This window comes from Parambassis ranga, chromosome 6, assembly GCF_900634625.1.
Source record: "Parambassis ranga chromosome 6, fParRan2.1, whole genome shotgun sequence".
In the NCBI taxonomy this organism is placed as follows: domain Eukaryota; kingdom Metazoa; phylum Chordata; class Actinopteri; family Ambassidae; genus Parambassis; species Parambassis ranga.
The window spans coordinates 11,970,263-12,114,006 of NC_041027.1; the positions used below are offsets into that span (position 1 = coordinate 11,970,263).

Consider the following 143,744-nt stretch of genomic DNA (forward strand, 5'->3'; position numbering starts at 1 on the left):
TCTGGCTCTGATGATGGCCGAGGATATCAGTAGTTTGCACAAGCAACCCATGTGGCTCATTATTTTTAATTAGCCCCGCCCCTTCTGTACTTCGCTGCGAACGTTTGCTGGTGTCAACACCAGTTTGCGTTCCCTAAAACTTTTAGTGCCACCACTCTCAAACAAGGGGGGGGGGGGGAGCGCGCGTGATCGACTTTTTTGTTTCCTGCTTAATGATCCCCGTCTCTGCACTGACTGATCTTTTTTAATTGCGTCCCTTTGGACTCACAGAAGTGCATCCTCTTGTCTGGGACGGCGATAATCATGCGCTTGCCCTCCAGATGCAACAATCCTCATCCAGCTGATGTTACTGAGGTTCCTTACTGGTCACAGACTCAAATAATCCCCCACAGCATACAGCAAGAGACAATCATCCAGCTCAGTAAAGTATTGGAACTGTGGCAGGAGTGAATGGTTCTGAACCTCGGGGCAGTTTGAGGCTGTCACAGTGTGCTCATTTTTCACTGCAATATTAAACCCTGCACCTCTATGGAGACACAGTCATAGCTAAAAGTGTAGCGAACCCAGACATGCCTTAAATTGTGCAATACAGTTATAAGACCCAAAACATCATTTCCATGTGTTTGGAGGGCTCCACATGATATAGATATTTGTATTTTTACACTATTCTGTACATTAACTAGTGGGAAAACTTGTTGAATTTTTTTTCACAAGACTGTTGGTTGCAAGTGAGGCGTTCATGGCCTCCTAGTTGTGGTGAATAATGATACATTTTTTGTTTTTTTCAAAATCTTCTTAGTGCATATGGTTTCCTTTTTAAAGAATTTTTAATGAAACATTAAGAGGATGCGATAAAATATCATAATTATAAGTGTAGGTCTGTTAGACTGTCTCGATAGTCCTTCACAGATGGTGCATTCGAGGACCAGGGGAAAGGTCAAAAAGATGGTTGTGCCTGTTTTTAGAATTTCTGTCTTGTATTTCGTGGATTTCAGTGAATCCGTGCCCACTGCAGCCTCAGACGTCGTCTCATGGCTCAGTGAAACCTGGAGTCTGCTGTATGTACAGGATTTTTTTGCTGGGATGTTTGTGATCCTTCAGAGGACAGTGTGACCTCTGAACTTCACTGTAGTGCAACTAAAATCTAACACAACCTACGTCATGGACTGGACTTTTTTTTTCACATGACTGTTTTTGCAGCTTTTATTAGTTCTGCTTGTTTTGTTTTTTTTGCTAATCCCTGTGTGTCCTGTCCTTGTTTTCTGTTGTGGGGACACGCAGCTCCATTACAGGTCAGTGGGGATGAATGAGCAAACGGTGGTTAATGCGATAAAAGACGGACGGGCTGTTTGTCCTCACAGCCTGGCTGCGCGCTGGTACGCATGAAAAAGTTTCCCTTTTTTTAGCTCACACACACATTCAGATGACAAACTGTCTGCTTCACCTAACATTGTTAACCAGGCAGGGTGCAGGGTGCTGATTGAGGATGCAATCTATAATATATGTGTGTGTGTTGTGTGTGTGCGTGCAGGTTGTGACGCAGTTTGTGTGTGTGTGGGAAGCAGCATCAGTTAGTCTGTCTGTGCATGTTCTCATCACTGATTGCTGTCACACTGCTGGCGTTTAGCCTAGCCACATTAGGATCGCCCACTACAGTCAATAAAAACTCATGCACTATGCATCAAGTCAGACACTTTGTTCTCCTCTTAGTGAGCCTCCCTCTTTTGTTTTGCCTATCCAGCTCCCTTGCTAACAATCACAGGCTCAAATGGGAGCAATGACTGGAGCAGCCACAGGTGGGCGTTCCCGTTTCCTTAGATTCCTATGTGGTTAATTTTGACAGTTTTTGGACTGGAAGAGATCAATGTACGTCACTTTTTCAGATGAGGTTGGCATAATGAGGTCACTGGAGAAAGCCTGGAGGAATGTTTATATATATATATGTATTGTCGTCTGTTTGTGTCATGTTCCTTAACTCTTGTCCTCCACGTGGTTCGAGCGAGCGTCCATGTTGGTGATCCTGCTGAACTGTGTGACACTGGGCATGTTTCATCCCTGTGAAGACATCAACTGTGACTCTGAGAGGTGCATGATCCTGCAGGTAAGACTCCTTTTGGCTCGTTTTAATGTGGTTTAAATGTCTTTGAACAGTACCAGATTAGAGTGGACATTAGGGATGTCCCGATCAGGTTTTTTTGCCCTCGAGTCCGAGTCAGAGTCATTTGATTTTGAGTATCTGCCCATACCGAGTCCCGATCCGATACTTTCAAGATTGTCTATAAATGCGTGTGTCCAGAGCGCCACGCTAAGTGATTTCAGATGCGCAGCAGCTCATCGAGACCTCGAACCCAGGACCTCTCGCACCAAAACCAACTGTCATACCCCTACACTACAGGACACAGAGCCACCTTGCACAGAAGGCGTTAACTTTGAGAGCCCTAATAAATATATATCCGAGTCCTGATCGGGAGGCAACATCTGATTCCGATTGAGTCTGAAATCACATAATCGTGATTGGATCGGGACATCCCTAGTGGACATGTTTACATGAGTGGTAATATGCAACCAGAGTTGGGAAGAATACTTTTAAAAAGCACAACAGGATACAGATTACATGCCCTAAAACGTAATTTGTAATGTGTTCCGTTACATTACTCAGTCTGAGTAACGTATTCTGAATACTTGGATTACTTACTGAGTTGCATTTTAAGTGATAGAGTGCAGCAATCAGCCCTGGCTGACTACAAAGGACGCTACAAAACATTCAATAGAAAATGTCCAGATTGTTCCAGCTGACTGCATTCAGTGTTATTAGTTATTCTAGAGAAACAGAAACAGAACATAATGATGTCAGAATAATATATTTTTTAAACAAGGTAACCCAAAGTCATTTTACAAATTATTAAATAGTTGGATACATCCATAAAACACTCAGTTTACCATGTATAAAACCAGCTGACTGCAAGAGACACGTTCGTACTTAAATGTTAATCAGCCTCAGTTTTAGTTAGCTAGCAGCTAGCAGCCAACTAATTTACTTATTCAAGTGACGCTAACAGTGTACCGGCTTCATGACTGAGGAGCATTAAGCACGCAGCGCTCCTCATCCTCAGACTCTGACCCCCATCAGTCCGGCTGCTCTGTCCTCCCTGTCCTCTCTGTCTCCTGCAGCTTTCTGTCCAGTTTGCTGATATGAACCTAAAACTTTAGCTTTGATCAAAGACGTTGTATTGTCGGTAAGAGCTCTCACTCCATGACTATTCATTGTCACACACACGTATATGAACACACAATGAGACCAGCGGTCAGGAGAGTCAGACATCTGCCGTAAACAAGATCTTTGGTGTAAGAAGACAGTGATTTTTGCATGAAAAAACACTTACACCGTCGTGTAATCCACTGATTTCAACAATGTAACTGTATTCTGATTACCATGTCTTTAGACTCTAACTGTAACTGAATACAGTGACTTTTTTTGTATTCTAATTACATAACTTGGTACATGTAATCTGTTACTCCCCAACACTGTATGCAACACACAACAAAGTGTTGATATGTCATCATGGCTGTTTCTGTGATGTTGTTCTGTTACAGAGAACATATAAATGAAACGATCACAGTCGTGCAAGCTCTTTTATTTTGTAAAGTCACCATCAGCTTACTTTTTTGAAAGAACTCATTTTCTATTTTTGTCGCCTTTCATTTGCATTGTGAACGCCTTCCACCCACAGACCTGTATGGGGTTTGCCCATATGAGCTCTGAGTCTAACCAGTCTTCAGTTAGCTCCCACTCAGAGCTCACATGGGCAAACCCATATGGGGCCACCATGGAACCTGTGGACAAACCTAATGGCTACCCACTCCTAACCCATGTGGGGCCCCATATATAAATGCTGTCTGGGCAGAGACCTGCCACCCCTGCCTACCATCCCATCAACAACCACCAAGCACATCTATATCTTATCATTAAAAACACTTACAGTGCAGCAGCTCCACTTTAACTGTTAAATGACCGTTTTCCAGATGTCTTGGTGAAAGACACAACGCAGAGACATGACAGCACAACATGTTACTCACAGGCACTCATTTATCTCCTGTGATCTTTATTTAATAAGACAAGAACAACAGGCTGAGAGGCCCGAACAGGAAGAGGGAGAAACACACACACACACACACACACTACACGCAGCTAAACACACACATAAGGACGACAAAATGCAGTGTGATGGTGGCAAACATTACACACACACGCAGGGCAGAAACCCCTCTTTGCATGGCAGCTCCAGAATCATTCAAACAAAAAGTAAAAAAGACAAATGTATTAAAACAATGCAGCCCTGCCAGCACTGTACTGGAGCAGTATTTTGCAGCATATCTGGCCTTTGCAGCTTTGGCCATTTGCATTATCTGCGATGGAAAATAAACAACAACAGTGTGTGGAGGCGTTGCCATTAATTTATGGACCTCCTTTAACCCAACAAAAACGAATGGAAGAGTGTTGTTGTCACAAAAACAGAGGCCAGAAAAAACACATTTAGCCGTGCGTCGGTTGAGGGAATGAAGCGGAGTGAGGTGCAGCAGAATACATCTGCGTTATCTGGCGCTGTTCATCTTGTGCGGTGAAGAGATAATGTGCTCGCAAAGTGCTTCCAAATAGATTGAATCAGAACGAAGTCCTCTTATTTTCTTGTCCACTGACTCAGTGAAATTCAGCAGTTTCATTCCAAAGTGAGATATCTATCACACAGCCGCACTCCCTGCGCTCCGTACTTTCTGATATCACCGGCAGTTTAGTGGGTGAAAAAAAATCCAGCTTTTCTTAAGATGGATGCACACGCATCGTATTCTTCTATGAAATGTAAACATTACATTGAGAGGAAGGGGAAAGGGAAAGAGGAGGATAAATGAGATGAGAGGGAAGAGAAAAAGAAATGAAAATAGGAAATAGGTCAAGGAAATGAAAAAAGGAGGGGAGAGGAAAGAGGGAAAGAGCAGAATGGAAGGGAAATAAATTTCAGGAGTAAATAGGAAGCAAATAAAAGGACAGAGAAGGGAAAAAAGAACAGGAGGAAAATGAGAGGAAGGGAATTAGAAAAGAAAAGAGACAAACAGGGAAGAAAATATGGAACAAAAAGAGAAAGAAGGGAAGAAAATGAGAGCAAAGGAGGATAAGAGAAGTAAAGAGAAATAAAAGAAAGTGCAAAGAGCAGGAGGAAAATAAAAGCAAACATGAAAAAAGAAGAAAAAGGAAATGAAGAGGAGAGGAGAGGATGCGACAGGTGAATGGGATGAAAAAAAGACGGGGGTTTGAGTCTGCTGTTGCCACGGCAGCGGGAGCTTCCCTCCATCTCCTCTGCTGGAGGATATGAGATGTGATTTAATTCAGCGGGCTTCCTCTCTGCAGTGCAGATGAATGTTCCGCCTAGAGGTTAAATGCACTCTTATTAATTCTCCACTTCCTCCATTTCATTCTTCCCATCATTTTAAGGAGAGATCACATGACCTACACGCCTGTTCGGCTCTGCCTTTGATCCGTCTCGCACCGTCTGGACTTTTCTCACCACTCACAGCCGTCGCTCTTCCTCTTTCTCACACTTCCTGATATGCTGTTGCTGCAGTCCCTCCTCATAAGTTTCTTCCCCAGGGCTGACTTTGACTTTGTGACATTTTGCTCCATTTACACAGTGGTGGAGGAAGTACTGAAGCTTGGTACTTAAGTAAAAGTACAAATACCCAGCAAAATAGTAAAAAGTAAAAGTAGAAGTGCTACATCAACAATCCTACTTAAGTAAAAGTCTTAAGTACTTTTAAATGTACTTAAAGTTTTAAACCTAAAAGTACTTATTCTGAACAGGTTAAAATAATCAAAGAAATCATCTTCCAATGAAAATGGACCATGTGTAGTTAATGTACATGTTCAGTCCAGAAGCAGCTATGGACAGGTCTGTGTGTCATGAGGCAGGCTGTGGGCATCAAGTGAACAGAGAGGATGCTGATAACAAACAGGCATTCAGCATGTTTACTGTGTCAGTGTTCCTGCTGTAGATTCATGTTATGATTCTAACTAGTTAGCTAACTGAGCCAGAGCACCGGCACCATGACTGAGGCTCATTATAGAAACACAGCTGGCAGCGTGACACCACCTCCATGCAGAGTATGACCTCACATCAGTCCAGCACTGTGTTCATCACATGTAACAAGTAACTACAGACACTGTAGAAATGTAGTGGAGGAGAAAGTACAGGTAACAGCTGCAACATGTAATGGAATAAAAAGTATAAAGTATGCACTATTATTTTTACTTAAGAAAAGTATAAATACATAAAAGCCATTTGCTTAAGTACAGTAACGAAGTACAAATACTTTTTAGCATTTTAACATCTGTGGGAGTCACTTTTGGAGCCAGCCCTCATGTGGCCACTCACAGAACTGCAATGTTTGGTACTCCTGTGTTAACATATTTTGTTTAGCATGCAGTGTAGCACTAAAAACTCATTTACACACTATGTGTTTGTTCAATAAATAAAAACAAAACTAATTTACAAAAGTATTCTGACCCTTGTGTCAGTATTGTAGAAACGCCATCAAGATAACTTTACGAGTCCATACTCGAACTTACATACTCCAATTGTCTTTACGAATTATGACCTGGATGACTGAGAATCCTCATCAACAGTATTGTAGAAGCCCCTCTGATAGCCGTTACAGCCTCGAGTCTGCTTCTCTGTTAAATCTCTACAGGCTTTGTGCACAGTTTATCCCATTATCCCTGCAGATCTCCTCAGACTGCAGGCAAACAGCCATCCTCAGCTCCCTCCACAGATGCTCGCTGGAGTTTAAGTCTGGAGTTTATTTGGCTGCTGGGCCACGCAGGGACGCTTGGCCTGAAGCTATTTGTGTTGTCAGGGCTGTGTGTGTGTTTATATTGTTATAGCTATGTCACCTCATGTTGCTGAGCCCTGTCCCCGTAGCATGATGCTACTGCCACCGTGCCTTATTGTTTGTATGGTATTAACAATGAAGCTTACATTTGTAAATAAGCGATTTGATAGTCTATGCCTCACATAGACCTCCCTTTCCTCTCAGATGGAGGCTAAATGAGCTCTTATATTCTGACACAGCTGCTGTGTGCTGGGCTGACCCCTGCTCACTGTGTCAGTGTTGTTGAAGGTTGTAGAGGTTGTAGAAGCAACTTAAATTCACTTGTCTTCAGCTTCATCTGCAATTATGAAGCACTTTTATTCTTGCCTCCCAGAATATTGCTTTGTTTTCCTCTTCTTTATCCCAGTTGGTGAAAACACCTGGTGATCCCATCAGAGAGCACCCCAGCTCAGAGAAGAAAATTCAACTTCACTTAACCGTCTCCTTCACACCCCAACCTGTAGCAGCTACAATACAAAAAGCCTTCAGAAAGCTAATACAACTGGTGAAACAGAGGGAGAAATGGCTATAGATTTAGCTTTGTTAGGAGCAACACAGGCACACGGGCTGGAGGAAGAGGAGACGTCACGCTGTCAGTGTGTTTGAACGTGCTCGCCAGCTGATATGAATGGCTGACAAAGTCTCTCACAGAATGATCTCCCTTCACCTGTGAGGAGTGAGCAGATCTCAGCTGAATGGCAGATTACATTTAGCCTGCTCTATTGTCCCCACCATGCGAAGCGTTCACTGCCGTCATCGCCACGTATGGCTGCCTGCCTGTGTGCATTTGCGCGTGCGATGAAAGCATCTGACCCCTTGTGATAATGGCATTCAGACTTGTGACAGGCAAAATTAGCATACATAGTGGCTGAGATTTATTTTTGGGCCATGGTGTGGGGAAGTGTTTTCACAGAATTGATGGCACCTGTTTCATCCAAAAAAAAAGAGAGAGAATATGTTCACTGTGTATCTTCCCATCCACTCAAATGGCCTTTACTTAAGAGCTGGGGAGAACACTCCTCAGGGAGGCACCAAATTATTTTATTTATTTGGATTCAGTCATCGTTAGCTGAGTCCAGTTTGGCTTTTTGTGTCTAACTGGTGATCCACTGACATTCCAGGAGGTGAAAGTGTTGGAATCCTCGTGCATCTACTAATGTTTGATTGGTCTTTCTTGGATGAAATCTCCTCCCTTGCAGAACAAATACTGTGCTCACGTTGCTGGCAGCAGCAGGAGTGTAACATAAATCCAAAGTTTGCTGCGAGCTTTAGCCATGAAAGGCACCGTAGCTGAACAGACGAAGGAAGCAGAATCCAAACACAATGTTCAGCGGCAGAATCCGAGGAGGAGGTGACACACAGATACAGACGTTTACACATTTTGACCAGATGTGTATGATAAAGTCCAACAAATACAGGTTTTATAGGTTTTTCTTGTGATGAAATTTTTTTTTCCCCATTTCCAACTTGGAGGAGGTATCCCACTACTCCTTGGTCGTTGTCGTGTGTCCTTGGGCAAGGCACCTTATCCACATTAACTCCAGTGCACTCACTGGTTTATAAATGTGTGTGCTTGAATTGGGCGGTGGTCGGAGAGGCTGTAGGCGCACATGGGTAGCCATGTCTATGTCAGTCTCTCCCATAAGATTAGTTTGATTGCCGTTGCTAGGCAATCAAACTCTTGTTCTTCACCCTCTTTCTTCTTCTTCTTCTTTTTTATTCTTCCATAAGTTTTTATGGCGCAGCATATCTTCAGCATACATTGACCGATTTCATTCAACTATACAGACAACTACAGAGGACATTCCGGGTCACCTTATATAAAAAATTATAGTTTTTCAAAAATTAAGCAATTTTGGTGTCATCTGACAAATGTATCTCCTACAAATTTCAAGCTACAGACTCCATTTTAGTCTTAGAACGCTCATTAGATGCTGCTCTATCAAACTTGTATTAGGACATCGGCTTGTAATTTTCTAATTCCGATTTGTTTCCGCACGCCAGGCTCTCAAAGTTGGAGTGGAGTTTTGAGGTCTCCTCTGCTGGTGACAGGCTGACACACAGAGGCATACAAAGCTCTGAATTGCTCTGATTCTCCAGCAATTCAGAGCAATCCTTCACATCAGCATTCAAAGCAATGCTTCAGCTGCAGCAATCAAACTTGCATTTTCTTTAGGAAATACCCTTTTCTAATTATTCTTATTGCAATGAGGGCGGGACCAGCAATCAGCATGGAGGGGAAATAAGAGGAAGTAAAACAGAGATGCACAAAGAATTTTCAAAACAAAACAGGTTAAGCTAAGATACAGGACAAATAAAGCCATGGACAAACCAAAATCAGGAAATACAAACATATAACAATACTTCTTTCAAATACAGCGCAGGCCAAGGAAAAGGCTGCACAGCAGAAATTCACTCACATATTACAGGAAATGGCTGATTACATGTGTAGATAAATGATTTCATAGCCCGTGCCTGACTCTGCCCTGCTAGCATCAAGGCTAATGGGGCTCTCATCCCCTGACACAGCTAATGTCTGCTGCAGTAATCAGAGCTGACGCCTGCTCACTGTGTCAGTGTTGCTGAATTCACTTGTCTTCAGCCTCATCTGTAATTATGAGACGCTTCTTGTCTAGCAGAGGGCCGCTGCTTCACCTTCCTTGGAAATACAATGGGAAACCAACATCATTGTTCCAGAATAATATTCTGATTGTTCACCCACAGAGTGTCGTGTGCTGAATCACACATTACTGTTTCACAGAAAGCTTCAGAGGTAGCCGCACGCTTGGGCGCCATACTGTATCTAATAACTGCTCTGACACGATGTGAGTGAGCCACGTGGAGTCATTAGGGATGGTTTAAGTGCACTCAGCATTAGTGATTAAGTGCATTTACAGCATAGAGACTCAGTTCAGGAGCTGATGAGAAGGTGTGCGATGTTGGCACTTGATGCCTTGACAATACAGCTTGCTGACGATCTGTGTGCGCGCGCGTGTGTGTGTGTGTGTGTAGAAGTAACATAGGCATTCACACACATACACACACATACACACACACACACAGGGGGCTGTGTGTATGAGCTGGTGTGTGGTGTCAGTGTCAGTTCTGTTTGAGAGAGATTCATGCGAGACTGAGGAAGAGAGGAGTCGTCTGATTGTTTTATGTATGTAGACACACATAATCATACAGTCTCTGACAAGCTGTACATACTGTACACACACTGCAGCCACTCACACTTTGAAATACTGTGGGAGACATAATCACAGTAATGGGGGGTTAAGACTTTCCTGCAAGACAGAGGGAGAAAAAAAAACATTAGAGAAAGATGAAGATGAGAGAGATGGAAGTCAGGGGTAGGTGGAGGATGATGAGGAGGAAGAGGAGGAGGAGGAGTTTGCATACACCAGGAATCCCATCCAGATGTTACAGAAACACATATATGTTATTAGCAGGAAGTTAGCAACATGGCTACAGCCTGCTAGGCAGCGGTTTGACCTTATAAGTGATCCACTGAACTCAGGTGTCTTCTTGAAAGACTGTATAGATTGGGTTTGCATCCTGCCATTAACAGAGCATTGCATTGTTAATGATCACTGATCAGGCTCAGTGTCACACTGTACAGCTATAGATCAATTACTTAATGGTGATTAACCCTGCACACACACATATATAAACAGTGTGTGTGTGTGTCTGGTGAGTCCTCACATTGCACAGGAAGTGAAGGCTTTTCCATATCTGGCAGCAGCAACAGCAGCTTGTTTGGAATAAATATAGAGGGATGAGGAGCGTTACCCTCCACCTACGCAAAATCACAAGACTTTACAGTTCAGCCAGCTCTCCTTCATTGACACTTGTTCTCTGGGTGAAAAACAGCCACCCACCCAACACAATGAGACACACAACTTGAATGAAAAGTCAGCTTCTTTTCATATACCCATTAAATAGTTTGAGTTTCGCCAGAGAATATTGCATAACCATTGGTTTTTGTTATTATCTGATTCACTGCTAAGTTTTGCTCGGCAGTTTCAGAGCGTTTTAGGTTGACTCACCACAAATCCTCCCCGCTGTCATTTGTTGGCCTATTTCACACTTTTGTGACTGTCACACCGAATGAAAGGCAATTTCGTGCAGCCCAGGATTAGTCGGGATGATACAACGTAATGAACTTTTTAGTTTTTGTTTCTCATAATGTCAAAGTCTCATTATTATTATTTATTTTTTTTTGAAAAAGTTTCCTGTCAGTATTCTCTCCTCTTTGTGAGTCTCTTCACGCGGAGAGAACACAGCGGAGGGTAGAAATTATGGAGTGTGTGAGCAGTGAGCCGTTCAGCACAGGTCACTGGTGTCGATTCCCTCAGAGGCAGCCCTGTGTGTGTGTATGTGTGTGTGTGTACACACATAGAGCCACACACACATTTTTTATTTGAGTATATTTTCAGCCGCGGAGGGAAATGTTGATTGACGTGATGCCGACGCAGATTTTCTTGCATGTTTAGGACATCAGATCTGTGTTCATGGAGATCATGCGACCTGTTTCACGCTCCACTGATGTGTGATACAAGTTTCGGGGGAAATCAATATCTGGATTACAGCGGCTGTGTTACCATCCGCCATTATGCTCCAGTGGGATCGCCTCAGGCCGGTGTGTCCTGTTGACATCAAAGTCCCAGCTGTATGTCAAAAGTGTGTCGACGCAAGTGGAGGTTGAGCCGCTTGACATCAGCTCAGTGTCAATTTATAGCGTCCCCTGGAGGCCTGGGCACATATTGTGTGTGTTACAGTATGCATGAGCACTGAGCAGGCCTGTGTGATTCTGTCCCCCATCAACCTGAGTCTTAAGAGGGGGGTTTCTTATATTATGTGCTCTGCAGGCATGCAGGCTTTAGCTAATGCAAAATAGATGAGTAATTACGCACCGGCAGAGAACTAGTGAAACAAAGACAGAGACAGGAGGTTTGAATGTTGGAGGAGAAGGAGCTGCAGTCATTTAAAGCTCAGCATGGAGGTAAACGTCTCCGCTATTCTCTGCTTCACAACCTCAGTCATGCATTTTGGCTCGAAACATCTGTCAATAATTGGATTTTCTTGTTATGTTTTTTTCTAACCAGCTGCTCTTGCTTTGCTTTACCATATGTGGGACTCTAACATATAGTTTCTACAGATAGAAACACTTTTTTTTTGTCGAGTGCGACAAAAAAATCTAAATAAAAGACTTAACTTTAACTCAAAGCCTATGTGAACATTACACATAACAACATGAACACATTTAACATAGAGGTTTATGGGGATGTGCTCACTTTTGAAGCCAGCCCTCAAGTGGCCATATATAGAACTGCAGGGTTGCTGCTTTCTTCAACATTTTTACAACAAAAAAATAGTTAGCATTCACCCATTTACTAAACATCGGCTGTTAATAAGAACAGCAACACAATCATATCTAATTGAATATGAATGTGTGCAAAACTAAGCATTTGCACACAGATCTAATGAGCCATAATAACAAGCCATCGTCTGTTTCAGAAGAGCTTTGTTGTTGGGTCTGTATCCCATCTGCTAACATGGAGGGGGGGGGTTTATCAGCTGTACTGCAGCCAGCCAGAAGGGGGCAGACCAAATGTTTTAGTGTTATACGGAGCTGTCATGTCGTCCATCTTTATACACAGTCTACAATCCGTGCATATAACTACAGTCTGCTCACAAACATGGAGGTGGAAGAAGTGAAGGGAGGATCATATCTTTGCACCTGCACCATCATTGGTCAGAGTCGCTGGACTATTAATGGACAATAAAGAGTTGGGTATAGTTTTTATCGCAGCATCTGAGCATATTTTAGCTGTGCTAATGTGACACCTCATTATCAACAACCCTGTGAAACACTGACTCTGCTTCTGAGTCAGTGACACGGTGAGGACGTACAGTAAAACATCCATCATGTGAGTTTGTTCCAGCATCCAGGCAGCTCAGATTAAATTTAGATCAAACGCTGTGGTTTTTATTCTGCCTTTTTTCTTTTGGGAGATTCTGCATCACTGAACAATCTGCTCTGAGGCTCTTTGGACTAAATGAGCGCTGTGTAAAAACATCTGGACTGATGTATGGTCAGAATTAGGGGGTTAACCTCGGGCAGCTGTTTTGCTGCACAACACCAACTGTCTGAGAGGCGGTGAGCCCTGCAGCCCCACGTGTTGAGGAGAATCTCTCCAAAGCTGAGCCATACATTCCCGTGTGAACCTCCTCTGACAGTGAACTTTAGAGCCTAGCTTCTCCTTAAGCTAACAGGATTTGATATATTTATACATTTCTCTGTTCATGTTAGCATGACTCATCTATCAGTGGGTGTCCTATGCCTTCATCTCCTTCCAGAAATGATAGGTTTTCACTTTGAACCCGATTCTTTCCCCTCCTCATTTCCAATTCCTTCATTTCTGCGTCTCTTTATTTATTGATTGATTTTCATATATAAAGCATTAAGCTTTTTTTTTTTCTTACTGTCCTTTCCTCATTGCTGCCCTTGTTTTTGTCTTCAGTCCAGCCTGATAATGAGAGGCTGCAGCTCAGTCAGACAACCAGACAGGCATTATGAGGGCGGGAATACTGATCAGTGCAATGAGCAGTTTGTTCCAGGTTATTACATTAATACTCTGGATCACAAAGCCATGTTTAACTGGAGTTTCTGCTGAGACTACAAGGTGGCACAACAATCATTAGACCCGAGGTCACTGGTGGACATCAAGCATCTGTCTCACTGGACCCTGGTCCTTGAGCAAAACACTGAATCCACTGCAGCTGAGAGGAGGCAGTTATCTCTCTTGTCTTCTCTTCTCTTCCCCCGACGACGGGGAGCCCGACCTCCTGATGACAGGGCAGAGAGAAAAGAGGATTCCTCTGCAGGAATTAATAAAAGATCACATGGCTGTCAGAGGTTCTCAGTGGGTTGTTTTCTTAATATCAAATATAGTCCATGGCTAATATTAGAGTTGTTAAGAGCAAGCCTGAGTAGATGTTGGCTAATGAAATAACAAGAAATAGCAAATGTAAGCCTGATTTTTTTTTTCATTAGATGCATTGTTTAGTTTTTATTCCTATTGTTTAGAGCACATGACCTAATATGGAAATAAGATCATGTTAAAAGGTTTCCACATACATGCATAATGCCACCAGCTGGGCTGTTCAGACAGGGTACATGGCTTAATTTTTTTAGATACTATATGCTGCCCCATTGAAGTCAATAGAGTAGGTGCACACATAGCCCCACAACATTCTACAGGTTCATTGTTGTCACAGGAATTAAAGTGACACGCACTCTCATGTGATGAAATGCAATACTTTTTGGTTTCCTAACAGGCTAAATGGAGATACTAATCAGTATTTTAGCATTGTTAGCATTATCATTATAAATTAGCATGCTAACATCTTAGCTTTTTTAGTTTCTGGTTAGTGTGATTTCCATCCACTGTATGTAAAATGATTTGTTTTAGTAAATAAAGATGATTTTTATTAGAAATTGACCTCACATGTCTGTTAGCATAGCTGTGGACGGTCAAATCTTGAATAACACCAATTTAAGACATTCACATCTAGATGTATAATCAATATTAAAATCATCATAATTGTAACATTTTCTATTGTCTGTCTGTGTCTACGCAGGACTTCGACGACTTCATTTTTGCATTCTTTGCCATTGAGATGGTGATTAAGATGGTGGCTCTGGGGATTTTTGGCAAGAAGTGTTACCTCGGAGACACGTGGAACCGCTTGGACTTCTTCATAGTGTTGGCTGGGTGAGTTACACAATTACACAAACAAAACACACAGGTGGCCAAGCATAGCCGTGCATAAACACTGGAGGCTGCCACACACACACATGCAACACATTTGGGCAGTAATCAATCTGAGAGTCTGCAGATTCTCCAAGCAGGACAGACTAGAGAGCACAATAGATGTTTTGAGCTTCTGAATGTGAGTGTGTTGTGTTGTGTGAGGTCAACGGGCTGCAGGGAGGAGATGAGCCCATATTGGATTTGAAGCGTGAACTTGGATGAACCAGCTTTATAAGTAAAATCAGGCTGTTTCCCTCTGGGGCTCTGCTGGGTTTGTCATTAAATAACTTCACCCTAAATGTCCCTTTTAACTAGATAGTGGTAGTAGGTGTTCTTAAAACCTGATGGAGAGTGGGAGACTTCAGCCACTCTTTAACTTGAGTGTATTTGCAGATTGAATAGATCTTTACCTTTAATACTGTGTGCATGCACAGCATACTGTCTGTACATGCACTTGTGCAGCGTGTGAATACACAGTGTCACACACACAGTGTAATTTGATTAAACATGTTACAGAACATAGCCTGCTGGTTTCAGTCTGACATTTTCATCACACTACATCCCCCGCTGCTTTTTAATGCCATCCTTCTGCCACAGCTTCTGTTGTCCATCAGTGGGAGCAGGGCACATTTCCTTCTGCGTGCGACTGCTTGCTGGTCGATGCGTGTGAAGCGTCTTTCAGCAGCACACACAAGGCTGTGACACACCTGTATATCAGCACATCTTGAGTTTCCTGGTTTGATTACTTCTCTCCTGAGTGGATGTCAGATGGTTAAAAGCTGCAACCCTATTGGTCAGCTTGGCTTCTGGGACAACTGGTCTAGTGTCAGAACACCAGAGGAAATAAATTCACCTACTGACCGATAAGAAGGTCAGAAAAAGGTTTTAATGCATCTGATGCGGTGCAGGACAGGGAGTAGCACAAGGAGGTTTCACAGTAAGACATCCCATCGAATTTATTTTTAGCAGTTAAACTAGACTATGTTAAGTTGGAAGAACCTCCTCATTCCATCTACATGGACAGACAGGCAGCAGGCCTCTCCTCTAATGCCCGGTTTACACTGTGCGATTCTTGGCAGTCGCAGATGAAAGACGCCCATCGTAGGAGAATCGTGGTGGTCTTACGTCGCGCTGTGAGGCAGGTTCCACAACGGCCGTTGTCAGCGTCTTGCGACCAAAGACAAGCTGTGATAAAATTCTAGCGGTGTCAGAAATTTAGGATGACTGTCTCACAGTGTGACAGCTGCTACGACCTGTCACTCCGCATCCATGTCCACCTCCTCCTTGCATGTTAACGTACATCGTAACCTGCGATCGCCTGCGATTCAGTGAATGGTCATCGTACAATCTGCACGCATCGAACTTGACGTCGTACCAAAGTTTATTAGATCCACATTGCATAGTGTGTCATGCAATGGTCTTATAAGATTGATAAAAATCGCACAGTGTAGAGAGGCCATAACTCCCTTGCAGAGACTTACTGCACCTGGACAGCTGTTAACACACTGGACACCTGGTAGATCACTATAGGATGCAGGGAGCTGCTAGTTTCTGCAGATGTTAGTACGCTGGGATGTATCTGATGATGGATGGTGTACACAGATGTCTGCATACACACCGATTTGACTTGCAAGGTGCCAGCTGTGCTTGCAATGGGAGAGTGTGTCTGAAGACTGACTGTCACTACCTGCATATGTATGAAACACCTCTTTACTGCTGGAAAAAAACAAAATAATGAGAAGACCTATGCATCTGTGGTGCTTGCAACTGCCTGACCCACAAATGAGTATTTATAATCCTAGCCAAACTGGAGCAGATGTCCACAGAGACCCTCGCATACACCTGCTGATTCTTATGGACCCTTGTCTCCTCACATATGCACCTGATGATGCCTCCTTTCAAATGGAGCAACAGACTGTTATCACATCCGCTCGTCTTTTCCTCAGCATTTTTTTTTCCTTTCATGTCACTCCTTATTCTGTAATAACAGAAAAAGTCACAGAAATCATTTCCGAAACTGCTGGCAGTGTTGGTGTGTGTGTATGTGTGTGTGTGTGTGTGTGTGTGTGTTTCCGAGCATGCACAATATGGAGGGTGGTTAAAAACAGGCACTGGAGACGATGAAGCCTGTTTCTGTATCTGCTGGCGTCTGCATGTATGTTGGCACGCAGCGGAGTGTGTAGGTGGTTTGTATATGTTAATATGTTTTGGTGCATTATATTTTCTGAACAAAAAAAAAAAATCTCATCTGTACGGAGAGCCCCCAGACATGCTGAGACAATGGTAACCAAGGTAACGACTGGTTGTCGAGCATTTGATATATCCTGGCAACAGTTGTTAAGTCTGCGGAGGAAGGCTCTGATGAACTGTTTGTTTCTTTCCGAGACGATAATTACAGCTAAGCTGCTTTTTCAGCAGGTCTGAACTCTCTCCTCCTAATCACCTCTCTGTCAGGAGGGAATGATGGAGGGACGGCTGCACAGAGCAGGTGGATGGTGCAGAGAAAGATGTGCAGGGAAAGAGTTTATGGCTTGTAAATGGTGCAGGGAGGCCAGGATGGATATTTTCTTCTTTTTGTTGTTGTTGTTGTTGTTAGCTTAGCATGGAGGCTCACAAGTGACTAGTTTGGAACTGCTAGTTTGGAAAAGCAGTATTCATGCAGTTGCAATCTGCAGCCTTGCCACTAGTTGCTATATCCATCAAACTGGTCCTTTAATTTGAAAGAAGTAACAGCTACTTTCACCAAAACATTGTCTGCTATCACACACTAGTGACACTCCCACCAGCATCAACGGTATGCAGTGCTAATTAGCATGCTACTGTGTGCAATATTGTGTTAGCATGCTTGTATTAGCATATTAGCTCTACCTGATAGAACTCCTAGCATACATGTGTGCTTGTTGTAGTTTGGGGCATCAGTCTTGTCATGGCTAGCTTGTGATTAGCTTGTAGCCTAACGTTTACGTGTGTATTATGTTGTATTTTTGTTACAAATAATATGGTTGTTTCCAGCCTTTTAACGCCATTAAACTTCATTGTAGTGTAAGATGAGATTTATTATGTGTTATATATTTAATTGTATTTTAAAAAGGGAACTACTTTTCTTGAATACTGGGGTTAGTTAATGTGGCGTAAGCACAAAATGAAAACCCCACCTGTTGTGTTGTGCTACGGCTAATGACAGAGGAGAAGAAGAATGAAGTGTTATGGCCGCTACCGGGAGACAGCTCCCCGTGTCTCTCTCTTGCTTCCCACACCTAGAAATAACTCTAGTCAGCTAATAGTAAGTGAGGAAAGGTTAGTTAGGACAACAACGTCCTTTAGTTATAAGTTTTGCTGCTACAGCTAACGTCTCCTTTTCTCCAAAGTATGAACGGATTCGGCTTCAAGCTAACGCTAAGTTAGCTAGGTGCTCATTCGGTGGATTGTCGGACATTCAAAAAAAAAAAAAACAACAACAAAGGACGTAGTAAGTGAGTGACAGAGATGGAGGTGGCTGAAGCTCAGACTGTTGGGTTGCATGTCAATATTCTGGACTCTCAGTGCGCTAGTATTACCCGATCCAATCTCAGTAATATCTTAATTGTGTAAAGATCTATAATAATAAATATACTATGAAGGGTAAAACTGGACCCAATGAGAAAGAAATCAGTGTAAACAAACTAAGTTGCATTTAAGCCTGAGCTGTAGATTAAATGACCTGTTAAGAGAGTGCTTTTCTTTTATTTATGAATTTATTGATTGATTGGTGCAGCCATAGCAGAGGGAGTCTAAACAGCACAGTGCTGCAGCACTTAATGTAGAAGGCAGGGTATCCTATCCATAGTACATCAATCTGACTTTACACTCTCTCTGTGGCTGTGATTTCTCCTGGGAAGAGACAGAAAGGATAGGTGAGGAGGAAGGGTAAAATAGATTGACAAAGGGAGAAGAGAACAGAAGCAGAGGCAGGCGGGTCGATTGTTTCATTGGACTCAATATTTCCAATATTTTGAGGAGAGATTCTGTGGATGGAAACACTGGTCAGCATGTATATGTAGATGCAAAAAGCCTCACAGGCTTTTTTTTCTGTCTTTGGAGATAAAAACCTTTAATCACTCCCTGCAGTACGCTGATGTAATTGCTGCCATTATGCCATATGCAAGATCAACATAGTGTACGTGCAGTACATGTAATCACTGCCTTTATCTAGTACTTGTCATCCATCATTTTTTCACCTCCAGCAGTTTTAATTGCAGCTTGCGATTGTTTTGGTTAATTCCCGTGGCAAATGTTTTTCTTTTCTAAGGGATGTTTGTTGGTCTGTGTTTGTTTTTTTAAGATTTATATGTTTCGTTTTGGGTGAAAAAAAAATAGCAAGTCGAAATTATTTTGATCAAAAAGTTAGGAATTTCTGTTTGTTTCTTTCATCTCTTTCCACACTAACAACAAACCTTTACAAAGATAAAAACATTTTTATATGTGGAAATAGTGAGTTGTTTTACAGTTTGTAATTCCCATCAGGTAGTTGTAGCTGTGAGGGTGATAGAAGTAGACAAAATTCTTCCAGCACACACACAAAAAAAGGAAAATGATGTAACAAAAGTTCCATGAGGGCTCCAAATCCCAGACTTGCATCATCTTGATCCCATTCCAATTATTTAAGGTAATTTTATACGTGCTTGTCATTATCATTATTATTGATCTTTAAAATGTGAGATTAGCACCTTTTACTGGCTTTAAAAATTTAGTGCTCCCACTTGGATTTCAGACCTGTGATTGAGTCGCACTAAATGGAGGCGAAAAAGAAACCCTGAGAGTCGTCTCCTTTCTTCTTTTAATGATTTATTGATGACATTTTGGATCAGCTCCAGCACAGTGTGGGAGACAGTTGAAGGAAGAAAGAACATAAGGAGAGGTGAGGGAAAGGCGGAGAGAGGGCTAAAAGACGTCCAGAGAATGGAAAGAGAGAGGTGAAGGGAGGGCAAGAAGTGAAAGAGCATCAAGGGGAGAAGAAGAGGCAAGCTGACAGAGGGAGGCCCTTTTTTAACCTTAAATTGCTTTCTAATGTAGTTCTATGAAAAAAATGAGTCAGAGACTGTCAGAAATGTAGAAATCTCATTTCAATCTCATGTCTGCGCATTAAGCGCATGACTGCAGCCAGCTGTGAGTATTTTTGGTCACAGAGGTCTTAGTTAAGTTCAGACCTGCTGGGCTGAGGTGGGCAGATTGACAGGCTGACAGCTGCTGGTTCAAATACTAATCAGCTTCTGAGTAATGCAGTTCTTCATAAATGTCAATAAAAAGAAAATACATGCTTTTTGTACTGCTGTATATACTTTTAACGTCTAGCTCCAGCTACATTTCGCAAAATCGAAGCTTGACTGCTGCTGAAAACAAAACAGCTTGCATTGTCAGGGGGACTCAGACCCCAGACTCCTCGCAACCTGTCCCCTAACACAGTCCTGTGATTAGATGATGTCACAATACGTCCATATATTCTGGTAGCAGAAGCGTAACCACGTGTGATAGGTCAGGCTACAGCATCTCTGTTGCCCTTTCTCTAGTGCTAAGCTAAGCTAAATGCATCCTACCTCCAGCTCAGCACTTATCACACAGGCATAAAAGTGATATCTATGTTTCTGTGCCCCTCTCTGATAGAAAACAAGGGTATCTGAATGTTAAACTATTCCTTTTCTATAAAAGCAGAGTGTGGGCGAGTAATGTTACAATCCAGAGGTGAGAGAGAGAGAGAGAGAGAGAGAGGACACAGACAAGGATACAGCATCCATGAACAATGATGGCCATTAAACAAACTGTCCTGTCCACTGTCAGCAGCCTCCCCTCTCCCTCTGTCTCTCTGTAAGCTTCCATTAAACACCACCAGAATTGGACGGCTGTATTTTCTTGTCCCGGGTGTCCTTATCAACCTGGGTTCCTCTCCATTAGCTAGATTATTTCCCCACTACAAGCAGGTCAGCAGATTGTCCATAGATTATCAGTCAGAGGCATGGAGGGAGCGTGGGAGTGAGGGACGGGGTGCTGGAGAGACAGAAGCAAAGATAAAGACAGAAAGAGGCTGAGTTCAGAGATACTTTGCAGCATTTGAATGCAAGACTGTGTCTGTAGCCAAATAATAGAAGGGCATCCTGCAGCCTGTGTTGATTCACCCAGTGTTTCTAAATTAAATTCTGCTCTCATTTATTCATTGATGGGAAATCCTCCCTGTGCACAAAAGGTGAAGAGCGATGTAAAAGCTGAATCCCAACAGCAGCGGGGAAGCATTCTTTACAGTAATGATAGAGGAGACAGCTGGGAGAGGAGTGAAGTGAGGTGAAGCCCTGTCAGAAGAGAGAATTGCAGGTGATCACATTTTATTTCCTGCTCCACAGAGGAAGAATGAATCACATACAGTTCTGCATAAATATGACACAAAAACATCAGCCTGAAAGCGACAAAAGAGTCCAGGGTACCCTCTAGGCTGCTAAAGGCAGCTCGCTCTCTCGCTGGCTAATGATAATGTTCATGAATCCACCATCAGGAAGACATATTTTATGGACAGATAGAATTATTAAATGAGATGTCTAATCTTGGGAAAAATAATGACGTTACATGGCGGTGGTAGTATCATGGTTTGGGCTGGATTTAGTGCATCTGACCCAGAATGACTTGTCAGCATTAACAGAACAATGAGTTCTGAATTTTCATCTAAGGATGAAAATGACAGCGAGAAGTGACTATTCACCTGTTTGTTTGACATGTTAGTGACATGCTAACTGCTACTTGCTAGCTACATTTGAATATCCGTTTTAACCTTACCATCGCTGGGTGGATACAGTAGCAACCTCTTTATAATTTATATTCCAGACATCAATGTTCCAAAATGAAATTGAATACACTTCAAAATTTAGGATTGTGCTTTGTACGAGTCATCCCATGATGATTCAACAACTTGCCCTCAATTACAAGCAAAATCCGGACCCTTCATTTCCTACATATTAAACTAAATAAAATAGTCTCGATTGATTCCGTGCTCCAAGCGCTGCAGTAATCAAACAAATTGTAATTTTTTGATAATGGAGAAGAAAAGCCCTGCGGCATTAGCAAAATCACATTAAAGTTAGTTTGATTCGGTTTGACCTGGGACTAGTGGGTTTAAATTAAACTGTTTTATATGCAGGATTGTGGACACACCAACATTTAATGCCTTTCTGTTCTGAAGAAAACTGCTCATCATCATCATCATCATATCTGAGAGAATGAGATACTCAGTCATCAGACATGACTGTGAAGAATAAGTTGGTTAACATTTGGGGTAGATAAGCAGCAGAGTGGGTTGGCAGAAAGTGTTACTGATGAAAGGCTTTCAATCTGATTCAGCATGAAAACGCTCCATCTGCCACTTATCTGTAGGTTTCCCTCTCTCCACTGCTGCTTATGATGATGCTATATGCACTTAAATATTATCCATGTTGTCTATGCAGCAGATTGATTGAATGCAGTGTTAACAATATATATATATATATATATATATATATATATATATATATATATATATATATATGCACACACACACAGCCCAGACTTCACGTCCATGCACAGAGCTATCCATCACTCATTATTCATTTGCTAAGGAACATCTAGTGTGACTGCCTGCCTGTCACAGATGTGAAGGCGGCTCAAAAGCGAACAATTTGTGACTAAAGGAATATGAGAGGAGAGGACAGATACTTCATAATATGTAATAATGTGACAGAATATGATGGAGGAGTGCAGCTACAACTGCCTGATGTGAACTAAAGCCACTAATAATGCACTATTTGTTCACTATTTGTTCAACATTAGCATTATCATATTAAGCCTAATATTCTGTTCTATGCAGTAAAAAAGCTGACTTTCAGTGTTAATAAACTACAAAATCCATTATATCTTATTATGATTTAGCAAATAATTCGCTTGGTATTATCTTACTGTATGTTTATGTTATGCTAGGCTAAACTTACCCTGGAGCTTTCTGTGCATCTGCAGGTCCCATCAAGCTTCATATTTTACTCTGGTAATAAGACAAATAACATAAACAGACATTATCAGCCGGCCACGCGCTGCATACGGAGCGATCAGTGGGCGCAGCGGTGGTGGGCGTGCATATTGTCTGTTCATATAAAACAGTTTAGGATACCTAGAGCCATTTTTCAATGTGCTGTGCAGCGAGAACGCCCCAGCTAACTTCATTAGTTATTCAGGAAGTGTAGCCTATTTTCAACATTATTTATCACAGATCTATTGATAAAACAAACTCTCCAGCTGCAAATTGAGCATGAAAACTGAGCAGACTCCATCATAATTTGTCAGTTTTATTCAGCTTTTCTCACTCTATCATCACGATTTGCATAAAAAAAAAAAGATTTGGAGTTGGGGAAATGATGAAACAATGCAGCAGATTCATGCACAGCTGCCTCTTCACATTGTCACAGTGCAGGGCGACGGATGGATGCACCGACAAAGGTGGCCAGAAAGGCAGGCCAGATAAAGGTTAGGTGAGGACAGGATGGGTTAAACATTCCACAGCTGCCTTGCGTACTTTTCCTATTATAGGTCTTTCTGGGTGGCTGTATGGAAAGCTGTTTGTGTACCATCCTTCATGTGCCTGGCTCTTTTGACACACACACTCTCAAACACACACACATACTCTCTCTCTCTCTCTCTCTCGCTCTCTCTGCGATAAGAAAGGACAAAGTAAGAAGCTGCTGACATGCCTAAAAGAACATCTTTTTATTGCATGTCTTACATGAATCTCATTAAAATTTTGCTGAGAGTTTGTCCTTGTGAGGATCTCTGTATCAAGATGTGCAGAAGTATCATATCACTAGATGTAAAACAGCTTTTTCATACTAGGCTCCCTCCCCTCGCCGCTTTAGTTTGGGAATTCTCCTCACGCAAGCTCCCTTCAAGGTTGGGCCTTCCCCCGTCCTCTCCTGCTTCTCATTTCTTCGTCTTCCTCCTCCTCCTCCTCCTCCTCCTCCTCCTCCTTTGCCCTTCCCCGTACCGGCATCATCAGTGCTGGCACAGACTCTGACGAAAACAGCGCACGACTTCCTGCCGTTTCTATCGTTTGATACACTCCATTTCTCCTCAGCTGTTTTCTTCATTCCAGATGAGGGGAGATGGGTCAGTTTTCACCGAGCACAACATACTTCATCTGGCTCTCATCAGGGGCAGCAAGTGTTTTTGCATGGACTATTTTTTAACAGACATCATTCATCATCTGCTTTTAAGTTTGTTTATGTATCTCTGTCTGACGAAAAATTGTCCTAATATTTGTATTACATTTCTCTGGGGATCCATTGCTCATCTCAGGCACTCAAACCCATTGGTGTCCAGATAATGTGACTATAAATTTCCCATAGGGGGACTGTACTGTTCAGTACTGAAATCACAATAAATATTTATGTATAATCTCTGCCTTCTATACACTGCTGTACCCATGTGAGCCCTTTTGACTGGCCTCAGCCCTTTTGTGGCTTTAATGTGTCTCCTCATATTTTAACATACATGTTAAAACGGCCAAAATAACATGTTTACAGGTGCAGGGAAAGGTCATGATCATTTAGCTTCATTTTACTGTCATGTATAGTGAAAATAAACTGAACTTAAAGGGGAACTACATAGTCTCAGTATCATAGACTAAAAGCTTGCAGCCTTTTACCTAAAAAGCTCCTCCAGAGCCACGAAGGACTCTGAATTATACATTGTATGACTCCTAAATTAACGTTGACGTGTAATATAAGTGAAGTGCTCCTTTAATGGTATTTTTATTTCCTGTGTGATGTCACCCTTATCGTTCTTATATAATAGTTTTTGGTGCTGTAGCCCTTTGTCAGTTCATTTTGTGCGCTCCCAAAGGGTCTGTTTTTTTTTTCTTTTCTTTTCTAAGTGCCGGCTGATTTCTTTTGACCTAAATGTCCATGGCGGCCATTACTGAACATTACACAGCTGCTGATGTGATTTGCCTGCTACCACGGGCTCTGCAAGATACTGTTAGCTTCATATCTCCCTGCTGGTGGTGGGAGGGCATCTCTGTGCTGTTCTGTCAACTGTTTACCCATTTACCTTCTCTCTCTGGCCTGCAAGCCATCTGTCAGCTCTGGATGTGCTTCTACATTTTGTGTGTGTGTGTGTGTGTGTGTGCAAGAGAGAGACGGTGTGTATTCCAAGTGCCGCTTTGGTGTAACAAGCCAGAAAGACTCGTACTGAGACACCTTAATGTGTTAAAGGAGAACATTCAGAGGTTCATTAAGGGAGTTTCTTGCACTTAAGGTGACACACACAAACACATGCACACACACTCACAGTCCGACATGTGTTATGAATTTGTCAGACAGACAGACTTGGAGTCGGTGCGAGGAGGGAATTCCTTCATCTGCACGCTCCTTCAAGCTGCACATGTGCTCAGCATCTGCTCCACACACACATAACCAGAGAGAGTGAGTGTGAGAAGAGATGACGATAAACACTGATCAAGAAACAAGAAAAATGTTTTTTGAGGCATTCCACATTCTCTCCTCTTAAGTGCTGTCCTTCTAACCTCCCATCACAGCCTGAAAGAGCTTCTAAAGAGCTGCTGGAGAGGTTGTTCAGAGTGTGTGTGTTTGCTGTCTCAAGGTTAGGAAGCACACTGATCTGATGCTGCTCTTTTATGTACTGTGGATGCCACATCCGCCTCTCAATGACGAGTGATTCACCGCCACGCGACGTCTCAAAGGGGATGCACATATGCCACTCCATCCTTTGAAGGCTGATTGTGCCAGGTTGCATGTAAATATGTGCGTGTGTTTGACACACAAACATTGCATGCATGCTGCGCTCCATGTACAAGCACAAACAGGCGCAGCTTAGTGTGGTGGTAGTCAAACTTTCTGGTTTGCACTCCAGTGAGCGTTGGAATGAAAGCCTATTGTTTGCCAGAACACATGCATCGCAGCCATCAGTGAAGGCTAGAATGTAAATGGGTTCAAAGCATTGGAAAATTAATTGCTCTGTGAGTGGGAGAGAATGTAATACATGCAGTTTATAATTGGCTACATAATATTGCTTTTACATTTTCTGTGTTTTTTTTTTTGATTCCCTGATGATCAAACTGTACAGAAGCAATGAAGAGTTCTGTGCTAACATATTTTCTTTTTCCAGGATGTTGGAGTACTCGCTCAACCTGCAGAACGTCAGTTTTTCAGCTGTGAGGACGGTCCGCGTGCTCAGACCACTGAGAGCCATCAACCGAGTGCCAAGTGAGTGCAGACTTACTGACCTCTCACACTTCAGCCAGGAGTCCCAGGACACTAATATCGCCTCGCCTCTTTTTAATGACAAATACACACACTGAGTGTTCAGGTCTAAACTAGAGTCGCTATGCATGAGCTTTAGGCCTCTGTGAGTAATTATCAGAAAAAGAGATCATAACACAGAGAAGCTCACATGTTTATACACTGGTATCATGCAATAATTCCTGATTTTCTGACATGATCTTTATCAGCTGAGGGAAGCTCTGTCACATCTTTCTTTGCATACACTTGCATGAGATAGAATGTAACATCTGTTTGTGTTTTAGCTTTGAATGTAAGCCTACAATATATTGCAAAGTCTTTATAAAATATTTAAAAGACGTGTACCAGTGAAAACCATGGATTTCTTTCCACACGTGTGATTTGGCTGCAAACTTCTCCAAGTTACCCCAAGCTAGCGTCACCTACTACAACTGCAAGCCAAAATGCCGTTAGCCATTAGCTTTTGCAGAGCTGTATCTGATGAGCAGAATCTATGAAACGGTGGTGACCTCTAACAGTTTGAAGAAAAAACAAGTGAAACAAGACCTCATTCTGATTTTTATAAGTGTTAGTGCCATCAAAGACAGAATGAAAAAGAAATAACTCATCATCAAACACAGCGACAGGTGACGGTTTTCTTTTATCTCCCCTTTGGTCATCAAACACCAGTTTTTGTGATGTTTGTGCTCACATGTCAGAGAATGGGTTTAGGTATGGAAGCTGGAAAAGGCTCATCTAATTTTTCTGCCCTGCTATAATGGTCTTTCTTTGCTTTAATTGATGATCATGCAGGAGGATTGGATTCCTACACAGTGGTGAAAGTAGGTCAGAGACAATCCACACTTGGTATGCTGCTTCCACTGTGTCTCTGTGTTTTGGCTTTCCCCATCCAGCCATCCAGCCAGCCAGCCATCCAGCCAGCCAGCTAGTCAGCGAGCTCTGGACTCAGACAGATTTATATGCAATTTTCTAACTCACCGACTTTTATTAAAGGACCGTAGTTCATAGCAACACTCACACACACAGACTACCGCACTTGTTTATCACGTTGCGAACACACAAATCCCTCGGCCACTTGCCCCGTCTGTCAGATCCTGAAGTTTCTCTGCCTGTTTCTTTTTTTTTTTTTTTGCTCCCATCGGTCTCCATTAGCGCTTAGAATCAGTGTTGATTGAATTTCCAGCACACGCATTAATGTTCAAATAAATCATAAGGCTTTATATGCTTTCGTTCTTACCACCACCTGCAACGCTTTCATTTAAGTACCGATCCTAATTATGTCATTAGCCTCTCTCAGGATCATTGCTCAGCTTGTGTGTGTGTGTGAGTGTGTGTGTGCAGGTGTTTACCTTGTGTAGACACATGAATGGGACATCAACCCCCTTCCCGTCTCTCCCATCCCATTACTGATGACACTCCCCAGCCTCTTGTGTAATCTCATCCTCTTGTCAATCAAAGGCGTACTAGGGGATCCACCACTGCCACCGCTGCTGCTCATTAGGCCGCACACACACACACACACACAGTTATGCTTACTGACTCGCTCATTAGGCATCCAACCATCCTTCATCCTAACCACAGGACTAATAGTGGCATTAATGTGCGGATGATTTGGTCTGGTTCTAGCCCTGTGGGGAAAATGTCATCGAGTAGATTGGTGGTAGTGGTGGTGGGGTGTCCCTATCCCTTTGGTGTGGCTGATATCTGCCCCCCCCTCCAGTTTTAGCCAGCCTAATCAGGTTTTGCAGAGAGGCTTGCGGCATCCATCATGACTCTGGGTGTGGATGTTTGTTGTGTAGCTTGGGCTCTTTCTGAGACACACTTAACTGAATTTGAATACATGGAAGCTGTGAATGGATTTCCTTCATGTAATATTGGATTTATGGCACCGAGTCAGACATCTTTTACCCATCTCTGTTTTCACCATTGAGCTAGGATGGTAAGAAACAAGACAGGAAATAGGCTGAAGTTGCAGTTTGCCCTTTTAAAGTTTGACCATGGGACCTGCAGTGTAGTAGTTATGAGTCTTATGTGCAAGCTTTAATTTACATCTAGTTTTTACCAACAACGTAGTGAGTAGCTATGCTTAATCATTGTGGGACATACTGATAGTCACACTAACTTGTCCATTATGAATTACAGACCTGTAATTTGGGAGGCAAAATAATGTATTTTTGCTGATATTTTTGTGACTCATTCTGGTCGAGTCACTTTAATCTGGTCTGAATGACTACAATCTGGATGACTGTTGTTACACCTTTATGTCAAATGGTAAAGGTAGACACAGTACCAGCTGATGCTGATTACAAAAGGTCATCATGACCTTTGGAATATGCAAAGTTAGTGTTAAAAGATGGTGTTTTTAGCCTCATTATAGCAAGAATTCAGTGTGAAAAATGCTTCAGTAAGTAGTAACTCTATTACCCATTGCCCACACTTAGCATTAGTCAGCAGTGACCTATTATGTGACAAAATAACTCTGAATGCTGTAAAAAAATAGATGAAAAGTCATTTCCTGGTACCACATGGGTTTCCCCACCCCTTTAGGAGATGAGACTGAGCACAGATTCTGACCGATTTGTTTAGCTTGGCTAAAAATGCTATCCCGTGTCTTGCTCATTTCATGATATCATTGTGGTGTGAATCATCATTTGCGTAATTAAAGGCTATTTTGCCAGGATGCCAGCGGAAGCTGCAGCAGCATCATTGTGAGAACATCCTGATGCTAATTCAGTTCACTGTTCAGCTCAGAGAGCAGCAAAGTCTCAGTCACATCCTGCCATTTTTTTTTTTTGGGATTCCCTCAGTGAGTTGTTTGAATATGCTGCAATCAACCTCAGGTTATCCTAATCTAGTGTAAGAAAAGGGATGTTGAAGAGCTGCATCTGCATTAGAATGAATGCTAAAAGCCCTGAGTGAGTAGCTCACATTCAGGGCTCAGGTGTGGAGCAGCTGAACACTCCACAGGTTGATGGGGAGCCAGTGTGCAGCATTTAGCTTTCAGCATCAAAGCTGTGTAATAATAACTATTGTCTAAGGGATAGTATGTTTTACAGCAGAAAGAACACAAATCAAACAGGCTGTCATCAGTATAGAGAAATAAACTGTCCAGAAGGGATCCTTAGTTTACTATAGTGCATAGGGAGCTGTCAGTTTTAAGCATCGTAAATCCTGTAAGTGGAAACGATGTGTGTAATACCCTCTGCTTTTGTAGGGCAGGAGGAATGTGTCATTATTATGTATTCTGGACATCTAGCTGTGTTATAACTGGAGTCCACTAAATCATTAATTGACACACTCCAGGTATATGGATGGAATATGAGCCAAGGCTAGCTAAAGATGCAGGCAAGACAGCACTGCACACCTCAGCTGATGGATACTGTAGATTAAATGGCTAACCAGGTCAGCAGGCTTCCCTATAAGCCTGTCAGTCCAAGCTGGTGTAAACTTTCCATCGCTAGCCACTTTTATTTGAATTTCTTGTTGATATGTGTCCACTGCTGCCAAAAATGTAAGCCCTCTGAGCCTGGATCAGCAGATGTATAAACTGTTAGCACTCACATCCCTCCTATTTTCTCACTCTGTCTACCTTCGGCTTGTATTAGAACAGAAGGTTGGAGCTCATCTTAAAACACACACACACACACACACACACACACTTGTATTAACGAACACATTGTTCCTGGGCCGGTGTCCATGTCCTGAGCTCTGGCAATGATTGATGCGCTAACATGGCAGTCCTGCCAGTGAAAGTGACAGATACATTTTGCAGGCCTCATCCACTGCCTGGCCAAAAAAAAAGTAACAAAAAAAAAAATCCCAGACCGTGTCGCTGCATCACCACCCACCGTCTGGCACCTGATTGGCTATTACGCTCACGTCCAGTACCAGCTCTGTGGGGACCTTGTACAGGCCCTGTCATTGGCTACATCAAGGCAGACATGACAACTTGTGGCATGCCTCTCTGTGGGTCTCAATATTCAAAGGGAGCTGCCGGACAATGGCGTGTCCAGAATATAGTACCTCTTCCTGCTTTACCGGAGGATCCCGCTGTCTGGAACATAATTTCACGGCTTTACTAAAGAATTTTGCTGCATGGAAATCTTGCTTTTGAGATAACGAGAACAGTATTTTTTCTTCCTTTATATAGCAAAAGCTGTATTTAATAACTGCAACTGCAACATATTGTCAGCAATTGCCACTTTTGTAACCTTGATTCAGCTCCTTAAAATAACAGTGAAGAGCTTCTTTAATGGGTTTTTCTTTTAGTCCTTGAGGCACTGAAACCTAGAATACTCCCTTCAGAATGCTGAGATGTTATTTCTCTGCTTGTGTTTGTAGGAGTTAAGGTGCCATTGTTAAACACAAAAAAGGAAAATGTCTTTTCATCCTCAGGCTTAAGTTCTACATTTATTTCACTCTTCAGCTGAGGGGCTTTCTTTAGAGAAGGGGGATGCTGACTGCTCACCTGACAAAGTGCCTTGTGGCCTTAGCAACCGACTGAAATTGCAATTCATTATTTGCTTACTGGCTGGGGTTAATGTAGTTTCCCCACTCTGGGAATTAACTGTTGTTTAACGCCAAGAGCAAAGAGACGCTTGTGATTTTACAAATAAAGAGAGTAGCGCTTGTTTGTAGCTGTAGAGAAGTGTTGTCCTGAGTGGTGTAGTCATTATGGTAGCTTTAGGAACCTTCAGTTGATGTATTGTTCTTCCATCAGAGCGACTTTTACTCTGCTCTGTAAAAAAAATATCTACATTTATTTTGATGCTCAGCGGAGCCAGGTCATTCAGCAACGCGCAGACTGAGCTAGCTAAAGGTATAGAGAATCTGATCACATCACTACATCAACATTATGCCACACAGAGGATCTCAGAGAATATTTTTATATTTGTTAATGAAGTGGAAAAGCACAAAGCATGGGCAGCAAAGTAGCCTCGTGTTTGTTCCTTTTTAAACAAGCATTGACTTTCAAAATGATCTTGAAACTTTCAGGTAAACTCCTAATCTCACAAATCAACACTCGTTTCTGAAGCAGTCCCTAGAGGACTTAAGGTCATGGTAAAGATGAAGCTTAACGCTGATAAGTCTCTTTCTTCCTAATTGCCTGAAAACAAGAATATACCCAACATGTTTTAAACTGTATTTCTTTTGGACCTTTGTTTTTTTAGACTAAAGCCAAGAACCAAATTTGCAGACAGTATCAGTTCATCCCCAGTGTGTCCGACAATTCTCAAAACATAAGATGATACAACCCGTTTGTAGCTGCCCCTTACGACATCATAAGGGGCTACACACTACACTGCACCCTTTACAAGCCACACTGGTTGTCTTGACTTTCTTTGCATGTGATGGGGAAAATAAAACGACACCCCTTCCAGACAGGAGCATGTCTGACGGCAGATAATTATTAACATTTAAAGCTGCAGATGTGAGCTCAGACTTGAAAGACGCTTTCTGATTAGCTCAGATTAGCTTGTTAAAAAGGCCTTTACAACAGAGAAACTAATGAGCAGAGATCAAGCACAAATGAATAACAGTATTAATAGCTACAGAGAAAGACTGGCAATGGGCCTTATAGACTCGTATTGAGACAGGGACTGGATTTATTGAATGGAATTGAATTAGCTGAATAAACCGAAATAGGATGGAGGGCAAAGCTGCAGGCCTGCAAATTAGCAACAGGCCTAACATGGTAAAACATTTATAGACTTGATGAACATTTTGATGCTGTGAGTAAGCCACGTTCGAGCGAAGTGTTGATTGATAAGCCGGAGGCAGCAGTCAATAGGTGATAATCACAAACACACACACACACACACACACACACACACACTCTTAGACTTACACTTCTCTGACTTAACGAGATGGGGTCCCTAATAGCTCTTGCATGCCTACTGATTGTTTATCCACGGCTTGTGCCCTTTTCACAGAGCTTTATCAAACACACACACACACATTTTCCTCACAGACCTGCAGTGCATGCACGCTGGTATTTCTGCCCATGCATCAATAATACGTAGTGTTTCATCCTGTTCTCCACGCTTTGTCAGGCTGCGCCTCGATCTTACACACTGTCTTGTACTTAAAAAAACCCTAAAGGCAACAGCAACACAACAACATCATCAACCTCACAGCATCCTGCGCGCCCGTGACCTCCTCCTCCTCCTGCGGCAAATTGTTTGCCGAGCCGCAGCACTGTAATTAAAGAGCTCACAAGAACGTCCCAGCTTCTATTCTTCTTTAAGCTGTTAGGAAGAAGCTTGGGGTTTTATAGCAGGGCCTAAGTCAGCTCCTTGACTTCTTCTGTTTTAATGGGGATGAGAGGGAGAGCCCAGAGGGAGGACGGCAAGGGAAGGGGTTTTTGATCCAGGGGGCTCCTTGTTTAGCAAAGGGAGACAGGAAAACGACCCCGATAAGGTTAGAAAGAGCTCAGGAGAGGCAGTTGTTTGTCAGAAGATGAAAGTAACAATGTCACAGAGTAATCCTGGTTCTTCGCTGTCGATCCACTGCATGAAACAAAAGCCCTTGTTAGTCAGATGCAGTTGGCACAAACATGTTAATTTCTTGCTTAAAAACAGGACAAGCTTTATTGTTCAGTCCAAATTCATTTTTAAAGTTTTACCTGCTATGGTTTTTTTTTTTAACCTCAACATATAGGTCTTTGATCACGTTGGGAGGATTCCCAGATCAGCTGAGGACAGGTGGGGCAGGCTGCTGCTCAACAAAGCTGTGATTTGTCAAAGACATTTGACTTTAAGTGTTAAATTTGAACACCAAGGTATGGAAATAGTTCCTATTAAATGATGATTCTGTAGAGGAAATGAAATCAATGCAGTCCAGGGAACTCGTTAGTGAAAGCATGCTGAGAACAAAAATGGTATACCAAATTACCAGTAGAGGTGTACCATTTTTTTTGTTTGTGAGTTGGTTTAATGTTTGATGCCAGTTTTTTTATTATAGTTGTGGTGGGTAGAACATGGGAAGTTGCTGGATGAAAATACTTATGCTAAAGATTTTCTTTGGAGATCTGGAAGGTGTTGGATGTATATTTTATGGCACCTTGAGCTCAAGCTGAATGCATGTAGTTTATTTATACTGGAGAGAAGATAGAGAACTCTATAGCTGCCGAACTCTGTTAAATAATAATACAGATGGACAGTATATACCGTAGTTGGGCTGTCCCTTTAAAGTCAGTCCACCATAGAGTGCAGTCAGATATGATTCTAAATGTTTGTACAGAAATTAGTCAGTATGAATCAGTGCATAGAAATCAACATCAGAAAAGTCATTGTAACTTTTTTTAGGTCTCAGTCTGGTCCGTCCTTCGCTTTTTATTGTTTCTGCTCGTCTTTGAGTCACATGGCTCACTCATGCAGAGGCTTTTATTTATTTCTGGGAAGGCCTAGTCATCTCTGTCTGGAGTCACTGACACGGAGGTAGTTACCATCCACTCGGAGCAAATAAGGAGAGACGCAGGTGTACACCGGCCCTCGACTCAGAAAGCCCATTAGTTCACAGTACACAGATTACAAAGCTGGCTGGGCCGAAGCTGGACCTGGACAGGAGAGCAGAGGAAGCAGACCTAATCTGCCTGCTAACAGATGGCTTCCCCGATCACACGCTGCAACCCGCCTGCCAGCCATGTTGGAATGGAGTGGCCGCCCACGGCGAGGTTGGAGAGGGCGCACAGGCGGAGGAGGAGATGATTGTTATTGAATATGAAATGTCGATCACTTGGAATGAGCACGCTGCACAGGTCGGGAGAGGCTTCTCTTATCTGGGAGATAACAGAGGTTCTTCTTCGGATATTCAAGTTGATGAATGAATACTTGTCCTCTTACACGCCTCTTGTCCAGATGATACATTATTAGATGCCATGATTGATACAACACACAAAAATAACCATCTTGAAAAGCTCATTTTCACAGATATTTTACACCCTCCTAACTTCACTCAAGTTTAAGATCCATCAGTCATGGTCCCACAAATTGAACTTGACTCTAAATGATCAGAATTTGATATGTGACCTGATCCCCATGTCCCCAACTCAGGGACACCCATGAATTCCTTATTGGCATTATACATATTAATATGTGTTATCACTGTCATCATATCATTCCCATACATATAGTCTAATAGCTACCTCTTCTGCCTACTCATAGCCCAGAAGGTGTGTTATCATGTACTGGGATAAGTGATAAGGAGAAAATAACTCGGATTACATCAGCGATCTCATATGTGTCGTTACCATGGTGACCCAAAAATGAAGAAGTTTGCTTTAATTTTCAAAACCTAACAAAGTATTAACTAACCCTGCCTAAACAATGGTAGAGTGCACCTACTAAACCTACTAGCAGACAATTTAATGGGATAATAACTCCTATATGGTTGCTTTATATGCAGCTGATTGGATGTGATCCTACCAGGTGATCAGTAGCAGTAGTAGCAACGGTCAGATCTGCATAGCAACAGGGTATTTTTAAGAAATATTTGCGATGCTGGATGCTTATGTTAATCCGGGCTGCTGTCACTGATCTCGGGGCACAGCTAAGCAGCATCCTCACAGCTCAGCATTACACTGTAATCACTGCTCCACACATGCCTGCAGCGACCAGAGAGAGACAAGCAGAGGTGTAGTGTGAGTGTGTTCAGGGCTGTTATGTTAAACGTGTGTCCTACCAAAGGGGCAACATATAACCACAGTCTGTGACTCACACTTTCACATAAATCCCTTTGCCAGAGTGCTTCTGTTGAACCATGACAGGATGTTTCGGTGCAGCGTAGCATATAATAACTTTTTGATGGTAGAAAGATGTTGTCTTTGCGCCTCTCTCCCTCTGATTGTGTTTGCTGTTATGCTGGTATAGCATCCTGTGCATAATGCGGCAGCTATTACACAAATTGAAAGAACTTGAAAACAGTGTTTTCTCAGCTCCGCAGATGTCATTCAAGAGTTTCTGTGTTGTCAGCGCTGTCACATCTCAGCCCAGCCCGGCTTGGGTTTCAAGTCTCTCGCATCTTTTCCTTTGAGGGAGCGACGGCTGCAAAAGCCACAATGCAAACATGCGTGTTGTCCCGCGGATGCTCAACGCTGTCACTCATTCTCCTGTCCTTCAGCGGTACCTTCACTCCTCTCCCCCCCTTCATCTGTACCCTGTTTCTCTTCACTGTCTTCAGCTCATTTGTTTTTCAGATCTGAACGAATCCATAAACATCAGCATTCTCTTCCTTCTCCCATCTGAGACATTCCTCTGTCTCAGTGTGTGCCCACATATAAATAAAAACTCAAAAGCTAGCCCCAAATATGAAAAGTTCCTCATGCAGTTTTGTGTGCCACTCCCAGATGACACAGTATTCATGAAAGGTGTTGAAAAGTGGAAGAATTGTTATTGAACTGTAGATTTCACTGCAGGTAAAACACATCTCCTCAGAAGTGAAATTTATGTGCAGGAAAACAGTCATTTCCTCCTCCAAACGATGCTCACTGTCCACATTCATATTAAACTCGCACTTTGAAACCACCACAAAAATCAGACACATCCTGTAAACAACACAGACAAACAGTGCTTGTAGCTTGGAGGCCCATCACACAGATTTATTCATTGATTGCACCAGCAGGCATCCACAAAACTTGGAAAGTATTCTGTAAAGAAAATAAGCAGCTCCTTTTTCTACCTTTTTTTGTGTTTTTTAAAGGGTCCAGTCAAACACCTAAAACGCTGTTCTGTCAGATTCTTATCCTCTCCGTCTCTGCTGCTCGCATCATTGACTCGGTGTCCTTCCCTCCATCTCCTCTGTTCCTCAGTGGCCCAACAGATGAGCCGTGCTGGTTGCTTTGATGAGGACTAACCCAGCCTCTCCAATTACCCAGAAAACCCCCGATCAGAAAAATGATTTCTTATTGTTATTAACGCCTGACTCACCAGGTGACTGCACAGTGAGACGGGCCGAGAGGGGAACGGGAAATACAAAGAGATTAGTGACAAGAGAGCAGATAGATACTAAAGTTCAAAATCTGCAGCAGCAGAGGGACGCAGCTAGAGTTAGCAGAGGGAGTGCGTAGGTGGTAGGAAGTGTGTGTGTGTGTGTCAGAAACTTGAGGAAACACTGTCCAGAGAAAACAGAATCAGAGGTGCACTGTATGAAAGGAAAACAAAAAGCAGAGCTGACTGCAGGAGGCCTGCTGGCATTCTCGCAGACCGCTAACAAATCTCAGGACTCTGGTGTCTTCCTCAGATATATTTTTAACTTTTTATTCATATAAAGGAAGGGATGTTGCTAAGCACACAGTATGATAGCATGCTTCTGGTTACCGTGCCTCCCTCGCTCTGCAGCAGCACCAAGATAAGAAGGAGTAGGTGATGACATTTTAGCCTTATTTCAGTAAAAATGCCAATTCTGTTGTTCAACACAACAACACACCATTGCTACGTTATGTCTGAAGAACAGACAGTTGCTATGGAGGGCGACACAACAACACACCATTGCTATGGTATTTTCGAAGAACAAACTGTTGCTAAGCAGAGAAAGACAACCTTGTAAAAACAAACTAGGCCCATTATAAAGGTCTCTTAATGAGTGTTTCAGTGTACCTATGAGACAGCTTAAGTGTAAAATAGGGTAGTTGCATTATGGGTAATGTAGTCACCAGCATAAAGAATGTGTGAAATAAATATTATGTAACGTAATTTGATTGTCAACAAGTCATATATATCAATAACTATCATTACACAAAGAGTGGGACCTTTGCATCCCACTGACGTAGAGTTTCATCCTGACCAAGTGATACATCGATAAACAAGTTGTTTACAAATAACCAAGAGCAGTGTTCCATAATGTGACAATGAGCGACCGCCATGTTCTGACAGTACTTAATGTCAGAACATGTGTTACACACATTAATGTGTGCAACACTAAACACAGAGAGGCCAGACTGTGATGTTTATTATTTGCAGCAGTTGTCATTTTTATTTTATCCTATAAAAATTGTTACAGCATCTACTGGCTGTGTGCAGTTTAATTTTATGAATACAACATGACAAGTGTGCAATCATCTTTGTAAATTTAAAACAGGGCAGCATTAAGCAGTGTGAATGGTTCTAAATGGTGAGATGCTTATTAGCACTCATGTAGACCGCTCGGCGCTCACATCAGCTCTGATAAACTGTACCTCTTGTACTGATTGAATCCACTGCCCGGCTGTTTGACCTGTTTGTCCTCGTCTCCTCTCTCTCTGTCTCTGTCAGGTATGCGTATCCTGGTGACCCTGCTGCTGGACACACTGCCCATGCTGGGTAACGTGCTGCTGCTCTGCTTCTTCGTCTTCTTCATATTCGGCATCGTGGGCGTCCAGCTGTGGGCCGGCCTGCTCAGAAACCGCTGCTTCGTCAAAGACAACTTCTCCTTGTGAGTTCATGCCCATATGCCCATGGTGTCACCTTTAAAATGTGCAAGCACATTTATTTATTTATTTATTTTAGCTAAATTATGATTAGCTAAATAGCATTTCCTCCTCAACAATTTCAAAAATTTGTTCTATTTTTGTTTCTACGTACCTTGTTTTAAATTACAGCTGGAGATGCCTCCATGTGTTAACTTGACTCATTAGCATACATCTACCTACCTACCCTGAAGCTTCAGGGCTGTTTACACTTGACAACATGAAAACATTCATTCTTTAGTGTTGTTTGAATAAGATTTATCGGAATTGTCACTGCACAAACTGGGCTTGGTTGTTACTGTGCATTGAGGCCTGCTGGCCGATTGATTAGAGCAGAGGGCTTCTGGCTGCAGAAAGGCCAATTAAAACTCAATATGCAGCAGACAGATACTAGCAGATAGAGATTAATGCAACTGGTACAGAGTCTTTGCAGCTTCAAAGCGTTAATATATTAGAATTATTGTCTGAAATTGTCTGCAGTAAGTATAGATCCACACCTGTGCTCAGAACCTGCCTGTATGCTCAGTAATAAGAAGTATTGATGCTGATGCAAGAACTTGTATTGATCTTATTTACAGGATTTATTCACCATTGTCTTAATGCAACTGCGGCAAACACAGGTTTGCAGCAGGTCAAGGTGGATCATGGGAGGGACACCTTGACCTCATTGCACTAAAGTAGGTCATGCGCTAAAAGTCAGTGAGGTTAGCGATAATAGAGTCTCATCACTGTGATGAATGGGAGGAGCGACAGGCTCCAAAGGATAATGAGAAACACCCAGTATGGTTCAGTGGTATATGGAACATGGGCACCCGTGACTTATTCATGTTCTCTGTGTCACCCTGGTTTCATTACTCTCTATAGGATTTATGACACCTCACAGATGTAATTTAAGTTCATGCATAATGGCTTTGGTGAGCCCGCATATTTTTTTGTCATCATCGTCATTTTTTAAGACATTCCACTTGAATATAGAAGGTCTATATCTCCATATTAGATGAATGTCATATAAGATAATCTTTATTAGGCTGATTGAGACTGTGTGAGAGCACCCGTTAGGAACCATGCATCACGGTGGGGTGTGATAAATCCACACTGAGCTCATGATACCAATAAGTGCTCCGGTAGATCATCCCAAAGTGTGAAACAGCTTTTAAGGATGTATAAATAAGAGAGTGTGAAGTGATCCTGAAGTGGAAATGGACGAGGTCTGGTACCGCAGAAATATGCGACATCACTGCGCAATTAATACAGCAGCCGCCAGCTGAGAGTGTGCTGACAGACGAGCCAGATATTACACAATCGCCAGACACACACCAGTGACTCCAGACAGACGCTGCAACTAGACATGCCAAGAGGTGTGACAGCAGGCAAATATGCTTTCCAGCTCGCACTGTGCACACACACACACACACATACAGGGGTCTCCCCAGGTATTTGGCCCCCAGTGTTTCCAACACAATTACCACTTGCTTAGCTGAGGAGTTCTCTTATCAATTTGAATGAGTGCAAATCAGTGAGATCAGCTGCTGCATGGAAGAAAAACCTGAACATTTTGGGAGTGAGAAAATGACAAAAAAAACAGCAGCTATGCTGCAAATGCTAACAGGCTGATCTGCAGTTGTTCAGTATTATGATGTTTCCTTGCAGATGTGTGAACTTGAAACAAAGTCTGCCAGGAGCCTGCATTCCATGCAAGTCGACGTTGACACACACATCCTGCTGCACAGTTTATGTTCTTTTAATGTGCACACGTAGGCAGCCGCAGACCCCTTTACACAACCTTCCTTTAAAGTCTGTCTGTTTTAGTTTCCATGGTTGGATGCTATTGTGGCTCGTACATGCATATCCATGTAGTTGTATTCACACTTATTACACATTCAACTTCAGTCATACATAAATATGATAACATATGATAACATACTGCTTTTTTATCCAAGAAAGGAACTGAAAGAAGTGATCCTCTAGGGTAAGCTATTGGTTTGAAGAGCTCATTTTTTTTTCTGATTTCTGACTACAGTATGTCTGTAGTTGTGCTGATCCAGGATCACTTGATCTTTTTGAAATTCATGCTTAGTTCTTCATAGCCAGAAGCTTCCAGACTAAACTCTGTGATGGTACTTGCATGGTTCTGTATGTCAAGCAAGCCTGTGACTGATATGCAGTTGATATACAGAATGGATCTGCTATGCACTTGGAAAAATGTTTAACCTGTGTCCCTTTTTAATGATCTCTTTATGACTTCTTCATCTTCATCCTCTTCCTCCTGCCAGCCCTCTGTCCCTGGAGCTGGGGAAATACTACCACACCGAAAACGATGACGAGAACCCCTTCATCTGCTCTCAGGAACGTGAGAACGGCATGAGGCAGTGCACTACTATTCCCAAGCTGTATGAAGAGGGTGGCCTGGAGTGCACCCTGGACATGGACTCCTACAACACCACTGATAACACCACCTGCGTCAACTGGAACCAGTACTACACCAACTGCTCCGCCGGCCCCGTCAACCCCTTCAAGGGAGCCATCAACTTTGACAATATCTGCTACGCCTGGATCGCCATCTTTCAGGTAGGGAAGCTAATAAATAGTTGGCAACTGCAGATCTTCATGTTATACAAAAAGGAGATGAAGAGGTGATCGTGCTGGTGGCTGAGGTATTAAATGCCTCACAGGATTAGCGGGTCACACCAGTAAACTGCAGGCTCTTTCCTCCTCTCCGTTTGTTTTCTATCTCTACATCATCTGAAAAGCCTTTTGTTGGCATGGTTATTCATCACTATCCAGCTGAGGGGGGTAGTTTCAGAGGACAAAATGGCAGACTACAGATGAGTCCTCTAATAAGTCTGGAGTGTGTGAAGTACACAGGAGAAATGTTGGGGATTTTGCTGAAAAAAAAATATGCGTTTTCTCATTTCTATTTTTAATTCTTCTGTTTAATCTTTTCTTTCTGTGCCTCCCTCTGTTCCCTTTTAGGTGATTACTCTGGAGGGCTGGGTGGACATCATGTACTTTGTGATGGATGCTCACTCCTTCTACAACTTCATCTACTTCATCCTACTCATCATTGTAAGTGCCACCAGCTGTGTGTGTGTCTGCTGATGATTGAACCATTGGACTGGGGGATGGGCATGTGAGAGTGTGTGACTAACTGTGTCATCTGTCCCCTCCCCATCCTTAGATCGGCTCCTTCTTCATGATCAACCTTTGCCTGGTCGTCATTGCCACTCAGTTCTCGGAGACCAAGCAGAGGGAGAGCCAGCTAATGAAGGAGCAGCGGGTGCGCTTCATGTCCAATGCCAGCACCCTGGCCTCCCTTTCCGAGCCGGGCTCCTGCTACGATGAGCTGCTCAAGTATCTGGTCCATATCATCCGCAAGGGTTTGAGGCAGGTGGCTCATATCTGCAGGCTCCTGGCTCGCCGTGCTGGGCTCAACATCCCTGCCTCACCCCCAGCAACTGAGCCCCAGCGCACCCATAGCCAGAGGAGGAGGCGAAAGTCCTCCAGGCAGGGGTCCGTGTCGGTTCACCACATGGTGCATCATCATCATCACCACCATCATCACCACTACCACCTAGGCAACGGCAGCGTGAGGGGAGGAGGGAGCATCAGGTGTCTGGAGGGCAGAGATGTGGAGGCTCATAACAACAATGGAGGGGGTGTTGTCGCAACCACCGGCAGTGGGCACCTTGCTTTGGCTCTGCCCTCATCTGTGACAGCGACCTCTGACACAAACCTCGCCACTTTGTCCAACCCTGGCGCCGACTCATCCTCAGTTCGCAGTGTGTTCAACATAGAAACCCTTCGCTGCACTCCCTCGCCTGTTATCCCGGGAATGGCTCCAGGGTCCTTCGCCCTGGCTCCGGCTCCCATGTCCAGATCCATGAAGAGGAACTCTGTGCCCTTTGCCGCTCCAGGGCCTAAGAACTACCCCACCCTGCAGGCGAGAGCCTTGGCAGAGTCCAGGCGAGGGAGCGTTGCCACCAGCACCCTGACAAACATCAGCCTCAATATTCCGCCAATGGCTCTCGAGAGGCGGCCATCAAGCCTGGTGGACACACACACTCCAACAGGTAGACACACAACAAACAGACACACAATATACTGTAGCTTCATTACTTAAAGGGTGTGCGAATAACAAGAATATCTCATTTACTTAGAATCAGTGTTTTATTTCCATATCAGTGCTGTAGCAAATTAAGTGGAAGTGTTTCTTTTTCTGCAATCAACCATTTGGCACAGTGCTATATCGATTTGCTGTGACCTGAAACTATGAGAAAGGCATTTTCCCTGACAGACAGAAAGACTGCTAATTACACTCAATAAATGTTAATCCCTCATGTCTAAGCTCGCAGCCAGCTCCGTTTGCCCCTCCGGCCAAGTTCGAAAAAGGCTTAGCAAAAAGTCAGGCCAGGTCTCCTTAGGTTGTACAGACGGTGGGAACAGTTGGCTGCCAGCCAGTCAGGCCACAAACACAGGCATTACTCATACAGCACACACTGCCCATCACCATCAAACACACTCTCGCTGACAAACACAGAACTGCCTGAAAATGTTTTTGTTCACAGCAGCTTTCTTTTATTGGATTTGACAATTTGTCTAAACCACTGTATTGATGTAATTCATCACAAACTGCTGCAGTGCTCGTCTCACTTCCTCCATTTTGACCTTTCTCAGCCCTGCTCTCCTGCCAGCTGTCGGCCCGCGACCTCAGCACCACCAGCAGCGCCATGGACACAGCTGCCCTGACACTGGACCCCGAGAGCTGCCCCTACTGCGCCAAGGCCCTGGCCAACGAATCGGAGGGTGGCACTGAGGGCAACGAGACGCCTGGAGACTCAGATAGCGACGGGGTGTATGAGTTCACCCAGGACCTCCACCACAGGGACAGGAGAGATAGTCGACAGCCCAGAAAGAAGCACCGACGGCTGGGCAAAACCGCCGCCAAGGTTGTTCACTTCTGGAGGTTGGTGTGCGACACATTCAGGAAGATCGTGGACAGCAAGTACTTTGGCCGAGGGATTATGATTGCCATTCTGATCAACACTCTGAGCATGGGAATCGAGTTCCATGAGCAGGTTAGTGTATGATCTTACCACCAAGTGTGTGTGTGTGTGTAAGGAGCTGATGTACTTTAGAATGACACATAATGGGTACAGATGAGACAAGATCCTCTTCTGAATGTGTGTGTCATCCTGTGATTGTGCAAGCAACACTGCTCCCACAGGCCCAACTGGAATTCCTGATGTCTCTCTCCGATCTCTTGTTTACATGAGCGTAATTACAGCCATGTGAGAGAGAGAGATGAGCGAGAGAGTATGAGAGACAGAGCATTCAGAAAGAGTAACAGGGGTGATATAACAGATGGGGAAGGCCCAGCAACATCTGACAGAGATTTTTCACTTTGTAATCTTTTTTTTTTTCTTCTTTCTCTTTGACCCAATTCACACCTGATATTAACATGCTATCTGTATCATGGTGGCTTATCTGGATAAAGAAAAAGTCTGTTAATGTGAGGTGTAAATGCACACAGCATGCTGGGAAAACCACATCTGGAGAGGATCTGAACTCTTGACTGTTGTTAGAAGTCAGCCAGGTGTGAAAGCAATCTGTCTCCGTTTCTGAGGAAGAAATCTGTTGAAAGTAGTTTGGAAGGATGGAGGTAGTTTTAAGGATGAAGTATAATTAATGTTCAGTGCAACTTTGGATATACAGTTATAAAAGCCATGAATTAGAGATATTTAACCTTTTTTACAACCTCTAAAAACACTTTTCACTGCTCATTAGCTGTAGAAAGCCTGCAGATCTGTTTAAAAATGATAGAATTTCTAACATATGACTGCAGGTCACATGTGAATTTAATATGGCTTTCTAGTTGCTCTGACAAATGCAGAATTTTGTCTTTCTTTTTTTTTTTTAATCTTAAATAATCTTGCTAGTGTGAACAGTTTAAGCCTGATCCAAACCCTCTATAGCCCAGTGTTTTAAACAGAATTTCACATTTTAAATGCTCAGACCACAGAACAGCTTCTAAACCTTTATCCATCTTAAATTGCAGGGAAGGTTTTAATTTGCATTTGTGGATGCCGTGATGTTCACTGACATTGGTTTTTTAAAAGCAGCTCGGAACCCCAAGGAGCGATTTTCATCACAGTCTGTTTTTAATACTTAAAATTACCAACATTGACTGTTGGTTGTGGCTTCGTGTACAGTGATTTCCCAGGATTGGGTTTCCCTGCACTGTAGATGATAAATCTGTTTTACGTTGAGTAATTCTTGGTGAACGCCTCCTCATCCTTATTTCGTGTAGACTTCTAGTTCTAGGCAACCTGCTGCTTTTAATTTATATTTTACTTATTTTCATTTGTATTCCTGCTTCAGACATCCAAAACCGTCACAAATAGTTTATTAGGCAGCACTTGGTTTAGTTTAAAGAAAGGATTATCATACAAAAGATAGCCCATTGACTTTGTTGTCAATTTTTACAGAAGATAAAATTTGAGTTATATGTTTAAGCAAAATTATGTGCAATCTTCTCTAAGTTTTGGCCCAGAAATACTGCTTAGCCGTCACTGTACCAGGCAAATTATGTTCATAATTGATCGTTTAATTAATTAATTAATTCCATCTTGGGCCTTAATTCTCTGATGTTCTCCTGAGTGTTTTTCACCGAGAACATAAAACAGGCTGCCAAGTGCAGGTTTCAGCACTGAGGTACGCATTGTGTTTGAGGCGATTGTGTTGGGTTGCGTTTTTGGCATGTGTGATTTGGTGTAAAGTTATATAACTCAAAGAAAGCGAGCGGCACAAGCGTTGTGTTTGTTTGTGTGTGGAGGTGTGTAGTAGGAGATTGAAGCCGGGCCAGGTTTTACAGGGTTACTTTCGGTCCCTGACCCAGTGCCTATAAACATATCCAGATGCCAAATTTCCTCCCAGAAACACACACACACACACACTCACAGAGGAGGTTTTACAGCCTTCCAGTCTCCACCTATTTTTGGAGTTTTCTGCACCTCCCTCTTGCTCTCTTTTCTTGGTTGGGTATCATGGATCCCTCCAGTCTCCAGACAGGCTGAAAAACCTGAGACGCTCCATTGATTTTGAGTCCATCGACATCCAATAGACACTAAGCCCCTCTGTAACTCTGTCCACATGGAGAAGAGGCTGGATTTCATCTTCCAAACATCCTCCAGTCAAGTTTGCTCCACAGTGTGCAACCCGAGTGTGTGCGCTTTTTACTGTTTCAGTGCGAGAAGGTTGTTTGTAGTTTGGGTGTTCAGTGGGCTCAGATGGCACCAGCTGCAGGAGGTTGAAGAGCAACTTTATTTTAAGACTCAATTCTTGTGAGAACTAGATTCTAGCTTGGATGGCCCCAGGCTGACCGTAGACCCATTGTAGGAATTATGTCTGGCCCTAGAGGCAGTGGGGTCTGCTAATCTCTGCTCCCTCTCTTGCTTTAGAAAGTGTATTGGTGGATGGATTCTTGTGAGATTTGCACATCTTTTGCTGTAAATGTAAAGCTCAGTGTGGTGATTCTGCCCATCAACATCTTGGCACTTCCTCCATCTGTCAAACACCTAACTGTAACCCCCTTATTCAAAGTAGACAGATCATTAAGATAAAGTCAGAGTATTTGGGGGAAACTGTGCCTTTAAAGGTAGGGTAGGAGATTTTGAAAACTCAGTGAGAGTCAGCCAGATTTTGAAAGTAAACACACGCCCCTTTCTCTCGGAGCTCACCCCGAAGCCACGCCTCCCAATCACATGGACGCACATTACCTGAAGACGAGCTGCGGTCTGTGACTTCGGCCATCATGCACGTACCTCTCTGGTGCGCGCAGAGCAGGAAGAGAGTGACAACCAGCCAATACTCCGCGCAGGGTCCACCCGGAGGATTGGCTGATGTTTTTAGCGCTTTATAGCTTCCACAGATGATTCATATTCTTCGTTTTTATGCGAAACTGCCAAACTAATTGGTTTCTATTGGATTGTAAAGACAAGTTACACTAATTTAACAAAAAGTGCATCAGAATGAAATCTCCTACCCTACCTTTAAGAAACAACATAAAAGCTGCAGGCTTATCGATCAAGTTGACCTCTTTTTGCCAGCCCATCTCTCTCTCTCTCTCTCGCCCCCATAAATACATGACACACACACAGACACACAAGCAATATATCCAACCTTATGTATCATTCTGCTGCAAATCAGGTTGTAGAGACCTGACTGTGTCTTAAATAGAATTTATGAGCCACACGGATGAATAATTGATGGAGATACATGCAGACTGCAGCACACGTGCAAACATGAATCAGACTTGAAGCACAACCTATTAGTAAAGTTTAATCAATGTCTCTGCTGGAAATAATTACATGCAATGTGTTTATCAATTACAAATTATGGTGATGGTGATTATGGTGATTATGAACAGAATATGCTGTCAATTTACAGCTCTTGTTTGTTTGCATGTGTGTGGATTTTAATTAGGTTTTTCACAGGCAGAGTATGTGTCCAGAATAATGCTAAAGTTCTGCAAAGACTGCAGAGAACTCTTTTGCAGAGTAATTGTTGGGAGTTGAACACTGCACAGAAACCTGAATTTAAAGGAGATTAAATGAGTTAAGTTAAAGTGTGACTGAGGTGTGTAGGGCTATGCTAGTATATGTGAAGTTAACTTAACTGACACACACACATTTACATGTATTGTACTTCTGTGATGCATCCTCAGACGTGTTATTACTCTGCAGCCTGCCGCTGTGTTAATGACACATAACAGAGCCTCCTGTCTGCTTCCTATCTTTTTAACACACAGTAATGCATTCACACTAACACTTGGAAAGATGCACAGGGGCTACAGACCAGGCAGCGTTACAGGACATAAATGTGTGTGTGATGCAGTGATGGTGGGATATAATGGTGATTAAATAGAGCATTGTATAGAGATGAGGGGAAGTGTGAAGACTTAGAGGTGAAGGGACAGAAAGGGTGGAGGAGTAGAGGCCGCCGGTTAAGGAGATGGTGTCTGCTTTATCTCCCCGTGCAGTTTAAGAGTGTTACCATTTATGGGGGAGCTGATGAAATAGTTGTGTGTCTGCCAACTATGTGACACAGCCCATAGTCTATTTACTTGGGAAGGTCAACCCTTCTCTCACTTTACACATGAAACTTCCCGTGGCCAACAGAGATGGCCCGTCACTCTCCTCCCGGCACTCCTGTCCCTCCACAAAATATTTTGAGGGGAAAAAGTGAGGTGAAATGCACAGATCTTGTTTTGGAAATTGGTGTTGGTGTTTTAGTGGAAGCCTTTTAGGCCTGACATGAATATTGATTCAAAGTGGAGCTATTACATGAGCATAAAGTGATGTGAAGTCACTTTTGGGTCACTTGGACTGCATTTCCCAAAGGAGGTGTTTTGACTTTATTAACCTTGAAAGCTATTCCCCTGAAAAAAGAAAGCACACGAAGTGGGTTTAAGTGCTAAGAAATGGCGATGTCGTGTTGGTGTTTGTGTGTGTGTGTGCAGCATGTGTGCGTTTAATGTTGTTTTATCACTTTATGAGGATAGCCTCACTTTGAGAAAGGCATAGAGTACTTTAAGGTTAAGAGGTGGATGCTAAATGCAGAGCTACACTCACAGCAAGTGGACGCTAAAACACTGCAGTTTACAAGTGAAAGCATCAACCGCCATGACCCTGATTTGCAAAACAAATGCATGTAGCTTTGCTTGATATTGTAACTTTCATTTGATCTCACATGTGAATTTTGCTGTTGTTTTGTTGCTTCCAGGTGTCATTTTTTAAGATATTCCCCATTTTAGCTTAGCATTTGCTGATTAGCACTCACTTGTAGGAATATGCTAATGCAAATAATAATGACAATTTGTGTGGAATGGGTCCTGAGTTGTTTGGTGAAGGGGCATCAAGACTGGATGATCTGGTGGTATAACTGTCCACCTTAGGTGTTCCGTTAACCCTCTTGTCCCATCAGTGTGTTTCTTGTTGTCCTCTTGGTGGACAGATGAGTCTTTTTTTGTGTCTTGGCTCTCCAAGGGTCTATGTGCTATGAAGTGTGTGGAGATGCAGCAGCAGATTCATGGAGGAAAAGGCACACTTGAATCTTCCCAGTGCTGTTTTATGCTGCTAGACAGACAGTGGAAAGACGCTCTTTCCACGTTTTTTGCTTAAATCAGAGACAATATTTATTCAGCTTTTATCCTGCCCTGCTGGAGGAATGTAGAGCTGGCATCCAAAGACACTGGCCTCCATCCAAGACAGGCCTAAGAAAAGTGTTTTTCTAATTTGTACAATGGTAAGGCATAGAAAGCGAAACAACAGCTCCTGATCCTGGTTTATACAAGCAGGGCTTTTCCAGCCCCAAAGGCCGTGAAATCAAAAAGAGAGAATCAATGAAGTGATCAAATGATGGATTCAGTTATTTCCTGGTTCAGTGAGATGTCAAATAACATGCTGCTTGTATTTAGCAAGTTCTCATTTCTAGCTCCTGCACTGTTCACATCAGCCCTTTAAGCTCTGTTTTCATCTGTCGCTGCCTTGGCAGGGCATCTGTTTATGCAGAATATATTTGTATAATGTCATTAAATACTGTCAGAGAGTGAGGATGACAGGGTTTACAGGCACACAAATAAAATGCCTATGTGCACAAATGCATACAAAAAGAAAAGATGTAAAAATTTGAACAGGATATAAGCAGACAGACTGTTAGAGTCTAAAAAAAGTAAACAAAAGTACTGACAAATATTTTTAAAAAGTTTGTAAAATCAATGGGGATTGAATTTGGGATCAATTACAGAAATACTTTTAAATACACTGGACTGCTTTTTCACATTAGTTTATTAAAATATCTAGATAAAAAACAAGGGCACTAAAATTGAGCCTTGTGGAACTCCTGATCTATAAAGATTTATTAGTAAATCATACCAGGCTCGATTATGAGTGTATAATTCTCTGTTTCATGGCTAAACATTCCCTTGTAGCATGAACACACACACACACACCCACACAAACACACACTGGCAGACCTGGTGCTGCATCACTGACAGTCTGGAGCGCAACTTCCTATTTAGATTAGATCACATCAGATTAGGTGACATTACATTAGTAGCTAACCAGATTACACTATTCCTCATCTAACACACTTTACCTCCTAATGCTCCTGCAGCCTCATTACAGAGGAAACAGCCATTGAAGGAAGCAATTAGAAAAACAAGATCGTCTCTCTCACTTACACACTCATGCACATGGATGCATTAATCTCCCTCTAGGTAGTACCCACACCTTGCTGTCCATTAGTCAGTTAAGAAATGTCTTCTGTTTGATAAGCTAATGGTGACACTTATATGTGTTTGTCAGTGTGTTTTTTTTTCTCTCTTCTGTGTGAGAAAGATTTTTGTGGTCTCTTTCTCTGGCGGTAATCTTGCATGATGTCTGAGGAATGCCTAATATACACGCTGGAACAATAGCAGAGCAGAAACAGTGGGGGAAAAATAATGACCTGAATCTCAGTCTCAAGGCCAGATGTCTGCAGTCCAAGTCTCACCTCATAAAAAGTGTACTTCTTGTTCTGGCTTATCAACTGCATCTATTATACAGCTGTATGTTTTGGTCTGCATGCATGTTTATAAGTGTGAGTCTGGGCAAAGCGTTGCGTCATACAGTACATGTGCATACATGGTAATGACTGTGGGAGTGGAGCTCACTGTGTGGGTTTAGGTGTGTGGCCTGTGGATGTGTGAGTCCACATGGTTATTAATGTAACTTTGGTTCATTTGTACTGTCTGTACATGAATGTGTTAGTCTGGGCATAACTGTGTGTGAGGGCATTCATTCGAAAGAACACGCGAAAACATCTAAGTCTCCCTGCATGTGTTTACCCTTTGAACTTTACGTATTCGCACAGTGTGTGTGTGTGTGTGTGTGTGTGTGTGTGTGTGTGTGTGTGTGCCTACATAAAGGATTCACCGCTGCGGTGCTTGTCAGTGTACAAATGAATGGGCACAATAAAGCAGTGGGATCAAAGGAACAGGTTCATCTGTGTCTCTGAACCCGGAGACAGACACAGGAGACACAGACAATGACAAAGAGGTGAGATGAAACAGAGGAAAGCTTGTTTTTCAGGAAGAGGGGTTCTCTGACAGGAGCTGCACTGCAGTCATACTATTCTGTGTACATCTCTATAGCAGTTAGCACTGAAGATATGATGGTGTTTACATTGTAAATAAATAATACTCCTCTTTTATATCAGTCTTATTGAAAAGCAAGGCAACATGTCCATCAGCTGCCTCCTTACGCTAACCACTCATATACCTCTATTATTCTCCATATAATTAGTACTTAGGTTAGGGTACATTATGTTTCGGTAAGTTAAAACCTAATTAAACTTAAGCTTTAACTTAAGTCAAAAGTTTTAATTAGAAATTAGTTAAAATTACATTTTAAGTTAGACTTAATTAATCAAATATTTAAAATTTAATTACATTAAGGCAAACATTTTTTTGTAGGTATTCTTGATCAAGACGTCACATCTTTGAAAAATGAAAAAAAAATGTTGCTGCACTTGGTGCACAAAGTCAGTATTCCAGCAGGAGGGATACATATTTCCACGCTTTCCATCCTCTCTAAGGAGGACTGGTTCTGACGGAAACCAGGGAAGGACCACATTTACTCTGTGTTTTTGGTCTGATTTTGACCTGAATTCCAAGTCAGGCTGAATTTCTGCTTCATTGTGCAGTGTGGGTTGATTGTATGGGCACTGCTGGAAGCCAGTTAAAACTCTGTACAAAGGTACGAAGAGTTGTTGAAAAGCAGATGGCACCGGCACCCATCAAAGTGGGATGACTTATTACAAGCTGCTGAAATTCAGTTTTGAAGCTCCAGGATCAGAGCTATGGTGCAACATTAGACCCTGGTGCTCTCATCTTTGGGCCCAATTCTAAATTCATGTCTTGTGGGAAAACATGACTTAATACCATGCAATGATTTGTTAAAGTGTTTACTTGTTAAAACTCAGATAAGCTGTCAAGGCCTCTTATTGAAGTCGTCTGTGGATGGTGGCGGTTGCCTTTGACTGGTTTTCCTTCACTGCACATGCATCCACTGAGTGCACATGCACCGCGCCATCTCAACTTTAAGATTTAAAAAAGTTTGCATTTATGCTCATGCCGCATGGTATATAAATTATGTAAAAAAAAAAAAGGGGGGACAATCTGGTTGAGATTTGAAGTGTCCATCATCTTACTAAAAAGGATCAGAAACATGAAGATCAGGCTGTAATCATGTCTACTTCTGCTGTAAAGTTGTGCATTACCTCAAGTGGCCACTTAAAGAACTGCACCTTATGTTGTGCATGTTGCCACCTAGTGCCTAAACTATGCTAGGTATCTAATCTGGCTACATAAGGAGATTCTTGCACCTCTTCAAAACACTTTTCATTGATTTGACATGATCCAAGCCGCCATCTTTCCCATACAGTATGACCGAAATATAAGAGTATTTCATAACACCCCTCTGTTGCTCAAGAGTTCCAGACAAACCGGTGCCATAACGCAGCACAAGGAGCTATTCTTCATCCGGTGATGCTAATCTTTGCATTCCTTTCTTAGCGTATCCATGCTAGTGTGTGAGTAATGGCTGCTTAAACAGTCCTGGTGTGTAGTGATTAGTGGCAGCCCACCAGGACAGACCTAATGACACACACTGTGTTTATATTACATTGCATTACCTCCCGGTTCAGCCTGGGGATAATGTCACAGCCGGGACGACGACAACTCTATTTATACACACACAGTGGGATATTGAGACAGAAAAACACACACACACACACACACATTTATGATAGAGAACATGCAAACCCAAATCAGGCCTTCAACACCTTCAATCCTCTGTGTCATGTCAGTGTAATGTGTGTGTATGACACCGCCTTTGAGTTGTGTAAACTGTTTACTGCACAGAGATGAAAGACTTCATGAAGCCTGTCTGGGGTGTTACACAGTCCACAGACACACAGCAGCGTTCCCCCACCGGCTCTTTTCACTTCACCCATAATTATGGATACTCGCTATAGAAGTCTGATTTACATACCGTGTCGTATTCGGATGTGCCGCGCCTTTTATCTTTTGGCTCCTGTTCTTTCTCTTGTCTGTCTGCTTGTTCTCATCGCCTGTTTTTTTACACACACACACACGGTTGAACAGGTTGTTTGATCGAGATGTAAGCAGTCCAATTCTCTGATGAGCTTTGAGCAGATGTTGCATGTCAGCAGTGTGATCAGTGTATGCCCCGGTGCAGGATAGAGGTTTTAAGCGTTTATTGTATGCAAAAGAAATAAAGCCGTGACTGATTTGTCATTTTTAAACTGAACGTAGTCACAGGCGGATTGCCTTGACAGCGCAGGTGTTGTTGTTGTTGTTCTCCTGTCTGGTCTGATATCCTTGCTACAGATTATTTGCACATTATACTTTATAGTGTCTGATATTTACTTTGGTCTTTCCAGCCTGATGAGTTGACCAATGCCCTGGAGATCAGCAACATTGTGTTCACCAGTCTCTTCGCCCTGGAGATGCTGCTCAAGGTTTTGGTTTACGGGCCCTTCGGCTACATCAAGAACCCCTACAACATCTTTGATGGCATAATCGTGGTCATCAGGTGAGGATTCTGAAACGATGCATTCATCCCTGTCAGCCATGTTGTTTCTATATTTTAAATAACACTACTGAGATCATAAAAGTGAAGAAGATGGAAGGGTAAAATTCTTCTCGGGTTAGCCGTGGATTCCACCTGGCGACGTGCACATGGATGCCGTTTTTACCCTGCACAGTGCTTGATTGCTTCCTTTGGAGCTTTTGTCCTTGATGAGTCATTGTTGTGCTTTTGGAGAAGCTGAAAAATGCTTTCTAGGAAAAAAAGGTTCACTATCTTTCCAAGTATTCTAGATAATGTCTCCCACTATATATCTGAATAGTCCCACTGGCTTAGACAGATTAGTAATCAGGCCAGTGTAATCAGAGATGTTACACAAAAGAAACACAAACTATTTAACCACCCCTGCTGCAACAATGTCAATCTGCGCAGAGACTTCAGCGATTAAGTTGTTATTTTTTATTTGGCATTTAGAATATTTAATTACAAAAGGTAAAAATACATAATACTTGAAAACACAATGTTAGTATTTAAGCAAAACATAGGCATAGAGATCAAAATGTTTAAATGCAGTAAATTCAGTATTTTTTAATAAACTAGGTTTAAACAACAAATAAATAAGTACCATATTTTTTTTTTTTTACAAATAATAGTTTATTACACAATAATGTTTTTACTGATGAAAATAAGTAGTGGGAGTGTGGAGTAGCATTGAGCAGCAGGGTTTTCTGCATGCCTAATAATGCTGAGACATATGAATACACAGAAATATAACCTAAATACATCTTAATTGTGCATCTTTTCGTAGTAATAGTTTTTTTTTTCAGCACTCAAAACTCCACATTTGAAAACTTCTCAGAGAATATGAGAAAAAATATCCCACATATACAGAAAATACAAGCACACACCTCCCCACACACATATGCAGACAAACACACCAGTCTACTCACACTGATCATTCTGATCTCTCCTATATTCAATTCTCCCTCATTCATGGATGTTGGTAAGTCATAAATCAGGATTACATAACCACTTCCCCCCTCCATACATATTATTTAGAATGTGTATTATGTGGTTACTTCCATTCAGTATTGTTTTATGTCAGATTATATATGAAGATCTGACACAGTGTATTAGGAGATACTGAAAGAAGGCACAGTAGCTTACTGTTCCACAAACTGAGGCTGCAGTCTGTAGTTTGGTGCGTTTGAAAACAGTGATGACACACTGTCCAATAAATATTTTATCGTTACTATTCTCTAACCGTGGGAAGAACAAATGTGACCTGTCAGTCTGCTACACAGAAAAAAGGGAACACATGCTCAAATCAAATCAGTTTTAGAGACGAACCCCACAGAAACCAGAGCATTTTAGCATCTTTTAGCTCACTCTTGTAGTTTCTCTGTCAGAATTTACTGAACAGAGTCTGTTGAATACAGCAGTGCATTAAAATCCCTTAGGAGACCAAAACAGAGCTAAAAGACCGTAAACATTTGGCTTAACTTCAAATGAATAGTTAAATATAGCTGAAACATTCATTTGGTCACATGACGTCAGTGGTGGGTTGGTTGCTCATTGTGCCCCAGGTCACTACGAGAATAAATAAATCCTATTTTAATAACTAAATGACTAACAAATTATTCATAGAGCATAAAAAATGTTACAATGCTGCGAGTGGTTATTTTGCTTTATTGGGATATGAAGATGAGTCTTCTTCTTCTCCGGACAGTGTGTGGGAGATCGTGGGTCAGCAGGGCGGCGGCCTGTCTGTGCTGAGGACCTTCCGTCTGATGCGGGTGCTGAAGCTGGTCCGTTTCATGCCGGCCCTGCAGAGGCAGCTGGTGGTGCTGATGAAGACCATGGACAACGTGGCCACCTTCTGCATGCTGCTCATGCTTTTCATCTTCATCTTCAGGTAGGCTGAAGAAGAGCGAATCGCTCCTTCCATTGCCAAAAACAAGTGTATCAATCCTGTGTAAACAGTGGAGGAGGCTCTCCATTTCCTGTTGCTAATGGAGGAACAACATCCAAGTAACAAAACAGAAAGGAGCCTGTGACCATGGAGGAAAGTTTGTTGATGGAATTGACAGCACAAAGGTGTGGAAAGGAAGTAAATCGGTAGCAGAAATAAAGGTTAAAGCAACATCGCTGATCGTGAAATGAGAAAGTGAACACATACTCTAAGCTTATTGTCGTTTAACACATGGAGGAGTGTACAGACTGTCTGTCTGTTTATCCCAGCATTTTCTGCTTCCTTTCAGCACCTTGTTGGGCTCTGTGTGTATATTCAGATGCACATATGTGAGGACACACAGGCAACTCCGGTACACAAACACACACCAAGTTCCTAAGGCCTTGTATATGCATAGATAAACAGCCCTTGATTTGAGTGAAGAGTTGCCAAGTTGACACAGCGGAGGCCTGTTCATTGATCCCTCAGCACCAGTTGAGCGTCACTGTCTGTTTCTGAATAAAATGCAGGCTGCAGTGCAGACTCACTGCTGCTTCATGATAATAACAGCCTGGCCGTCCTATGCAGAATATCTTTCCTTGCTTCCTTTTATTGTGTTTACATGCCTTCTTCATGCCAAACTCTTATTTTGTAAACACATCTTTCATTCTTTTCTATTTATTCATCTTTCCTTTGCTTCATTTTGGGGAAAACACATGGTCTTTTAGGTTTTAGGTTTTATATACATGATGTACTTTTAATTTAGGCCATTGACTTCTCAGTCAACCATATCTAGTTGGGAGTTTTGTTTTAAAGTCATTATTACGAATATATATATGGTTAGCTAAAACACAGCTAAGCAGACTGATGCTATTCTTATGCTAAGGCAAGGAGCCATTTAGCTTAGCACGAACAATGGCTCTTACCAAAGATAGGTGTTCTTACTACTTATTTGTCTTCCCAGTGCTTTGTTGTTGCTAGGCAACCAGTCTCTTTTAGTCATCCCAAAAACTGTTTTCGCAGTCACTGCCCCCCAAACTATGGAACAATCTGCCCCTGCACATTAGGCAGGCTGACTCTCTTGCTGCTTTTAAATCCTCTCTGAAAACACACCTTTTCTCTTTGGCTTTTAACTCAGTCTGAGATGTTGACTTTTACTGTTTTATGTTTTTACTTTGTTTTTATTGTCTTTTTTTATCTTTATGTGTTTTATATGTTTTATATGTTTTTTTTTATTGGTGGACAGCACTTTGGCCAACATGGTTGATTTTAAAGTGCTCTATAAATAAAGCTGAGTTGAGTTGAGTTGAGTTGTGAGCCAGGCTACCACATAGCTCACTCTATGCTAAGCTATGCCAATCACCCCTCTCATCATACCTCACTATTTAACAACAAAATGTCTAATGCTGTTGAACTTGTCCTTTAAGTTCAGACTGCAAGTGACCCAAATCCGATTTTTTTGCACAAATGTGACCTGTATCTGATATTGTCACGACAGTCTAAACAGCTTCCGATTTTTTTTATATCCGACCCAGGCCGCTTTCACATGTGGTCCTAAATCAGATATGTATCCGATTTTTTGCAATGCGACCTCAGTCTGAACAGCTATGTGGCATATCCGACTTTTGCGTCAGTGAAAGGCGACAGACGTCATAATTCTGCGACACAGGAGCAGGCAGACCGTTGCCAGGAGGTAGAGCCCAACACCAACGCACTTGCTCACAGATGAGGGAGATGTCGACTCACTTGCCATGAAAGTGATACAGAAAGGTGCTCGCACACGTATTCGAAGGTTCTCGTCATTATCAAATTATAAATAAAGTCAGTGTCGCTAAAAGCAGTCACATCACTATCCCCCAACTCCGCACCCACACACATCTCTGTACAGACGTTGCAGCTGCTGCTCTCTTCCTTCTCTGCGTTCTTCTTAATATTATTTGGTTGTAATCACGTTGGCTATGATCGGACATTAACATAACAAAGCCACACAAGCACACATTGTGTGATGTGGAGTCCTCTTCTGCGCATGCGGGTCACTTCAGGGTCGCAGTCCGGAGTGGTAGCAGTCGCATATTATTTTGTAAACACCAAAAAATCCTAATTGAGCATTAAGACCTGCAGTCTAGAGGGCAGGGATGTTATCAGTGTCGCTCTCCATGGTGCTGAACGTAACCTGGTTCAAGTCTTCCATTTGAATTCTGCTTCATGACGTCTTATCTATGAAACCTAATAAACATCAGTGGACTTCTGAGTCAGTTCTGCTGCAGCTCTTCTCTCGCGAGCAGCACTCATAATCAGCATGGTAAAATGAAAACATGTCTTTTCAGCAAATAATTTCCGTTTATTTGTGCAGCGTCTAATGGGTTTGCCTGAAGTAAACATTTATCCCTGCTTTTCCTGTTTGTTTCCTCCCCTCCTCAGCATCCTGGGGATGCATCTGTTTGGTTGTAAGTTCGGGTCGGAGAGGGACGGAGACACGCTGCCAGACAGGAAGAACTTTGATTCTCTTCTCTGGGCCATAGTGACTGTCTTCCAGGTGAGCATGAACCCACTTTTTTCCTATTAAATATTCACGTCTGGCTGTGTTACGGTCAATTTAACTGTAGCTTTCTGCCTAACTTCACAGTAAGAATTTAGCAGTAGGATGACCTAAAGGTAACATCTAATCCGTCTGGAGGTTTGAGCTTCCTGCACCTGTTGGTTTACCCTCAAGCTGTGAGGCTATGATCTCTCTGCTTCATCAGTGATGACTGAACATGTCCCCATTCGGAGCCTGAAAAAGACCATTTCCTTCTGAATAAATAAAATATATCAAATCAAATTTTCCTCCTCACTACCCCACTTCCTTTCCTCCCAGGCTAGCCCTTCTACATGCATCTAATTTCCCTTTCCAAGGATCCTACATGGATTAAACAGGCTTGCCTCTCGTATTATGTCACATGAATCAACTAAAAGTCCCTCTGTGGGGGCCAGCATGTATCACTCCTTATATAGTAACCATTTATAATTTAGTGTAACACTGATCGAGAGCGATGTAAAGTGTCAGCATGTCTCTCTATGCTCTGAACATCGTACAGACGTGTCTGTTCTCATGGAGGACGTGGTTCAGTCTTTAAAGAGATGAAAGCCTTTACATTATAGTGTTGTGTCATTCTGAATGAAAAATGCTTCAACACAACAATGACCTCTGAAGTCATGAATGACGACTGTACATCAGTGTTGATAGCTGCAGTGCTGGTAGAGTTAACTGCATTCACGCTAAGGGAATGAACAGCCACACTTAACATGATCTCCTTATTCAAAATGGTGTTCATTAAAGCTTGAAGAAGTCTGATAGAAATTAGATATATATTGTCTTTCATTGAAATTTTTGTTATTGACACAGTTGTATATTAATGTTACCTCTGTACTACAGTGCAGAAGCTACCATTTTTGTGCTAAAGCAACTTTGTCCATCTTATAAACCCTATGCATTTGTTGAGAAATCTTCAGTTCTGACTGCACAAATATGAACAATCAAGTAAGCTAAGTGTGTGCTAATTTTAAATAACACAAACAGAACTATTACATGGAACATTTAGCATTAGCTTCACTCTATTAGCTCATGTTTTACCATTCTAGGGCATAAGTTTAGACCTTTAACAAGGCTTTCATTTTTAAATGAGTTAGCTTGAGACATTACCCAACCCATGGAGCTAACATTAGCTGAACTACTAAACAAATAAAGCTGTTTAGAGTTGATGAGCATTTACAGATAAACATGGTTTCCTGTCTTTACTCTGCCTTTAGATCCTGACCCAGGAGGACTGGAACAAGGTCTTATATAACGGCATGGCTTCCACCACTCCCGTCGCCGCCCTCTACTTCATCGCACTCATGACCTTTGGCAACTATGTCCTCTTCAACTTGCTGGTGGCCATCTTGGTTGAGGGATTTCAGGCGGAGGTATCGTGTTGCTATGCAAAATGGATAGCATACTTACAGATCTTATGGTTTTGAGTGATTTCCTGTATTTTGTCTGTTTAGGAAACTTTATTTCTCCATTTATTTAAAAAAATGATGAAATCTTGATGAAGTGTTTATTCTTCTCATAAGAATAATGGATGTTCACACCCACGCATACACATAATACATTCATACACTGTAGATGAACCTGTACCTTTCCTTGCACTCTCTGCAGCGGGTTATGTAAGGACACGAGGAGCTCACTGGCTGGAGCATTTCATTTTTCCTCTCCTCTTCATCTTCATCTTCCTCCTCTTCTTTTGCTGCCAGCCTCCTCTCCTCCCACTCTTTCCCACTATCTCAGCAGTCATCCTCATTATTGTTCTGCTTATTTGCCAACACTATAAAGTACATCATAAGAAAACTATGTCCGCCAGACTAGATGTGTATCAGCCCACAGCACCCCAAACCCCTGCTTCATCAGTCTAATGCTCAGATAAGTTCTTTTCATAACCCCTCAAATTTTTCCCCTTCTTTTTTAAACAATCTCAAACTAGTAAAATGTTATCTACTGCTGCACTATGCATGTAAAACGAGTACACATTGGATTAATGGCTGCTTTTGTTTAGAGAAAAATGAACAGTTTCAGGGTTGCACAAAGTAAAGTTGAAACTCAGTGAGAGACTGCTGGCTAGTGTGTTTTATTTGAGCGACTGAGAGAAAGAACCAGAGAGTGGGATGAGATAGAAAGGAGTAAATCACACAGGTATCCAGTCTTATCTCTTTTCTCAGAGGGCGTGACAGCACCTTTGCTTTGATCTCTGAAGCTCTTTGGTTGAGAGGACAGTAAATACGGCGATGGGTAGGAGAGAAAGGTTGACAGCCTCATAAAATATGGATTAATTGGAATGGGATTCTCCTGTGAATGCTATCACATGCAGGGACGGGTGCTTTGTTGGAATAAATGTGCTTCGCCAGACTAAATAAACAAATATTTGTTTGATCTCAGTGAAAATTTGAGGGAAAATATGCAGGGTTTTTTTTTGAAAACACATTCTGAAAATGTCGGTTTGATAACTCAAGTATCGCTTGACACCATTGTGCCCAGAGAAGCACAAAAACAGAAGTAAACAATCACAAATGATTCGTTTTTTTCTAGTTATTAACTAGCCATTCAGGGTTGTGGCCCCTTATGATGTCATAAAGGGATAAACCTGGCACAGGGACCCCTCTTTGTTGCACTTATGGCACAGCCTTCTTACAGAAGGGTGTTTGAGCAGCCCACATTTTATTTGCGTTTAAAGATACATACACTCGGACTGCTAGTTTGAAACATGGCACACATTTAAAGAATACAGTGACAAAGTGAGTTAGCATGTCGAAGTTTGTTTCTGTTGGCTTAGTTAGCCTTGTAACGTTAGCTGAAATGCTATCGTTGACAGAGACAGTTGAGTATGCAATGCCACTTTATGCATGTTTCAGATATGAGAGAAGAACTTCTGGAAATTTTCTCTGTATGTGGGTGATGCAAACCTGATTTGAGAGTCTGTTTAAAGCCCATGGAGTGTCAGGGCCCCGGCATTCGGCTCTGTTCTCCCTCTGTGCCCTCCTGTATGATCACAGAGCTGTCTGATTAATTCTCTCTCCCCCTTTTTTTCAACTTTACATCCTTTTCTGCAAACACTAAGTTTATTTTTAGTCGTCCAAACTTTCCCTGCGTCAGGGTTGCTAGGTAACGGGCACTTGAATGACGTGAGCTGAGCCAGGAGAGATGCACGGCTGTGGTGCCAAGGCACACACACACACAGCCATGATCAGGAGAGTGTATTGCTTCTAATGTCCCATATTGCTCTGGAAATGATCTTTCCTTTATCAGTCATCTTGCCTGCCTGCTTTTATTTTCCTTTTTCCTCTGCACCACCCCATCCCCTCATGCACTCTTTCTCTTGGTTCTCCCCCATTATCTACCTTTTCGTCTCACTGTGTCTCTGTGACAGTGTTGCCATGTGACAGAATCCAATATCTGCTGCAGAGAGTGCAACCGGACTGATTTGTCTCTTCATGGAGACCTTATAATAGACAAAAGCTGTTCTTCTTCTGCACCTCTAACTGTGACATCTCACACACGTGCACGTCGGAGGAATGCTTCCATGATGTGCACCTGAACGATGCATTGCCATTAAATGTTCTGTATATGTCAGAATGATTGTGCTTTCTGAACAGATGATACAAAAAGAAGTTGGCTGTGCTTCACTCGAACTCTTTGCTGTCCTGACTTCTCATGCTAATCCAGGTTGCTGTAGTTGCACATGTGCAGCACACGCCTGCACACTGTGATCCAGGACAGTTGCTTTGACATGTTCTGCTGCATGGTTGAAGTCCAGATCTTCCAGCAGGCTGAATCTCCTAAAAAAAAAAAAAAAACAGTTTTCCTTCTGCTCCTGTCTACTGCTGTGGTTCCACCTCTCACCTCTGTGCCTCTTTTCCTGTGTGTGCCTCCCTCTCCTGTCCGGCTGCACCGATCACTTCCACTAATAGGAAGTGTCCAAGCGGGAGGACTTGCATGCCCAGCTGAGCCTAATTCAGCTGCCTGTAGACTCAGGGGTATGTACAGCACTGCAGCTCTGCCTTCCCTCCCCCTTCCATTTAATTGACTAACTGCCCTCCCCTAGCCCTCCTCCTCTCCCCCGTCTCCTCACCCTTCCCCTCAGAGGCTTTACAGTGATGTTATAGATCTCTCAACAGCTGCAGATTGGTTGAGTTTTGCTGCAGAACTTTAATGACAAGATGAAGAATGACAGTTCTTCCTATACTAACATTGTTTCCCTAGTTAATTAAACAGGTTGAAATTAGATCACACATTTGGGTAGATAATGTCTAGCGTATTTTACAACTTGCCCCTGGTGGCATTGAGTCATGCAAAGGCAGTTTAAATTTTTATTCATTAAAGTTTGTAGATCACTGCTGCCAATCTAATCCAACAGAGTACTGAAGTCGGAGCTTTTCCAAGACTTGAATAGACATCAAACTCTTGGCTGAATGAAAACAAAAGATGAGCAAATATCTGCCTCTTTGGTAAAAAAGACGAAGCTACTACAATTCCCAAGGAGTATTTTGGTTAAAAAACAAAAATGGTTGTTAGCCTGAATGAAATTCTGAGTCATTAATGTCAGAGGAAAGGAAAAAATGTGTGTAATATAGTGATATGGACAGGAAAAACAGAGCAGGAACAACTGACCTTGAGCGTTATCATCCCATTGAATGGTTTGGTTGTCCCATGCCTGATGGAGACTTCTGACTTTTATCTAGAACGTTTAAGTGTGGGAGGTTTCTCTTGGTACACTGATTGGTCCAAACCACTTTTTGTTTGGACACAAACACATAGCTTAAAGAGATGAAGAGGAAGAAGAATCAAGGTGTCTGGTTGATAACAACCATTAAATGGGGTGATAACTTTCAAGTGTCTTCTTTTGGGAACTAACTAAATACACAACTGTAAACAAGGTAGACATGTTTGTTCGTCTTTTGGTAAATTGGGTCAGTTGGCTTTTTAAAACCAACAAAAGTTACAACAACAAAAAAACAACCTCCAACATGGCTGCCTGGGGATGTGTGACATCATTTGAAAGCCCTCTGTCCCATTTCCTGCATGACGCCTGTGCTGCTGTGAGACTAACTGCTACACTGAGTGACTGCTCAGAGTAGTTTAGAGTGACAAAAGTGTGTTTTGCTGTGTTTGTGTTACTTTTTTGCTTCCTCTTAACAGCAGACTCTACATCAAAACTCACATAGAATACCTCCCACCGGCCCTCCGCCCATTACTTTTTTCTTTCCAGCCTCCGGGTAAGAACGCTGCACCACACGCTGCCAAAAATCTCCCCCATCTCAGTCTCTGTTTTATCTGGCTGAAGGATGATGAATCGAAGAAGAGGAAGGTGGGGGTAACGCTGGCTTTTCTGGAGGCACTGTGAGATAAAACTGGCCGGACTAAGAGATGAGAGCTAATAAATATGGGGCTCAAATCAGTTTGCATGACTCAGGCTCTTAAGGCAGCGCCAGTACACTCAGTGAAATGAGACCTTTGAAGGGCCTTGACTTCTCTAATGTGCAAATGTTCCAGATTGTTCTGAGCTCTTTTTGGTTGCAGCGCAGCGGCAGCACACTGGCAGAGGGCCTGAGTGGGATATGCAGGTTTTGAGTGGAGTCTGCTGGGCCGGTCTAAACTTGAGTTTTATGGTCTACTGTTGCTCTTAGGAACTGATTACATGCTGTATATTTTGCATACATTAGTGAATTGTAGCCATCTGTGAAAGGATTTACGCATTTAAATCATTTTGTCAAATGTGGAAATTTGAAGATTAACATGCATGTTATCTTCATTTAATTCAGGTTCACTGTTGTTTTTATTAGTAACTGACAAAAATGAATGTGCAGAGTTACTGAAATACAATGAAATTTAACATGGTTGCATATTAGCATGTTAGCATTAGCTCACTAAAATGAGCCACAAATACTTAATGTGGAAAATTGCACAACAATCATGGCAGATAGTGATAGTGATAAATGGTTTATATGTTTATCTTGTTTTTTATATCAAAAAGTTTAATCTAAGTTCTGTGACAGAGAACAAATTAATGACTTTTTGCACCTTTAGACTTCCGTATATTCTATAGTATTGTTGCAGATGTCATTAAGGCCCTGGTGTGGGGTTATAGCTTAGCACAAATAAATCCAATTCTAGAGTCTGAAATGCAGCTGTGGTAGGTGGACACACACTCACACACACACACACACACACATAAACAATTACTCTGCTTCTTCCTATCAACAGCCACCGTCCGTGTCCCATTTACACCTTTTTTGAAGCGATGTAATTGAGATCCCCCTGTGTGTGCTGCTGGTCTCTATTATAGTCTGGCTATCAGCAGCAGGCCCGGTCTGGCCCATCTCCTGCCCTCACCACCATGCCCAAATTGGGGTGGCAGAGTGTAAACAAGCTATCCAAACAGCGCAGCTATTTCAGGAACCAGGGATTTCCCACGAGTCCAGCACGTCCCCCCCACCCCTTTGCTTCAAAGCTATTATCTCCACCTTTCCTTTATCCAATAAGCCTTCCATTGTCTAACACTTGGTGATTAAACAGATACCAAGACACAGTTAAAAAGATAATCCCATTAGGTTTTGAAATATTAATGTGACGTATTATAACCCAAACCAAAGATTGCAGAGTTCTTGTCTATTTCGAAGTGTACAGAAGTTTTTTAATATATTCCAGCTGAATCTTTTTTGGGAGGATTTGCTGTCTGACAGCTGAATTACAAATTAATATCTGCCTGTGAGGGGCTTGTACATATTAGAGAGGGAATTGGAAAAAAAAGACAAGATGATGCAGAAAGAGAAGGAGAAAAGACAATGTGAGAACAGCTACAGAGAAAAAGACAAGGAAATCTGGCAGATCAGATCAGGTCTGAGCTGGATTAATCTTTCTCTGTGAGGCTGATGTAGTTTTATCGACTTTAGCTCCTCACTCCTCTGGGTTTATTTAAATTGGACTGTGCACCTTTGACAATCGCAGTATTTGGGCTGAGTGACTCTCTGGTCAGGTCAACTTGGTCTTTTGGCATGGTGGGTCAAAACCTGTGCAGCTTAAATAATCCTGTATGGGCCAGCAGCTGCTAGTTATTTGTTATGTATTGTAACAGCGTTTTTGAAAAGCACCAGATTTGTGGCTAAAATGCTTCAAACTGCCCTCAAATCAACACAAAAACGAGTCCAAACACCAGATCCCAGTCCATTCCAACCTCTGTGGGAAGCACCACATGCCCCCCCCTCTTCACCTTTAAGAAACAGACAGTGAGAGGAGATAAGGCTGAAGCACCCACTATTCTTAGTGCTCATGCTCCACTGGCTTTGTCCTATCACAGCTGTCCATTCTGATTGATTGTGTGTGGGGTTGATGAGCCCTGTTGGAGAGGGCCCCCCCCCCTCCCCACCCCCGCAGTAATTGAACCTTTTTTTTTAAGTCTGGGGATAAATTTATGTTTCTATTATTTGTAGCTGAAGGAAAGATTTTGTCCATTCTCCCAGATTCTCCCCAATCCTTCAGTGCAACTACAAGACAAACAATAATAATATAAAATCTAGAACTGTTAAGGTCTCTAAAGGTCTCTTTCTAAAAGAAAACAATATTGGAGTTAGGTTGAAGACAAAAGGAGAATCCTGTGAAAAAGATGTGACAGACAGTGATTAGGTGCCATCAGCATAACAGTGAAGAAACCATATCTACACAATATCTGCCTCGAGGCAGCATTTAAAAGAAAGAACTGGGCCCAAAATGGGTCCATGAGGTACACAATAAGACAAAAATAAAGAAAGGCATAAACTGAAAAATCGGAAAGTCTTATCACAAAGAAGTAAAAAAAGACTATATACAGTGGAATGCAAAGATGAGAACGACACATGTGAGTAAAATAATATTAAAATAAAACTCATCAGAACCAAAGATTGTGAGTCCAAAGTCTCTCCTGCTGCCTCATGTTTCCTCTTGTGGGCCAGGCTTTGTTTAAATAGAAATGAATAATAAATAAATTAGATGCAAAAATGTGATAAAGACAGCAGCCACCGAGTCTAAGTAGCCCTTGAGTTGATTGGCCTGCGAGCTCATTAGAATCCACTCTTGTTTACCTCATTTACCCCACACTTCACAGGTTTTGTGAAATCACTCTGGAGCACACAAATAGTAGCTCTAAAATATGCAAATTGCCATCTCAAAGATAGCACACTTAACTCGCCTGCAGTAAACAACAACAATATATCCATAACCACTTTGTCTTTCTTTAATACCCATGGGAAGTATCAAGGAAGTAATTTGTTCAAATGGCGCTGCATGGCGATGAGGTCCTGAGGCTTTTCTGCACACACTTTATTCACTTTGCTACCACAAAAGTCTGACTCACTGGGTCGACATGCTATTAATCCAGCATCCACCTGGCACCCTTGCACATAATAATGTAGTCTGTGGGCTCTGGTTGGGGTTCGTTCAGCAAAAGCGAGGTTCAATGCAGCTGGTTTGAAGAAAAGCAGATCTACAACAGAGAGGAGGAAGTATGTAAATGTGCTCATTTGACATCAATGTTTGGAATGAGTGAACAAAACAAGGCATAAACTCCTCCGCTACACGCTACAGCCGAGTAAATGTGTGGTGTGTTAATGTATGATGTGAAAATTGTAGACCTAGCAACCACACGGACGCTTTTTTTTGTTGACTGTTTACAGGTTAATACACTGAGCAGGCTGTGTGTGTTGCAGCTCTGAGCTTCACTTTTCCTTGCATGGCAACATTTTTGCATAGTAGTTGATGTACCTTTTCTTTGGAGGCCCCAGACGTTGCCTCTAGTGACTGATCCACGGTCAGACCTCATATCAAAGCTGAGCAGGGATCTGTGTTTAGAGGCAACCTGCTTTACTCTTAACTCCGCTAAGAAACGGATACTTTCACGGGTGCTTCTCTGTAACACTGTGTGTATGTGTGTGTGTTTTTTCTGTGTATGAAGGGTGACGCTTCTAAATCAGGTTCGGAGATTGATTCCTTTGCACGAAGCATGGAGGATGTTAACGGCAGCAAGAAGGATTTATCAGCCTCTGCAGGTGAGGCTCGTGCATAATGCTGCACGCAGATTTATTCTGCATAGGACTGAGCTCAAACAGTGTACCATCTGCTGGCATTTACTCTCCCAGATCTTTTGTTTGATCCCTACAAAAAAATGTATATATAAGTTACAGCACCGAGTTAAGGCATTCCCTATGCAAACATCTCCCCCCATCTGATCTACCTCTGTGGTCTCCTGTTCTCAGTTTCCCTACCCACCCTCCCCCTTGACTTTCTGACCACACTCGGTGGGCACGTGGCATGCCTGTACAGCATCAAACCAGCGCCTCATCCATAATTCCTTATACACCAGTTCCCATCCCCTCTAATTACTGCTGAAAAAGCCCACTGGAAACACTACTGTATGGACCTCCCAGATGCACACTATTAACCCCCCCCCCCTAACCTCACATGCTCGGCATAAAGTGCTTACATAGCTGGAAGAGCAAAATATATACATCTTCTAGGCTTCGGATAAAGGTTGGAAGATGGAGGAATTAGTGTTATTGCAAAGTTGCATTCCCCTCCTCATGTCATGTGTTTGTGTTGCTGCCAAACATAATATTCTCTCCCACGCTTCCTATAAGATTAATGTCTCTGAAATATTCATAACAGTATGAGGCATCCATTTTTAAGCACCTCTATAGCATTCACGTCTCTGTTTCTGTTCCTCTTTCTTCCATTAAACCTCTCTCTTTGCTGTACTAGTAGTGCCTTTAAATGGTCATGTGGACCTGAAGACCAGCCTGACTCCGCCGCTAATTACCCACACTGCTGCCACCCCGATGCCCGTGCCCAAGTTGCCTGTGGCAGGTGACCCCATCCTGGGCTACGAGTCCCGCCGAGGCAGCAATGTCTCCATAGACCCAGCTATTTATGACAAATCACCGGTTAGTGTATTTATCATTCTTCATTCTTAAAACATGTGTAAAAGCCAACCTTACCACACAGATAGGAGGAGTGCCGGGAATTACCCACACTGCCACCTGGCAGTTCCTGTGTATGTCCTGCTGATCTGTGGAGGTCATAATGATTGATGATGATTAATGTGACAGGCCGGTCTGACACTTTACTCACGACTGCTACTGCCACTGTGTTTGACAAACTGATGATGAGGATGAAGACCTCAAAGAGAGCTCACATCTCTACATCTGCTCCTGTCTGTCAGCGGTTCACCTCCAAGGCACTCGTATGAGCAGCAATTAACTCTTTCACTTTCCTTCCCTTCCTACTCCAGACCAGCGCTCGGAGCACCTCCCCCTACGCCCCGTGGAGCTCCGGCAGCGGGCGCACCAGCCGCAGGTCAAGCTGGAACAGCCTGAGTCGTGCGCCGTCACACAAACGCCAGAAGCATCAGTCTAGTGAGCGGCGGTCACTCCTGTCAGGTGAGGGTGGCTCCAGCTCTGAAGAAGGCGAAGGCGGAGAAGAAGGGGGAGGCGGGTTGATGGAGGATGACGACGCATCCCTTCCCAGGACGGACTCCATGTCCCAGTCACAGACAGGGCCCAGACACAGGCGGATGGAGTCGGTGGAGACTCGGAGCTCAATGGATTTGCCACCTGATGCTCTGCTTCAGGTAGACCGTCCAAGAACCAGAAAGAACGGAGTTAAAGGATTTTAGTTGGTCTGAATGGCACAAGATAACCTGACTTCTCTGATTTTTAGGTGCCCTACCTGTACCCCTCAGCCAGCATGCACAGCTCCAGACCCCCCTCTTTGGGTCACGTACGGCTCCCAGAGCACAGTGACTGTAACGGGAAGGGGTCTCCATCAGCACTGGGCCCCACACACATCTCCCTGGAGGAAAACACGGAAGATGAGAATGCAGAGGAGGAGGCCAACCTGGTCAGTCCTGGTGTTTGTGTAGACGTGGTCTTGTGTCTCTGTCTTTATGCATATTGCTTTATTGACGTTTACCTGCTTTAACCCCTGGCTAGTACGTAAGTGGTCCACTTATGTCATTACAGATATAATGCAGCAAGAAGTCGTGTGTGTATATGACAGAGTAATAATACACCTGTTCCTCTGTGCAGGGCCGTGTTGCCAGGCTGTTCCGTTGGCTGGAGAAAAAACAACCAGAGTGGTGTAAAAAGAGAGATACCTGGTCACTGTACTGCTTCCCTCCAGAGTCGAGGTAAATAATCACTCTCTTTGCCCTGTTGTCACTGTTTTTTTTTCATTGTGGTTGCACAGTGCTCCAAAAAATGAGGAAAACACATAAATCAGTGTACAGAAAAAAGACTGAGCCCTCAGGATCTCACCATTGCATTTGATTGACATCCCATAGTGCTGACTGCAATGGCAAAGTTTTCCACCGCAGCACTCTCTCTCTCTCTCTCTCCTTCCCATATCAACTCCTCCCAAAGTCTCGCTTCAGAAGTCTCTTTTATCTGCACATTTCTGCGATGTCAGGGGTGAGTGAGCAGGAGCAGAGGGAAGAAGGGAGTTTCTCCCAATGAGTGCTGCATGTTATCACAGCCACGTGCTGAATCGCTCCCTCCTCCACCCCTTCTCCCTTCACTCTTTCTGGGGCTTTGATCTGTGTGGAGGATGCGGCTGTGAAGGAAACACGTCGGCCTACCGTCACAGCACCACAACATGCTAATTAAGCTCTGAAAAACATCCCACCCGATGTGAACTTAAAGCTCACAGGGTCGTGGCGTGTCCATGTCAACTCAGAAGATGTTAGAAAATTAATGACATGAGTAGAAAGCAAGAGTTGGCAGCATGTTGGTATGTATTTACTGTATTTTCCCGCTGCAAAACTGAACCTTTTCTTAGGGCAGGGAAATTTTTAGACTCACATCGTCAGTGCTAATGCCAGCAACACTTTCACCTTAACAGCAGGATGGGATCTGTCAGTTATTAATTACACTGTGGAAAAGCAGGAAAGTTCAGAAACATGCTTATTAGGATGCCCAAGGCATGGTCCATGTGGTCCCACAGAAGAGCTGATAAATCAGTGATTTATTGGCACATATGTTTACACATACAAGGAATTTATCAACGCACAAGTGAAACACCTTTTTAATAGGAGATAGACATACAGTATGTTCATTAGAAGGCATGTGTCTGATAGTTCACCCAGGAGCATCACATTAAAAAAAGTGTTTATATTTCAGAAAATTCCTATTGGAGGGTAGCCAAAATTTGAATGAGTAAGAATAATCTCTGCTTTGCTCTAAAGAGGTGTAGTCCATCTGTGAAATCAGAGCCCTTTCCAAAGTTCTGGATGGTTCTCCTCTTGGAAAAGGTTAATAGGAAAAGCTCCCTGTAGTCTGTTATTGTCAGAGTATTAAGAAAACTGAAGGAGTTTGGCTCAAACCAGACTCCTAGCTGGCTTTCAGTCGCAGCGGGCTGCAAGGTCTGGCCATTGCTGAGAGTGACACCGAGGACACAGGCACTGCGTGGCGCCCATTCTGGCCTTGAACGGCCGCAGACGCCCGCCTGTGCTCACAATCACATCAAGAGACAGCGGGCCAGCAGGAGGCAGGAGTCCAGCGGCTTTCACACGGACCTGAGTTCACCTCAACCTGCCTTTTGTGCTCGCTGTTGTTACTGCTGCTACTGATGATTACTGCAGGGAAGGTTTTTAATGAGTGGAAGAGTGGGCCGGCTATGCTGGCACAGTGTGATGCAGTCACCGCGAGTGGAAGTGTTTGCCACAAGAAGGAAGGGTGGTCTAACAAGACACAGGACCAGGGCGGTGCGGGGATGGTCCCCTGTACAATTTGGATTCTGTGCAACTGGACTGAACCCTGTGTGAAAAAATATGAGCAGCAGTTAGCGAGATAGGGGCAGTAATAGAAGATACAGGCCGCAGTAAATAGTGAAAGCAATGAAAAAAAGTGCTTCAGCACATTCAGGTCGTTGAAAAAAACATAACTGCTCCCGGCAACTGTTGGGTCTTTCCTGGAAAGCTGTTATCCAGGAAATAGGAAGTGATGCGGTCTTCTGTTTGTTTGGGATGCTCAGAGGAGAGCAGAGTAATTAGCATCATTGGATTGAAAATTTCTTGCCATTCAACACAAAGCCTTCATGATGTGATGAAGATCCGAGCATACATTCCTCTGAGAAAAGAGGAATTTGGCTGTCTTTATGTCAGCTGTCACTTTGAAATTTTGATGCCAGAAAACAAAAAAAGGTCAGCAGACATCATCACAGCGGAAACCTGTCACAGTCCTGTCATAAAAACGCACCCATGCATCAAGATATCAGGTGTTTTTTTCATGTGAGTGTTGGGTGGGGTGAGGCATTTAAGGCACTTGACATTTAAGTTTACATTACTGGCCCTTCAAACCTCAGAGGAGGAGCCCTCCTAATGTCGGCACCACTTGAGGAAAAACACATGGATTCATCTGCTACACACAGACCCAGCAAGTGTTGACAGAATGATGTCTGTATCTCCAAATAAAGCCAAAAATCCAGATCTGAGCCGCGCAATATTGTCCCCCGCTGCACACTGAGCCATCAAAGCTCATTTGATGCACAGTTTAATCCATTTCGCTGCCATACATAACAGGCGTTCCTCTTTCTTTCTCTCTCTCTTGTCGCGAGTGGAAAGCCTGGGAACCTTTTCATGTGGGGTAATGAAAGTCGGGTGTAATTAATGACTCCTAAATCCACTGTGGTTCATTACAGACTTACTGTACGTGAGACAAGCTCTCTTAAATTGAATGAGATCGTTCATTACTTGTAAAGAGTGTAACAGTAAATGTCACTGTGTAGAATGTGATGTTATTCCAAGTTTTAATAGACGATGCTTTGATTCAGCTGCAATCTGGACAGGGATTATGTTTGCTTGAGTGTTTCCATTTCAGTGCTCTAAAATGGAAGTTTTGGAATGACAGTGACATTATAGAATAGAAAAGAATCGAAATACTTTCTTTACTCCAAGCTGTGAAAGTATCAGCTGCATTCTGTAACTCTGCTCACATCATGGAGCTAATAGCTTTTGCTCATTCACTGTGTGGTCGCCATTTTGATTTTTGAGTTTCTAAATGGCATGGCGTGATCTCTGCTATGAGTCCTAGGACATCCTCAGAGCCTCTGCCTGGCTGGTAGACCTCTAATCAAAGCTTATCATCCTCTTCTTGAGGTGAATGAGCCGTGGCTTTGCAATGATTTTTCACATATTTCCAAATTTCTCACCAGATTTTAGAGGGTAAGCTCCACGACTGAGCTTCCCAACAAGACACTGAGATATTAAATATAGGGCTGCCTCCACCTGTGACAGACATGCCATCCTTTTCAAAGAGAGAAGCATGGCCACAGATTTGGATTTCTTCGATTAATGAAATATTTGTTTCTTTTATCACACCAAATGAATCATTTTTGGGACATTAGCTTGTTTTAGTTGCATGTCAAATACATTTTCTTCATTTTCTCTGCAGGTTTCGGATCCTGTGCAGTAAGATCATCACTCACAAGATGTTTGACCACATCGTCCTGATCATCATCTTCCTAAACTGCATCACCATCGCCATGGAGAGGCCTGACATCACCCCTATGAGCCCTGTGAGTGGGGAAACAAACAAACGATGGGACTATTAACTCTGTGAACTTGGCTTCACAGTCTTCGGTGGCAAAAAGAGCAATAGAAAAAGACAGCTTGTATATACTATATAGACGGAGAGGTGTGAGTTTACAATTAATCATAAAGAAACTTTAGGCCAGTTTAGAACATGTTTAAACAGGGGGGCAAAGTGGACAAAGTACCTGTTAGTAAGTTCAAGTCCTGGATGGCAGGTCAAACACTCGAAGCAGCACAAAACAGAATTACTGCTGCGGTTAGCTCTCTGCAGAGAAATGGAGTGGAACATTGTGTAAGCAGGGGACTACTCCTGTGTTTGACTTTGAGCCAGTAGCTTTGGGTAATGTGTGCTATACCCCTGTATCTACTACACTCTGCATCATCAATACCATCACTTCCTTCACTAATGCGCCATCCCTTCAAATAGAGGAGGGGTTGGCTGGATGCCTCGCAGAAACAAACATCTATCTCAGTGTACTTTCTTACAGCCAGCAATAGCAGCAGAACACAGCTCAGCCGCAGCATGCATAAACACAATAATTAGCACCGTTTGAGTTTTCTCTCTCTCTCTCTCTCTCGCTCGCTCGCACACAGAGCGAGGTGTTCCGCGGATGGGCCTAATTGTGGTTCGGTCTTGCTGGAACGCTCCGTTCTGGTTGTTTTGCGACTGAAACACAGAGGAGACCGCGCCGCTGTAATTGATTCAATTATCTGTGGGCTGGCGTACGTGGCTAATGTCCAGGAAAGGAGATGTTTAACAAATGGAGGCCGATCCGCAGACCACCCGTTCTCATCACACACACACACACATCATTTCTCACCTCTGTACATATAAATACACAAAACCCAGCATTAACATTTAAGTAAGAAAGTTAAAATTTTCAAATGCATATATATTTCGTCAGCTTCCCCCCATGGCCGACGTGTCCGGTCTACACCCGGAGGACATTACTGAAATGAGATGGAAATGTATGACACAGCAAGCAGCTTAAACCAAGAGAGCAGTCATTACAGTTTGGAGCTGTGACGCTTATGACTCGGCCCGGGCGGTCATTGCCTGATGCCACTTGTTTGTCTGTATGTGGGCAGGCTTTGAATTAATGAAGCCATGAAGCTGTAAATCAATTTCCACTCAATACCTGCTTTACATCAGCCGCCGCACCAACCTGACAAAAGATATGTCTGCATATATTCTTTGAGTAGAAAAGTGTGTCACAACATTTGAGTGTGGAATGCAGGGTGAATAATTAGCTTATTGTCCTGGAAGTTATGTCACACTCTGTGTATTTGGCTTGCAGTCTGTTGCTGTTTTGCTTTAGTGCTTGAGGTTGCCTGGAGACTGCCGTCCTGTAGCGCAGTGGGAATGATTGAGGATGATTATACCACCTATTATGATTTATTATTTCTAATTGAGCACGGGGACAATACATCATGGTCTCTGAATTGTATTATATCGAGACCAACAGTGTAAAATATGATCGATCTGAGTTTTCAGAGGCCGCGTCATCTGTTCCAGACTGAATTAAGATAAAGAGATGGTGCTACACAAAGGTCTCTCATGAAAGCTAATTATTCAACAGAGGGTTTTGAATTCCTTTAAAGACAAAAAGATACCGAAACCTCTCAGGCGTCTCGGCCTGCCACTGTAAATCACCTTACTGGAAGTGTTTATGTCACTGGTGTACAGCTAAGTAAAGTGCCTCTCAGCTGAAGTCATTGCTGGCCTCTGCCATCGTGTTTAAACCAGGACGAGCTGGAAACAACCTCTTCTTGTGGTTTCACTGAGCTGTGGTCAGACAAACTAGATACCAGGCATTGAACCGGGAATAACAACACAACCGCCGCCACCACTGGAGATGCGGGATGAGAGGCAACAGGGAGCTATTTAACTCCTTTAGAGGAAGTCCTGGATTCCCATCACCGTCTGCCACAATCTGATTCTTTTAGCTGAAAGTAAACATGGACTGTGAAAGAATTCAGGCAGGTTTTATCAATTAAAAAAAAATAAATTTACTAAAATGACTGCAAATAAATGGAGAAAGTGGCCCACGCTACAGCTAAAAAGCTTATTTAATAATAATTTTTTTCCATTTACTAATTTCATTATATAATTTTTTGCTTTTTTTGGTGCAATTAATCACAAAACTTTAGCTCTTGGGCTAACACAATTTATTTTCCATACCATTAAACAATTGAGTTATTTAAAAAACACCACACCCTCACTTTTAACTCACTTTTGGAACCAGATCTGCAGTGGCCATCAGAGGAACTGCAGTTTATGACAATTCCACCTTTATCTCATCCGATGCAGATTTCACAAGCCCAGGCATGCATCCTTTTTAAAGGGGTCATCTAAAGTCCTGATAGGAAGCAGGAGGGCTGAGTCATGCTAGTCATGCTAGGAGTTATGACTATTTAAGGTCTATTTGAAATGTCTAGACCATGTATGCACTGTTTAGGATGCCAGTGAGCTGCTGAAGTCGTATCATCGTATCAATAAGAGTTACTCTTATTATTTTATGATGAATAAAAGTATGAAACCTCATTTGCAGAGGGAGAGAGAGAGAGAGAGAGAGGAATGGCTGCTGTCAAGACTGGAATATACAACAACAGCAGCATTCCCAGTGATGTCATGCCTGACATTCCCAGAGACTTCACACACGCAAAAAAAACCTCTGCAGGACTGCCATCTCTGTTTATATGTGCATGCATTTTTTTTGTGTGTGTGTGCTCCTCATAACATGTGTGATGGTAGTCGGAGGCCGTGGGAAAGGCAGCCACCTACACCCACGCTCACACACATACACGCAGCGGCAGGACAGGGTCGTGCCTCCTCAGACGGAGGGGAAGTAGGGTAAATAAGCGGTCGGTGTAAGGATCTTATTCTTGCTAGCCTGCTTGTTTTCTCTCCTCAGTCCTTGTTTAGCTCAGTAAATAGGCTCCCATCACACACACACACACACACACACACCACAGAGCCACGCAGCTTCAGGCAACAGAGAAACATGGGAGCACCGAAATGTGACTGTGTGTAGACGGAGGTCTAACAACCCGGATTTGATGGTGGTGTTTTGCATTTGTGTTTATACAACAAAATGACGGTGCTTGTTTTCCAAAATAAAGAACTAAACAGATCTGATGCAACCTGCTTGCATCATCGGACAGTGTTCACTTTCTCAACACAATGTGTTATTTTTATTTTTTTTTACGTCTTATTTTTGCGTGACGACTTTAAACCTAAATACCAAATCAGATGCTTTGTTTAAATATTTCATGCCGTGCTAATAAAGAGTAAACCTTCTAATTGCCTGCCAGCCATCGTTAGAGAGAGCAATAGCGGTGTTTGTACAGAGATGATTTCAGATGGTGTATGAGGGGAAAATAGCTTTCTCATCCATTATTCAGCTGTGCACTAGATGAAGCAAACAACAGTGGAAAAACAGGCTTTAAAGAAAAAATGTGAATTGTAAATCATTACCTCTGCTTAACCAGGTCTGTTTGTGTTTGGCAGGAGCGGATCTTCCTGACGTTGTCCAACTACATCTTCACAGCGATATTCGTGGCGGAGATGACCGTAAAGGTGAGACGTTGATGCATTTCAGAGATTCTAGGCCACTGTTTTTCAAACCTCAGGGCAAAGAGAGGGGAATTCAGTCCTGTGATTATATATACTTCAAGGGGCCTGCAGTGCGGCTGGATCATGTGACTGGATCATAGACTCCATCTATGTATGGATGAAGCAACAGTGATATTGTAAAAGCTGTTTTGAATCTACTACTGTCCCCATGTTAGCATCATCACAGTCTGCCTAAACTCCCAGTTAAGCCAAATACAGGCAAAGAGACGGAGCAGGGAGTCATGGAAGCAGATGTGTAAAAAATTTTCCAACTTGTTTATTAATACAACCATTTATTATTTAACAAATGTTGATTTCTGTTGACACTTTAAGATGAAGATATATGGGGATTGACTCACTTTTGGAGCAGTTTGGGACTTTACTTTTCATTTTTTTCTGTGCTGGACTGCATATAATAATGTGGTTTCTGGGTGTAGTGTAGTAGAAAGTTCATTAAATTGTTAATCTTGCGAAAATCTGGATGAACAGCGCTGCAAGTTGTGTATTCTTCCTCGAAGTCACCCCTGACTCCTTCTTCTTACTCACTCCTGACTCCCTCAAAAATATGTGTCAGGTCGGCTTTTTTTTTTTCAGGTTCCCGTAAAAATCACTGGCTGTCTCACATCGAGACCTCTCATTTGCCTCGAGCTTTGAAGTGAACATGATGTGATGCATCTGTATTCACTCACAATGCCAAAAACATTAGCATAGGATGGAGAAAGCAGACTCCGAAAAACCGCTCAGCCACAAAGAAAATAAAGTCTACCTGATACCCACATGTGCTGTAAGCCCAAAAACACAAAACTGAGAGAGAGCAGCTAGAATGAGAAACTAAAGCACACACACGTTTCATAATGCTAAGAGGAGGATTGTCTCGCCAGTATTCAAATGGCCAAGCTTTGAATGGGGGTCCATGCAGGCAGGCGTAGGCAGGAGCGAGCGGAGGCAGAGGGGATGAAAGTTCATGGGTGTCACTCATTTAAAGCCTCTGTCTCTATTTTTGGTCTCACACACACACACACACACACACATATACACACACACACACAGCACTGTTTCTATCATTTAATGTCCATGTAACCTTTTTAAATGTGACACTGATGATCTCCAAACATGCAGCCAAATTTAAAACTTTGAGAATTTGAAACAACTACATAATTGATTTGTTTTTATTAATTAACACAAGTATTCAACCTGTCTCTGTCCTTAAACAGATCAACTTCTTTAATGACTCTTCTGCCACATTATAGTGAATAAATAAATGAATTATCTTCCGTCCCTCTGCCTCCCTCTCTCTCTCTCTTCTCTACAGTTGTCTTTAATAACTTTTGAGCCAAAAGAAAAACCAAGTCAGCCCATTATCTTCTTGGATGCAAATTGCTTTACAGGCTGAATAAATGATGAGAAGGACCTATAGAATCAGAAATGAGATTTGGGAAGCTTGCATCTTTTATGATCTTCACCGGCAAGTGAACAATCAAGTCAATAAGCTGCGCATATGGGACACAGAGCATCGGCTCTGAATAACAACAAAAATCATATAATAACAAACAAATCTGCGGCCTCATAGGATGAAATAGATATTGAATTGCTGCCATTTGTATTTAACTCAATTTAAATAATATCCGAACCCAAATCGTTGCTGCATGGTTGTGTCTTGTGCTCTGCTCAGATCGTGGCTTTGGGCTGGTGTTTCGGGGACAAGGCCTACCTGAGGAGTAGCTGGAACGTCCTGGACGGGATGCTGGTGATGATTTCCGTCATTGACATCTTGGTGTCTCTCATCTCTAACACGGGGACCAAGATCCTGGGCATGCTAAGAGTGCTGAGGCTGCTGAGGACCCTGAGGCCACTACGGTAAGTGGCTTATATTTGGCGAACAGAAAGACCGCCTGTGAGGCTGATGAATGCAATTGTAAACAAATGTTTTAATGGTACAAATCAGTAGTTGTTGGGCAGTTTCAATACTTGTCTGAAAAGTTTGAGCCACTTTTACCTCCATGTTGCTGGGTTTGTTGGTTCCAGTTGTACAAATGGATGTTTTTGTTGTCATATGGGGGTGGTTGTTTGTTCCTGAGCTTTCTCTCAGCACTGACATGTGCCACCTTTTAGAGCTTTTGGGAGGCGTCTGTATGTGTGTGTGTGTATTTCTGCATGAGTGTGTCTGCGCGTAGGCAGTTATTTTAGCATGGATTCATATGTGAGTTATTGTCAGTGTGTACACAATTCCAGACTTCTGTTTATTTGGGCGGAAATAAGGCGGAAATCACCAATTTGGAGACTGTTTTCCTGAATATGGATGTGTGTGAAAGGCAGAGAAGAATGCGCATCTTTGTGCAACATGAGGCAGATACTTTTTACACGTGTGCTTCAGTTTTAGCCTCAGTGTGTGTGTGTTTTCGTGCGAACATGTGGAGCCAGTTGCACGTGTGTGGCGTCATGCTCGACTGGGCTCGCAGCCGTGTGCTCGGTGTCTCATCTCGTGAAGGGGGGAGCTCTCCAGGCTTGGTCCCCTGTTTGAATATTTATTCTCCAGGAAAGCAGAAAAATCAAATATTCATTTTCATCCTGCCAAATTTACCCACTAAACACCACTGATCGGTTTCTCTCATCTTTTTCGCTTTTTTAACTGTCACCTTTGACATGAAAGAGGAAATGAAAGCTTTTGCTCTCCCAGCCCTCAAAGTGTTACTTTATTCTTAAAGTGTAATGTTTGTGTATGTGTGAACCAGATACATTTGCAGGTTTTTTCATCTTTCCGTCACACTCCCAGCACTCAAAAGTAAGTTGAGCTAGACTTCAGTGTTCCTACACTACATGGCAGTGAGTTCTCATGCTATTAAAAAATAGCATGAAGAAATAAATGATGTTCAGAACTACTTGGACTAAGCTGCTTGTTTGTTTGCAGCATTGTCACAGACAATGATGGGCAGGAAACAGAGCTCCTGGAACATATTGCATAGTGAAGATGATGTGCGGTAAACAGCGCCAATTGAAGATAACATGGATGTTCAGTAGTGTAAGGTGGTCACATGACATTTATTTATTCAGGTCCTTACAAGGATGGGTTGAAGTCCAGTTGACCTTAAAGGTGGTGACAGTCTGCACAGTCTGTTGTTCATGTGCTTGTATTGAAATTGAATTGGAGTTATAGTTTAAGACTTAAGTCTTAGCAGGACAGTTTTTGTAGCCAATGGTGATCTGTTGGTGTGATCAGGTTTGTACTATGTAGGACTGGCTGTGAAGGGGTATGGCTGTCCAGGATAGAAGCAGTCTGTTTGAACCCACGGCCATGATCTTTATCTGAAGCTAACAGCAGCTGAGGTTGCTAAACAGCTAAAGGAAAGGAGAAATCCCTGCCCAAACCACCATCTACATCATCACTGGCCGTCCACCTGCTCTGTCTTTTATGTATAAATGATGTGTTGGATCGCTCTGCTTGTCGCAGTTGCAGTTTTTCAGCCGGCAGGTTGTTCCAAACATTTTGGGGAACTTGCCACAGTTTGTTTTTCTGTGAATTTAGGCTGCTTCGTTGTCTTCATGTAATCCCAGATCAGGGCTCTGTGGGGACCGTGCCATCTGTTGCGAGACTCCTTTTTTCTTCTTGCGACTGAAGATAGATCTTTATGAAAGTGGCTGTATATTTTGGCTTGTTTGCACGCAGCACGAGGGAGTTTTAAACCAATCAGATGCCTCCCTGCGTGTCTGCTAAGAATCTTCTGTCAGTTATGAGCCACTGCATGCTGATCCCTTATTAATATGACATTAAAAACTGAACTTCCTATCAGACAAGAGTCTTCCTAATTATCTGGTGCAACTGTGACAAACTGAATACTTGAAAAGAGTACCTGATCCTAACTGCTGCTGAATCCTCTGTCTCTAAGTCTTTCTGCTTTATGCCCTGGTTTATTTAATCCCCAGAGGGCAGCCCAGCTGAGGCTGCATTAACGTCGAGTGGGGACGGTTTTAAAGTCAGATTAGAAAATATGAAGCAATTACAGGAGGAAATTGGACAAATTTCAAGTGTGGGGGAAATATTCGTGGGTGCAAAGGGCAGCCGTTTCTCTAGGGAGTGATGTCTTCAGCTTGAGAAAGATGCAAAATGGCAGAGGGAGAGAAATGGGATTAGGAAGACAGGGAGAGAGTGAGTGAGGGAGAAACAGGAGAAGACGGGGGAAGAAAGAGCTGAGCTGGGTGGCTCGGCTCTCTTCTCCGCTGAGGCTGCAGATGACTTACAAGAAAGCAATACTGTCATTTTTAAGATAGTTATTAACTTTTAATCCAAAAGGAGGAGCGCAGCATTAAAGGATAACACATTAAGCTATAACTGTGCTGCTCTGGGTACATTGTATGGCCTGATTATAGTGTGCTTCAGGTACTTAGAACCTTGTTAGAGAGAATTCCACTTGATGGAGAACAATAAAAAGCTGAACAGATACATTTAGTATCCAAAGCCATGAAAAGATAACACACATGGTTCGGTTTATGCTAACGCCATAAGAGGCAGGTTTGGGATGGTGGTAGTAACATCCAAGGTTTGGGTCCCCCTGACACTACGAGCTGTTTTGTTCTGATGCAGTTTTTATTAAATTAGTGTAACTTCTCTTTACAATCCGATAGCAACCAATTAGTTCGTCAGTTTCGCATTAAAAATATGAATCATCTGTGGAAGCTATAAAACACTAAAAACATCAGCCAATCCTCCGGGTGGACCCTGCGCGGAGTATTGGCTGGTTGTCACTCTCTTCCTGCTCTGCGTGCACCAGAGAGGTACGTGCATGATGGCCGAAGTCACAGACCACAGCTCGTCTTCAGGTGATTCATGTGATTGGGGAGGCGTGGCTTCGGGGTGAGCTCCGAGAGAAAATCTGGCTGACTCTCACTGAGTTTTCAAAATCTCCTACCCTACCTTTAAGTTTAGTTTCAATCGTGGTATGTTGCTGTTGCTTGGTCGCCATTTTCACCTACCCTGGCCCATGAACATGTTGAGATGTTCCGTGTTCAAAACACTGAAATGGTGATCTCATGTAACGTTTTTCTTGTGACCACAGGCTGTTTAAAATGATGAGTCGTCACTGTTTTGAAACCTGTTTGTCAACCAGCAGGGTTAGTATCTTAACGTTAGCCAGTGGTTGCTTTTTCTACTGATTGAGCTTGTTTAAGCACCAGCTAATGGCTTCACCATCATACTTTATGTAAAACTAAATTTTCATTCTCCCAAAGTGTTTGCAGCAAATGTGTCACACCGCAGACACAGCTCTGTCATCCATAAAGCCTTGGCATTAGTTTCTGTATCAGCTTGTTGTCACCCCAGTTCAATAGTGGCAGACTCTCACTCACTGGGTGTTTGAATTAAATATGAGCTTGTCTGTGTTTTCCCTCTGGCAGCGCAATGCACGTGGGGTTCACACAGGCAGCATCACACACACACACACACACACACAAACAGGCACTGCTGCTGCTGACATGGGAATAATAATCAATCACCCATCACTTATGTGCTCACAGGCTGAAGTCCATGGCAGCTTGTCACTTAGGCAACTACAGTGTCTGATGTCTAGTCCGGTGTGTGTAATATGAGGCATTCCAAAATGTCCGTGTGCATTTATGTGTGTTTGTATTGTGAGTAGAGCAACAAGCAGATTTTTTTTTCTGTGTGAAAGCACACAGGTTGTTTCTCATTAGAGGATGTACTGTGTGTGTGAGTGTGTGACAGAACGATGCATCAACTTAACTGGAAACACACACACAAAGCCTCTGCAGTCATTTATCAAACCCACAACCTGAGCTGAGGGCTCGCCTCAGGGAAGGACCACAAGTTAGCACCTTGTGTCACCAAATGGCACTTTTATGTCACCCAACACCATCTACACCTCACTGACAATTCAGCTGCAACCTAGAACCCCCCCCCCCCTCCTCTCCTGGTGTCCATTAATTACAGCTGCCACACTGGGGTTGATCTGAACTGCTCTGCGGCGGCTGCGAGGTCAGTACCAGTTGACTGCTTTGTTTATCGATAGATCCCCACGGTGGTTGACCTCTGTTGGATCAGGCTCTCAGCTCATCCGTCACTTAATGTTGATGTAATTATCTCGAGGCGCCCACACGCTTGCTCACTTGTGGGCATTTCTTTGACCCTTGTACTTAACAGATCCGACGGCAGTCTAATTAATTTGCATATAATTAGATGTTTTTATTATGCTGTGCATGAATTGGCTGTTCATTTAAGAGAACAGTGAGTGGTAGATGAAGGACAGCTGTAAAGCACAAAGAACACAGCAAGGTGGAGCGGAGGAAAAAAGTTTCGAAAACAAAAAAAAGTAAGAAAATAGAAGCTGCTTCATTTTTTATTCCCTCTATGTTCCTGCAGCTCATCAGCCCTCCTCTCCTCCCTCTGTTCCCCATTTCTATCTCTCAGCATCGCTTAATTACACCCAGTGTTTGCACTGTGGGAACACGCCTGCCATTTATTGCCCTACTTGTTGTTCCCGTTCCTCAATGTGAGGGATATGCTGCTGGTGGAGAGGAACGGGTGGTGCATGCATGCAGGTGTTGAGCATCACAGCACACTCCTTCCCGCTCCTTTGTATAGCACACAAAACAAGGACACGCTGTGAACTGCTGTGAAATTATGCAGAGAGGTAGATTAAAAGAACTTCTTCTCCCTCTGGCTCCATCCATCCAGCTCCTACTACTCATCCTCCTTTTTTGTGTGTGTGTGCGTGTGTGTGTGTGTCATATGCAAATAGACATTATGGAGAGAGGTGCCCGCCGCAGTGTGTGTCCTTCATGTACCACATCATCAGAGTGTATTGACTCAGAATAAGAGGCTCGTCGCTCAGTCGTTCCCCTCCTTAATAAGCCTTTTCAGTATTTGTCAGAGTGGAGCTGCAAAGAAGAACATGATGTAAAGCGGGAGGGAGATTGGCCTGCGGTTTTCATATGCAAAACAGCAACCATTTCTTTTTTTTACAGGTAGTGCGCTGCCTGAGCGAAGTGTAAACAATGTGTGTCTGTCCCTGATAGATTCTGCAAACTCAGTGACTTTCCCAGAGAGTTGCTCATTTTCTTCTTCATTTCTACACAAGCTTCTGGTCACTTTTAACCCCTCTAAAACCCACGTACCTCCTGACAGGTGTGAAATCCATCTTCAAACTGTAAAAACAAAAGGAATGTACATTTCTGATGGTCTTTAAATGCATCATGTGTGGCAAATCTATGTTTATAAATGACTTTATTCTACATGTCTAATTAAAACATTGCAAAAAAAAAAGTCTTTACAACAACAAAAACATCTGTAGAAAACAAAAAATGAATCTACTTGTATGTATATGCCTGTTTAATCCAAGGTAAACCCGTCTCCATAATTTAAATCCCAGAAGGATGCAGCTCTTGAACACTACTGCCCTCTTTAGGCCAGAAACGGTACATCTACCCAGAATATAAAGAGAGGAAGTGGGGCAGCTGAGGTGTATCCATCAACTCGTTATTCTCCGATCAGGGCTATTGATCATGGTGGCCTTGGTGGGCCTCCTTATTGTCTCATGTCTTTTCTTAATGTGCTATTGACTGTTCCTTCACTCAACTGACTGCTTAGGGGAAAACATACAGTTCAGACAAAGACAAATAGACAAAGGCAGAGCAGATTATCAGCTTCCAGTGTGTAGCATTGTTCTGTCTTATCTGTCACATACTGAGTTTGGTGTCAGTGCATGAAGGGGCTGGAAATGTGCACTCATGCATGTAGAGTCGTGTTTGAAGGCCTGTGCCAGTGTGTGTGTGTGTGTGTGTGGGTGGATTGGAGAAGCTCAGCTGCAGTGCAGTACAGTGCTGGCTGCCCTGCTGGCACTAATTAAACATCCTCATCAGTCCATTGGCTTAATTAGATGTGTCTGTTTCCTTAACACCTCAAATCAAAGGAAGCAGAGTGAGGTGGAAAAAAAGAAGTGTGGGAAAGTTAATCTGTCTCACAAAACAATTGTTTGAGGTTAAAAAAGTTCAAATGAGGGGAAAAAAAAGGTGTTGTGTTTGTGGGTATAAATGTGCGTTTGCGTGCCTAGGGTGAGGGCCTTGGGGCATGTGTAGGGTGTGAGGAAGTTGCAGGTTGGAATGCTGCGGGCATTCCTTCTCCACACACACACACATACACACAATGTGGGCTTATATCCTATTATATGCTCTGTTCCAGCGTGATCAGCAGAGCCCCAGGGCTGAAGCTGGTAGTGGAGACCCTGATGTCGTCACTGAAGCCCATCGGCAACATTGTGGTCATCTGCTGTGCCTTCTTCATTATCTTTGGCATCCTGGGAGTGCAGGTGAGAGGAGAGGGTGAGGGGAGAGGGGTGAGAGGAGGGTGAGGGGATACAGACAGAAATAATGACAAAGCAAAAATGCTGGGCGACGGCACTGCAACAGTAACTTGTGACAAATTCCCTCACAGTTCTTCACTCTCTCCTGCTCTGCCTTGTGCATACATCAGATAAATCGCTTTTTCATGCACTCACCACAATATAAGTCACACCCCAGGGCACATATGTACGCCTATCTGATTGCAATTGACGTTTCATGGCTACCAGCCCAAGGACTAATCCATACCAACGAGCTCTGTGCCCTTGGTGCAATTCTGGCTACAGTTTATCTGCCATGAGCATGTTGATGTCCATAAACCATCTGTCCATGCAAGGTAATATCATCAAGGGTTAAAGCAGGGGCTCATCTCCAGTTTTGCTAGTCTATATATGATTAGTTTTTGTATACTGCTTTTGGCAGCCCATTAAAAGTAATCCATTTAACCTCCACCTTGATTACTACCCAGGCAAACATATGGTGTAAAAATTGCTGTTGGTATTAATTCCTGGGTCAGACGACTCAGGGATTTATCCACCTCCAACTCTCATCGGTAGAGAGAGGGCATCCACACTTTTCAGCAGGTGGTCATTGTTGCTTCTTAAAACAAAAAGTGAGAAAACTGAGGGCCAAAACAGTGAAAACAAATGAGAATGGGAACTGGAGTCTCCTGGAAAAGATGAAAGGCACATTTGAATGGAAACACATTAATTTTTAGCAGAGTTTTACTGCAATAAAGTCCATAGGGCACATTGCAGGCAATGGAAAAATGAAGAACAAAAAACCCAGCAACCAAACAAAAACAGCATTATTGAGTTTTGTTTGAGGTATTACAATTAAAATACATTCAAGTGTTTGTTTCCATCCCACAGCTTTTCAAGGGAAAGTTCTTCTTTTGTCAAGGGGAGGATGTAAGGAACATCACCAACAAGTCCGACTGTTTAAATGCTAACAACAAATGGGTTAGACACAAGTACAACTTTGACAACCTGGGACAGGTAAGATGTTAGAAATGTTTTATTTTTATTTATTTTTTCTAATATTTAAAGGGCTCCAAACTATTGTTCTGTTTTACTGTGGCAGGCTTTGATGTCTCTCTTTGTACTGGCATCCAAAGATGGCTGGGTGGACATTATGTATGATGGACTAGACGCCGTAGGAGTTGACCAACAGGTAAGTATGTTGTTGTATGTCACACAAAGTCGTTCTGCACTAAAACTAAATTTTTTTTTTTTTTGTTCATTCCAGCCCGTAATGAACTACAACCCGTGGATGCTGCTCTACTTCATCTCCTTCCTCCTGATTGTGGCCTTCTTCGTCCTCAACATGTTCGTGGGGGTGGTGGTGGAGAACTTTCACAAGTGTCGGCGCCACCAGGAGGCCGAGGAGGCCAAGCGCAGGGAGGAGAAGAGACTGAAACGCATGGAGAAAAAGAGACGGAGTAAGGAGAAGGAGCTGGCTGGTCGGTAGTCTTTCCACATCTTTCTGAGTCCTGCTTGATTTGAGCTTGAGCCTTTTTTTTTTTTCTTTTTTTTTTTTAATTTTTGCTTTTTAATTTGGTTTGGCCGAATCCGGATGAACGCACTTAGTGAGCTATTTCAACTATAGTTGCTGTATAGAACCCTCCCTTTCCCCCCCACCCGACCATCCTGACTTACTCGTGAGCTCTCGGGCTGGTTTTTAATGCTGTCTGGTGGTCACCTGTTCTGGGCTCTGCTGCAGACTATGGGGGCTTTCCTCAACCCCAGCATTATGTTCATCAAGCAGGGTGTTAAGAGAAGCCCTCATGATTAGTAGGTTTGCAGAGCTAGTACAGATGACCGCTGGAGTGACCACACCCCCCTTCCCTTTCCTTCCTTCCTTCCCTCCCGCCCGTACCTTGCCTGGTCTACCGTAAGACGCCGTGCTTGGGATGGCCCCCTTGGAGCATGCCCAGTGAGTGCTGAAATACAGGGCTTGCATGGTGATGGGTATACAGAGCCAGAGGGAGGGGGATTATTATTTATTTAATGGCCCTGATCGACAAAAGACGATGACCCCCCTCCCTTCCTCTCTTCTGCATGTGGTTTAGTACAGCCGCAGGGGCAGGGATAGACCAAAACGTGGAAGAGTTTTTACCCGTAGCTAAGATCTGAGATCACTTCAGGTAAGATTTGTTGGAGCTAATTCCCTGCTTGTCCCCCGCCTCCCCTTCGGCTGTATAGGACTTGGTAACAAACTGCTTGGTTTGGTTTTTATTCTTTCCACTGCCTCCTACACCCCCAAAACAGTACCCCTCTTGAGAATTTGGTGCCTAAACTATTTTACCCACTTATTACTGAGGCACTTTATTTTTTTTTTTTTGATATTTTGTACAAGGAGCAGTGGACAACATTGATTTCTTGAAGCCAAAGGGGGCAAAAAAAGTTTGATTTCTTTGTATATGATGATTTTATTTGATTTTATAACCGGAATGTTTCCGTCAATCTCTTGAGAAATACAGATGGACATTGATCTTCCTTTTTACAGGATGTGTCTGCCAAGGGTATCTGACCAATCGAGAAAGTCCTCCCAAGACCCTATCACACACAGTCTACCCGTACACACTTTGTATGTCCAGAGGCCCTTTACCTTTTCTTCTCTCCTGTTTTTAAGTTTGTTTTCCTATTTTTCCCTTCTTTGATTTTTGGTTGAAGAGTTTGGCTTCTTTTTTCTGGCCTTGTACTCTTTTTGCCAGAGAACTTCCTTTTTTTTTGTGGAGACAAAAGGGCTCAGGTGTTGGTTTCTTGGTAAATCAGCAACATAAAAAGGGAAGGTTGCATTTAGAACAGGTGTACCCCGACAGCATACGGATAGTAAGGTGGTTGTAAAAGTCTGGGATGGTTTGCGAATGAGAAAAACGAAACAAAAAGTGTCAAAGAACTGGACTCAGAATCACTGGAAAGACAAAATGTAGGAACACAAACCAGCTTAATCTTTCATCGCTTCCTTCTGGCCTTACTCCATCCCTCTTTCCCTCTTTCTCTCTCTTCGACTCTCTCCTGTTTCCAGCTCTCTGCCATCCTTCCTTCCTTCCTTCCTTCCTTGCTTTCTTCTGCTTCTCCCTGACTAACACAGTCTCATTCCTCTAGATTTAATGGTTCCGGGGGTGAGTTGGGCCCTCTCTGACGGCACATTGAAAGGTACAGAGTTTCCAGCATGTTCTGTGTGTCCCTTTAAAAACCCCTTCCACCACCGACCACGACCACCCACCATGGTGGCTAGGGCTTCTTAGTTCAATGATCACGGGAGGTAGGGCCCCATCCCGCGTCCCCGCCCCCTGCCTCTCTCCCATCAGCCTTCAGTCCGCTGGACATGCTGTTACCTGTTTTCTCTGTCGGCTTTGTCTTTCACAGCTCTTTCACTCCGTCCGCGATCCATCCACTGTCTACAGCACTGCACCGCTGCACCGCCACCACCACCACCATAAGGGAAGAAGACTTGGGTTTAGCTAAGTTGACGACAGGGAAGGATAGTCCTGATGGTATTTCGTGCACTTAAAGAATAATATGTTTTTACTTTTATCTTAGTTGTGACTGTAATTCCCTTGCTGGAAGTCAAGTCTCTGTTTTGAGCACATTTAGGGGGAATATTTAGTGAGATAATCGTTTCTCATCACTACTAATCCCAAAACCTTGCTTATTTTTACTGGTATAAAACACATTGTTGGTCAGGAAGTGCCAACTTCGTTGTGGTGTGGTTAGAAAAGTCTGTAGGTTGCTAAAGTAATCTACATTTTTACCCAATAACTTTACAGAATTTAGCTTCATCCCAAGTAGGAACTATCGATAGATGAACGTAAGTATGTGCAAAAACTGGCCCTTCATGTATTATTGTAGGTGTTTGTTCTACACTTCCACCTTCCTTCTGACAGTGGAAGAGTAGATGGTGGCTCCCTACAAAACCTGAACAGGGAAACCAGGATGCTGGAGTTCACAGAACCTGCAGAACCCTTGTCAGTGGTTCATTGTTTAGTTGTGGTTTGGTTCAGTCTCACTGTTTACACAGTGGCCGATCTTCTGTGTGAATGGCCAAGTCATAACCGGGAGTGTGCCATGGTAGAGGCAAACCTAAAGATGAGATCCTCAGTGTGGCTTTATACCCCAATCTGTGTGAAAGCAGCTAGTTGCTGTTTCGTGATGTTTAGGCAAAAAAGCTACATGGCTGTCACTCATCTGAACAGATGATAATGCACCTTCTGGCCTGCTAGTAAAAGACAGAACCAATTCAGAACTTCTCATATTGTCCAGTGACAATATTTCAGTATTTGATGAATGGATCATTCAACCGCCTTTGAACCTTCTCTAATTTCAACCTACTGGAGTTTAGAACTCGAATAGAAACTTATATAAGTGGTTCCATGTTGGATTTTCTGACTTTCTTTATCTCATAGCATCTTATTTTAAAGGTCACTAGTCTCCATTAAAGAGCATTGGACCGGAGAAATTCAATCAGGGACATTCTGTTATTTCGCCTGACTTAACGCAGGACCTGCAGTGCCAAAGTATTCAAATGTAATCATAGTAAATTTAATCGCACTAAAACCTAGCTCTTCCAATTGCAGTGACCACTGGTTCAGACTCCACTTGAGGGTTTAAATAGGATCTTTGGTGGAAAACAACTGAATTATCGGATCTGCATTATCTGGACAGCATTATTAAATCACTACAGAAAATGGAATTAAGACTCTCGCCAGCTGTATAACTGTATCTTAAGCTAATGGCTGATTTACTACAGCAGGCTGTGTACAAATGTCACAGCAGTACCAGAGGCCGCAGCATGTTGGTTCACAGCAGTTGGCTCTTGTTGGGCTTAAAGGTCACCTCAGGGCTGTCTGACCACTCGCTGTATTGTCACATACCGTTTCCATGACAACCTTAGGTATTGTTGTGAGGGATGGGTAGTACGAAACTTTGTGTGTGTAGACACTATATATTACCAGGTGCAGTGTGTGCAACTGGATATGTGTGGATATGTGAGCGTATCAGGGAGCAGATGGCTGCAGAACAGGTTGTAAAATATGCAGGAGCAGCTATCTCATCCTCAAATCGCGTCTCCTCTCAGTCTGGATGATTGTCTGAGAGGGGGAGCAGGACCCCAACAGCCCTCTGTTGATCCTATGCGGCATTTTGCCTCAGGCCACGAGCCGTGTGCTGTATTTTGATATTTTTACCCAAAGGTAATTACAGAACTGCCGAGGGCACAAAACATACATAAAACACAAGTGTGTGTTTGTGTTTGGCAGGTTAGTGCTTACAGAATGAGGTTTTTATGTGAATATGCATGTGTGTGTGTGTGTGTGGGGAGTCTTATCTTTAGTTTGCACTGCAGTGGAGAAGCCGCTTGTGGAGGCTAGACAGAGTAGAGGAACAAAAGGAGGAAGGAAGATGATGGAGGAGGTGCATTAAGATTTTGACTGAAGATGGAACGAGGAGGACAGGAAATGTATGGGTGGAGGAGAGGAGGTGGCAGAACCACACACAATACACAGATGATGAACGCATACTCGATCACACGCTGGATCAAACTACAGCTGTGCAGTGACGTTAAGTACGGGCATAAATTTGAAACACATCTCACCGGAGCTTCGACCTAATGTTATCCTGCTACATGCTAATATTTTATAATAATAAACATGAGTACAGCTGATGCCAAATGCCTAATGGAACGTCATTATTTTATATGCTAAATTAAATTACCAGCAAATTAAAATGATTACCATTATTTGAACAAAATGTCACATAGCTAGCTTAATGTCAGGTCCAACAGTGAACCAAGAACCTTGTACTGGATGAGACTGATTGATGAGACGTAAAGCCAGGGTTGGTTATAATAGGTAAGATCTGAAAGTGGCGTCTCTTCTTCAACAAAGCCACACCCAGGCACTTTTTGTACTGTTATTTCATAATCAATACTGCCAAAAAATTCTAATGTATAATAATTTGATATAGCTAAATTATTTAATTGAATTTGGTGACATGAGACTGACTGTCTGTACCTATCATAAGACACATGTGACATCGTCTCTGCCTGTAATGATCATAGACCCTATTTAAAAGTTTGAGAGACGTATGATCATTTCTCCAACAATACATTAATTTTAAGTCTCTGCAATAGATCAATACACCTTCACAGAGCAGGCGAGAACCTCAGGTATAGGAAAGCATAGCGTACGTGGTGGGAAGGGAGGCATGGCGGCAGTCGGTCACTATATCACTCACCCTGGCGCTAATGCTGTCACACCCCAAAATTTATGTCAAGTCAAAAGTAAACCAAAAGTATAAAAATGTGTAAAATGTCCAAACATTAACTAGAGATCAAAGAGATCTACGACATAATATATTTTATACCTAGCAGTATTTCACGATAGTATAGTAGACGAGCTGGTTAGCATGCTAACTTCAGCAAATATATGTTATTTCTTCACATTTTGTTTGAAGTTATTATAACAATCTTACAAATAGCTCCATTAAAAACCGCTCTAAATCATATGTACTGTTCTGGAAGGGAGGCTTTAGTTGCCATTTGTATACACTTTTTTCTATAAAGCCCTTCAAGTCGACTAAACATAAAACTAAATATATGAATAAAAAGAAGTGTGAAGGCTGTACACATATTAAAATCAATAAAACACACACTAAACATGCTGTTGCTCTTGTATAAGAATGTCCCATATTTTGCAGCGGAGGCAAGACATAGACATACAATCCCTCCTGACACACAATGATCTTCACACACATAGAAAGAGTCACAGAGTCACACACATCCAGGGCGGCGTAGTTCCCCCTCAGGGTCAATGAGAAGCCTGTTGGAGTCGACTTGTTGTGTTGAGTCAAGCGTTGTGGCAGTCGGAGCCAGACGCATCACGCGGAGCCACCGTTCACTACACATGATGGATGCTGCAGATTGTAAATATAGCTTCATGTTATTGCCTCTCAGTGAGCTATCACGGAGATGGCATGCTAGATATTTTGACAAACAGCAGCTTGTATCGGGGTAATGATGCTGTTAGTGTTTCTGCAGTAGTCTATAGGCTGCTGTGTGCAGCAGTGTAGGCAGTTACTATGAAGTATATATCGCTTAAAACACTGTATGTATCTGTATTTTACTGCCAGAAATTGAGGAGTTAAACCTTGTAATTTGTCAGAAGCATTCCCCTGTCTGTATGTGCCATGTTAGTGCTCCTCTATAAGAAAGTCTGAGAGAATTTGCGGCTCTGCCATGTTAACAGATGGCCCTTCACTTCCCGAGCTGGCTGAACAGATCAACACTGTATCCCAAGCAGCTCTGGCTGGGTCAGCCCCCACATGAATTGACTCTATCATAACACTCTGTCATCACATCTCACCCAGAACAGTCATCTTCATCAAGGAATACAAGTGCAGTGCATCATGACATATACCTCCAACACTCTGTGATTTTACGCTACAGTTTTTAAGCTTCTTCTCTCTCTCTGCTGGTGATCTCAGGTTGCAGAACAGATAAGCAGGGGTGCTGTGTCATAATAGTAAGACCACATCTTTTGTACTGTTTTCAAGTATAGTACAGTGTGGACCTGCTGGGATTCCTGCAGCTTTCTGTAAATCAGCCTCCCACTCGGAATCCAACAACAGCTCCTCCATGCTGTTTATCCGCTCTCTGCTTCTCACACAGCCGGAGACCACAACCAAAGCAAAAACCTTAATCCTTAAATGCACGGGTCATTTTTCTGACATACCTGCGGTGCAGATTAGGCCATATATTTAGGTCATATTGCTGGTAATATTGTTGAGTTGTATGAGAAGGTGTTGTGATTTATGTCACAATTCTCAGTCTAAATTTCATGATAAGTGAACTAATGGAGTAGTTACAACAATTTTACAAACAGAATGGAAAGAAAACACAAATTTTAACAACAGAATATGAAGAAAGAATATCTATGATATGTGGAAGATGTCTGTGTATTGTGTCAGCTAAGGGTCTGTGTCCAGTCTAGTGTGTGGAAGCTCTTCTGTTTATTATAGATTAGCAACCTGCAGCTGACATTTACATCTAAACATTTACTTTTCAGCCATTAGAGTTCAGTTAGTGGGGTCCTCTGTATTCTGTTGTAAAAAGGCTGTTACTGGCATGCAAAGAATCCTGGGATACGTTGGGCCTGGAAGGATCCACCAATGAGTCTACACGCCCTCAATTGGGTCTGAGTTAGCATGCTAACCAGCTACCCACCCTTGTAAGATAGTCATTTGCGAGTCAGTGTAGCTAGTCTGCACTAAGTACAACAAGAGAGGGAGGAGTTGTATTAAGAGTTACTGATGTCTGGAAAAGAAATCCTCCAACAACCAACCTGTGTTATCTCGACTGTAGAATCCTACAGCTCTGCCCCCCTTTAGTAGTTTGATTCAGTTGACAAAAAAATCTGTCATCATAACAGTGGAGATCCATACATCTGATATTAATACTGGATATCGGCCCAGATATTGACTAAATATCTACATGGGTAATAGGGCTGATCCATGGAGGTCAATCTACTTAGTTCAATTCTATGTTTTTGCGACACATGCCTCAGCAGTACACATGCAATAGAGTCAGCTGTAGGGAGATATTTCACACTTGCTACGCTAACAAGCTCATCAGATTCCCGCAATATTGGGTTTCAGCTGATTCGCAAAACCATAGGATTGATGAAAGCAGAGGAACATACGACACATTTCCTAACCTTTTGAACTCCACTAAAATGTATGCAAATCTATACTGATTCAACTGCCAATACATGATGCCATAACCAAGGCTTTAAACGCAACCGTTGTGCCGCCATTTGCAAAATGCCCTGCGGATAATTAAGCCAGCAGCTGATGTGGGCATAATATGAATGTTGTATTCTTATTAAACTACATTCATAAATCCTCATCACCTTGTGGTCGGTAAACAAAGTCATTTTCTATGTTCTTGTGTTAATCTTTGTTGTCATAACACGGGCCAACAGGCAGCAACAACAACGACGAGGATAATGGGATCATCCCCTCACAGCACTAAAAAACACACACAGTGACAATCAGAGACATAAATGTGGGGATATGCAGAGCAGCTTGACATTCCACGAATAGCTCTTCTTTCTTATCTATTACCCTCGCACACATACCCACACATACTCACAGCCGGTGCCAATCCCTAGCTTTATCTGGGTCAACGCTAACAGAGATGGATCTAACAGAAGTTTCACATCGCCCCTCTTTCTTTCTTCTCTTCTTCTGTCGTAGGGCTGTAATTAATAACAGCAGTCCTTGAGGGAGAGAGGTGAATAAAAGAGAGGAGGAGGAGGGTGAGAGAGGAGGCACAAAACCTCAAAGGAGATTGTAGACAGTCGCACACCTTGGCAAGAAGCCTCAGAGATGCAGCTCAGGAGTGTAAAAGTTTGATGGCACAAGGTGTAGGTAGCAGTGTTAAGTGAAGTGTTAAATGTGATGAATCTTTTAGAAGTTCGCGGCAGCTGGACGTTATGTCACTTCAGCTGCCCGAGGGCACGCCAGAGGGTGTGCGTGTGTCGTGGTTTTCCCGGTGTTGTCTGCTTCCTCCATCCTCAGCCGTCATACCGGAACCTGCAGTAAATGAAGCTGCTTTGCCTTCAGGACACATTAAACTTAAAATCATAAATATGCTGCTATGATGAATATGTGTTGATAGGTGACAGAGGAAACTGATGGTTGTCGAGGTAAGAAGGAAAATCAAAAGTAATATAAAAAACACAGTCATTTTTTTCACAGTGTTTCAACATTTTAATATTTGTTTGACTGCTGTGATAGAACACAAGGTATTTACTCAGCTTGACTGAAAAGCTGTGAGTAATTTGTGGTGGGAAGAAAAATGCCCCAACAACACTCGCTATGAATGTTTCATGTTGGAAACTTTCTCTATGAATATTTCATCTACAGAAATGTCAAGAAGAGAGCAGCATGCAGCAGAGTGGCAGACTGTAGCTGCAGTGGATGTTAGTGATGAAAGAGACATGAGGTGGATTTTATTTTATTTCTTTAAGGCAGCACATTTCTTTATGCAGAGGTCCAAAACCCAAAAGGCTTTGCTCTAAACTTTGTGTGTAGCCAAGAACGCACAAACGCCAAAACGGCGCAGTAGATGAGCTGCATGTGTTTGATTCAAATCAGGCTGGATGTTTATAAGCAGCCAGTCGACTTCAGGCCAATTATAGTTACACGCTAACCATGTGTGTTGTTCAGAACAGTTACATGATGTTTTAAAGCAGCAGGAAAAGTCCAAGTCAGGTGCCCAAAAATGAATCGAAGTCTTGGATAAATCGAAGCCAGGGTTGGTAAATTCATCCAGTGGTCACTACATTGGAAAGGTCTAAAAGAATACGGGGTAAAAATGGCCGCCTGGCAGACTGCACCTCCCTGTGTGCATTCTTGTCCAACAGCATGACACTATATTGGTAAACCTTGTTGACATACAATTTGTCTTCACTTAGTGATACACCTGGGTAATGCTAACATGCTACATTGACAGTTGCGAGTACTAAGAGGGGGGTGAATTTTTTTACAACTCACTCGTTTTAATTGTATTCAGACTTAAAATTAGGCATAATTATGGGCGTTGCCGCTTGAGTGACAGGCGGTTGACATATCACAGCGCGAGTTTCCTGCTTCCATGATCGCCTGCCCCCCTAAACTCTGTCGGAGCCTCCCACCGAGCCTCAGAAACGGCTCTTCAGAAACAAACCGGTGACTCTGTCCATAGTTTTTACTGTCAATGGGTATAACTGAGGTTCTCTACAAAGCCGTGAAACTTCTCATGGGGTTGTTGCTGTGGCGTTTGTTTAGCCGGAGCCCTGAGGAGACACCTTCTTATCAGAACTTTAGTTTTTTTTTATATTTTTGAGGTGAAGGAATTTTACATGTTGTAGAGAAAAGGTGAAACATTTTGAAGAAAGAGAGAGAAAGAAAGAGAGGGCAGTGTGGTGCCCTCGTCCCATGGCCTGCCTTTATAACAAAATACAGTTTCTATAACTCTCCACTACATTTGTGTCAATCTACTAGCTATGGTGTGTTTATTTTCTTTATTCTTATTCGGCATCATGATTTGTCTCAGTCGTGGTTTACGTATTTATGCCCAGAATCTTCGGCTTGCACGAGTAGCTGGTGTTTAGAAATCTGCAGTGAGAATGCATAAAACACAGTGATAGTTTAAGCAGCGGCTCTAGAGTCTACATCACATGTTTTATGTCACCCAGCAGCCTCTTGCATAAATGCGTCTAACTAGCTGTTAAAAATAATCTAATACCATAAAACACCATCACTATAACTATATACCCGTTTCACTCAGATGGCTTTGGTTGTGTTTTTATGCCTGATGTCTTCTGTACTGTGTATTTTCAAGTTATATTTTAAACAATAGCCCTAGAGCATAGTGCATTTTAGGTCGGCCAGCACAGGGTGACGCTGTTTATTTACACTTTCTTTGCTATACATTACTTTAACCTGAGAGCTGTACGATAACACCTATAATAAGGGGACCTGCTGATGGATTTAACTAGTGGCACTGGCAATCCTTCCAAAATGTTCACCTTACACTAAATTCCAATTCAGCCGATTAGCATAGACTAGAATAGAATATACTTTATTAATCCCTTCAGGAAGGTCCCTCAGGGATGTTAGTGGTGGTCCTGTTAAAGCTGGATCCATACTCCACGAGAACAGAGAACTTGGCACGGAGGTACCATACTCCACGAGAAGTGTGTGTGCATACGGCCCTCCCACGCAGCACACATCACACACAAATGGTTGACCATGCAATTGTATTGCAAATTGTGAGCACAGTCATGGTTACCTGGCCTAACGAGCTAATAATGCTCAGGGAAGAGGGCGTATAGCATGACAATAGATAGAAGATCAGTGTAGCTGACTGTAGCAGACCTCTGGTCTGTGTGAGTTTAATTCTGTGAAGGTCTGCAATAATACATCCCGTCTCCCGGTGTTTAATGTGTGCGTCCAGCCACTGTAACGCCGTGATCAATACTGGGATTAATTTTTATCACCACCTTTTGGACAGACTCTCTCCTCTGTGCGCCGTGTTTCTCCTTCCAGGAGCTGTTTGCCAGCTGCTCATCTAACCTGTCCATCGTCGTTGTACTTCCTCCTTCTGTCTGTGTGTTCTGCTCCTGCTTCTCCACATTTATCACGCCCACTAAATTCCGACCAATCACACAATTGTTCTTGCACACTACTGAGAGAAAAAGTTCTGCCCAGGCCATGTGTCCAAGAGAGCTGCAGAACAGACACTCCGAGAAAAAAATGACGTCATTTTGTGGGCGGAACGTCGGCAGCGAGGAGCGAGGAGCGAGTTCTCTGTTCTCGTGGATTATGGATCCAGTTTAAGACTGATGGATTGTAGCTTATGTGACATGTGAGGTTCCCTATAGACAGTTTAAGTTGTGTCATTTTCTGACTAAAAAAACACATTGGTGTTAAACATAGATTTGATGTGTTCCCAGTTTTAGTGCTGGAGTAGAAGCGTAATATTTTACGGAGTGAAACAGATTTATTGCAGCTGCTTTGTGTGTGGTTTATGGCTGATGTGGTGACTGGTTTTAACTGAAACTGAAAGTGCAGAGAAGACAAAGGAAAGACAGTAAAATCATCTGCATTTCAAGCTCCTCCTGCTGCGTGTATCTGAAGAGCATTGTGTTAATGTCGTTGCTAATATGATGGAGATGGATTTAGGCTTTAAATATTGTGCCATTATGCTTTAAAAGCTTCCCATCGGTCTGTTCTCACCGTTATCCCTGTTACTCCGTCCTCCACTCACACTCTGTCCAATCGCCTGCCTTCACCATTCAGTCCGCCCATTTCAATTGGTCCATCATGCTCAAGTATGACTCAGAAAGGTGTGTCAGTCTACCATGTGAACCAGCACAATGTGTGTTTAGTGTGTGTGTGTGGGTGTTATCATGCCCTGTCATTTTGAATGATGTCATGTTTTCTTTACCTCTTTTCTTCTGGACTCCTCAATTTGCTCTGCTGTTCCTCTTCGTTACTCCCCTTTTTGATTCCGATGTGTTTTTTTGTTGTTTTTTTTATCTTTTTGTTTCTGTGTCTTTGTCTCTCTTTGGTATTTAAAGCACGACAGCAGAGCATGCAGGAATTCCAGTTAAATCCTTTTTTGATTGTTTTACACTAACTGTTTATGATTGTGTTTTAGACTCAGTGTTTGCAGGATTTCAAAAATTGGACATCCGTTCCCTGACAATGAAGGTCGACACATTTTTCCCCGGCAGACACTGAGTCTCAAGGTTTACTATTGAGCCATTCACCATGAAGGACAGGGGACATAAAAGCAGCAGCCGCATCTCCAACCAAACAACCGCCTGAGAAATGTGAGAAAATTTCTCACTGACATTTTTCCTCATTTCCATCTAGACCTATAACCTTTTTTAAAGTGCACTGTTGCTGCTTTTACGTCCTGTGCCCTGCTCTTCCTTTCACAGCCATCCTTTTTTTCATCCAGGATCCCAACTTTTAAGTCCTACATATCACCCATTACCTCCATCTACAGTATATGCACCCACACTTCTTTCCTTAATATTCCAATCAGCCGTAAACGTCCCACCACCACACCGCACCCTTCAGACACATTCAGAGGAGATCCAGCAAAGCAGCAGACACTGCACCGATCAATCAAAGCCATAGCTCGTAGAGTCATTGTCAGGCCCTCCGTTTTCATCGGAGCAGCCCGGACACAACATCCTTCACAACCGACTCTAGGCACCCTCACGTGTAGGTTGTGTGTTTTCCAGACCCATATACGCCACATATCCAACCCAACCTGCCCTCACCCGCACAGTTTACCCATAGTGCTGTGCTGTGGTGTTCTTACTCATCGATCCCACAACCAAGGACCCTTACTGTGTCTGTATTTCCCAAAAAAAAAAAAAAGACCGCCTCGGAAACGTAAGCATTATGTTTTTGAGCGTGGCCGCGTCCAGAAGCAACTCCCAAGAAGTCGAAACCTCTCCAAGGCTCTCACCCTCAAAGGTAAAGGCAACAGGAGGAATAATGGCTCTTGGAGTTGGTTTTGGACAGGGAATATTTTCTCTGTCTTCTAGGTTTTCTAACGGTGTTTTTCCTTCTCGTCTGTCAGACCAACAGGCTGATTTTCAGCAGAGGCTTTAGATCTCAGATTCAGTGTAGTCATTTAGTAAACCCAAAGCCGAATGTCTGCAGGATGTGGCTGCTGCATAGTCTGGTTGAACTGCAGTTCAGTCACAGCGGTGGTTTCAGTGTCCACAGCAGAATATTTCAACGGTGCCCCAGTGTCTCATTACTAATAAGCCGTCATTTTGTGTTGCACATTATACTTGCAGATCATTCTGCAGCGGTGACCCTCAAGACTGATTAGTGTATACACTGACCTGCCAGAGAATTAAAAAGAAGTGCCATGGAAGAGTAGGTATGTGTCAGAGTATCATCCACATGAATGCCAAGACCCAGTGAGCTGCCCAGAGCACTCCAAGTAAAGGAAGGAAGGCACCCTTCCAGGCTGCGAGTCCGGCCAATTCTGATGTCTAGGGAACCTTGGGAGTCATTTGTTTTCAGGAAAGAACCCACATTTCTTTGTGCACCCAAGTAGATGACAAAGGCTAAACCTAGTAAATGACAAAAATTTGTTTAACTTCTCCATTGTAGGAAATCTGTTCTGCCCATGTGGGAACCTCCAGGGCTGAGAAATGGAGCCCATGCTGAGGTACAGAGGTGTTCTAATTGCAGTTCTGGCTCTTAAACTAAGTGAATCCCTGTAGACTCCCATTATTAAGTGGCCATACTTAAAAGTTCACATAATTACGGATGAAACCACTATAAGTACCACATGGTCCAACCCCCTATGTGTATCACTTTCCCTTTCATGGACCACTTTGGATAAGTTTTGGATAAAACCAATACAGCTGCAAATGTACACTTAAAGGTAGGGTAGGAGATTTTGAAAACTCAGTGAGAGTCAGCCAGATTTCAAAAGTAAACACACGCCCCTTTCTCTCGGAGCTCACCCCAAAGCCACGCCTCCCAATCACATGGACGCACATTACCTGAAGACGAGCTGCGGTCTGTGACTTCGGCCATCATGCACGTACCTCTCTGGTGCACGCATAGCAGGAAGAGAGTGACAACCAGCCAATACTCCGCGCAGGGTCCACCCGGAGGATTGGCTGATGTTTTTAGCGTTTTATAGCTTCCACAGATCATTAATATTCTTCGTTTTAACGAGAAACTGCCGAACTAATTGGTTGCTATCTGATTGTAAAGAGAAGTTACACTAATTTAACAAAAAGTGCATCAGAATGAAATCTCCTACCTACCTTTAAGGAGGTCGGAGGTGTGTTTGGTGGCATGAACCCCACTTTTCAAACACAGTGGATTTAATCTTGTGGCTTGTCAGCGTATAGTGTAGCTTACATGTGGTAACATTTAGAAACTCCCTCACTGAGCATGTTTGAAGCAATAACAGGCATGCAGAGTTGGCATTAACAAGACAACCTTTTGTTACCTCCTGGGTTCACTCATGCAAATGTCAGTAATTATATAATAATCATATAAATAATGATTTTTATCAGAGCAGCAGCCCATTAGCCGGGACATACTTACTGTTTAATTGTTGTTTGGGTTAACTAAAAGTTAACAGAAATTGCGGGTCACCTAAGATTGTGTAAAAATAAGCATTTATTCAGTTTGTTGTCATTAACAAACATAATGAGATCTAAATCCTCTTAAGAAAATCATTCTGGTTGGTCGGATAAATGTACAGAAAAGTGGTGTCAGATGTGAGGATGGAAATGCAGAGAGCAGCCGTCAAACCCCTCTGTGCATTCTCACCCATCTTTTTTTTTTTAAATGATGTGAAAATTGAGAGAGGAGGCTCCACCTGCCACCATCAGTGAATGGTGGGAGAGAAAGTGGACACAAAGGGAGCCAGAAACTGTATAATTACTTCATTCTGTCTGTGAATATTTCTGCCAGCTGAAAGCAAGAACAGCATAAACCCCACTCCTCATTAAGAGTTCTTCTTTTCTCTGCGGAGAAGAACGCAGTCTGGGCTGTGGCTGTAATTTGGCTTCCTAAACTTTCACCTTTTCTTCCTCACTTCATTCGCTTACTGCCCCTCCAGAGACTAGGTGAGCTTTAGCCAAAAGGTTTCTGTCTCTCTCTTTTGTTCCAGTTCTTCTCCCTACCTCTTGTTGGGTCCTGCCCTCTCCGCCCTGTCCATAATATTAAGGGCAATGCTCACTTATTTCCTGAGATTACTTTTTCAGGGACGGTGAAGTGAGCCAAGCTGATACACAAACTTTGGCTTATCCCATATCAGACCATGTGTTTTGCTTGTGGGATATTAAGTAGGCCAGCAGATGTAACACCATAGGAAGAGACAAACAGCAGCATACTACGCAGCATATTTAAATGAATGAGGGAGCGTAGGGGAAACAAAAAGACTGCTGTGTGTCTGCCTTAGCTCGCCGCACACCTGCAGACTGTAAGTAGAACGGAGTAAAAATAATGTTTTCTCATCCGAAGATGATGAAGGGTCTCGTAAATATGAACTCCCAGTGAATGAACTGAGCTGTTGCATCCCACAAGGCGTATACCTAACTGGCCCCATTCAAAGGCACGCACCCAAACTTATCCAACATGCTCTAAATCTGCTAAAAAATGAACTATGCTCGAAAAAATAAAAGTATGAAAAACAGCTGACAAGATGAGAAAATGTCGGTGAAGAGACACTTCCATATCCTGAGGTGCTGAAAAGCAGAGCAGCCGACGGAACATGTCAGCCTGGTTTTGAAAATGTAGTTGAAAAGCCAGACAGAGCACACCAGACGCCACGTTATTTTCACTTTCTGGCACGCACATCTCTGTAGGTGTTTAGCAGCCATCAAACTCCCAACGCTGGCTGCCCTGCGGTTCAGCCTGCCCCTGTTGTTAATATCAATAATTACCAGCAGGCACAAAATTAGCTCTCAGCACAGATGAACTTGAAAACAAGCATAGCATAATTAAATTGGAAAAAAGTTTAGTAGAGTGCAGACCTCAACAATTCACCAGAAGAAAAACAACACAGGTTTATAGGAGAGACGGGCCTTGGTTCTTAAAACAAGGACATTGTGGTGTTACCACCACTGTTAAGTAGTAGTCCAGAGGCTTTTATTTTAAAGCATCTGCAAATTCAAAGATCTGAACCTGCTGAATGACCTGAACTGTAGGACCATATAGTTATGCAGTGAAAATGTACAGTATTCCATACACATTTTGATGGTTCATCCTTCATGTTATAGTCTTTCAGGCTTTATTCTAGCACCAGGTTATTATAACCTCGGATTATAACCTTCTTCTAAGAGGTAAACAACATTAATGAGGCGTCTACAAGGTAGCCGCTGTTGGTTTTTGACTGTATACGAGATGCTACATGAACACCTTAGGACGCATTCAGATTATTCCCTGCTCCACATTTGTTGTTTGCACCTGCAAGGATTCTTCTCAGGAGATAAATTTAAATCCCCAAAGATGCAGATATATATATATTTAACATCAGGGATGGATGGGTATATTTATTCTGTTAACAGACTCTGCTTACTCAGCTCTCCTGTCCTATTCCCTGATCTATGAGCGGAGTTCCACCAATCCGATAAGGGAACCTACCAGACACACACACACACACACACACACTCGTGGGACTCGTCTCAGCTGCAGCAGCACACCTGTGCTAATTGGGCAGATAGGGAGTGCTCATAATACCCAAAGGACATTTGCCTTTGGAGTGCTTGATCTCATTTCACTTTCGTGACCTAGAGCCTTTCCTTCACTGATGGGGGAGTGGGGGTAAGGTGATTGATGGCTCAGGCCTCCTCTCTCCTCTTCATCCTAACTCCCAGCCCATCCATCCATCCTACCTGGACAAAAGGGAAGAGGTGATGGATGAGCGCGGAAAACTTTTCCACTGTGTTATGTGCTTCCTTTGTGAGAAAAAGAGATAAGAAGGGAATGAGTCACATGATGATCAGAGAGGGAGAGACGGCCAGAACTCCACACTACAATCTCCTGACAGCAGCCGCTCCCTCGAACACGTCGAGCAGCGCTGTTTATCTCTCATCACAGTCACTCTGGGGAGAGTTAATTTAAATAATTGTTGATCAGAGGAGAAAAGATTTGATTTGATTAGTCCTGACTGCAAACCACAGGAGGGCTTGGCTGGAGTCTCTCGCTCTCTTTGTCCATTATCTGATCTGCCTCTCCCGTCAGGACTTTAACACATTTATATCATGTCTCACTAACCACTGTATTTTTTTTAAAAAAGGTGTTGTGTCTCTAGTCTTCAACACAGCAGGTGAACTGTACGCTCGCCCTGTACTGTACGTCCTATCTCACTTTTTCAATGCCGCCTCCCTCCTCCTCCTCCTCCTCCTCCCCCCCCTCCTCCTCCAACTCGTCCTGGTCCTTACCCCTCCCTCCCCTCACCCCAACCCCCCCATCATCTCCCACTTCCAACAGAAGCTCAGAGTAAGCCTTACTACTCCGATTACTCCCCCACTCGCCTGCTCATCCACAAGATGTGCACCAGCCACTACCTGGACCTCTTCATCACCATCGTAATAGGGCTCAACGTCATCACCATGTCCATGGAGCACTACCAGCAGCCTAAGGTCAGATGTGTAGGGAGGAGGAAGGTGGGGGGAGAATAATGGCCTTCTAACGGTCGCCCAAGTTTGTCTTAATGGTCACACACTATATGCATCACGATTGTACAGCTTGTTTGCATAGTCCTACACTGTGCACATGAAACACTGACTACAGCAGAGCGCCATTAGCATTAGCATTAACATCATTTAAAGTTGGCTTAGCCATCTCAAAAATAATAAGATTTCCGCACCAAAGGTTCTACAGAATGTTGGTTGGTATGAAGGTTGAAAGGGTTCATTGCATCCTTCAGACGGAAGGATTCGGACTGTGATGACATGGCCTTTGCTGGCTGTAAAAGCAAAGTGGAGCCAGTCTGGTCCAGGGATGATCTTCGATTTGCATGAACCGTGTCTGTTCTGACCCTTGCAACACAAACTCCTCGAAAGACACTCAAAAGACCTGGATCTGGGACAAGGGTACAATGTCGCACGTGCCTTCAAAGTGGGACCCATTGTGGCCTTCAAATGCAGCCTCTGAAGGATGAACTGTAGTGTGTAGAACTGAACATCATACAATATTTTGGAGCATGAAATTAAGTTGAAACGAGGGTCTCAGTGGAGAGTAATAAACAACACTCAAAGTATTTTTCTGGTTTTGACATGATCGTCAAGAGATGCAGAGTTTGTCGATGAGAATTTAGTGAAACCCCTGCAGACCAGCAGTCCTCTTTACGTCTCTCTGCTAAAGGTCAGTTTTTACATGCAGATGGGCAATGTGAATTCTCCCTCAGGCAAAAAAGGAACACTTTGATTCTAATGGCCTTTTCATAGAGAATGAGGGAGGGAGGGATCTATTAATGGAATGGCTAATTCTGGAAAAAAAAGGACACAGTTTGCAGTGTGGTATTTTTGTGCAAGAACTGTAAACGCAATTCTACCATGACCAACCATTTAGTGCAACCGAGTCCTATTAAAAAGTATGAAAAGCCAGGAATGAGGTGAGATCATTTCATTGGTCTTCAGTGCAGTTCAGCACATTTTAATATAGGACTGCTGATTAAAGCCACGGTGGACTTTGGAAAGGAAACAGAAAATTTGATGTCAGGTTTACTGACTTGTTAAGATGAATAGTTTGGCAGTTTATGAATCTTTAACATTTTTATCATTTTTCCCCTCAGAGATTGGACGAGGCGCTGAAGATCTGCAACTACATCTTCACGCTCATTTTCGTCCTGGAGTCTGTCTTCAAGCTGGTGGCCTTCGGCTTCCGACGCTTCTTCAAAGACAAGTCAGTATCTCAATCGCTGCCATCAATCATCAGAATAACATTCAGCTCCCAGTTTTGGGTCTTGACATTTGAGTGGATTTGATAATATAATAAATTGTTGGTCAAAGGTACCGTTCTTTAACCTCTGAGTCATGTGGAAAATGTGAGGCAGCGTTCAGGGAGCTTAAATGAGCACTTTCTGCGAAGCTCCAGTGAACGCTTCTCGGTGAGGTCTGTATGAATACAAACGGCCTCGTTAAACACCCATAAAACACAACTGCCTCAGATGATTTCATAGCTTTGAAATCTCTGGCTTCCTGCTGAAAACCACAAACACACAACAATGCATACAAGAACACATCAACATGTACACACACACACACTCATGTTTTTTGGACCAGAGCTGACCACCTAGGACTCCACAATGCCTGATGCCAGAGCGGGTCATTATCCTTTTCTGAGTTTGGCAACAGGCCAGTTAGAGCACACACTCATTTACAGTCCTACACAAACAGATGAACACATTTGGCTCCACATATACATTGTCGTATAAATTATGAACATAGTGATTTATACATTTTGAGATCCTCGGTCCAGCTCACAGAGAGAAACCAAAGAAACAATGGAGACGGACAAACCAGGTTACGGCGACCACCCACCACTGTTTCTAACAATTTCTTCCAATCTTTTAGTTCAGTCCAATTTTACTGCACAGCAATGGAAACATTCTGATCTGCTGTTACACTATCTGAAAAAATACCCTATCTCACTCTTTATGATACTGTTGCTGCCTCATAACACTTAAAATAGTCTGCACACTCCCCTCATCCAGAAAATGATCTGCCTTAATGCTTAATTTTAGACCATTAAAGTGACACAAAATATCTTTTGTGTTATTTCTGTACTTTGTACAGTAATTGAGTTCCTCATAAAGCACCACCGCTGTCTGCACCACTGAGTCTAGGAGAACCTAATCATAACATGTGGTGGCATCCTTCTTTTGATGCAGCTCGCCCCACAGTACCATTAAGAAGATTATCTTCATGCATAAGACCCCAGCCAGACAGCAAATTGGAAATATGACTGAAACTACCGCTAGCTGTGTGCCTTCCTGTGGTCGTGTGAATATAGTCTGTGTATATTGAGCCAGACGTGGAGTTCAGAGCTTTGTTTTGTAAAATGTGTGATGTTATAAAACATTCCGATTTTCTTTCCTTAAACCTAACAAAGTACTTTTTGTGCTTATAGGTAGGGTAGGAGATTCTGAAAACTCAGTAAGAGTCAGCCAGATTTTAAAAGTAAACACACGCCCCTTTCTCTCGGAGCTCACCCCGAAGCCACGCCTGCCAATCACATGGACGCGCATTACCTGAAGACGAGCATGCACGTACCTCTGGATTTGCTGATGTTTTTAGCGTTTTATATCTTCCACAGATGATTCATATTCTTCGTTTTAATGAGAAACTGCCGAACTAATTGGTTGCTATCGGATTGTAAAGAGACGTTACACTAATTTAACAAAAAGTGCATCAGAATGAAATCGCCTACCCTACCTTTAATCTTTTTTGTGCCGTTTGTGACTGATATATGAGGCATCATAAAAAATGCCCCATGACCAAGTGTGTCATCTTCATAATTACAGATATGACTATGATGATTAACCTAGCGTGCAGCTTAGCTCTGTTTAAATGTAACAAAACACAAAATCACCAGAGAAGCAGTGCAGACCTTTGGAGGTCACTGAACACATCCAAGTAACAGCCTGGAAAACTTCGTGTTGTTACACAAACTCTGCTACATGTTAATTAGTGAGATATGGAGGGAAAACAAATGCACAGACCTGAGAGTGGTATCGATCTTCATGTCTAACGTCTCGGCAATAAGTCAAACCAATTAAACTATTAATTATGTAATGTTTCTCAAACAGCAGCACCGTTATAAAAAAATATTCACAGTACAGTAAATGTATCTCAGCTTCACAGAACAGCCTGTGAAGTTAACAGTTTTCAGTTACTACACTCGTCAATCAAAACAGTATGACACTCCAGTATTTGCTATTATCCTATAAGGTTTTTCTGTATTTTTACAGAAATATTCTGGCTGCCATTGTTACCTGTAAAAACAATTGGTATTTTTTTACAGTGCACATTTTGAAGTCTGTTGCTGATTTTGTCAAGATTTGTTGTTTTATGACTCAGTTCTGACTCAAAATTAAGTCACATGACGAGCTCACACCTCTGTGCTGGAAGGAAGTGACTCACCAAGATTTGTTTAGATCGCCAATCGCATTTCAGTGAAAAGAAGACAGCATCAGGGACTGATGAGTGTGTGTTTACATGTGTGTGTGTGTGTGTAGGTGGAACCAGCTGGATCTGGCCATTGTGCTGCTGTCCATCATGGGCATCACTCTGGAGGAGATTGAGGTCAACGCCTCACTGCCCATCAACCCCACCATCATCCGGATCATGAGAGTGCTGAGGATCGCACGAGGTACGACTCCCCGCCACTGACCCATGCATCCTCACCCTCTTCCTCCCCCTTCAGACATCTCATTCACCGGTTGTGCACTCTTTTTTAAGGTGTGTTGTAAAACAGCCACACCGCCGGGACTCCCTTCTTTGTCATTTTTTTTGCTCAGCAGATCTCAGCAGGGCCTGGACAGAGTGTGAGGCGACCAGATGGTGCTGTGAAACGCAGTCAGCTGACAAACACAGCGCTAAGACATACAGCAAGAGAAGGGCGGGGGGGAGGGAGGACACGTAGCCGAGGGTGGGGGAGAGCCAAGACACATTATGACACTAAGTGAATTAAGCTGCAAGGAAACTGGGAGCAGGTATGGAGGGAGAGGAACGAAAGGCGAGGATGATGAATAACTTCTGACCTGAAAATAGATCAAGGACAAAGAAAGAGGAGCAGTTGGTGCTTTAGCTGAGATGAAGTGAATGATGAGGAGATTACTGAAAGGGAGCAGAATGAAGTAGGTTGAGTTGAGGAGAAGGGGTGGATTTGGCAGGATGGGGCTGAGGGGAAAGTTAAACTGTGTGTGCTTCAGGCTGATTACAGCCCAGGTAATAAAAGATAAGAGAAATCTGGAGGGGGGAAGAGGAGATGGGACAGGCAGAAGGGACGCTCTTCTGTTAGATATTGCAGAAGTGGCATGGATAGAAGTTGCTTTAGACTATAATTTTCCCGATCACACACACACACACACACACACGTTCAGCTCTGTAACCACATTTTCATTTTCTTTGCCAAGTGCTGCAGGTTTCTGAGCACCATCTAAGAGGAGGACAACATGTTGTAGTGCTTTCTGTGGACAGATTACTTACATGACAGGTGTAGAATGTCAATAATCTTCCTGTTAGTTTAGTGTGAAGTTAGCAATTAGTACTGTTGTCTAGAATTTGATCGATTGACACTGAAACTATGAGAAACACATATCACACTGTTACTGTGTTTTTGTGGCTGATTATTGAAAAGTGGTCAAAGCTGAGCTGATCAGCCTGACATATGTTTATCAGAGTAGCATCTGACAGATGTACACACAGATGTCTAAAATTCATAATCCTTATAATTATGCACAGAAGAGTGTTAGCACTATCTGCTGATTCTCACTCACAATATGTGTCATAGTAGCTAACAGATGTATAGAAGGTGCCACACAGTAAAAAGAAAAGCATGACTCAAAGCAGCAATTTACAGTTTGCTTCAAGCTAAATAATTTATCTCTCCCTCCATAATTGTAACTCACTGTGCATGAAATATTAGTTGCCAGCGAAAGATGCCATGTTGGTTGGTGCAGTATAGGTTGAGTTGTATCAACGGCTCCTTTTATTAATAATCTAACAAACATAGAGAAGGTGTGGTGTATGACCTATACAGCGGCCAGCCACTAGGGGGTGACATATCACGATATTTTAGCCTTTAGGCTTTTAGGGAGCTGTCATGTTGTCCATATATATTTACAGTATACGGTCTAGAAGTGGTCAGTGTATCATTTATTTTCCTTCGTTTTTAAGCTTCATGCTAAAAACTGGACAGAATGACAACAGTATCGGGTCCAAATTGATCTTATATTGATGGATGGTTGATTTCCATACGTGCAAAATTGCACCACATTTAGCAGCTTTCCTGACGGAGCTCACATTTTAGCAGTATGGCACCATTTACCTTCTCTAAGTGCTAGTTTGTAAACACTGAGATGTGATGGTGTAATTTGTTATTTAAGAACTTGCGGTGAAGGTATAGTCCTGTTAGCCAACAAATCTAAGCTAACATGCTAACATGTGTTTTCCCCTATAAATAACTTTATTTTGCAAGTAACCTACACATGTACATTGACTAACAGAGGTATTCAAAATGATTAGAGGGAAGGAAACATCAAGAGGTGGTGAAAACACATGTGTAGGAACACCAGTTCACTACACAGCAAGTTAAAATAGCATCTTTTGAGTAAATGACGCTAACATGTGCTCACCACCTTTAGCAGAGACAGCGCGATGTCTACATCTGTCTTCATGCCTCTGAGCTCTCAGAATCCGAATGATGGACTTCAGGTTTCACAGTCGGATGTTGAACGTGTTATTTAGTAGAAGAACGTTGTTATTACAGTAACTTCTATACGACATTAGCGCAGAATGAGGTCACCTCTGATGTGGCACTGTTTTCCCCAGAGGCCTTCCATAAAGTTCAACTGCCCGTTTCATGGACTCTGTAAACGTTTTCATCATGGCCATCCACTTCCTCTGCTTTAGTGACTCCATATTGTTTACAAGATGTCCACACAGTCCTCCTAAAAAGTCAGTTCTCATAGTATGAGGGAGAAATTTCAGATTTTACTGTTGAAATTGAAAAGTGTTGTTCTTTTTTTTTACCATGACTTATTCGTAACTGTGTGTTGGTGCCATTTAGAACAATGTGACCTCAGTCGTGCCATCTGAAATCTAAATGTGCACTACAAGAGAATCTGTGAGTACACTAATGAAGCAGGATTAGACTGTAAGTGAGGGAAATGTTGTGTTCTTTCAATTTCACAGAAGGCGTGATGGCACATGTCCCCGCTCTGTTATGTAAGACTGAAAATATCTGTTTTTTTTTTTATCCTCTGTGTGTCCTCAGTATTAAAGCTGTTGAAGATGGCGGTTGGGATGCGAGCTTTGCTGGACACCGTTATGCAAGCCCTGCCTCAGGTACACCTCCGCCGAATCCTCTGAATTCTGTTACCTTCCTTCCTCATCTGTCTTCTCCTCCGTGAGTTTCACATCCTTACAAAGAATCCGAGCAGCGTTTCTTTTTCTGGTACACATTTCCTCTGTTTTGGGGCATCACATTTTCCCAAGAGCTTTTCGCTCAACTCTCGAGACCCTTATTTGCGTTATCAGCCCCCTGCAGGGATGCGCGTGTAGTTTGAGGTTTTGTTTTGAATGGTGGTGGGTGGATTTGCAGGTGATGGATTTGGTAAATTGGAGCAACTTCTGCAGTGTTTGGGTTGAAGAGAGAGAGAGAAAAAAAACACAAATTCTTCTGCTCCTGGCATTCTTTGATACCACCTCTGTCAGTCAGAGTGACACAGAAAGCTGCATCAGGCTAATGTCTTCCTGGAGCTTGTCAAAAGTGTTCATAATTAATAAATCTGATAATAGGGGCTGGTGGTGGTGGGAGAAGGTTGCTGTGCGCTTATTAGCAGCCTTCTCATTACCCAAACCCACCTCTGTATATATTGGGAAGGTTGAAGCATTTGAACCTCAGGCATCATTTAAATGATTAGCAAATGCTAACTCAGTCATGCTGTCTGTAGCTCAGTGTAGATGGAAGCTGTGTAGCTAGCTAAAAGCACAGGCGTGTGAAACACAACACTACGTTGATCAATAACATGGAGAGTGTGGTTGTAGGTCAGATGGCAGCAGTTCACATCTGGCAAGCTCGCTGTCTTTTTGTGCACCACATCCGTGTCACATATGGATGTTTAGAGGTGGAAACTTCTCCTGACGTCCATCAGGGCTCTCTGCACGTTGATGCTAATGTTAAAATGTTAAACAACTGAGTTTTTACTGGTTTCTCTTATTTTACCTGCAGGTGGGCAATCTGGGTCTTCTCTTCATGCTCCTGTTCTTCATCTTTGCAGCGCTTGGAGTGGAGCTGTTCGGTGACTTGAGTAAGGACACATGCACTATGAGGCAGCAAAGATTCTGATTCATACATAACTGATCAGGCTACACATCAGTCTGTGTAATTATGTCCTGTAGCTTTAAGGTTGATAAAAAGTAACACAGTAATTATCATTCCACCGCAGAGCTCTAAGAACCTTTATGTCTCCTTCCTTTTACTCTCTGGTCGTTCTTCATCTCCTCCTCCTCCTCCGTCTTCCTCCTTGTATCCACAGCTTGCGATGAGCTCCACCCATGTGAGGGTCTGGGCCGCTACGCTACATTTAAAAACTTCGGGATGGCATTTCTGCTGCTCTTCAGAGTTTCCACCGGAGACAACTGGAATGGCATAATGAAGGTGGGGAGGGTTTGCATATCCTTTTCCGCTGTCTTTTCAGTAAAGTGTATGATTCCAAGGTTACTTAGGCATCCTTCTAGGAAACTGAAATGTAGTTTATTAAAAATGCAGCCTCCTTGGCTTTGATAAACACAGTCGACACATTACAAGCCATCTGTCTTTACAAACTAGTTAATCCTTCTTCTTCACAGGCAGCCAGGCTAGTTCATGCTGACTTAATTAGCCTGCTAATTTGGCTGCCTTCCATTTTGAAGTCCTCATTCACTTTATTGAACCTGAATGCTGCTAAAGCTTTGGCCAATCCACTGAGGACATATTTTCATGGTTTTTCCAGGACACGCTAAGGGACTGTGCCCAGGACACCCCTTGCTACAACACTGTGGTTTCTCCCATCTACTTCGTCTCCTTCGTCTTGACCGCTCAGTTCGTCCTGGTCAATGTGGTCATTGCGGTTCTCATGAAGCACCTGGAGGAGAGCAACAAGGAAGCCAAGGAGGAGGCGGACCTAGAGGCAGAGTTGGAACTGGAGCGCCAAATGGACGCTGGGGACATGGCAGCAAGGTCCCCCCAGCTCAACCCTTTGGCTCTGGGCATGGACAGGTCAAGCTCTGGGGGTTCCCCTTGGAGGTCCACTGGGGGAGGGGACATGGAGCAGGAAAGGGAAGGTCCTATGGACTCACCCACTGCTGATATAACCAGAGACTCTGTGAACGTCAGTGCAGAGCCGCCCTCAGGCCTGGAGGTAAGTGTGTGGATTTTCCCTCATGAGGCATGCTTAGCACAGATTTTACTGTAAATAAAGATGGCCAGGCTCTTTCTGTCACCATCTTTCTAGCAAATAAGTCCAAATATGGGCAACGTGTGAGTGATGGGTGGCGCTGCCCTCCTCAGGCAGTCACGTAACTGACCTCTGGATGCTTCCATAACCTCATGTCATGTGTGTGACTTTATATCCACATATAAACACCTCATTGTCTGGTTGTATGTCAAATTATTGCAAACAAAAGTAACAATAATAGATCTGATTAGTCACGCCCTGCAAGATTTGACAGATGCTCTGAGGTCACTTCCCGCTGGTGGCAAGGCTACGATGACCCGTAGGTCTCGGGTCATTCGTTCTGACTTCAGTCCAAGCCGTTCGTTAATCCTCCGGCTCACACTGAGCAATGCCAACTGATTCCTTCCTGCTCTTCACCGTCTCAGTGTAATAACAGTGCGGTCTGTGGGTAAATAAACAAAGGCAGACATGGCTATTTTAGGTTGTATTCTCTAGACGATCTGGCATTATTTCAAACTGTATGTGGCTGCGTTTATATTTTTCCATCATATTTCTAAGTTAAAAATATTTTTCCATCATATTTCTAAGTTAAAAATATTTTCTATACATCACACATGCTTTAATACCAACATGTACACGAGAGCCTCCAGAAAATGTAACCGTGTGCAGACGTAGTATTCTGTGTGGCCTTGTTTTTTGTGTGCATTTCTGACTGTGTGCGTGTGGCTGGTCCCAGTAGAGGACATGCCAGTCATAGACAGGTCACAGTGCCATGGGAAAGCTGGGCCGCTGGGTCTTGTTGTTCACTTGGACAGCTATTTCCAGACAGCGGGAAACTTTTGGGGATAGGAAGCAGAGGTCTCACTGTCGTTATGTTTCCCCCACTAAGATGTTATCCATCTTCCTCCGCCACATTTCCAAAAACATGAGCGGTTAAGCCACAATCTCTGTGGAGGTCTGGCTCTGCAGCAGTGCTGTAGTGCCCCCGTGTGGGTTGGAATGGTAACACATCTGAGCTCTTATTGGGCATATTCAGCTTTGTTAGGAGTCATTCAGTGAAACGGTGTAAGCGTAGTTCTCTTTCTTTGAATGTTTTTGTCATTGGTGTTTTTATATGTGTTGTTTCTACCTGATGGATTTGTCTTTTTTCCTTCCTTCTTTTCTCTGTGATCCATTCTTCTTTCCTCATTTATTCATGTTATCTCTGTGTCTTTCTTATCTGTCCTTGTGTTTTTTTTTTCTACAAATTCTTCTGTTTCCTTCTCTGCTCTCTCTCTCTCTGTCTTTCTCTCTCCTCTTGGCATTATCCAAGTTTGTCCAGCGGAGAGCGCTGTTTGACTCGGTCTCCCTGGTCATCCAGGGCTCAATGGAGGGTGAATTAAGTTTGATGGACAACCTGTCTGGCTCTATCTGCCACTACTACGCGCTGCCCCCCAAGCCCAGCAAGCACAGCACCGACAAGAAGGTCAATAACCACCAGCGACGCCGCTGACCACTCACTTCTTCCATGTCATATGTGCAGTGGATCTTTTTTTTTCTCTGCAACATGTAGGGCTGCAAGAGGAAATCTTGAAAAAATCTAAAATCATACAGTCCTCTTGTAGTCTTTAAAGGATCAGGTCACCCACTTAGCAGTCAAGTTTTTTAACGCTGTCCATTCACCTTAATGGAAACAGAGTGTAGATGAACACATATGCACAGTTACAACATCAATGTCTGGATGACCAGAGAGGCCATACCATAGAGAGGCAAACAACCAGTCACACACCTAGAGCTAATGTAGAGTCCTCACCTAAACATGCACGTCAGCATCACGGGCAGCAGTTAACAGGTGTGTAACAGCAACAAGTAGCATTCTGATTGGTCGAAGCTAGCCGGCCTGCTACAGCTATCTGAGTCATTGGCTGTAATGCTATTGTAATGCCTGAAGAAAGACAGAAAAGCAATCACAATGAAGTCAGTACTGTGTTTACAGTACAATCTGAGTGTCAGTGCCTCTGAGTGGCTCTTTGTGTAGTCACCACATGCCACAATACAACAAAGGTAAACTGTTGTAATTGTTTAAGTTGGGTGAGCTGATCCTTTAATTAAGACTCCACAAATATAGAGGTGAGCTATGTCGACTCTTGAACCAATAGATTTTAATTGAAAGCAGCTGGTTTGGCAATCTTTGTTTGTTTTAATGAAAATAAAATTTTATGACTCAGTACCAGACTAAATGTCTTAAAGATGGACACATCTTTAACAACCTTAATGCCTTGACTTTTAAAGTAAGCAAACAAAACAAGCAGGACTTTTCATAATTCATCAGGCACAGTGCTGTTTGTTACATCCTGCAGCCCTACAGCCATTACCATTTTTTTGCACTGGCATTCCTCCACGTTGAATATTTTTCCCTTTCTAACCAGCGCCGCTGCCCACCACAGTGCAGTGCGTCATATCCCGCCTCAGCTATGATCTCATCCCCTCATTCACTGATTCCTTATTCATGCTTGGCAGGTTTTTGGTCTGTTTCAGCAGCCTCTGTGCAGCTCTGCCCCCCCCCCACCCTCCTTCCTTACACAAGTCAATATTTGTGTGTGTTTGTGCATCACAGCTCACACTCACCTGAGGCCAGAAGATCACATTCTTACACAAAGAAATGTCCCGATCAATACGCTATGGATTACTGAACAGTGCATGTGGGTGCCTCTTTTTCTCATTTGAAGACAAATTGTGCACAATTACATTAGCGTCGCAAAAAGCCCCCTTCTTCCAAAAGCTTTAAATGGGTTGGAGATGTCAGGGTTAGACGCGGTATAGGCCGCCTCTCTCTCTCCCTCTGATAGGTTAACAGAAATGTTTTCCGTTGAGTTTCAAACGCCGTCCCTCGATGCACGGACGGGCCATTTGCCTGTCAGAAAGCATTTCCCCTGTTAAAGCCAGTGTAAAGCTAAATATACAGCAAGAGCTAGAAATGCTCCAAGACTGAAACCAAACTCTGCAGTGGAGTCACTCAGATCACAGTGGTTTGGTTTCTGCTAATTCACCCATCTTGGCACATAAATTAGCTTTTAGCATTTAGCCTCCAATGTACTGTAAAAGTGTCTTTTCCCTAAAAATGACAGATTAAAGGGTGAGATTCAGTCTTTTTTCGCCTGTTTTTTTGTGCTTCACACTTTGATGTCTGTTATTTCAAACATGTATTTCTCTGTTAGCTGCAAGTTTTTTATCTGTGTGTAACTTCCTTCTCTTCTCTGTGTGTTGGTGCACGTTTGTTTTCTCTGCTCACCAGTGGTTGTCTCTTCCTGCCTAGATCCCTCTAGCGGAGATGGAAGCTCTGTCTCTGGCCTCTGAGAAATCCTGGTCCCTAGCTCTGACAGACGACTCGGCCCCCGACGATATTAACCCCTTCTTTCTAACCAGTCTGGAATGCAATGTACTGACAGTTCCTGTCTTTCTCTTTCTCCATCCCTCTCTGCCTCCTCCTCCTCCTCCTCTGCAGTAGCTTGTACTGTACTGTCTTATTTTTCCCCAGGATACTTCCAAAGCCACTTGTCCTCCCACTGCACTCACACACTGGAGCTTAACAGAATATGGATAGCAGGGGGAAGCTGGCTAAATGATTAATTTGCAGCTGTGCCATCATTTCCTTTTTATTTTCTAAGTTGTTCATGAGGTTTAAAACATTGTGGCATCTCTTTTTTAAGAGGAAAAGCAGAGGAAAAGCTTTTTTTTCCTAGCTGTTTGCAGGCACATTATGTTGTGTCACCACCCTATTGATCTGGGATTAAATGTAAAATCAATATGAACAGTGGTGGCCATGCTAGTATTGATCAGAATCTTTACAAAGACAACAATGCATATTGAAGATAAAGTGTCCCATAATAACCCAGCCCACATTTATTTAAACAAAAGCAAGTAAGCGACTTTAATAGGACTATAAGATCTGTTTTTTCAGAGTAATGAATGTCTCCACAGACGTTTAGGAAAAAATGTCAGTTTGTATATTGGGACACAGTTGGACAAAGTGTACGTGGCATGCATGAAAACAAACTAATTAGGTGCTAAATAACCATGCAGTGATCACAGTAATGCTCAATTCTATTATTCTACACATCCTCCTGTCCCACAGGGCTCATGTCATTACATTGAAAATGAATTGAATGTCATGTGGCTGCATAATTAACCACCTCTTGGCTCATTAATGATCACACGGCTCCCCCAGAGAGGGGTCACTGTAACCTTGGCCCACGCTGCACATCAGGCCCAGGGACTGTCGCTGTACCAGTACACAGTGCAGAGCGCAAGTGGTTTTGAAAGACCTTGGTGAATCTAACTATGTGCTTGCCAAAATTCTTTCTCATTCCACCTCCTTTCCAGCCTGGTGTCTGTTACTCTCCAGTCCAGTCCAGTCCAGTCCAGTCCAGTCCAGTCCAGTAGACTAGTGCGCCTCCTCACCTGCCAGTTTCCAGTTCTCTCCTCTCTGTAACCTCTTTCCCTTCTTCTTCTTCTCTTCCTCTGTTTTCTGTCTCTTTCCTTCGTGCTTTCCGTGTGAGTCCACGTCTCGTCTTCTGTCCTCTGCTGTTGTAGTTCTTCAGTCTTCTCTGGTTTGCAACGGGGTTGTAAAAGTGTGTTGGAGCTCTAGCAGCTCTGTGATGAATGCGAACTGGTTCTGTGATGGTTCAGGCTGCAGGACACTGCCCTAGCTGACACACAATCACGGAGCAGGCGTTACATAAACTCACATGACGGAGGCGGTAAAAACTTTAAAAAGAATTGGAACCGTTCCTGTGATCTGTGGCAGCTCTGTGCCAGCCAAATCTGTTTTCTGTGTATGCAGATGATCACTGCCTCTTTGTTCACGTGGTGTATTGCTGTGAATGAGTGTGGGAATGCCTGAGATCAAGAGTGGCCCCAGCTCTTCTAGACTTACAGGACTGTGACTCTCATCTCTGCTTCCCCAGCCGGAGCAGCTCGACCCCGATGAGCCAGTAAAGGACAACCTGCTGAGTGTCAGAAAGCCCACAGTTGGACGCACACACTCCCTACCCAACGACAGCTACATGTTCTTCCCCATGCAGCCCTTCAGTCCATCGTCTCCTGGTTCAGCACAGCTTCTAGCACAGTCACAGGGGCCCCGGCACATATTGGGCACTCACAGGGCCCAATCAGGTAATATTTATTTTATATAATGCAGGTCAGGAAGCAGCAGGTTGTCCCCTTTGTACTTAAACTGGCTGTACTTTCTGTGCAGGCTCCAGAGGCTCAGTGCGATCACAGCCCGAGGACTTTTCCCAGCAGCTCACTGTTCCCACAGACCTCTTCAGACCCATCAGCCCCCACAGCCACTCAGACTCTGAGAGTATACCACGACAGCCGCCTCCCAGATGCACACACACATTCAGCCGCACGCTCCGCAGACAGGTAACTAAACCCTGCACTCTGGTACCCGGTCATATCGTGGCCGTATGTGATGACAAATGTGTCAGTAGTTTTCTGTTTGTACACACTCTCTAGAGAGGCAAAAAGCTAAACTTTAAACTTGCTTGTAGGAGAGTTTTAAAGCCACTCTGGGTAAAATAAATAAATAAAAAAATGATATATAGAGTTTGTTAAATGTTAAAAAGTTAAAGATATGCTTTGTTTTAAGCCTAGACAGGTCTGCCTTTCACACCAATGACATCACTTCCTGGAGGTTGCAACTTTATGCTCTAATATTCTGCCTTTTCAAATGAATATAAATTATATAAAATGATAAGGGACCTATCAAGAAAATTTGATTTTTTTTATGGGGAAGTAATAAATAATCCAACAACTTGCAGTCTTTTTCCTAAGAGTGGTTCTAACACTCCATCAGAGAGTCATTGGTTTAAAGCTTCCCACACTGCATGTTCTGAATAATTCCACTGTCTTTCCTCTTTCTCTTTCCCCTTTCTTCCTGTTTAATTATTAACTGCTGACTCATTTTATTTTTATTTTATTCCACATGGTATCTGTCACTCTTTGACCTCAGCTCAGTTGGGCCCAAAAGCCGCCCGACCCTGAGCTACTGCTCAAACACAGATACTCCTGTTTCTGAAACAGCAGACTTTAGCTACCAAACGGGCCTTTCAGAAACACTGGACTTCCATGTTCATTGTCAGAGAGACAGACAGACAGACAGACAGACTGACTCCCACACAAACACACACACAGATTCCCTTCTGTTACCCTCTTTGTCTTTCATTCACCCAGACGTCTGTTTACTGCTAACCATCAGCCACAGAACTCTCTTAACAGGCAGCTGTGCCTGTGAGAACCTCTCCTCTGAGTGACTGGATGTAACATTGCTCTGCTGGTCATGCAGTTGAGCAGTTGCAGATGTGATGTGGCTCAGAGATTGACCCACAATGCAGTGCACTTAATGTATTACAAACTATACAACTCAGGGGATTGCTACAAAAAAGTGCTGTCCATATGCATTTGGCCATTTTGTACTTGCAGCACCATAATGATAGCGCAAGCAGAGAATTTTGTATCGTCTAGATTAGTGCTTGATAGTTGTGACCTAGATTACAGCACTTTTTGTTTGTACTTTTACAGGGTGATCATTTTTTTCATATTGTTCCAGTTTGGTTTGCATTGCTGTGGCTGGTGATGGGCCTGACCTGGCTGTGATATCTTTAGCCACTAGGTGTCTCTGTGGTCACACCGTTCAGGCTCATGCAGGGAAACCCATAAAATCCAAACACTTCTCAGAGCAGTGTGCCCTCCTTACACTCATGCATCAATGTTTCCTCATCTCCACAGATTTATTCTAATTGACACAATTAAATTCAAGTACTATTAATTTGAGGGATGAGAAAAAAAAGGCATGAGGACATTTTTAGCAGCCATCATGCTTTACTAACCCTTCCTCTCCTACTGTAGCTACATGTTATGTTTACCCTCTGTCTGTTGGCCTCACACCCTGTAGATGTGGGTAGGGAACTGATTAGAATTTGGTTGTAAATTCTGTTGAAAGCTGAAGTTTGACAGGGTGCCGTGTCAATGGTCAAAGGTCAGAGGGTCATGAGGTCTGGCTCAAAGTTCACCAGTGGTCAATCAGTCTTTATGTCCTATTAGAGAAAACTACTAGAAAAAAAACAGGGTACACCTCCATGGATGTCTTGGATCTGATGTGTTGACATAGAAATATGGCTCAAATGTTCCACCCATCCACTTTGTCCTGTACTGCTGCAGGGTCATGGGGCGGCTAGGATCTAATCACACTTATGGCCAATTTAGAGTCGGCTCGAAAGCTCTTTATTCTAGTAAGAACTTTGTAAAAACCATAGACTGTATAAATAGAGATGACATGGCTGCCTACACCTATTGTACAAAAGCGAGGCCAAAATATCTTCCTTACAGGTGCTGCCATGTTGAAAAAAAAATCTTGGATCTGTCTGTGTAGTAGAGCTTTAAAGGTGAAGCAGCATTGTTGCCGTTTTGATATAAATTAATTTGATTACTATTTTTAGTTCTTCCTGGATCCATGTCCCATCTATTACTAAGCAGGCTTGATAAACTATACTGCTGCCAGCCACCAGGGGGCAATCAAGATGTTTGGCCTCACTTTTGGGAAGCTGTCATGTCGTCTATCTTTACATACAGTCAATGGGTAAAAGCTGGTATTTGTCATTTTGTAGCCTTATACTCTTGCGACACAACTGTTAATTTTAATAATGTATCACTCTGCAAAAGGCAGGATGCATCAAACCGATCAAGTCAAATGATTTTTACCATCAGGGATAAAACATGGCCATGACTACTAATAGTACCTTACAGATTTTTGACCACATGTGGTCCAGCTGCATGCACATAGCATTGGCTGCATGCATCCACATTTGAGCAACAATACAGCTCGCCCTCGAGGGACGGCATTGATGTTTACATTCAGTCACGCTGTCATAAACAGGGGCCCCAGCGTCATGGGTGGATGCTTACTGCCTGCTGCGTGGGGTGTAGTTTACTGGAAAATAGCTCCTACATGAAAAAACTGCAAACTTCCTTGAGTAAGTTTGTCTTTAATTATTAGAGGAGTCATTACTTGTGTTACAAAGGTATGTAAACAGATGCGTATTTAAAGAGAGTACATAGAAACGTTAGCAGATGAATCCATTAAACATCCAAGTGAGGGAACAACAGTAACTGTTGAGTACTGGAGGTGTATGGGTGGAGATGCACAATGAGTCAGATGTTGTTTCCTGAACTTTATCTTGACCAGTCAAGATCTGGAAGATCATAAACCACAGCAGGATGTTTCCATTCTGTACACAATGAGGACTGTGAGGACACTGGCCAGACTGTGAACTTCGACCCAAACTGCTGCTTCTCATCTTCATAACCTCTCAATAACTAGTGTCCCCCCCTCACCCTCCCTCCCTCCCTCCCTCTCATCCTCTCTGATCCTTGGCTTCCTTCGTCATCTCCTGCCTTCCTCTCACTGCACATTTACCTCCATCTCCTCTCCCTCCCCCATATCTCCCCTCCATGCCCTCTTTCTCCAGGTTGCAGTGTCTACTGATTCTCAGGAGGCCCTTTGTTCAGACGGAGGGGAGAGCAGTGAAGGACTTGTGAATGTGGCCTCGCTGGGCCTCCCTCTATCTCCATCCCACTCCTCCTCCTGCTCCAACTCTCCCTCCCCCCACTCCCATAATCACCATCATCATCAACATCATCATCCGCAGCCTGCCCTCTGCCTGGTCCCCGCCACGCCAGGCGCCTCCCCTAAACCCTCACGCCCCAGCAGCGTGCACACCCAGCACTGCCTCTCCTCCTACTTCCCTTCCTCCTCCTCTTCCTCCTCACCTCCTCCACCCTTACCAGCCAGGCCGCACCAACAGGAGGAGGCCTCAGAGGATCAGGAAGTGTCCCTCATTACCTGCGTGGGGTTGGCTGGCAGTGATGACATCATGGCGGAGGACAGCAGCAGTGGTGGGACCGAGGGTTACAGCAGCTACACAGGCTGCCAGGAAAGTCGGAATCCGTGTTTGAGGCAGCTGAAGCGGTTCCACAGCGCTGACACGCAAGGCCGGAGCGCCCTCTTGCCCCGCCCCCGCCCTTACTCCTGGTTGGACGACCCGCGGCGTCACTCTGTAGAAGTGTGCTCCTCGGTGGACTCCAGCCCCCAGCGCAGCACCACCTCCACCTCCTCCGGCTTTGTTTCTCAGGCTGATAGCCTGCAGATCCACAGCCAGATCCCCACCCAGACCTCGCTACCCTCTCCTCGCCGCAAGAAAAAGATGAGCCCACCCTGCATATCCGTGGACCCCCCCGATGGACTGGAGCCTCAGTCTGGCCTCTACCCTGGCCTGGGCGGTATGGCGCTGGGAGGGTTCGGGGTGCCGCCTCCTTTGCCCAGCCGGGACACCTGTCTGAGGAGGAGAGCGCCCTCTAGTGACTCCAAGGACTCCTTTGACCTGGGAGTTGGAGAGGGTTCAGGACAGGACGGAGGTTCGCCGAACCCCAACACCAACCCCAAGCTATTGACTCTTCCCAGTTTCTCTTTTGAGAAGACAAGCTCTGAGCACTGAACACTGACTTCAAACTCACAGATACACACACACACACACACACACACACACAGCCAAACGAACCCTCCGCACACACAAACACACGATGCACTCTGTGTATCTGTGATGGTGATAGTTCTAGTAATAATGCTGTAGAAAGTAATAATGGTAAAACTACAACAAACACTAAATCCTTGGTTTCATAAGGAGTGCAGTACTGTAGTAGTGTGACCATTCCTCGTCTTTGTATTGTTACTGCCAAAACAACCGGAGGAGAAGAGAACACACGGAAAAACAACGGGACAATTCTCCTCTGCTACACCTGCACGCCTCTGCCGGCTGCATAACCTCTAAAAAGCGACATCAGCACCGGGGATTTGGCGCCCTCTGTGGGCTGCCACCTGAACTGCCTGCTGTTGCACAGGGTGGACCTGGTCAGTGGAGGTACAAAGCAATATGAACGTTTAGAGACACTATTTTCTTAAATTATTGGGCCATAGTGTTTGTACAGGATGTTGGTTTTAATTTCATTGACTTGTTATTTTCATGTTTTTGTGATATTTTTTTTTTTTTTTTTGGTTTGTCTTTGTCTTTCTTTTTTCACTGTAGGATATTTCTAGATTTCTTGGTTTACTGAGAAAAGTGAACGTTTTTCAAAGTGCTGAAAACCATGTATTTGTAGGAATAATATATAAATATATATATATATATATATATAAATATATATATATAAAAAAAATACAAGTCATTAAACTGAGCTTGGATTTTTAAGCACACGCAGTAGACCGTGGTGGTTTGATTGTTAGAGGGGTAAGGAGGCTGCACTCGACGTTTTTACATTGATTGCTTGATTCTTCCAGACAAAGTCCTTTTACAGGCTGTCTGAGGAATGATTGTGAGGAAAACAACCATTTTAAATTGATCTCATTTTGTACTTTTTTTTTTAAAAACTTGACTGTAAGTTTAAGTTGTCTCTGGAGACATAATATATCTAATGTGACAAAGATGTCCACAGGCTTCTACGGTAAGTAAAGTGTTAATTTTCACTGCCGGTTGGCCTTTGGTGCCAGATTTCCACTACAAGAAATCACACTTAATGTGATCGCTATAGAGAATGCAGGTTTGTTTTCATCGTGTGTATGTTGTTGCCTAGCAAATAACCACTACTTTCTGCTACAATACAAGACCATAACACAACCGTGACCTAAAATTAAGAGACTAATACCAGAGCGCTTCACAGCAATAGAGACATTTGAAATAAAAGCAATAAAACTTTGACCATATAAAAGCATGAACAAGGATCAAAGCTTTGTCATAAATACTGATTTTTAAACCAAATTAAATTAATTTAAACCTTTTGGCTTGATTGAACAAAGGCTTTGACATACTAAAATAAAATAAAATAAAGCTGTTAGTGAAAAATGATCCCACCGTGTCATGGTGGGATCATTGTGACAGGAGAGAAAAATAAACCGCTTGCATTACATTTTACTTTTACCTATTAATGCAGCCGTTTGTGCTCCCAGCAGGTGTGGGCTAATTCACCGCTGCATGATGAATAGCTTGATGAAACAAACATGACTAGCTGTGACTAGCTGTGTCCTCAAACGTGTCCCACTTACTCGAGTCGGTCACACAGCACAAGGCATATGCTGGAATCAGGGGGGAGGACCTGCAACCTTCTGGACCAGTAAGGCTACTCTCCACCAGTTAGGAGGAAGCAAGCGCACTTACAGATTAAATTCTTAATGCTTTAGAGACAAAGAGCAGAAAGCTAGGATACAAAGGACGTCTGTCTCTTAGCTACAACCCTTCAGGATCAGTTAGCAAAGAATAATGAAGTCTCTAATCATACCTGCATCTCGCATCAGTTCCCATCAGCAGCTAGAGTCTAACGCTACATGATTTTAAAAAAAGGGAAATGTCTCGGGGGATGTCATCTGTCACCTCATTTGGAACACAATCCTCCTCCCTTAGGCAGCAACAAAGGTTATTTATACCTTCATATTTTTTTTATCGAAAGGCACAGTTGCATAATTGCATCATTGTATAGCAGTTCTAATGATGTAACACTCCCGACTCTGATATGATTCAAGAAAGAGAGACAAATGCGGCCTAAAATATCTCATCTGCTTTTAGAATGGAGGCGCAGGGAACACAAACCTGAGACTGTATCTAATGAGCCGCTAAAGCGTTATTATGCAACACTGGTTCTGCTGCTAACGATCAGCATGAGCTGCACACATCAGGGCACCAATTTCATTTATATGGATGTGCACAAACTTCTCCTTAACTTCCACAATGGCAGCCAAAATGGCACCAGGGACACAATTCAAAGGAGAAAAAAACAAAACAAGACTGGCCCTTGGAAGTGTTATCACTCTTCCGCTGACACGGTCATATCCTTCAGAGGAGCTCCAGCTGTGACTTGCTGCAAACTACAACACGAAAAAACATTTGGTCCATAACACACCCACCAGATAGGACGCTAAACGTTACAGCTGAGCTGATAAAACCGCAGGAGTTCATTTCATACTAGTGTGGTAATATTACTGAGATTCATTCATATTTTTCTAGCACTGAAGAAGTGAGAAGTGAGTTTTATTTTGAAATCCTGGTATAAACAATCACTTTTTAATAAAGTGTTTAAATAATAGTCCAGACTCCATTCGAGTAACAAACCACCCAGTGCCATTCATATTCTCCAGAAGTCTATTCCATCTCCTATTATATCCCCCCAGTGCGTCTCCTCCTGCCTGTCTCTGTATTATGTTTTCATTTTTAGCATTTTCTGGCTGACAGCAGGACATCTGAGCTGGACAGGAAAATTCTTGTATTGGAACCCTGTGAGGCCACTCGATCACGTCTATCCCTCTCCACATCTGATGTCTCACTTCCATTTGTCCTTTACGTATTTGACTCTCCTCTCTCTCTCTGCAGCCCAAAAAAACAGAAGAAAAACACTCACTAAGCCAAATTAAGATGGCAGAGGAGCCCGTCCTGGTCAGCGGGGCTGGAAATTAGTGATGCGGCAGAGCAGCACAGGGAAAAACAAAAACGGAAGGACATTAACAGAGAGGGCTGTTTACCAATGTTTGTGGAGGCCTTCTGGGACACAAGGGGTGAAGCAGAGAGGAGGGATGAGAGGAGGTGTTAATATGCCAGGACAAGGCAAAGTAAATACATGACTACAACTCCTGGGCGGCTGCCTGAGCTCTGCTGACGTGTGCTGAATGATACACTGACAGAGTTAGTTAATGGGGGTAAGGCTGCTGTGTTAATAGAACATAGCATGTGGGCCAGAAGTTCAAGCTGCTGGAGCAAAGTGGGACGTTTAACTGACACTCAGACACAATCAGATGTAAACAATGGCAGCCTAATAAAACAAATCCGCAACAATACACAAATAAATGAAATGGACATTAAGATGATGCATATTAAAGGCAGAGAGTTGTCTCAATATTATCTCTCCACCAGCCAATGTTGATTTGCTGGGTAGCTTTACCACCTGGGTGCACCCTTTTCTTATCTAAATCCTATAATTCTATGTGAACTCAAAACCGATTCTGATCACAAACCCAAGGTTACAAACACCTTGTCACATGGAGGGACATTCTTCCCCTCAGTGCACACACACACAGTTCCAGTGGTAGTGTGTCGTTTCAGTCCAAAGTCCAGGAGAAAAAAGAATAATAAAGGTAAGTCCAAAACTAATGTATCCAGGAGGTAACACCAAATGAAGAAGTCTGCAGTTTGTGTGTGAATGCAATGTAGGACCGTGTCAGTGCACTGAGTGTGATGTGTCTGGTGTCTTGGGCCTACCACACTGGAGGGGGCTGTGAAGCGGTCATGGGTGTCTTGATCTCTCCTCTCTAGATTCCACCGGGAGGCTCGCCATCAATTTCACAGGAATGATCCACCTGACAATCTCCAGGGCCTGTCACAGAGAGGAGTAGAAAATACGTTTGAGCACACCAGTACATACGATCTGTTTTTAAGCAAACAAAAATAACCTCATTATGAATTTTTAATCATTGTATCTTTTACGTACAAAAGTGACGTCACCACATGTGGAAGTCACTGCTGAGTGACACTGCTCACTGAGTGGCAAAAAAACTTGTTGAGTAGCTCATCTAGAATCATGAGGAGCTGTTGTACGACTGACCTTGGACAGAAATCAACAACAAATCCGACGTATCGCTTCACAGACGAAATCTAACGAGAAAAACAGCTGATGGATCAGCAGACGAAACTTCAGCCCGACATTTATTGTCTTTAGCATTGACGACTCGTCTGGTAAATATTTAGCATCTTTTCTTTCAGCTGTGGTAATGAGAGCTAAAGGGAGTGATGATCGGCCACATGGAGACTAATTATAACCTTTGTTTCGTTTACATTCAAATTCCAATATTATCAATATAAATGCACCAATAATACGCAGATTTATGTTCTACGTGAAACATGAATGTTTCCTGTACAAAGACTGGAAATAAATAAATTCATAACTAGTGCAATTGTTTGTTGTGTTGATATCATCAGTGTCTATGGACTAGTGCTTCTCTTATATGTTTTGAGGGTCACCGTCTAGTCCAGCTGCCTTTAGTTAAAGGAGATCATCCTGTTTTTGTTCTGTATATTCCTGTTTAACAGTGTTAATTTGGTTGACGAATCATTTTCGTCATAGTTTTCGTTAACAACCTTTTTTGCTGATAACTTAAATGAGGTGACTTTTTGACGATAACTAACGCATGGTGCCAAAACGAGACGAAATTATTGATGGAGACGAGATCCAATCAGAGCAAATTTTGTTTGTGGAAGGGAGGGACGAATCAGGAGATGGCGGCAGAGAGCCAATCAGAAGTGATCTCTCTGCGTCGCAAGGATGTTACCCTGCGATGCTGGAAGAAGGGGTACTCATGAATGGTAACACAAAACAGAATCAGAATCAGAATCGTGTTTATTGCCATGTAAGTGAAGGGGGTTCACATTACTAGGAATTTGCCTTAGTGATTGGTGCATACAAAGAACATATAATAATAATTAACATGAAATAAGATAAAACTAAGATAAAGTAAATAAACTAAAGTAAGGCTATAAATTGACATGACATAACAGACATACAATGAACAGAACACAAAATGAATGGCGGATGTAATGGTAAACATAGACCCTTATATGAACGAATGGAACAGTGTAATAATGTAGTAATGTAACAGGTACCACATGGGTCGGTGAGGTGGTACTAGTGTGCAAGTAGTGCAAGATGGTGTAAACAGTGCAAATAGTCGTCATTGTGCAGTGACTATACTAAAGTGTCCTTGTAAAGTGACAGTGCAGAGCAGTGCATTAATTAATGTTTTTTAATTAATAAAAAACTGGAGAAGAACAGACACACGGACACAGATGGTTTGCAGACCATGTGGAGCAACTATCAGCGGTAAAAACACAACAAACAAGCGACATTTGCAGACGAGTCGTCTGAACATTGTTCAAAGATCAACGTGACTAAATCTATAAATTAAGACACCGCTGATGATGGTTTTACAGCACGTGCACTTTTTCTAAGTTGTCACTGAAGTATTTTGCTGTAGTTATGGAGTATTCATGAAGAAGGTCATGACTGAACAGTGTATGAACATTCAGGGAGAGCAGCTCACTGTTGTTCTTTTGTGAAAAGGTCATAGCAATTAAATAAAGAGATGTTTGTTTCAAATAACAAAAGTTTAAGCTGTGCCTGTTTTTAGTGCATAATCAAACCTCAATAATTTCATGACAAATATATATCATAGAATTTTAGTCGACTAAATCTGCCGTAGATTTAGTCGACTAAAATTCGTTGATATTTAGTCGACTAAAACTAGACTAAAAGTTAAAAAATGTTAATGACTAAAATGTGACTAAAATTAAATGACATTTTAGTCACAAGACTAAAATAAAAACTAAATCAAAAATTGCTGCCAAAATTAAAACTGCTGTTTAAAGCTCTGTTTTTGCGGTCAGTCCAAGTAATGTGACGCATGTGCAGACCCTTCACACCACAATAAATTACTTTCAAACTGCTGCACACTATACTACACTATACACATATTAATAGGAAGCATTTCTCCATTTTTACACAGTGTTTTCCTACAGTGTAAAGCCAATAAAGGACCTATTTACACATAAACGGTGCATATTCTGCGCCATCAAAAACAAAAACATAATACTCACCCAGCTCTCTGAATGAGGCACAAGGTGGCGCATGCTCTGTGCAGCCGCAGAGTGACTCTACAACAGAAAACAATGCATGTGTAACGTAAACATACTACCTAAACATCAACTGCTCTACAACAAAACAGTTTTACCTTCTTATCTTTGATTCCAGATGACGCTGTAATGGCGGTAGCCACTAGCATTTAGCGTTAGCTTCCACGCTAAAACTAACTCGAGGCCGCGATTATGATAAACAAACAACTCAAACGGTTTTGTGTTTTTTTATCACGCGCCTGCGTCCACGGGCGTCTAATTATATTGTAAATATAAAAATTATGCACTATCACTGCCGCTCACGCGCGTATCGTGGTCATAAATCCAACTTCCGCGTTGCTCCTCCGGCACTCTCTCTCTCGCACTCACTCACAGGTGCACACGGAACACGTGAGGCGGACACTAGCTGACCTTGATTCTGATTGGTCATCCTAACTTGTCACTCATGTTTCTCCAGGACAGTGAAGGAGGAAGCAGAATGATGAGATTTCAAAATAAAAGCCACATATTACTTTCTGCTGTTTTATTTCCCGTCTTTAATATTTTATACTTCATCCACTGTTAAGTATTTAAGTTCATATTTTAATCATATTTTATAAGCTACAATATCATTATATGTGGGTTATATATAATTTAATATGCATATTAAATATAAATAAAGATGCCACCTAATCGATAATAATAACAGAAATTACAGCTGAAGCGGAAATAAAACTCAAAGAATAACAACTGAAAGCAGTAAAAGCATTGAAATTAGAAATGCTGAAGCGGGTTCACTGCTGTGCTTAACGAGCTGTCAAATCCTTTTAAATAATGATCAAAGTTTCTTTGATGCCCAAATATCAGGCTGTGAAGATGACTGAGGAAAAAACCAGAGAACACTTTGACACTGATCCGTGGCCAATTTCTACCACTGAGATTTAACTCTAAGCTCTTTTAGCACCTGGTCGAATGTTTGCTCTTTTTTATTTCCACTGATTCTTAGGTGAAACTAAGCAAGAGACTGCTGCTGGAAAGTTTAATCTGAAACCAGCCCATGTTTATAATTGGCTCAGTGGAGACTCAGGGCAGAGATAAAGGGGGATGTTTAAACACCAGAGGGAGAGAGCGTGTGCTCTGTGGGGACCCCAGTGAAGTGTGAACTATAGTCACAGGGAGCCATGATTGCACGGGAGCTGTGAAAGTAAATGACTCACGCAGGAGACTGATAATAACAGAGAGCGTGTGCCAGCAGGTGGACATGGTGGTGAAGGTGCACCTGGTAAAGTACTGTTTCATTATCATTTCTTATTAAGGTGATGCTATGCAGGGTTTCTTAAGTTAAGTCCTGGCAGTCTAGTCAGGTCCTCTGCAGAAAAAAAGAAGAAACTACTACTCTACTCGAAGTCTGTGCCAATCTACTCTACAGAGGGAACTTATTACTTACTTTCAAGTGGCTATAGTGCAGATAGTTTCATCTGAAGATGGCAGAATAGACGACATACATGGCTGGAATAAAAAAGAAGTAGGGGTCACAAATCAGAAAATCTGCTGTTGCTCATGTTTTATCCTTTTTATAAATGGAATTTATTTCTGTTTTAAGGGAAACTTTAAAGATGCTGTATTCTTCTTCTATTTCAACTTCTAATAGTGAGCATACTTTTTTGCAAATATTCATATTTCTATCTCACTTTTCTGACGTAAGACTTCAAAATGCACATAACAGGGTGACGTAAACCCAGATATAGATTATCCACTGAGGTCATGGTTCTTGTGCTTAAAGCAGAAATCTAAAATGTTCTGAAATCTGTAGGTGTTGACTCCATGCCAGGTGATTTGTATCCAAGAGTCTGAAGAGAGGCCCTGGGCTTGTTAGACATTTCACTGCTCCTCCAAAAAGCTTAATCAGTTTTAAGTTGATGCCTGTGAACACAGCTGTTGATTTACCACAACACACTATTGGATTGTTGACTACTTTCACTACCACTGTTTTCAGACAATCCTTGGGTCATAGCCCAGTCCTTAACCTGACCAAAACCATGGCACCTAGTTAGAAGGACACGTGTTTGGCAGTTTAACAGTTAACATTGACAGTTGGAACTGATGCAGCTGCTGGGGTGAGCATTGAAACATCCAGGTTACTTCACACAATACAATCACATCATCTGCAAAGAAAACGTTCATGAACTAGACTTCAGCCGGAAGACATTTCGATGTTTAACGATTCAGTACTGGAATACATCAGTTTAGATCAACCTTTGATGCTGAAAGAGGAAAAATAATAACAAACACTAGCACGACCAGTTCAGGCTGGCACCAACAGTGAGTCATTTCTGATAGACCTCTGTAAACAATTCTCCTTTATGTGATGTGATGCAAGTGAAGAAACTAAATTTAACTTTGTGAGCCAAAAGTTATAGACTCAACTTTTGGCTCCCAAACAGAATCACATTTGTGTCAATATAATTGCTTCACTTGTGTATTTTGTAAATTACACATTTAGTCTCGAGCCGGCAGTGTGCAGCCTCTGGGGGACGAGTAACAGCTGCAGAGTGGAGGATATGAATAAAAAGTTGATTAGATACTGCCTCCGGGCATGAAGTTTGTTGGAGTTTCATTAGTTGGTGCTGCTGGATTATTTATGACACCTTAAGAATGGTATTTTCCTGATAAACCTAAATTAAAGCCACACTCGTGTCTGTTGTATGTGAAATTTTAATAAATGATTAATAACAGCTCTATTGCAAGTTGCACATTTTTATCTCGAGTTTAATTAAAAGATCTGAAGTGCCGCTGAATTCCTGGAAATTTTTATCATTAATGAAAAGCAGGATCTGTGCACCAATGCATGAATGAAACGTATTAATCTGGAGTACTACTACAGTCCAAACACTGTAATGAAATCAGAATAAGCACAATCCCAGCTCTACAAACAAAGGCTCATTAAGCAGGAGGAGAACTGTTGCAGGCTTCAGCCTCCTTTAATTATAAAGTCGAGCCAAGGAGAACAGAAGGGAGTGGATCTAAGGACTGGAAGATGAACACACTAATCCAGAGTCTGATCTACGTTGTACTACAACACAGAAGTTGCCTTTGATTTTCCGACATGTACGCTACATTACCAAAGTCTTCCAGAATTGCAGAATTCAGATTTCATTAAAGAAAGTCAGTGAGCTCACGCTGCAAAGAGGATTGCTCAGAGCCTGATGTCTATAATTCTCCTGTGTCTGAGTAGTCCTCATAATTGAAAAACAGAACCCTAATCAGTACCGGCTGGTGGTGCCCAGCCGTAATTGTTGCCTAATCATCATATCAAGGGACAACTGCAGCTTAGATCAGTGTGTCCCGACATATTCACAGCTTCTCTCTCCTCAAATAACTGCTACCTGTGCTCTGGTTGCTTTGCATGGATGGTTTAGAGGAGCGGCCATTGTCACAACATTAGTCTACAATTTTATACCAAGTGATCATATTCCCTTCACAGTCACACACACACACACACACACACACACACACACACACACATATATATATATATATATATATATATATATATATATATATATATATATATATATATATATTGGTATATATATATATATATATAGACCAACCCAACAGGAGGTGTTTGCTGATATACACTCAACAAAAATATAAACGCAACACTTTTGTTTTTGCTCCCATGTTTCATGAGATGGACTTGAAGATCTAAACTTCATTCCAGATACACAATATTACCATTCCTCTCAAACATTGTTCACAAATCTGTCTAAATGTTGCTGATCTGACATCATGATTAGTGCACAGATGTACCTTAAACTGCCCACAATAAAAGGCCACCCTGAAATGTGCATTTTGTTTCTGCTTTATTGGCGGTCTGGGGACTCAGAACCAGTCAGTATCTGGTGTGACCACCATTTGCCTCATGCAGTGCAACACATCTTCTTCGCATAGAGTTTATCAGATTGTCTATTGTGGCCTGTGGAATGTTGGTCCTCTCCTCTTCAATGGCTGTGCGAAGTTGCTGGATATTAGTGGGAACTGGTGCACGCTGTCGTATACACCGGTCAAGCACATCCCAAACATGTTCAATGGGACATGTCCGGTGAGTATGCTGGCCATGCAAGAACTGGGACATTTTCAGCTTCCAAGAATTGTGTACAGATCCTTGCAACATGGGGCCGTGCATTATCTTGCTGAAACATGAGGTGATGTTCATGGATGTATGGCACAACAATGGGCCTCAGGATCTCTCTCTCTCTCTGTGCATTCAAAATGCCATCAATAAAATGCACCTGTGTTCTTCGTCCATAACAGATGCCTGCCCATACCATGACCCCACCACCACCATGGGCCACTCGATCCACAACATTGACATCAGCAAAGCGCTCACCCACACGACGCCACACACGCTGTCTGCCATCTGCCCTGAACAATGTAAACCGAGATTCATCCGTGAAGAGAACACCTCTCCAACGTGCTAGACGCCATCGAATGTGAGCATTTGCCCACTCAAGTCTGTTACGGCGACGATCTGGAATCAGGTTAAGACCCCGATGAGGACGACGAGCATGCAGTTGAGCTTCCCTGAGACGGTTTCTGACAGTTTGTGCAGAAATTGTTTGGTTATGCAAACCAATTGTTTCAGCAGCTGTCTGAGTGGCTGGTCTCAGACGATCTCGGAGGTGAACCTGCTGGATGTGGAGGTCCTGGGCTGGTGTGGTTACTCGTGGTCTGCGGTTGTGAGGCCGGTTGGATGTACTGCCATATTCTCTGAAACGCCTTTGGAGATGGCTTATGGTGGAGAAATGAACATTCAATGCACGAGCAACAGATCTGGTTGACATTCCTGCTGTCAGCATGCCAATTGCACGCTCCCTCAATGCTTGTGGCATCTGTGGCATTTTGCTGTGAGACAAAACTGCACATTTCAGGGTGGCCTTTTATTGTGGGCAGTTTGAGGTACACCTGTGCACTAATCATGATGTCAGATCAGCATCTTGATGTGGCACACCTGTGAGGTGGGATGGATTATCTCAGCAAAGCAGAAGTGCTCACTATCACACATTTAGACAGATTTGTGAACAATGTTTGAGAGGAATGGTAATATTGTGTATCTGGAATGAAGTTTAGATCTTCAAGTCCATCTCATGAAACATGGGAGCAAAAACAAAAGTGTTGCGTTTATATTTTTGTTGAGTGTATGTGACTGTGTTTCAGAGTTCAAAACTCTGTATGTTTGTAGTAATATAAGTATTCTGCCGGCCACTGGTCAATGTTTGATTAAACCTCATCACTTATTATATTAAACTGTGATAGAAATGTCTTAAATTAAAATGCTAAATGCCAATAACACAGAACCCAATGAATACATGTTGAAGGGTCAAAAACTAATGTAAAAACACAACAGGGGGGATGTTGATGATCTTCTTCTTATTTCTTGTATTAAAATTATTGTTTGGGTTTATCAGTGTATGAAGTAATAATAATACAGAAATTGGGTCAAAATCCTAGACTGTATATAACTATGAACAAACTGTCCATGACGTCACCCATAGGATTCACTTTTGGAGTCAGCCCCCAGAGGCCAGAGAAGGGAACTGCTATTCCCAGAGCTGGACGTTGCCTCTTCAGACTGTGGGTCTCTTATTTCTTGCCATTCACAGTCTGTGAGAGAATCACGTCACTTCAGCTCCATTCGTTATTTCATTCAGACCATTTAATAAGAAAGGTCCTGCTAATACTCACTAAACCCCACTCACACAGAGGCAGAGCGATCCTTCTTACTGAAGCTTAGCTCTGCTGTCAGAGTCCCTTTTTGATATTCATCAGCTCAGATGACCGACGAACTGCTCCCGCTGCTTTCCGTCCAGCCAAACTAAACATTTAATGCGGTTTCCTCTGACTGGCTCTGCTTTCAGGGTTTATACAATTAAGCTCCACAAAGTGGCATTGACAGTCCTGACAGGATGTACCTCTGGTATTATTAAGCTTAAAACTCTGATTTGGTTTTACGTGACGTTGTCTTGCATGAATGAGGAGAATCAATCCAATAATGTAAATGCAGATTTGTAATTTTGTTGAAATAGGGCTGTCCGGCTGAGGACTGAAGGTGGTTAGCTGCCATGTTAAAACTGGGCACACAGCTTGAACAGAGATGGAGGTTAGAGGTGCAGCAGTGTGGCAGACAAACACCCACTCTTCAAATTAAAAACCACCCCAAGGCATTCAAGGCGATGCACCCAAAACACACCTCTACAATTATAAAAATTATGTCTATGGTACCGTCCTCCTCCCAGTTGTTCACACTGCCCAGTCCATCTGTTCACGTCACAGTATTCAGACTCTTTTTTACTATTGAAGCCACTGTTTGAATGGATTTTCCCCTGCACAGTGACAATAAAATAAAGCTGAATAACACATTCATTCCATAACGTCCAACCCTGTCATACTATTTAATTATTATTATGTATTATTCAATTTGTTGAGGAGCAGAAAAATTGCCCAGCTCGTGTTAGCGTCTCATTGTTTTGGTTGCCGCTTTAATCTTTGCTAACGTTGCTCCGTGTGTATGTAGAATATTTTCAGAGCCTGCTAGCTAATGCATTACTTTTAACTTAATTTAGCCTTTTAAGCAAACTTTTATGATAAACTGCATCAAATAAATAATAAATAAAAAGCAAAGACTTGCAAATGGTCTACACAGGCCAAGTCTTTGTCCTATTTTCACCCTCTGGCTTCGTCTGTTTCTCATCTTCTTGCCTGACAACAGTTTTTCTTGTTGTCCTTCCTTCATTGCAATCCTTCCAGCAGCTGCAGAGTGTAGCTGCCGGAACAATTCCTGCATTATACAAAACAGGCTACTATCGAAAACAAATAAACACATGAATAAATAAATAAAACATGACAGAATGAGTCAATTAGTGAGCCTCAAGTTAAACATTTCCGTAACGGTCTCAGTGAGTCGAATGCATCAATCTTTGAACCACAACTCTGTGACCTTCCTAACTCTAACCCTAACACTAGTTTTGACACTAAACCTAACCCTAATGCAGAGCTAGGGTTAGGTTGTCAGCCGTTGTGAGGCTTAGAGCCTCAAGTGAGACATTTCCGTAATGGTCTCAGTGAGCCAAATGCATCAAAATTTGAACCACAAATGTGCGACCTTCGTAACTCTAACCCTAAGCCTAAACCTAGCTTTAACCCTAACCCTAAGCTTAGTTTAGGATAAGGGTTGGGGTTAGGGTTAGGGTTAGGGTAAAAAAAAAAGGGTTACAGTTAGAAAAGTCGCAGAGTTGTGGTTCAAAGTTGGATGCATTTGGTTTACTGAGAGCATTACGGAAATGTCTCACTTGAGACTCTACACCCCACAACGGCCGAGAACCTAACTCTAGCTCTGCATTAGGGTTAGGGTTAGGGTTGGGCGCAGAGTCCCGAGACATTTCCACAATTTCCACAACCTGTGACAACTCATCTGAATGTGACCCCTGATCCAACCTGCAATCAGTAACCAGACCTGACCCAACCTGGAATTTTACCCAGAGTCATTGACAGTTCCAACAGCAAATATATTTACCTACTGATATCCAAGTTATCTTTTTTGGCAAAGGGGATATATGATTTCACATGGGTGTTAATCCCTTCCCATCCATTCCTCTCTGTCTTCTGAGAAATAAAAGCACAAACACAAATTCACACACTCCTTGTATCTAAATTTAACAGTGACAAACTAGAATTTGAGCATGGCCTACCAGTGGAAAAGAATTAGGGAATGTGGATGCCCAGCTTTTATTAACCTCCTCTAACCTGTCTGAATGTGAAAGTGAATGTTAAACAGTTGAGCTTTGCTCTGCTGTTATTGTTTGAAATGTTAACACTGCACCAGAATCCACATTTTAATTCATCCAATAAGCAGCTGGAATGGAAGCAAGCAGAGATGATCCAAAGTCTTTGGGGTGGGGTCCAGAAATAAGAGACTACATTCAAAAATCTTTGATCTTGCAAATAATAAGAAAGAGCTTACATGTTGAAATGCAATCAATTCTCCATCCAGGCGTTTTTTATCATACAAGTTTCAGCTAAATAGGTCATAATCATAAAATTTACATCAAGTACAATGCCATAGCATAAAATTAGCCCCTCTTGATATCTTGAATGTCTGTGTGAAAAAAGTAATAATTAGAGTGCGGCCATATGAGCTATTTGCCAATCTATTGGTATCGGCCGTATTACCGCCCCATCCAGCAGCTTGCTGTGGCTTAGCATGTGCTAGCTCTTGGAGCTAGCCCAGGTCAGATGAGGCTAAGTGGCGGACCAGCAGCTCATTGAGGGGCCGTGCTGAAAGCTAAGGGAACTGGGGAACGTTCAAAAATAAATAAAAAAATAAATTGAAACAATGCATCACACACAATCATTCAGTCATTGTGTTGATTCCGAGTCACATTATTCAGTTAGCGCCAGAAACCTGTGACCAAACCTAACCTGACCCATCACCCGCGAACTGAACCACAACTGCAACCTGACCCAACCAAACCCAACACCCAATCTGACCCAATCACTTCCAAAAAACACCGAAAAAGTAATGATATGGATCACCAATAAAACTGATTGCTCCAGTCTTCTCTGTTTATAGATAACGTCTCTCACTGTGGATCTGAGGAATGCCACGGCCTCAGAAACAGCTTTGTAACCATTCCCAGACTGATCCGTTTCAGCTGGCTTCTGCTTCACCTCTCCTGGAATTTATTTGAATTTTGGCAAAGTTTGTAAAGTGTTTTAAACTCGATGCTTCTGAAAAATACATTTTAAAGTGCTGTTCTGTGCAAAAAGATCTGGTTCTAATGATCTTTCTCTGAAATAATGAAACATTTTTGGAATTATTAACTTTTAGATAAATACTTTTTCTTTTTGTTTTTTAGATAGAGATATATTCTAAAAGAAATCAGGGGAGAGTTAAAAAAGAAAACCACATGGCGAATCCATCGATATCCAAAGCCTGTCTGCAAAGACCTATTGGACTGAGAAGCTGCCTGACAGTAATTGTAATTCATCTGGACCACAGAGGTCCATTCATGTTGAAAGGACCACAAGCAGACCTGTGTCCAGGCTGACAGGGGCAGGTAACTGCACCTACAAAGGTGATAACTGGCTTTTACTTCAAAATAAGTCAAAACAATTTGCATGACTCTGGCCTGAAGGATCTAGAAGAGGCATATAGAGAGCATCACACCAAGTCCCTGCAGATTTCTCCCTCATTACAAAGAAGAGAAATGAAGCTTCCGATGCCTTAGTGCTTTCAAATTGAACAGACATAGACATAGAGTGCTTCATTGATTACGAAAATGTCATTCAGCCACTTAGCTAGTTAGGTGAAACAAAGGAAGCTACAGTACACACAGTCCTTTTCTCTTCACTTTCTCAACATCTCGTCTCTTTGCTATGATTAGCTTCATTTCGTAAACCCACTTCACCCGCCCCAGCACATGATGACCGTGCAGCTGACATGCTCCGGTGCTGATCCAATTCACCCTCTTCCAGCTTGTGGTGATAGAGCGGGTTAAGAAGGTCCTGTGGGATGCAGGGGTTGAGTCCGAGTCGTTCCAGTACACCAACCATGCCCCGTCTCCTTTCCACTGCCCAACACCCTCTCTGAATACCAAACCCCCCCCACGCTCTGTGACGGAGCTCACACAAACGTCTGGGAATAAGGATGAGAGGAGATATGTGAGTGTGTTTTGTACTTGTGTACCTGTGGACCACAACACAAGGGACCAGGGACCAACATGCAAATAGAACATTTTTCTAGCATTTGGCTCTGCATGTTATCACGCTAAAATCATGCCTTTAAATCACATCAGTCGGCTGGAAAATTCTAACAGGCCCCACACCACGATGTCCAAACCACATGAGTATATGATCCGTGATCACTCGACTAAACACAGAGAACAGAAGGATCAGGGAGAGGAGGAAAAAATGAGGCACACAGCTACAGAGCAGCCGAAAATCTTAGCATAAGTAGAATAGATAACTGTACCTTCAAATCCAGTACATTGTGCCCATACTCAACAGTGCCTCTGCAGGCTGGAGCAGGTATTTCAATAATAAGAAAAAAAGCCCACAGTTTGTGACAGAATTATGTGGGTGTGTGTGTGTAAGCGCATGCTGGAGGATTATCTCGGGTGTTGCAGATAAAGGAGTGGTGCCTGTTGGGAAAAGGTTTACTGTGATGAGTAAGATCTAAGCGCAAACACATTCATTAAATTTGTACATTTGAGCTGTTTGCCAGATACAATGACCCACTGGGAAAACAAAGGAGGTTTAAATGACAGATAAGTACTGTGAATCAGTGACGAACCATTTAAGCATGCAGTCAAATGAACAAAACAACATCTGTAATTTAAGCTATGGAGAATATCACAATTACAGTGTTAATTTCAGATATAGAATTATCACCCCACCCAACTGATGCTTAGCTAGTCTCACCACCACTGATTCCAGACAATCCTTGGCTCGTTAGAGAGACCGAAACAATACAGACAGTTAGAACAGCCTCTGAAAGGTTAACAGGAACTACAGCTTCAAAGGGATCCGCCCACAGGTGTTTTAGTTACTATGGTGAAGCACAGAAATGCTGGAAAACGCCGAAAAATTGGTACCGATCTTCATAAGGCCACAAGGATTCACTTTAATGATGTTTACGTATGCATGCGTGCATCCTTCCTGGAAGCCTCACTGCTGAGTGGTTCTGACTGACTGGAACTGGAAAGGTTTGAGGTTTTGGTTACGTTCAGCTACTGTCTTTATACTCAGAATCATCTGCTGGCCTGGAAAGTCGAAGCAGCTGCATTGAGTAAAACAAAGTAATCTGGACAGATCAAACCCTCAGGCACCACCATGTGCCAACCCAGACGGGAATTTGGATTGCAGAAACTCATCAATAAAATGTACTTGACCTGCATATTTATTATGTTCCCAATGCTTCTTAAGTCATTGCGTCTGTACAGTTTGTCCTTCTGTGTGCCTACAAATTCTGATTAATAGTGAAAACGTCCTTACTTTAGCTTCGGTTGATCCCAAGTGACCATCATACTGCAGTATGTACACCACTGTGCAAGTTCTACATGCATCAAATGTGCATCAGACAATGTCAAATGTTGAAGCCTATGTATAAATCAAGTCCACCAGAATGGTCCTGAGGCACAGGCCTGACGAATTTAATCTGCTACCTCTGAGCCCAGTTGAACTTTTCCTTGTTTGTTGCCGTCGGTTGAATTTAAGCTCAGAAACTCATGAAATACTATCCACTGGGGTACTTACTTTAAATCCTTCTCACTGGATTTAATTCTGATAAATCCAAAGTCTGCCTCTGTGGACCAGCAGTCTTGAAGCGTTTAACCGTTGCAAGAGGTGGAAACTTGCTGAGATTCACTCACCTGCCTTCATCTTTGTCTCTGTATTATTTTGTTTTAACTGAAATACAGATCAAATGATGGACTGACATGGCACTAACATCACAGCTTGGAACAACTCTTCACAATGAGCATCTTTCTTTTCTTTTCTTTTTTTTTTTGCAGTCTGCATTCAGCTTGAGTATCACCGAATCTCTGTTATCCAGCTGAGAAGTCCACTAGACCAGAGTCAATTTTCTGTGACTTGCCTGGGAAAGACTGATTATTGCAGAAATCTGTGATCTCTCCTTCCCCTGCCTCACTGCATTAGCTCCCTGCTAGTTTTTCTGCATGGTGCCCCCGTGCATACGCATTTTAAAATCCCCTGCTTCATGTTGCTACTGCTGCCAGAGCCATGAACTTTATCAAGTTGTTTTTACTCCCACCGATTACTAGAAAGCAGTTTTCTTGTTGTATCACACAGAAAAATAAAGTTAGACTCTGAGTGCAGCATCTCATTCCTAAAACCACTCATTAGTATTAATCCTCACATTAATGCAGAACCCCTGTAGTGATAGAGATTAAAAAAAAAACTTGTCCACACAAGCTATTATATGATATACATGGGAGAGTATCCTCCTCATGTGAGATAATAACCCGCCTGCACAAACTAATAAATGTTTGGACACACTAAGATTAAGCAGACTTGCTTCCAGCCTCCGGCTTTCTTCTGCATTTCATCTTCCCTTCGACCATAAAATAAGAAGCAACAATAAAAGCGATAATTTTCTCCTCTGTTTGTTAGAGCATCATGTCTCTAACAGCCCTGACGGTCACTCTCCTTCTTCAAAGTTTCTGAGGTCATTTTGTTTTACACATGAAATAAAGTTTCATACTCTGCCGTCATTCATCATTTATCTCTATCCGCCTCCCTGCTCTCTCCCTCTTCACCCTTCTCTCTTTCACTCCCTCGCTCTCCTTCTCTCTAACCTCCCACTTTACTAACATAGACTAACATAGAGCACCTCCCTGACCAATCAGCTGTCGGTCCATCCCTCACCTGCCCAATCACAGCTTAGAAAAAACTTTTTAAGTCTTTCGTTTCTTCTCCAGCTGTCCTTCAGATCGACTCCCGCAACCCTCCACCACCTGATACACCACCAGTTTCACAGCAGTTCAAGGCCCTCTTCCCTCCTCTCTCCTGCTCCCCACCACCACCACCACCAGGTCTAGACCCAGGGGGGGACTTCCGATTTAGCGGCCTCTCTTCCTGCCCTTACCTCCTTTTTGGCTCAGGTCGAGGTCTAGAACACCAAAGAACATTTGAAAATCTTTGTATAACAATACATTTTCTCTCATTTAGTCACCTGAGTCTCTCCTGATCGAACTACAGTTGAAGTTTGGAGAATCCGATCCAGACTTTGCCCCATTTAACTCATGAAAAAAAAGTCACAGTTTGGTTGATAGTACATCCCCCAGGTACGATATTTGGGATGGCCAACACAGAACACAAAATGGGTTTTACATCAACATTTCTCTAGATATTTTTGAATCGTTTGCAGATGATGAAATGAAATCCTCCAAATCTTTGCATTCTGTTTTATTATCAAATGACTGAAATGTGAAGGTGAGCCCAGATTTACTTCTGACAGACTCAGGTATTTATTCTGTGATACTGAAATGTTTCAGATGAAGCTCATAAAAATGTTTCTGACATATCTTTCTATCTTCTCCAGCCATATCCCTGCATATTTCTGTATAATCTGATGATCTTCCAGTGACAGCATGCCATGCAGAGGTGCATAGTGGCAGTGAGGCCTGTCACTCGGGCTCCATCTCACTCTCCTTTTTCAATCAGCAGCTAGATTACACTAACAATGTGGTATTTCCCATTGATTCCGAGCCAAATAATCCCATCTGTTCAACTGTGGTTCCTTCCTGGGACCTTATGTGACACACATTAAAGATCAGCAGCCTAACTGAGCTGTCATGGACCTCACATTTGTCTGATTTGTTGTCCACTGATCTTCAAAACTTCAGATAGTTCCTTCTGAAATGAGTCTTCGTGCTTGACTGGTTTCTGCATGGTGTTCTGCACAGCCGGGGTTAAAACAGGGTCAGAGAAGAGTAAAGCAGGGATGAGATTAAACAGACTATACTTAAAGTCATAAACTTTGTTTTTATGTGGTTATAAATCCAGTAATTCTACCTTTAAACTGCCTCCTGTGTATCCTGGAAGGTTATGTTGGAGTGACCAAAAAAAAAACAAAAAACAAATCTCTCTTAAATTCCACAACAAACCTCACCGTGCAATCAGACAAATCTTAGGATTTTTGCATAATCAGTTTCCAGAGCTGTAGGGCAGCGTTTCTGTCTGATGTGTGATCCAGCTGTGAAAGGATCTCCACTCACATCAGCAGAGAAACAGAGGATGAGCTGCAGACAGTGTCTCAGATCAGTACTAAAGCATCAGGATGATAATAAAAAAGGATGTAAACACATCCTAAAGCTGTTGCTATGAAAGTATTCCACTCATACTAAGAACTCTTCCTTCATGCTCTCTCTTAGTTACATGCAATTATGGTAAACTAACACTCCGCTCGCTGCCACGAGAGTGGAATGGCTGTTGCATTTACATAACACCTGCAGCTGCTTCTGAATGGAAAATAAGGCAGGTCATTAGAGAACGATGAAGTCTCTGAATACAGTGTTTTTATTACTATGAATGAATGGCTCAGAAACTGCTTTACTGCTTCTTTTTCCAGGTGCCACCACAACACCAGCCTCACTTCCTGCTGGCTGCCAACACACACGAGTGGGATACAATAACAAGACTCTTCTGAACTAATTTTATGCTGACCCAAATGCAGGAAAAAAACATACATATCCAATAAAAAGTGAGCTTTATTAAAACCTAAAGCAGGAATAAACCAACACAAAAACCCAAAAGGCCCAACACAAACAGGAAACACTAGGCGAGGAGGCCCCAAAACACTGGCGTGGAAACACAACAAAGAGAAGCATAAGACCTAAACATATGAGCGAATAACAAGACACATGTGAAACAACAGGACCTTCAAAATAAAAGAACCATAACCAAAACCAAGGAAATACAAATATACCAAAATAACTACAAATACAGACCCGTCCAGGGTGTTCCCCGCCTCTCACCCAAAAAGCTAGCTGGGACCCTGCACTGCGGGACAAGCGGGTTAACAGACGATGGATGGATGAATGGAACTAGAAATACAAGGGGAACCCAAGGACATAACATGACAATCAGACCCAGACAGGGCTCCAAGGAAGTTCATTTTTCCTGATTTATCAGCCTGGAAATTAACATTTTGAGTGCATCTTGTGACAATATTCACATATATATAATATATAACACATAGACGGTGTAAAACCATGGACGAAGCATCCATGATGTTACACATGTTCCTCCACACACACTCACACTGATAATTATGCAACATTTCAAGTTTTAACATAATTAAAATGAGTGTTATCACAAAATTCATCAGTTTGTAATCAGGCACCAATGAAGCAATTTCTTTTGTTCTGGAGTTCAATATTAAGTTTTCATAAACACATTGTTTCACCAGGACTGAACTAACAAAGATAGCACATCACTGCAGAAATGACAGGCACAGTGTTCACAGTAATTAGATGTAAAGTCACTAATATTAAACTTTTAGTAGTCTGCACATATTCATATCATCACAAGTAATTAAGCAGCTTGTCTTCTGATTGCAATTATACTAAAGCAGCTGTTTTAATAAGTGTCAAGCTGTATGAAATAATTCAAGAAGCTGGAGCTGGACTTTTATTTGAATATCCATTAAAGACGGACTGTACGCACAGTTCTATGACAGAAACACATCACTGTTTGGTGCCTGTAGGTAATTTCGGGACATCTGTCTGACGGTAAAAGCCGAGCTGGAAGTGGGCCTTTGTGTCTCCTTGTGAAAGGCGGCGTCTGCTGCCCGCTGGCATTTGGGGAAATTCTTGGTCAATGTGATGTAATGTTTTTCCGTCCAGGAAGCTGCGCCTCTAAGCTCGGTATATTTGTTGTTGTCTGTGTAGGTAGAGGCACATCAAAGGGCTGATGTGTACACATCTGTAGCTTTGAAAGTCTGTGTGTGTGTTTGCTCAGAAGTCACAGGTCAGAGGTCAGAGTGTTTGTGTATTTATCTACTCGAATGTACTAGACTCTCTGGTCAGACTCACCTCCTTTTTTGGCTAGGTCAGTAAGACCAAATACTCTATATTCTATGGAAGTGGTCGCCATACATGATATACGATGGTGGAAGTCTGACTGTAGCTAACATTAGCTAACCAGCAGTGACAGCTTTGACAATGACTACCAAGTTAAAAAGTGACACAAGGAAGGTCCTGTTCATACGATGCTGTGGACATGTTTCCTTACTGGCACACAATTGCTAATTGCTAACAGCTGATTGAGTTGAAGGCAATGTTAATTTTGTTGATGAATAATTTTCGTCACAGTTTTCGTTAACAACCTTTTTTTCAGAAAAAAGTAGACGATAACGCATGATGCCAAAAACGAAGACGAAATGTATTGACACATTCGTCAACAAATAAAAACGAGACGAAATTATTGATGGAGACAAGATCCAATCAGAGCAAATTTTGTTTGTGGAAGGGAGGGATAAATCAGAAAACTGCGGCAGAGAGCCAATCAGAAGTGATCTCTCTGCATCGTAAGGATGTTACGCACTCATTTGACGTAACCCCACGATGCTGGAAGGAGTTTGTAAACCGTGTGGAGCGACTATCAGCGGTAAAAACACAACAAACCTGAAGCGACATTTGCAGACGAGTCATCTTAACATCTGTTCAAAGATAAACGTGACAAAATCTATGACTGAAGACACTGCTTGTGATGGTTTTACAGCACATGCACTTTTTCTAAGTTGTCACTGAAGTATTTTGCTGTAGTTATGGAGGATTCATGAAGAAGAAGATGACTGAACAGTGTATGAACATTCAGGGAGAGCAGGTCGCTGTTTATTGCTGCTTCTGTTCTTTTGTGAAAAGGTCATAGCAATTAAATAAAGAGATATTTGTTCAAATAACAAAAGTTAAAGCTGTGCCTGTTTTTATTGCACAATCAATCCTTAATAATTTCATGACAAATATATCATAGAATTTTAGTCGACTAAAATTCTTTGATATTTAGTCGACTAAAACTAGACTAAAAGTTAAAAATGTTAATGACTAAAATGTGACTAAAATTAAATGAAATTTTAGTCACAAGACTAAAATAAAAACTAAATCAAAAATTGCTGTCAAAATTAACACTGGTTGAAGGGCCTGTACAACAGGAGATTAGGTCACTAGCATTGCGGCTAACAGAAGTTCTCATTTCAGCACCGCAAGCCAACAAAGTACTCTACACTTAAACAACAAACTATGGACAATCTTTCCCTGGCTGTTGACGCTACAAAAAAAAATAATCACTACATTAAGCAGCATCACTTTTAGCTTGCTTTTCATTCTCAAAGCTATCACTGCTGGTTAGCAACTGCTAGCTACTGTAAGACTTTCACACAGACCAACCCACTCTCCTCGCTATAAAAAGATACACATGATGAGAAATGTGTACATAAGATTGCAATTTATTAAACCTGTTGTTTCTTTTCATGTAATTATAAATATTAAAACCATAGTTCGGATAGAGATAGAGATAGAGAGAGAACACATGTTTTTTCTTTGTTTTCTACATTTTTATTAGACTCCCATGTTATCAGGCTGAATCAATCATGGAAAGTATTTAAGATAAAATCTTGCTCTTACCCATATTTTAGCATCTGTCTCTGCTCCAATCTTCCTCTCTCTCTTGAAGGTTGTGACTTGCTGCATTATGATGTTTTTTTTTTTTTTATAACATTTATAGTTTTCACAGCACTTTCTTCTCAGCTCCTCACAAACCAGTGTCCTGGAGAGTAGAGTATTTAGAAAAGCGAAAGAGACATGTCAGCCATTGTTAGCAAATGCATTTCATATTTTGTAGGAAAGTTTCATTGATCTCCAAATCAGGCTTCAGTGGGTTGGTTCAGTGGGTGTTCTACAAAAGACGGCAGGTCAATAACACACAGATGCACAGAAAGTTCAGCGGAGGTAGCACTTTCTGGGAATCTTGGTGTAGTCCGACTGCTGGTTTTCCTAAATAAGAGCATCAGTGACTCATACTCAGACACAAA

At 42.7% G+C, this 143,744-nt stretch overlaps 1 protein-coding gene across 4 annotated transcripts; it reads left to right on the forward strand.

The window, feature by feature from the left end:
• The first annotated feature begins 1,993 nt into the window (after positions 1 to 1,993).
• cacna1g (calcium channel, voltage-dependent, T type, alpha 1G subunit) lies at positions 1,994 to 120,412 on the forward strand. Of its 4 annotated transcripts, none has more exons than XM_028407797.1 (34): positions 1,994 to 2,101; positions 14,569 to 14,702; positions 25,908 to 26,005; positions 37,291 to 37,450; positions 39,758 to 40,052; positions 40,458 to 40,550; positions 40,663 to 41,554; positions 42,159 to 42,559; positions 51,987 to 52,138; positions 53,862 to 54,047; positions 56,505 to 56,619; positions 57,873 to 58,028; positions 65,582 to 65,675; positions 66,385 to 66,566; positions 66,914 to 67,252; positions 67,342 to 67,521; positions 67,710 to 67,810; positions 71,070 to 71,193; positions 74,721 to 74,789; positions 76,498 to 76,682; positions 83,014 to 83,140; positions 84,044 to 84,169; positions 84,255 to 84,344; positions 84,420 to 84,612; positions 101,714 to 101,865; positions 103,020 to 103,129; positions 105,465 to 105,598; positions 108,227 to 108,297; positions 109,184 to 109,262; positions 109,491 to 109,612; positions 109,947 to 110,354; positions 115,337 to 115,544; positions 115,627 to 115,796; positions 118,901 to 120,412. In XM_028407797.1, the coding sequence occupies exons 1-34, from the start codon at positions 2,009 to 2,011 to the stop codon at positions 119,924 to 119,926; spliced, it is 7,065 nt and encodes a 2,354-aa protein (XP_028263598.1). In that variant the 5' UTR covers positions 1,994 to 2,008; the 3' UTR covers positions 119,927 to 120,412. The 4 variants fall into 4 exon arrangements, with proteins under 4 accessions (XP_028263598.1, XP_028263597.1, XP_028263596.1 ...); XM_028407796.1 differs by having other exon boundaries at positions 2,008 to 2,101; positions 101,717 to 101,865; XM_028407795.1 differs by having other exon boundaries at positions 2,008 to 2,101; positions 66,388 to 66,566.
• The last annotated feature ends 23,332 nt before the right edge of the window (positions 120,413 to 143,744 follow it).

Bases quoted from the DNA above. Each gene is read 5' to 3' on its own strand.
- cacna1g (XM_028407797.1), top strand. From the start codon at position 2,009: ATGTTGGTGATCCTGCTGAACTGTGTGACACTGGGCATGTTTCATCCC. The intron at 103,130-105,464 runs GTCAGTATCTCA...GTGTGTGTGTAG, and splicing joins CGACGCTTCTTCAAAGACAA to GTGGAACCAGCTGGATCTGG. The intron at 108,298-109,183 runs GTACACCTCCGC...TTTTACCTGCAG, and splicing joins TTATGCAAGCCCTGCCTCAG to GTGGGCAATCTGGGTCTTCT.